Source organism: Urocampus carinirostris, chromosome 12, assembly GCF_059441175.1.
Source record: "Urocampus carinirostris isolate Australia breed hairy pipefish chromosome 12, RoL_Ucar_1.0, whole genome shotgun sequence".
Classification (NCBI taxonomy): Eukaryota; Metazoa; Chordata; class Actinopteri; order Syngnathiformes; family Syngnathidae; genus Urocampus; species Urocampus carinirostris.
The window spans coordinates 21184773-21306219 of record NC_142360.1 but is presented as its reverse complement, the minus strand read 5'-3'; the positions used below and the strand labels follow the sequence as shown (position 1 = coordinate 21306219).

General features: G+C 39.6%; 2 protein-coding genes and 2 long non-coding RNA genes across 9 annotated transcripts; 2 read left to right on the top strand and 2 right to left on the bottom strand.

Moving 5' to 3' along the window:
- Nucleotides 1-31698: 31698 nt before the first annotated feature.
- On the bottom strand, nucleotides 31699-42744 carry LOC148355236 (uncharacterized). The gene is made up of 4 exons (XR_015852301.1): nucleotides 41591-42744; nucleotides 34226-34275; nucleotides 34026-34123; nucleotides 31699-32607 (listed from the first exon to the last, which is right to left on the bottom strand). It is a non-coding gene; the product is annotated as an uncharacterized LOC148355236 (long non-coding RNA).
- On the top strand, nucleotides 35735-36896 carry LOC148355237 (uncharacterized). Its single transcript, XR_015852290.1, has 2 exons — nucleotides 35735-36124; nucleotides 36521-36896. It is a non-coding gene; the product is annotated as an uncharacterized LOC148355237 (long non-coding RNA).
- LOC148355235 (profilin-1-like) lies at nucleotides 42237-52107 on the top strand. Its single transcript, XM_088350403.1, has 4 exons — nucleotides 42237-42403; nucleotides 42508-42647; nucleotides 47882-48077; nucleotides 50904-52107. The coding sequence occupies exons 2-4, from the start codon at nucleotides 42513-42515 to the stop codon at nucleotides 50999-51001; spliced, it is 429 nt and encodes a 142-aa protein (XP_088206529.1). The 5' UTR covers nucleotides 42237-42403; nucleotides 42508-42512; the 3' UTR covers nucleotides 51002-52107.
- A 2110-nt stretch (nucleotides 52108-54217) lies between these two features.
- rnf13 (ring finger protein 13) lies at nucleotides 54218-117024 on the bottom strand. 6 transcript variants are annotated; one of them, XM_088350401.1, is made up of 10 exons: nucleotides 116799-117024; nucleotides 111133-111286; nucleotides 110934-111014; nucleotides 103995-104117; nucleotides 76911-76998; nucleotides 74606-74696; nucleotides 74409-74514; nucleotides 72895-72988; nucleotides 57934-58014; nucleotides 54218-55903 (listed from the first exon to the last, which is right to left on the bottom strand). In XM_088350401.1, exons 2-10 carry the CDS (start codon nucleotides 111244-111246, stop codon nucleotides 55539-55541), a joined length of 1143 nt encoding a protein of 380 aa, XP_088206527.1. In that variant the 5' UTR covers nucleotides 111247-111286; nucleotides 116799-117024; the 3' UTR covers nucleotides 54218-55538. The 6 variants fall into 6 exon arrangements, with proteins under 6 accessions (XP_088206527.1, XP_088206523.1, XP_088206528.1 ...); XM_088350397.1 differs by having other exon boundaries at nucleotides 111133-111325; nucleotides 116799-117023; XM_088350402.1 differs by lacking the exon at nucleotides 116799-117024 and adding an exon at nucleotides 116512-116665.
- Nucleotides 117025-121447: the final 4423 nt, after the last annotated feature.

Genomic DNA, 121447 nt, shown 5'->3' with positions numbered 1-121447 from the left:
GAATTGGCTGGTCCAAATTGTCCCTAAGTGTGAATGAGGAAGTGAGTTGTATGTCCCTGTGTGCCTTGCGACTGGCTGGCAACCAGTTCAGGGTGTCCCCCACCCATTGCCCGAAGACAGCTGGGATAGCTCCAGCACCCCCGCGACCCTACTGAGGATAAGATAATGTATGTATGTACAGGCCTACTAAGGAAAGGACCAAATACATATATTCTGAGTTGTATATTTAAATCAAGGTGTAATGCTTACTGATGTGACTCAGCTGTGCCCGCTCATTTGGCGCCACCCGCCGCGGGTTCTGATTGGCTCCCTCTCAGTATTTGAACCCAGTCCTGTCTGTCCTCTGTTGTCAGTCCGTCTGCAAACCTCAGTTAATACTAGGCAAGCCTTTTTCGACCCTGACTCCCACCTGTCCCTTTTTTGCTCCAGTCTGTCTGCGGCTACGACCCGTTTTGATCCTGACCACGTCTGCTCTCCCGTCCCGACTTACGACCCGTTTTTGATCCCGACCATGTCTGGTATCCCGTCCCGACTTACGACCCGTTTTTGATCCGGACCACGTCTGCTCTCCCGTCCCGGCTTACGACTCGTTTCTGAGCCCGACCACGTTTTAGCTCTCCTGTCCCGGCTATCAACCTGTTTTTCCGACCTTGACACCGCCATCGTTTGTTACGGAAGATCCACTTCCGTCTTTGGATCACAATCAGAGTACGAGAGCGACTTGCTTCCCGCGCTTAGCGAACACCGGATCGTGGGGGCAGCCCTTCCTATTTCCTTTAATAAAACTTGTGAGAAACGTAACGCAACTGGGTCCTGTTTCCGTTCTGGTCTTGACGCAAGGTATAATAAAGTGCATTGTGCTGTGGCTATTTATGTTCTATTTGTATGTCTGTTTGTCTATTAATTTCCCAAAAAGAAGCACACAACTGTTTTATTTAAAAACTCAAATGAATGACCAAATAAATTCAAAAATGAATAAATTGCATATTCAGGTATTATGGGATTTATTTATGTGCTCATTCATTTACATGGCAAATATTTCTAGGTGTTTATTTGTATATAATTTTAATTCATACATTTATTTATACACATGGGTTGGTCCACCACAAACTGAACTGAAAATCTTCCACTCACCTTTATTACTAATTGGATCTAGGAAATACTCAGTAGACTTAATTACGAATGGTTAATTGTATTTGTGTAGGTTTCTTTCCAGCCAGCCTGTTTTAAGGCGTGGCAATTGAACACAGAGAAACTAGAAACAAACAATAAATTGCCAGTAATTAAATATAATACATGTATTGAATGAAATATAATGTTGTGATATCGGATAATTATTTGAAAATACAAAACATTTTTGTAGGGTGGAAGATATTCTAAATAGAGATACTAATAATCTGTTTTGTAACCAATACACGTTTTTTTAAAGGCACTTGTTGTCACGAAGCGGGTCGGGAAGCAGGAAGTTGGAACTCATTTGCGTAGACGATCTGTCACTTTAATTGAGAAAGAAAAGTTGTCCAACACACAAACGGACCAAAAACAAAACAAAGCAGGCTCAAATGCAGGCAAAACTACAGACTAGGCATTTAACGGGATTAAACAGAACTTGCAGGAATCTCTCAGAATGTTACACCGAAGTGCAACAAAGTCCAACAAGCACAACAAGAATAAACAGGTATCAAACATGCATGAACAGGTTTTCAACAAGGGTAAACAACGATCTGGCCTAGGGCAGTTCCAAAAGGCGCGTTTAAGTACCCATAGGAGTAATCAGGAAATGCAGGTCAGCTGGTGTCAAGGGGCGGGGCCAGCTGGGCGCCATGACAAACGTGCAGGACATGACACTTGAGTGGGTGACTGATGCCAGGATCAGCTTCCCTCTGTTGGCCATTTAAAAATTATCCATCCATTATCCATCCATTATCTGCACTGCTCATCCTCAGTAGGGTCACGGGGGTGCCGGAGCCCATCTCTGCTCTCTTTGGGCAATGGGCAGGGGACACCCTGTACTGGTTTCCAGCCAGTCGTAGGGCACACAGAGACAGACAACTCCCTTCCTCATTCACACCTATGGACAATTTGAACCGGCCATTTAACCTGACATGCATGTTTTTTGGAAAGTGGAAGGAAACCGGCGTGTCCGGAGGAAACCCACAAAACATGCAAACTCTGCGCAGGAAGGCCAGTAGCTGTATTTGATCACACACACAGAAAATGGTTGGATGTATAGCATTGTATTGGTCTGACTACTAAAATGTGCCTGATGTCTATCATTACATGTAATTGGTATCAATGACTACCCCAAGATTGTTTTATGTATTGCTAGTCAATGCAACATCTATTGCAGCCTGGTCATCCTAGAAGGGGAGATTACCTCTTGTGTGTCCCCTTTTCAAGGTTTTTTATTTCTTCATGCCCAGGTTTTTGAGTTTTTCCTTGCCTGCATGCCGGTTTCAGATCAGGGGAGGGCGTAATTGTGGTCTGTGCAGTGCCTTGAGGGATCTCTTGATTAAGGACTTGAGAAATGAATGTGACTTGACTTAGTGATTAGTACAAGTCTGAAAAATGAGGTATCAATGCTGGTATCACTGCCCTGACAATTATAAAAATCATTAATCATTCTTCAGGTTCACAACATCAATTATTAAGGGTTCTTGATTGTTAAAAATGTCATCAAATGTAATAAAAAAAAAGAAAATAACATTATGTGAGATTTTAAAATAACTCATGTCTCCCTAACCCTCTCTCTCTTTCCCAACTCTACACATTTTTCTCTATTTCAACCAGTCAAGTAAATGCAGCAAAAGTGTTTGGCACGTGGCCATCCATAAAATTCTTCATACCTAGTGTATGGCTCATTCATCATGACTTTTGATGGAAAATACAAAATGAAACACTTTAGATGTGATAGCAAAATGCCTGTAGCAGCTTTGGAACGTGTATACTGCCAGCCTACTTAAAAGGACAGTGTTTATTACTTAGGACCTCCTAGTGGTAAAAATCACCTTCATTTGCTAAAAAAATGACTTAATTTAAATAGTACGTAAAAATACCTTAACTCTCATGTAAGCGTGCATTTTTAAAAAAAAATACTTGTAGGTTGGAGAAATTTGCATTTATTTTACAATACCTAGAGCACAGGTGTCGAACAGGCGGCCCGGGGGCCAGATCAGGCCCGCGAGACAACACTCAGAGAAACGCAAGAGAAAAACAAGCTGCAGGTTGAAATACGTCAACTTGATGTTGCCAAAGCCAGTTGCCTCAAACAAGGACACTGTACTTGTATTTCTCTTTTCCACCCCTTTTCTCCCACTCTCTGTCTCTTTCACTCACTGTGTCTCTTTTTCTCTTCCTTTGTTGCTTTCTCTCTCTGTGTCTTTTTAACTTCTTTTGCGCTAACTTCCTTTTTTCCTTTTCTCTCTTTTCTCTCGTTCTCTATCTTGCTTCACCCTTCTTTCTTTCCACCCCTCTCCTCTTTTCTCTCCTTTATTTCTATCTATTTCTACCCATCTCTCTTTCTAACCTTCGCGCTTTCTTTTCTCTTTTCTCTCCTACTGTCTTTCTATTTCTCTTTGGATTTTTTTTCTTCCTCTCCCTTTCTTTTTCCCCTCTCTTACGACTTTTTATCTCTTTTGTTTCTCACGCTCTCTCCTTCTCTCTCTTTTTCTTTCTTTGTCCTGCCCTCTCTCCCTTTCCCTCCCTCTTTCTCTTATTTCTTTATCTCTCTTTTTCTTTCTCTTTAATCTACTAGTCCGGCCCCCCGACAGAATGTTTGTACTATCGTGTGGCCCCCGAGTTACAATGGTTTTGACACCCCTGACCTAGAGGGAGCTGACACATTCCTGTCAACCTCGGCCAATTGCTCCCCTTATAAATGATGCAGTTAAGCAATATAAACCTTATACAAACAACGTAACACATATCTATATGCAGAAAGAAAGACTAAAGAAAGTATACAAAGAAAAACACATACAAAATAAATGCCTCATCGAGGGTAACATTTGTCAGTGTTGCGACAATTTTAACAATCTACGAAGACGTTGTCATCTGCTACCAGTGACAGAGACGATCCAGATTAGAGTCGAAATGGGCAAGAACAAGATCCATCTCACAGATAAAATGTTTTTCAAATCATTTGGTCCACCTATTTTACATGAAGTATGCATCCATCCATCCATCCATTATCTGCACCGCTTATCCTCAGTAGGGTCGTGTTGCCAGCCAGTCGCAGGGTACACAGAGACAGACAACTACTTGCTCAGTCCCACCTAGGGACAATTTGGACCGGCCAATTAACCTGACATGCATGTTTTTGGAATGTGGGAGGAAAACGGACTGTCCGGAAGAAACCCACGCAAGCGCAGTAGATGGATGTTTCTTGGCAAAAAGTTTTGTACGGCGAACACAAATTGAAATGATCAAAAATATATAATACAGGTGTCACAGTTGCCCATGGCACCCAATTGGCCCGGCCATTTGGCGCCAGCGGCAGCTCGTTGACTGATTGGGTTCCCTCCTTTTTAAGCTCAGTGTTCTCACTCACCCTTTGTCAATCCGTCAACGAACCCGCAAAACATGGGTTTTTACTCTGTCCACTTTCCTGCTTGTGTTTCCTGTCCGGTATCGTTCCTGTCTATTTTGGCCTGTTTAATACCGATCTCCAGTTTCGTTCCCGGCTATTTTGTTCTGTTTGATATCGATCTCCAGTGTCTGGTAGCGTTCCCGTCTAGTTTGTCCTGTTTAGTTTTGATCTCCGGCGTCTGGTATCGTTTCCGTCTATCTCGTCCTGCTTTTATCGGACTCCAGTCTCCAGTGCCTGATATCAATCCTGTCTGTCCCGTCCTGTCCGGTATCGACCCCATCTACCCGATATCAGCTCGTGCAATTGGTATCAATCTCGTCGGCCTCTGGCTTCCTGTCATTCCACGCCTGACTGCTCCCTTACGTCTTCCGCCCAACGATCGCCGAATCACTGGCGTTTGGGTTAACGTGCATTACTACCCCATTCCCCGTAAAATAAAGCTTGTGAGAGAAACGTCACTCATCTGGGTCCTACCCCTGTTCCGGTTCATGACAACAGGGAAACGTTGACACGTTGACATATTTGTCTGCATTTTTTTGCTGCTACGGGTACCCAAAAACCTCAAACAGACTTGGCAACAAATCAAAAGTAAAATGTTGCGTTTTGATCACATCGAGTCATCATAGTTTGTACTCTTCTGGTGCTTTTTAGCATTATTCTTCTGTTGAACTACACAAAGGGTGTCCAAACTTTTCAAAAAGCGGGCCAGATTTGGTAAATTGAAAATTTGTGAGGGCCGACTATTCAGCCAGGCATTTAATAAATTCACTCTACGTGAAAGGTTTGAAGTGCTTGGCGGTCAGCGTCGCAACCTCTTAACTTGCGCTTTGATTAGACTGGCGGAGTGTCGTTTAAAGGCACTGCTGCGCCGTTAAAACAGCTTCCAGTTGCTTCACCTTTTCAAAGCAGTCTCCAGTTTCCATTTTTTTTGTAATCAGCTTGCTTCGTATGACAGTGCCCCTTGATATTACATTCTTTTAAAACAGCGACAGTATCTTGGCAAATAAGGCAGACAGCGTTGTTTCGGATTTCAGTGGCAAAATACTCTAATTTCCCCTTGTCATGGAAGAGGTGGCCCTCACAGTCAACTTTCCTTTATTTATTTACAGTCGCCATGTCAGAAATGGAGTGGGCTAAAATTCTAACAGTCAGCCAAGGGCAAGGTGGCAAAAGGTATACTGGCATCATCTGGTGAAGTGGTGATCATTTTTTCGTACAAATTTATTTATACTGCGGTCAATATTACTGGTGGGCCAACTATTATTAATTGTATTACAAAGGCCGCGGGCCAGTAAAAATTTGATCACAGGCCGTAACTGGCCCCAAGCCGGACTTAAGACATTTCGTGGCTAAATAATACACACTGTTCCTTTAATTGTAAAAGTAAGGTTAAACGTTTATAGCTGTCAATTACATTGGTTGTGTTTCATGCTTCAAACTTAAAGCTAAAAAAATGAAAATATTTTCTAAGATAAGGAGATTATAATTCCCGTCTCGATTACTGGAATGAACTACTCTCCGGTCTCCCGAAGTCCAGCATCAAAAGCCTGCCGCTGGTACAAAATGCTGCAGCGAGACTTTTACGACAAGAAAGTTTGATCACATTACGCCGATTTTAGCTAACCTGCATTGGCTCCCTGTCACCTTAAGGTTCTTTTGGTATTACACAAAATTAAGTATGGACTTACTTCATATCTCTCAGATTTAATTCCCCCTTATGTTCCTGTCCGGAGCCTTCGCTCAGAAAATGCTGGTCTACTAGTGATCAAAAGAGCCAAGAAGAGATCCGAACGTTCTAGAGCGTTCTCCATTCAAGCCCGGTGCTGTGGAATGCTCAATCTGTAACCTGTATCTGAGTCAAGAACTGTTTAAATCTAGCCTTAAAACACACTTATATTCTACAGCTTATGAATGACCTATACTTACAAGTTGACAATATCTGTGTATTGTATTTTAGTTGACATCCACTGCAACCTGGTCCTCCTGGAAGGGGGTTTACCTTATGTGTGGTACCTTCTCAAAGTTTGTTCATTTTCCTCATGTTGAGGTTTTTGAGTTTTTCCTTGCCCTCATGTAGGTTTTAGATCAGGGGATGGTGTAATAATAGTCTGTACTTCGCAATAGTCTGTTATCTGTGCAGCCCTTTGAGACTCCTTGTGATGAAGGCCTATACAAATAAACATGAGTTGACTCGACTTGAAAAGATTTGGTTTCTTTTCACAATTGTATCTTCATGTTTAATATATTTTGTTATTCATTCATAAGTTTAAAGCCTGAAATATGGCAATGTGTCAAAAACCTTAGAGGGAGGGCAATCCAGTACTTTACAAGGCAATGCAGGTATTTTCAATCCACCACACACACATATCTCAGGAAGTGGAACATGAGCCTCTTATCACCTGCAACGTCAGTGTGAGGTGATTTCACAATCAATATTTAAATTCATGTGACAACTTTGAGTCACCATCATCTTGCACAACTAGTTTCTGACATCATCACCATATGACAGTGCTGTTCTTGGGCTCGATATTTTTAACGTCATACTCACCAGAGGAAAAAGTCAATTAAAGACAAGGCCTTTATTATTTCTATGCTGTTGACCTCGCGAGTTTATTGTGTAACACTCGACCACAGAACATTTGGTCACAAGATGGAGATCATGGGGGCATCTCATTGAGGGGGAAAAAAGGAAAGAGGCATACTGTTCATTTTCTCTTTAGTGATGGTTGTTATAATTGTATGAATGACATTTATGCGAATCTCAATCTAAATACTCGTGTTTTTGTCCTACTCTCCTGTTTTGTTTTCACGTGACGTGCATTGTCTTCAATTGTTCACTGTAATATTATTTATGTTCAGGTGGTTGTGTTGATGCGCAGTTTTTTTTTTCAGCTTCCTTCCCCGTCTGGAAAACGGGTTAAATGAATATAAAATTGTCAACATTGTAACTATGAATGTTTGTTTGTTGGTTCCTTTCCAGCCGCCCTAGAATTGGCTCAAAATCATGACGAGAAAATTATGACGTCGTAAACAAGCAATAATGATTCTGAAGGCCTGTGGCAGATTACTTTAACATGAAATCACTTACAAACCAATATCTTATTGAACGAAAATACTCAATGCAACAGAGCAATCTGAAACATGATTACATTAAGTAAATCAGGTTCAAATTGGGGCAGGGGTGATATTATCCAAAAAAGGGGTTGAGCAAGTATCAATACCAGGTATTGATACCCCCAACACCTCCCTTTTGCGGCCGATTTATGATCAGAAACTAGGAATTCCAAATTATAGAAACAGAAAGTTGCCGTTTGTTGACTGAAGCAAAATAATAAACTCAAAACAATCATCAAAACCTTCAGTATTATGGGTAGAGAGACAGGCGCAGACACAGGCATCAGACTGAAGGTTTTAATGGGGAAGGAAGATTGAACATCACGCACTACGAAAAGAAAGGAAGAAAGAAACTAATAACAGAAAACACAGTCCATTCAAAAACGAGGCTGGTAATAATGCGAAATCTTACATAACACACCAGGCGTCACTGGAGCATCTTGGAGGGATATAACATTAGATGAACCCACACGGATGTCTGTCTCAGCTGCCTTTGAATAATAAAGTCTCAATGAGCACAATGTGTGCCAACTACCCAATCTGTACCATGGAAACCTCTGGCTGATGTAGGCGTGCTAGAACCTTACATTCAAGTCAAGTAGAGTCAAGTCATGTTTATTTGTATAGCCCTTAATCACAGGGAATCTGAAAGGAATATAAAGAAACCTTGACCACTATGAATAGTGGAATCAATTAAATGGATTGTCATGAGTACCGTATTTTCCGCACTATAAGGCGTACCTAAAAGCCTTTTTTTTTTTCAAAAGCTGACCATGCGCCTTATAATACAGTGCGCCTTATATATGGATCAATATTAAGTCGCGAAGTCTTGCAACTAAGGCAAGCAGCCGCCGACTAGATTTTCCCCCGAAGGCGAAGTAGTCCGCAGTGTATGCTTTTTATCATTTACAGACTTGCATAGGCTAAAGGGGCGAAACACAGCCTGCAATTGGCCAAAAAAGATGAATGTGAATAACACGTTGGGGTGCACTACGGCATAGAGAAAACATTTTTTACTATTCTGTACTTGTAAATATTTTAATCTCCTGGAATTACTACACTCACGGTTGTAAGAAGACCATGGTTATGTATCATTATTGAACGTGATGGCTGCAAGAGAACTTAGGTGAGCTATGCGGCTTTATATTTTCCCGGTATCTTGTTTTAGAACGATCTTGATGTTTCTGTGATGAGTCTATTTTTAAACTAAATTCAATGCAAAGTGTTTATTGTCATATGCACAGTAAAGAACCCCGTTTCCCTGCACAATAAAATTCTTACTTTGCTGTACACAGTTGCCAGCAAAAAATAAAATGGAAACCAAGAAATGTTTGGCATTTCTTGAATCCCAAGACTTTAACCTTCCGAATGATATTTGGAACGATGCATTTGAGTGACATCGTACGGACACCGCATCCGCACGTGTCTACGACACGTATTTGCGTCTTTGCAAGCTTTGGGAATGTTAAGGGGGTAATAAGTTTGACTGAACTATCTGACTGTTTTGTCGACATTCCCATTGTAGCGCCTTATAATCCGGTGCGCCTTATGTATGGAAAATATAGGACCAAAGACTATTTTTTGGGGGTGCGCCCTATAACCCGGTGCGCCTTATAGTGCGGAAAATATGGTACTCATTACAATCACATGTGCCCGCTCGTTTGGCACCAGCTGCTGCTGGTTACCTGATTGGTTCCCCGTCCTACTTAAGCTCAGTCCTTTCACTCACCGGATGTAAGTCCATCAGCGAACCTCTGTTTTTACAAGGCAAGCATTTTTTGACTCTGACTCCCGTTGGTCCCGTTTTTTACCCGTTTTCCAGGCGTCCGTTCCTGATTTCCCCATTTGTTTCCTGCTACGACCCGTTTTTTGACGCCGACCACGTTCTGATCTCCCGTACCGGCTAACGACCTGTTTTTCCGTCTACTACGCTACGATCTTCCGCTCCGGAAGATCCGCAATCGTAACACGTTCTGATTCTGTGAGCGACTTGCATCCCGCGTCCATTGGGCACCGGATCGCGGGTGCTGCCTTTCCTCTATATCTCAATAAACTTGTGAGTTACGTTATGCGATTGGGTCTACCATTTGTTTCGGTCCTGACATGGATGAATTATGGAATTTGATTTTCCCAGTTCTTCCAATAGTATTGTGCCTACCGGGTCTGGTACCACTGATTTTGAGAAACGCTTTTCGTGAAATCTCCCTTCATATTGGTTTTATAAACACCATCCAAATGATTTTGCTCTTTGCTGTAGACCAGTGATTCCCAACCTATTTATTACACTTTTTTTCTTTAAAAAAATCAAAATCAAATTAAAAAGTGTTCTTTACAGAGCTTAAATAATCATTTCGGAATTGGCAGTGTCAAATTTCATCATCTGTGGTCACGTGGGCCCAGGATGTAATACGGGAATTCGTGTGGGGTTATTTCATGCAATTTGTGATTCCACTATATTTTAAAATTGCTTTTCAAGTTTTACTATATATTACTTTATTTTTTTCTCATAAACTGGCGTGCACTTAAAATGAGCAAATAATTTCTTTATAATGAATTAATAAATGGCCTTATTGTCATTATGCAGAAGTATTATCAGACTGTAGAGGCTCTTCTTTCAGTGCAAAGTACAGCAAAGGTAAAAATATAAAAATGTGTAAAAAGATTTAACTCTGAAAAAACAAAACAATATATTAATGCTATATAATAAATATTTGTGAGTTTCTGAAGAGTTGTGCATGTGGCAGCATTTAGTGTCAGTAGAAAAGAATATTTGCACATTTGCATGATGCTCATTCTTCCGGTGAAACTTTTATTTGTAAGTATAAATAAAAGTTGTAATTACAGCATGTGCAAGATTTGTATTCTATTTAATCTATTCTATAATAGATAGCTAGATAGCTAGATAGCTAGATAGCTAGATAGATAGATAGATAGATACTTTATCCATCCCCGTAGGGAAATTCACACTTCCAGCAGTCTACCATGTTGTTTATTAACAGATTTACATGATGCCCTAAGGGTGCTTGTAGCGGAGTGGATGACGTCACACGCTAGTCCAAAAGTTCGACATCCCTGCGGCAGATGGAAATCTTTTTCTTTGTGTCCAGGGATACACCACCTCGTGTTAGCGAGTCCGTCTCCTCTCCGATTCCCGTAGGCTTTCGTGTCTCTGTATAGCGGCGCTGAAGCCGGATAGCTCCGGGTAGCTCCGGGTGGCTACACGTTAACGTCCGGGGTGCTAAACGTGAGCCACGTTTCCGCAAAACACAGCAACTGCGCTCCCTGTGCGCTTCGATATTTTCCACCAGCACTCGTATATTTTTGCATTGCAATCTCAAACAGCTCCATCAAACAAAATAAGTTATTATAGATACTGTGTAGGGCAGCAAGGCGGCGCAGTGGTTAGCGCGTGTGCAGCACAGTTCTGAGGTCATGATATCGGACCTGGAGTTTGCATGTTTTCCCCGTCCTTGTGTGGGTTTCCTCCGGGCACTCCAGTTTCCTCCCACATTCCAAAAACATGCATGTCAGGTTAATTGGCCAGTCTAAATTGTCCCTAGGTATGAATGAGTGGGTGAGTTGTCCGTCTCTGTGTGCCCTGCGACTGGCTGGCTACCAGTTCAGGGTATCCCCTGCCTACTGCCTGAAGATAGCTGGGATGGGCTCCAGCACCTCCGCGACCCCACTGGGGATAAGTGGTGCTGATAATGGATGGATGGATGAATGGAAATACAGTACTTTATATTACTGCCTGGTCATCCTGAAAGGGGGATTACCTCATGTGCGGTCCTTTCTCAAGGTTTCTTCATTTCCCTAATGTTGAGGTTTTTGGGTTTTTCCTTGCCCTCATGTAGGTTTTGGATGTAATGGTGTAATAATAGTCTGTGGTTTTCAATAATCTGTGTTCCGTGCAGCCCTTTGAGACTCCTAAATAAGGGCTATACAAATAAACATGACTTGACTATTACTTCATGAGCAGATCATTAATATATAAAAAGAAAAAAAGTAACTACTGATATGAATGAATGTTAGTTACTCGGCTGATCACTGGCAGAAAGCAATTTTATTGAGCAATGGCATTCTTTTTTCCCAAAGATAAGATTGGGCAAATTCCTGCGGCACACTGGACATGGTTTCGTGGCACACTTATGTGCCCTGGCTCACTGGTTGAAATACCCTACTGTAGACAAATTACCAAACAGATTGCATATGAATATTCTGGAAATATTGCAAAATCATATCAGTCGCACCATATATATTTAGGTTCCCCGCTTGCCTTTGCCTTTCCATATTCTAGTCTCGGTGTTTGTGTAGCTGTGTGTGTTTATTTATCCTGTTCCGAAGCCGAAGACTACCAGGCTGTGCTGCAGCACGTTACAGGCCCAAATGTCGACCGCTTTCGGCACGCCGCCGCAGAAACGAGACAAACGTTGTGCTGTCTGTATTTGGAGGGGGGCCCCAGGGTCCCGGGCCAGTGGTCACTTTCAGCAGAAGAGCCGAGGCTTTTAGCAAAGCAGTGTTGATGAACGATCAATAAACAAAAGTGACCAAACATCACTCAACTCGCTAAAAAAGGACCTGCCTGGAGGAAAGCATACGCGGTTCGTGATGTGGGGTGGAAAACTGAAATAATGGCAATAGTACATGTGGACATTGCCAGTGGTTTTAAGGTTTTCCAGGGTCATGTTTGCCTTGACCACGATTCATTTGCTACTCTCTGACCAGCGAAAATGAAATCCCCATCACATACACGCGTCAAGGTATGTCTCTATTTGCCTAAGCTGTGAATACACACAATTCCCGAAACAGGCTTAGTTAAAGTCTGCCGTATTTTGGGAGATCACCGGGTGTATACGGTATTTTGTTCACTGCTGACGTGTTTCTTCGTTTTTTGTCAATCTCACGAATGACTTCACCTCGCCAAACAATTTCGAGCTCTTACATAAAACTGCGTGAGGTGGTAACGGTCTTAGCTCAAAGTGTGATTGTTTTAGCTTGTAAGGTTTAACTTTTGATTATGAAAAGACCAGGGTTGGGTAGGGTTACTTTAACTGGATTACTTTCAATTACTTTTGGATTACTTAATACCAAATATGCTAATAAAAGACAAAAGAAACTAAATATGAATAAAATTACTAAATTTTGTGCAGGCTTGGAATACATGGAACGGCAAAAATGATGTTGGCAAGCTGTTTGGATTTATTTTAATTTTGTTTCTGTCGCATTTTATGTTAGTTTTGCCGGAGATCAAAGAGATCAAAGCCAGGAGAGAAAGCTTACCACGTGTTGTGAGTCATAATTTTATTCATATTTAGTTTCTTTTGCCTATTATTAGCATATTTGGTATCGCAGTAATCCAAAAGTAATTGAAAGTAATCCAGTTAAAGTAACCCTACCCATCCCTGGAAAAGACAAAATAAAAACAATCAAAAACATGTCTGAAATCAATACTCCAAACACCAACAGGATCAAGAACTGGAAAGGGAAAATTATTTGATGACTTACGCAGAGTACAGGCTCCAGATTACCTGACCTGAGCAATCTTTGGCGGTGGTGGGCCATTAGGGCCCGCAAGGCCTTCTCTGCTGGCCTAAAAAAAACACCTGAATCGTGTGATGTAATTATATTTTGTCTATTAATACTTATCAAATAATTCCAAATTGTCCTTCAGCTTCCTTCCATTGCTTTCTCCCTGGTTGTGCTGCTTCCAGGCGTGTTTTTTCATATTTAGACACTTAATAAAGCACATTCCAGCCATTATTTGATACCAACATCTGAAATCTTGGAGGCCTTCATAAGAGTATTTGCAGGCCTTGAGACATGACATAATTGATGATGAAACTGTTGGTTTAGTCAATCATATATTGAGTTGGAGACACTAAGGCCTACTAGAAGGCGTAAAGAAACATCAGCTCGGGTACGGTAATGCACCATAGTGTAAAATCTATCATTCTACTAAATTACAATAGCATTTATTTTTTTCACTCTACAGCAAACTTTTAACTCATTTAAATTGTAAACATTTCAACACTAAGAAACGTTAATGTCATGCAACTCAGAATCTCTTACAAAAACAAAAAAATATTAATTAAAAATATTGACTATTCAATGCAACAACAATTAAAGAATGCAAAACAAAAATACTGTCAACTTTACACTTCTTTAGCTAAATACATCATCCCTGAAAAACACTTGATACATAAATTAAAATGTTTACAGATGTACAAAAAAAAGCTAAAATACAAAACAATTTGAACCTTTTTAAACTCAACAAATTTAAAGTCTACAACACAGAATCCCTGAAAAAAAACATGCATTAATAACCAATCAAAAGAGAAAAAAAGCATCTCAAAGTGAACCAGCTCTAGATTGGTGGTTCACTCAAAGCCATCACTGAACCAAAGTTTGGGTCTGGTTGGGCCTAAATTGCTTCTCTCTCGCTGACTATTTAAGAAAAATTATCCACCCATCATTGTTCTTTGTTTCTTTTTCTCAAGGACGTACTACTGTTGTGGTATATCCGCCCTCGCTGTTGGGTTGGTTTGCATTTTAATGCCCGACCTCACCTCTACTTACTGTCCCTTTAAGGAACGAGATGTTGGGATTAACGGGTAGTTCTGTAAATTTGGAGAGTAAGGGATTTTTTATCAGCGCTAGCGATACTGCTACAGATGACTATTCAAAAGTTTAGAATCCTGTTGGTATAAAAAAAAGACTATTGTGAATGATGATGAAATAATTTTTTAAAAAAGTTTTTTTTGTTTTTGTTTTTTAGCATTTTTTGAAGGGGCGTCGCTACTTCGTGGTTCCACATTCGCGAGTTCAGAGCTTCGCAGGTCTAAAAAAAAAAAATAATAATAAAATAAAATACGGCGGCAGTAGCTCAGGAGGTAGAGCGATCGTTTTAGGATTAAGGGATCCCAGTTCGAATCCCGGCTTGTCCGTGTTACATGCCGAAGTGTCCTTGGGTAAGACACTAAAACCCCAATACCCCCAATAAGAAGGTTAGCGCCTTACATGGCTGCACAGATCACGGCCGCTATTGGGAAATGTGAAGCACAATGTAAAAGCGCTTTGGGAAGTCATTGACTTGAAAAGCGCTATATAAATGCAGATCATTTCATTTCATTTCAAAAAAGGGTTTTTTTTTGTTTGTTTTTTTAAGCATTTTTGAAGGGGCGTCGCTACTTTGTGGTTCCACATTCGTGAGTTCAGAACTTCGCAGGTCCCAAAAAAAATAATAATAAAATAAAATGATTTTTTGTTTAAAAAAGGGTTTTTTGGGGGGGGGTTTTTAGCATTTTTGAAGGGGCGTCGCTACTTTGTGGTTCCACGTTCGCGGGTTCAGAGCTTCGCACGTCTAAAAAAATAATGATAAAATAAAATAATTTTTAAAAAAAAGTTTTTTCTTTAAGCATTTTTGAAGGGGCGTCGCTACTTCGCGGATTTTCACTTTTCGCGGGTGGTTTTGGTCCCCATTAACCGCGATAACCGAGGGATTACTGTACTCTTACTTAGTGTTTGAGAAGTTTAATTTAGTTGGTATTTCATTTATTGTATGTAGGTATGTTACGTTCACGCTAGTGATTTATCACATACTGATAATGCTACAAACGAAATGTTTGAAATATTTATTTGCCTGGCAGTTGTTCCATAATTAAAGGGTGGAGATTAATTCCTGGAAACACGGTATTTGCATATAGTTGCGTTAATACTCATTATTGATAGGCTACATACATTTTAAAATGGAATACAAAGTACTTCCAATTCAAGAAATATGTATCATACACATCGCAGTTGCAAAATTGGAATGTTGTGGGGGGAAAAAATGTATCAGATAAAGTAAACATGGCTTTGTTGTATGTTCACAGACATTTTTTATAATTTGTTGCATTAGATATTCATGAAACGTATGTGTGTGTGTGTTATCTAAGCATCAGAACAATAATGCTTGTGAATTGCTACACACCCACAATGCAATATTTTCGCAGGAATGTTCAAAGTCGTAGCGCAACAATACAAGACTAAATCTAGGAAAGCGGTTCGAGCTGTTTCCTCTTTGGATTGCTTTGATTTTAAGCTTCTCTGTGATGGAATTCTGAGAGTCTAAACAGGCTTGAGGGGGAATAAGAAGGGGAAAAATATGGATTGGCAAGATATAATCTGATCAGAATCCTTTTGTTTAACAAAGTGTTTCTTCTTCCCTTGTTACCTCCGACTCTTGACTACCGGCTTGCACTCGACCATTTTGTAATCATTTATGTCAAAATCTCTGTGTTTCATTAAGTGAGTCTTAATATGTGTCTTTGTTCCTTTTACGTCCAATATGACTTATCAAGGAATACACGGTGCAAATCATTTTGTATATCAAAGTGTTAATCACAGGGTTCAAAGATCCCTAACCCCTTGGGTCGTAGGGGCACCAATTCCTGTGATGTGTCTTGGGCAAGCACAGCCTGGTTGCACCCATCTCTCTTCAGGACGTTTTATGGGTATGGGTTTGCTCCCCCACGTGAAACTGATAGTACTGGTTTCCATGGTTACCAGTAGCGTGAGAAGACTCCTGATCCGACTCAGATACAGCAACTTCGTTATCTGGTCACCCTTAGCATCATCCTGCTCTTCAGTGATGAGCCTGACCTATGCATTACTGTACTTTTATCCATGGTCATTTAACATCATTACAGTATAATAATGACTTCAAATTTTTGAAGTGTTCATAAAAACTCTTTGTTTTAGGCTGTGGTGTTTCTGTTTGCATGCACTGTTATTGAGATATCTCATCTCATCTCATCTCATTAGCTGTACCGCTTATCCTTATTAAGGTGGCAGGGGGGCCCAACCCAGCCATCTCCGGGAAGTGGGCAGGGGACACCCTGAACTGGTTGCCAGCCAATCGCAGGGCAGTTATTGTGATTTGTTATTGCAGTCTGGTCATCCTGGAATCACCTCAAGTGCTGTCACTTCCCAAGGTTTCTTAATTTTCCTCATGTTGAGGGTTTTGAGTTTTTCCTTGCCCTTGTGTAGGTTTTAGATCAGGGGATGGTGTCATAAAAGTCTGTGGTTTGCGATAATCTCTGGTCTGTGCAGCCCTTTGAGACTCCTTGTGATTAAGGGATATACAAATAAACATGAATCAACTTGACTTGTTATTTAATATTCCATCCATCCATCCATTATCTTCCGCGGGGGGCAGCAGCCTTAAAAGGGAAGCCCAGACGTCCCTATACCCAGCCACCTCCTCCAGCTCATCCGACGGGATCCCGAGGCGTTCCCAGGTCAGCCGAGAGACAGTCTCTCCAGCGTGTCCTGGGACGGGACAGACAGGACGATATCGAAACAGGCTATCGAAATTAAACAGGACAACCTAGACGGGAACGAAATGACAGGAAATAAATAACATGAAATATTCTAGTATAAATAAATAAACAGAATAATTCGTAGGAACCTTCTCGTGTACAGGTTTTGGCTTGTTTTATATAGTCAAGTCATGTTTATTTGTTAGAGCCTTAATCACAAGAAGTCTCAAAGGGCTGTACAAACTACTATTACACCACATCATCAACATAAATATACCGTAGGTAATAATAACAGTCCGCTTGACAGTTTCCTGTGGTCCACATCATTCATAAGCTATTGAATATAAGTATATTTTAAGCCTAGATTTAAACACTTCACTGAGGTTGCAGATCAAATCTTGGTGCGCAGGGCATTCCTTCACAACGGGGCTCTTATAGAGAACACTCTCAAACCTGCGGATTTCTTCTTGGCTCTTGGGATCACTAGAAGCGAGGCTTTTACTTAAGACAAGAAAGTTTGGTCACATCCCCCTGCACTGGCTCCCTGTCAATATAAGATGTGATGTTAAGGTTATGTTCGTATTATACAAAATTTTGCATGGACTTGGTCTCTCATCATTCAGATCTTATTCCCCCACTATACCTGCTCGGAACCTTCTCTCGGAAGACGCTGGTGTGGTTTGTAAATGATTTAAGCAAGAAGATGGCGTCAGCAGGCAGAATATTTTGAAGTTACGGACACCACCTTTAACAATAATTGTGCTTATAGGATTAGATTTTAACTGTAATTCTGAGCATTTGAGGTGATATATGCCGCCATTTCTTGGGAGGACAAATATTTGACAAGATAAATACCGAAATGATAAAATGACAAAATAAATGATAAAATGCATTAATATTTGAATAAATTGCATTGATGTCATATATTTGGGTATAGGAAGATTTATTTATAAGTTCATTTATTTTTATGGCATATGTTTCTAGGTATTTGTACGTTTGTTTCTACATGTAGCAGGATTGGTACTCATACCTTTGATGTTGAGGTAACTTGAGTAGTCACACTGATACTTGTATTACTAATCAAGAATTGAGGACCCGTGAACTGACAGGGGCGGATAACATTTAGATTTTTGATCAATTTTTCAACAAGCAATGACTTTTAGATCAACGTGATCTATTCAGATTTGACTGTACTATTGAATAATAAAGACAGAACTTTGAAAATGACTTAGGCATGGCTTATGTTCCCCAAAACTGTCTTTTGTTTGCCATATTTTCTTTCAATTATTTGTTTGTTTTTATTTTATTTTAACTATGTCTGTGTACAGTATCTGTTACTTCGCGTAGTTGTGTGGAAAGATTGAGAGGACGTCATGATGACTAATTACATTCACCTGTTCCCGCTCGTTTGGCGCCAGCTGCTGCTCGCCTGTTGTCAGTCCGTCAGCGAACATATGTCTTCACAAGGCTAGCATTTTTTACTCTGACTCCCGTCGGGCCCATTTTTCATCCATTTTCCACCTGTCCGTTCCTGATTTCCCCGTTTGTCTCCGGCTACGACCCGTTTTTTGACCCCTACCCTGTTTTGATCTCACGTCCCGGCCAACGACCCGTTTTTTGACCCCGACCACGTTTTGATCTACCGTCCCAGCTAATGTCTCGTTTTTTTACCCTGACCACATTTCGATCTCCCGTCCCGGCTAACGACCTGTTTTTCCATCTACTATACTACGATCTCCTGCTCCGGAAGATCCCCTTCCGCATTCGAACACTTTCCGATTCTGTGAGCGGCTTGCTTCCTGCGTCAAGCGAGCAGCGGATCACGAGCACAGCCTTTCCTCTATTTCTCAATAAACTAGTGATTAACGTTACGCATCTGGGTCCTACTTCCGTTCTGGTAGTGACAGAGGATTTCATTTTCTCATTGTACATTGATGTTCTTATATAGCACTCAGCGTTGCAATTCGTTGCATGAAAAGTGCTATGCATCTACATTTGATCAATTGATTGATTGATGGGGCGGCACGGCGGATGGGTGGTTAGCTTTTATCGTCGCCGGCGACTTTAATCGGGCATGTTTAAGGACTGTACTTCCCAAATCCATTTAACACGTGGACTGAGCAATTAGGGAAAAACCACTGGACTGTGTGTACAGTAAGATCAAACATCTAGTTGGATCCGCCCATCTCTGTCTGTCCCTCACCCCCTCATACCCCCCCGGAGGAAAACAAAGCCTATAAAACAAAGACAGTTAAAACATCTTCTTTGTTCCTTTATCTCTTTGTTTTCCTTATCCTCACTGTAAAATGTGGACCTGGAGTGCCACGTCCAATTTTGTTGTCACAATATATCCCATGTTGTAACAATGACAATAAAGGCATATTCTATTCATTCTATTCTATTCTAGCGTGCAACCCCATGGTGCAGAGGTTCAGGGTTCAAGTCCAGCTACCGTAGCCTCCCTGTGTGGAGTTTGTATGTTATCCCCGTGCCCACGTGGGATTCCTCTAGGCACTCCGGTTTCCTCCCACATTCCTAAAAACATGCATGTTAGGTTAATTGGCTAGTCCAAATTGTCCCTAGGTGTGAATGAGCGGGTGAGTCGTCTGTCTCTATGTGCCCAGCGACTGGCCGGCAACCGGTTCAGAGTGTCCCCTGCCCACTGCCCACTTCCCACTGCCCGAGGATAGCTGAGATGGGCTACTACACCCCGGCGACCCTATTAAGGATAAGCAGTGCAGATAATGGATGGATGCTTGATTGATTGATAGTGTGGCATAATCACAAGCTGGACACAGAGGCTGCAGTTCAACTACTACTAGATTTCGTACAATTGAGTGGTTAACGTGAAATATCTTAACACATAAACTGAAACTGGACTAAATTAGAATTTTACGGACAGTTTGGAATACGATACGTGTAATAACACCGAATCTGATAAAAGATTTTAAAAAAGTGTGTGTCGGGTTGTGCCAAATATAGCAAAAGTCCTTCCCTAAAGGGATAAAATAAATAAATACAAAAGTAGAATCTGTGGGTAAAGAGGACGATGAGGCAAACGTTTGTTGTGGGAGTAGCCACTTCCAAAGACATTTTGTAAACAGAGCACCATCATGAGGTTTCCAAAAGATGTTTTCTCACTGGCATGTATAATATGTTTGGTTGCTTTATATAATCTATTCATAGTTGAAAGAACATGTCTGTGCGCGTAATGCAAGCAAAAGAAAGGTCACACACAAGCAAACATTGCTTTTTAGTTAGATAACAAGGCAGTCCTCTATCTAGCAGAGCATAAATGATTTTAAATCAAACAGCAATAGTCACAAAAACAATCATTCATTTATTGTATTAAAATAATATTTCGGTAACATCATCGCAAACCGTTTGATTTTCCAAGTTTGTTTTTTAAATTTTGTCGTATATTGTCATGAACCGGAACAAGATCAGGACCCAAATGCGTGACGTTTCTCACACAAGCCTTTTATTTTACGCGAAATGGGGCAGTCATGCACTTTATGCAGCAGTCTGGCGTGGAATGACAGGAAGCCAGAGGCTGACGAGATCGATACCAATTGCCCGAGCAGATATCGGGCAGATGGGGTCGATACCGGACAGGACGGGACAGACAGGAAGATATCGAAACAGGCTATAAAAATTAAACAGGACAAACTAGACGGTAATGAAAACTGGAGAGAATAATAAACAGGACAAAAATAAACGGGAACGGTAACGGACAGGAAATACCAACAGGAAACAGGACTGAGTCAAAACCCACGTCTTGCGGGGCAGAGGTTCGTTTACGGACTGACAAAGGAAGAGTGAGAGCACTGAGCTTAAACAGACGGAAAGCCAATCCGTCAACTAGCTGCAGCTGGCGCCACACGGGCGGGGCCAATTGTGCACCAGGGCAACCGTGACATATATATATATATATATATATATATATATATATATATATATATATATATATATATATATATATATATATATATACCCTCTTATTTGTTTGTTTATATTGTTTATTATTTAATGTATTTAATTAGGCATGCAATATATGAATACATAGTCCTTGTTTTTTGAACATTTTATTTTGGTGGGCCATATGTAAAAGCCTGATTTAATTGATTAGTTTAAAAATGCATATCAAACTGAATGCCCTTTGTGCTAATTAGAACCAAAAAATCACTCTCAGCTTAAAAAAGGTTCAAGACCCCAAATATATGCATTCCAATCTGCCTAGAATCGTCAAAATTCCAGTTGTCACTTTCCATGCCTTCCCCATTTTAACAAAACAATCCAGTCAGTGTGATTTAGCACACTAAGTCGTAGCAAACCATTTTCTGTTGACTAAGTTCTGAGTGAACTATCGGAATGGCATGTCCCTTGAGGTCATAAACCATGTGAGTCGCTTAGAATACCCTCTTTTCTATCTTGCAAAATGACTTTTAACCCTGAGCTGAGGGACTTTTTAGGCAATAATTCAGAAGTAGTAGCTTTTGAAAAGGAAACTGTCTCCCCTTGGCTGGTGGAACTGCACCTCCACAAATTTAAGCCTGCAAGTTACAGCAAATAACATGTTGTTGTGGTTTTGTAATAGAAAATGGTTTAATCTCAAAAGAATTTCTGGTTCAAGGCGACAAAAACAAACCACACATTCCAACCTAATTCAGTTTCTTAGGTATTTAGTAGGTACTTAGGTATTTATAAGGACGTCTGAATCCCCACCTTTGAACACAGGTGCTCATTGCAATGTCTACCTCTTTACTTTATCCAAATAGTTGTATCTGTCTTAGATGTCACGGTTGCTATGGCGCCCAAGTGGGCTCGTTGACAGATTGGCTTCCCTTCCATTTAAACTCAGTACTCTCACTCACCCTTTGTCAGTCTGTCAACGAACCTCAACACCAGTCCGGTTTCCTGCTGGTTTCCTCTCCGGTATTGTTCCCGTCTATTTTGTCCTGTTCAATATTGATCTTCAGTTTCATTCCCATCTAGTTTGTCCTGTTTAATTTCGATATCCAGTTTTGAAATCAATCCAGTCTGTTCCGTCCTGTCCGGCATCGACCCCATCTGTCCGATATCTGCTCTGGCTATTGGTATCGACCTCGTCGGCCGCTGGCTTCCTGTCATTCCACACCAGACTGCCGCCTTACGTCTTCCGCCCAACGATCGCCGAATCACTGGCGTTTTGGTTAATGTGCATTACTGCCCCATTTCCCTTGAAATCAAAGCTTGTGTGAGAAACGTCACGCATTTGGGTTCTCATCCTGTTCCGGTTCTTGACAGTTACGTCCTGCTATTCAAGTAAAGTCATGTTGATTTGTTTAGCCCTTAATCACAAGGAGTCTCAAAGGGCTGCACAGACCACAGATTGTTGCAAACCGCAGACTATTGTAACACCATCCCCTGATCTAAAACCTATATGAGGGCAAGGAAAAACTCAAAAACCTCAACAAGAGGAAAACGAAGGAACCTTGAGGAGGGACCGAACATGAGGTAATCCTCCTTCCAGGATGACCAGGCTGCAATGGAGGTTGTAATAATAAATAATACACAGATATTGTCAACATAAAATACTGTATATGTTATTCGTATGCTACAGAATAGAAGTGTGTTTTAAGCTTAGATTGAAACAGTTCCACTGAGGTTGCAGATCGAATCTCAGGGGGCAGAGCATTCCACAACAATTTTATGTTTTTAATCTAATAAATAACTACAGCGATTAAAAAATGAAATGGTTCCTTTAGAAACAAAGAAATAAATGATGTAAAATGACTTACATAAATAAATAATTACATAAAAGTGTACAATTAAGATGCATTTGTAAATGCATACGGTAAATATCTGATGGATACATTAAGACGTTCTCACCGAGCTACTTTGTTGAAAAAGAGAACTATAGTCAATTTTTATTGCCCTACCCTTTGTATTAAAAACATAAGCACCATCTGCAGGAACGTGTGTTTATTAAATGCATTGTAATTCATGAATGTGTTGTAAAGTTTTCTTTGTTGGCCATTATTGGGTACTTGTCTTCTGGCTGAGGTCAACCTAATGAAAATAAGCTCTATAGAACAATAAGTGGACAAAATGCTCAACAAGTTGCATGAATTCGTCTGTGCCCAGACCGAAAAAAAACATAGCTGACAATAACGGCCACAAGGTGTCAGCAAACGATAAGCAGTTTAAAACATCGAATAAAGAGCCACGCTTCAATACAGGCAGGCTATGTGTTGATTTTCTTTTATTTATTTTCAATAAATTCAATGTAGTCCCGCACCCCGAATGAATAAATACACAAGCAGATATCTACATGATATATTACTGTATACTGGTTGTTAAACAGAGTAGTTTCATCAAATTAAAGCAAACACATATTAGGTACGTCTTTTAAGCGATAAAAATTTGATATAAAGTCCGTAGTATTACTTTGGTACTTTTGTAGTTCTCCTGTAGTTTTATTTTTGCACTGTTTTTTTTTTAGTATTTCTGCAGTAGTATTTTCTAAGTATTTCCATAGTAGTATTTTGGGAGTGTTTCTGCAGATTTTTTGGAGCATTTCCTTAGTTTTCGGGGGTAATATATATGTAGTGTTTTTGTAGTACTGCATTATTGTAGCTGTATGTTTGTATTTCTGTCGTATTATTTTTTATATTACAGTATTACTGCACTGGTATTTTTGGAGTATTTCTGTAGAAGTATTCTGATTTATTTCTATAGTAGTAGTTTTGTAGTATTTCTGTCGTATTTTTTTAGCCTTTGTGCTGTATTTTTGTGGTATTTTCATAGTAGAATTTTTGTATTATATCTGTAGTATTTTTGTAGTACCGTATTTTCATAGTAGGCATTGTGTTATATTAATGTCCCAATATTTCTATAGTAGTATTTTTGTGGTAATTCTGTTGTAATCTTTCTGTAGTAGTCTTTTTGTACTATAGTATTACTGTAGATGTATTTTTGTGGTATTTTCATGGTGGGCATTGTGTAATATTTACAGTGCATCCAGAAAGTATTCACAGCGCTTCACTTTTTTCACATTTTGTTATGTTACAGCCTCATTCCAAATTGTATTAATTTAATCTCTTATCTCAAAATTCTACACAAAATACTCCATTATGACAATGTGAAAAAAATCTTTTTTTTACTTTTTTTGAATTTATTAAAAAAAGAAAACTGAGAAATCACATTTACATAAGTATTCACAGCCTTTGTTTAATACTTTGTTGATCCACCTTTGGCAGCAAATACAATTCCAACTCCTTGCCCTGAAGATTTCTCGTGCCGGCGTGATGAAGGGGCCTGTGGTGGAGGAAAAGCCGGAGCTAGCGAAGCGGCTAGCGGCGTTATAAGTCTTCGGTACCATCCGTAATCATGGTAAATGCGAACTCACGACCAAATAAGATCATCGAGTGCTGGTGGAAAACATCGAAGCGCACAGGGAGCGCAGTTGCTGTGTTTTGCGGAAACGTGGCTCACGTTTAGCATTCCGGACGCTAACGTGTAGCCACCCGGAGCTACCCGGAGCAATCCGGCTTCAACGCCGCTAAACAGAGACACGAAAACCGGGGAGAATCGGAGAGGAGGCGGACTTGCTAACACGAGGTGGTGTATCCCTGGATTTTCACAAAGAAAAATTTTCCATCTGCCGCAGGGATGTCGAAATTTTGGACTGGCGTGACGTCATCCACTTCGCTACAAGCACCCCTAGGGTCATGTTCATCTGTTAATAAACAACAGGGTAGACTGCTGGAAGTGTGAATTTCCCTACGGGGATGAATAAAGTATCTATCTATCTATTAAAGTAGTAATGCAGTGGTATTTTTGTAGAATATCTATAGCATTTTTTTTATTTGTTTTAAGAATGAAATCAAAATAATATACTCGGTCCCTGTTTTTAATAACTAAATTTTATATTTAGTTTTGTAGTAATTTCGTGGTATTTTTGTTGTAGACACGCAAAGGGAAGATTAGAACACAGTTGGCAGCCAAAAAAACCTTTTTATTAGTAGTTTTTTATTTACTGTTATAAATATTACCAATATATTTTGACCATTTTCATTTGGCAGGCCATATGAAAAAGCCTGATGTAAAGCTCACATCGTTTCACGTAGATGGCAGTTTAGTTAAAACCAAACGGTTGATCGATGTTCTAAGGTTTACAGAACTGATGTATTTTATGAATGTAAGTGACTATAGTTCTGGGCGTGGTGCTCCAAAGAACAACCAAGTGTTGAATACTTTGACTTTTGGTTAAGAGGCCATCTCCATGCAAACAAAACAATAACAACAGCATGACTCATCCAAAGACCATCTACAAAACAGCCATCTGAATCGATTATCAACGAAAATTGTAATTCAGTCAACAAAATGCCTTATTGTGATTCTTATTTCGTTCTCGTTCATTTGGGAAAATAAGGCAAAAGTACACCAGGGAGTTCAAACAGGAGTAGCGAGCGTCATCTACTGGTGCCTAGGATAGAACAACAATTTTTGTATTATATCTGTAGTATTTTTGTAGTACCGTATTTTCATAGTAGGCATTGTGTTATATTAATGTCCCAATATTTCTATAGTAGTATTTTTGTGGTAATTCTGTTGTAATGTTTCTGTAGTAGTCTTTTTGTACTATAGTATTACTGTAGATGTATTTTCATTTTGTTTCTGTCGCATTTTATGTTAGTTTTGCCGGAGATCAAAGCCAGGAGAGAAAGCTTACCACGTGTTGTGAGTAATAATTGTATTCATGTTTAGTTTATTTTGTCTTTTATTTGCATATTTGGTATTGGAGTAATCCAAAAGTAATTGAAATTAATCAAGTTAAAGTAACCCTACCCAACCCTGGTCGGCACATACTCAAAACTATTGTTTTTATTCTGCTTTTATGTGGTTATGAGAATGTAGACTTTATTTTACAGTAGACAAAAAGGTAAAAGAAGCAAGCTAGAAGAAAATCATAAAATAATAAATAGAAAAAAAAATCCCATTCAACCAGCAGTTTACAAGGTTTTGTTTTTTGGGGGGTACTCGTAGCAACAAGATGGCAGTCAAACATGTCAGCTCCCTCTATGTAAGCTGCATGTTGTGTAAAATAAATGCAAAATTCTCGAACTACAAGTATTTAAATAAAATAAGTATTTATATGATACTGTAGTTCATGCTTTCTTCAATGCATGCATAAAGACACCAGACAAACATGGTGGACTACTAGATATGGATTCCACTGAGTAAAAGAAATACCGTAATGATTATAAGCCGCACGCACCACATTTTAAGAGGAAAACCGATTTTGTACTTACACAAGCCGCACCTGTATATAAGCCGCACGCGCCCACATTTAAAAAGATGTAACACAAAGACAAAATTAACCCAAGCCCGACTTTAAGTCCCGCGATTGAAACTGAATGTCCTTCATGAAACACAGTCCAAAAATCACAGCCGGCAAAATGAACGGAAAATCATACCGGTAAGGTTTGATGTAGACCTGCAGAGTCCGGGTCCCGTTGAAAGTAATCCAAGGAAAAAAGTGTATATTTCCAAAGGTAAGGGTGGGAAAAATATATATCCACTATTGTGCGCCGCGTCCACAAACACGTCTTACCTTTACTCCACTTCCCGTCAGCACGCGTTTGTTTCGCCCCTTCTTTTTTATTCGCCCGTGCAAAACATATCAGAATAAGTGTCTGAAATAAATACATTACAAAAATATACAGTTGAAAATACATATTATACATGGTTACATATTTACAAAGAAAGACTGTACACCAAGAGAGTTTTCAAAGCTTTAATAATAATATAAGTTTCATCCCAAACAGTGCCTTTGACAGGGCAGTTAATGGTAGCAACACGGGTCTGGTAAAAAAACATACCGTACTTGTAAAAATCACGGTAAACCGTCCTAATCTTCCTCCTTAGAACTGAAGCCATCAAAGTTGTCTTCCTCAGTGTCGGAAAGAAACTTTGTCATATAGACGTCGTCCCACGCTCCCTTATTCCAAAACACGCAAGCAACACGCTCGCTCCTTCTTTATTGGACTGCTCAATTGCTTTTAGCTTGAAAGCTGCGTCATGTGCCTTTCTTTTTGCATTTTGCATGATGAGGGTATGTTTACGCTAATCTATTTTTTGCACAGGCCAAGAAGTTGCAGTCTTCCTCGGCTCATATATTCCACCGGTCTAAATCTTACCTTTTTTACTCAAGCGCTGCTGGCGGCCGTTAAAAAAATTACATAAATTGGCCGCATCACTGAATAAGCCGCAGGGTTGAAAGTTTGGGAAAAAAGTAGCAGCTTATAGTCCGGAATTCACAGTACTCATTTCTCGACTTATGATTTTTTTTTAAATAACATTGGTATGATAATTCATGTATTTTTGCCGAATATTCAAATCAATGTTTTTTTACAGAATGAAAGTTTTTCTACCACTAGGAAGCACTAAATACTACACACTGACCTTTTAAATATTTTTATTTTATTATTTTAAGAAAAAAAATACCTCTAGGAGGCATTAATATAGACAGTGTCCATTTAATTCTGCTTATTACGGGCAACCAGAAAAGGAGGCCAGAAATAAAATAGCACATACAATAAGCAGAATGTTATGGAAATAGGTTTTTTTTTTAAATTGATGAGAATTTTTTCATCTTTTAGATCAAGTCATGTTTATTTGTATAGCCCTTAAACACAATGAGTCTCAGAGGGCTGCACAGACCACAGATTATTGCAAACCACAAACTATTATTACACCATCCCCTTATCTAAAACCTACACGAGGGCAAGGAAAAACATAACTTTAACATGAGTACAAAAAATTGTAGTAAATCTTTTATTTTTAGAGGAAGTCCGCCGCTGCTAATTTTTCTGCAACCACCCAAAAATTTTGTTTTCAAGGAAGTTGTGTAAATAACTTGGACCTTTGCTTCTCAACTTGGTGAATAGATAATGTACTGTGATTGTTTTAGAATATGACAGACATTGGTCCGTACACTGAATTGGAATTCAGCTGCAAAGAGATAATACGAATGTCGATTTGCACTGGATATAGTCTCTTTAACCTATTTTGCATATAAAAAACTGAAGTCAGCAAGATTAAAGCCCATTTCCCAAATTTTTTTAAACATCTAAGGAACATCTTAGCAAGGAACTATACGATAAAAATAGGGGGGAGCCACCATTTTCAATTAACCCGCTAAAAAGAGCATGGTGAGGAGAAGAACGATCAGAATGTCTGTCTTGAAAATAACTCACTTCATCCTACTCTGTTAATCATGACTATTCATTGGCCAGGAACACAGCAGCCTTTCTCACAAGCCTCGACATTATCATACAATGATCTCAGTGTGAGAGAAGCTCCACAGCGGAATAGGACTACAGCCACGAGATTTGTTGCCAAATGTAGACGCTACTTACAAAAAAGATGTTTGAATGTGATACTGTTGCATTTTAAGGAGGCTCAGTAGTGATGTAGGAACAGGAGCCTGAATGAAAGGCTTTCAAGTGCCTAGCTAAAGTATTGAGACAGAAATTACATGTGGAACAAGATGGAACAGATGGGATCAAAATTGAACTTTCAGGTCTGAATGCAAAATGTTACATTTGGCGAAAGAGTAACACTGCACATCACCCTGAAAACACCCTCCCAATTGTCATACATGGTGGTGGCAGCATCATGCTCTGGGGTTGCCTTTCTTCAGAGGGGACTGGGAAGATCATTAGACGTGAGAGGAGGATGGATCGAGCCAGATACAGGGTTATTCTGGCAGAACATCTTTGGTAGTCTGCAAAAGACCAGCCATTCACAAGGTTTTTGGTTTTGGGGGGGATACCTGTAGAGTTAAGATGGCAGACAATCATGTCAGCTCCCTCTGGATAGGCCTCATCTTATGTGAAATAAATACAAATTTCTTGACCTACGAGCAGAGGTGGGTAGAGTAGCCAAAAATTTTACTCAAGTCAAAGTACAATTACCTCAGAATATAATTACTCTAGTACAAGTAAAAGTAGTCATACAAATACTTACTTGAGTAAAAGTAAAAAAGTATTTGGTGAAAAATTACTCTAGTACTGAGTAACTGTGGCATAGTCGTATTCATTCATTGATTGTTTTTAAAACAACCAACCAAGTCATCAAATTATCAAAGTCTTCCCAATCAACAAGTAATACATTTAAGTAAAACATTAGATTAAAATAGCCAATGTAAAATCAAGTGCTTTAATAAACAATAAAATAATTATGGTATAAATCAAATAAATCAATTAAGCACATGTAGCACCAAGTAGCACATTTATAGCCCAAATTGTCATGATTTGTCAATTGCCCTCACCTACGTTTATCCTTTCAGCCCCAGCTGCCACTCGCTCCCTAATTAGGCATCTTCCTATTTAAGCACGTCATTCTGTTCACTCCTGGTCTGTCAGTCAGCAAACCTCCGCACTTACAAGGCAATCATTTTTGACTCTGGCTCCTGTTCTGTTCCCGACCTGTCCTGTATCCTGTATCGATCCCCTGTCCCTGGCATCCCGATTGTCTCTGGTTACCTGACTTGTTCCGATCTCCGACCACGCTCTGTTCTTCCGTTCCGGCTACCCTACTTGTTCCGATTTCCTACCACGCTCTATCTCCCGTCCTGGCTACCCGACTTGTTCCGATCACGGACCACGCTCAGTCTCCCGTCCCGGCTGCCTGACTAGCTTCTGATCTCCGACCACGCTTCATTCGCGAGGGCTTCCCGCTCCTCCTGCCCATCGGGCACTAGATCGCAGTCTTTTTCCTCTCGCCCTGACTTCCCCGATCCCTCAATAAAGCATTGAGGGAGACATTACGCATTTGGGTCCATTGCTTGTACCGGTCGTGACACCATTACTAATTTTAACAGGTTCTGCAATCAGAGACAAGCTAGCCCATGAACTCGAACAAAGGAGACATTGCATATTGTAACTGGTGTTTCGCACCCGTTTTAAGGGAAACATGCTTTTGATGTGAAAAAAAATATGAGGTGAATAAATATGTTGGTGAGGATGGTGGAAAAACAACCAAAAAAACGTAATAATTGGGGATACAATCACATAGATATACATCTTAAAAAGAACACAAAACAGACATATTCCTCACATCTCAGAGTTAGGGCAGACAAGTGGGAGCTTGATGCTGGAGGCATCTGGCTCAAGCTCCCGTACCTTGTCTTTTTAATGCACGAATCACGACACTCAAGAATGGTGGTCCTGCTGCCTGGGGGTGGACCCCCCAAGGTAGCAGGTCCAAAGATACTTGTATGCTGCACAACACACACCACATAACCGTCAGTTTCCCCATGAGCACCCAAGAAACTACGTTATCACAATTGATACCCTAATTATATTATATGCTGAAAATGTATGGAAATAGCAAGAATGATAATGATGATGTTAGAATAAGTGATGGAAGTAGTGATGATGATGATAATGATAATGGAGAGACTTTGTATCCTCAGAGCCAATATAAATGTGTATATTAGAGAGGTGTTAGTTGTATGTAAATACACAGAAGTGCCAACTCTGAGAAACAATTCCTAATGAAGTCAAAGGGGTCGGATTTAATATGCGTACATGAACGATAACATTCTTCGTGTGTTTTGTTTTCTTTTTTTGATTTGTTGTTTTGTTTTGCTTGGTTATGTTATGTTCGAAATAAGTTTCAAGTTTCCTTCATTCATTCATTCATTCATGTAAGGTCAGGGGTGCTAAGCGACATTTCCAATTGGTTTTATCCCTAAACAACTTTTCCACTGCTTAAGTTAAATATGGTCCAGTGACGAGCCTACTATGTTTGATTGGTTAAACATGGTAGCGCCTTAGCGGAGACAGATGGACGCGTACTTACGTGGAGGGGATTTATTAAGTAACGAAGTAACAACTTCAATGTTGCCTAATGTAGCGGTACTTTTACCATTTTTTCTTCATAGATTTACTCAAGTAAAAGTATAGGGATTTTGAAAGTACTCCTAGAAATACATTTTCCATAACTTACTCAAGTAAATGTAATGGAGTAAATGTACTCCTTTACTAACCACCTCTGCCTACGAATATTTAAAAAAAAAAACACATTTACATGATGTTATATGTATCTTTGCATATTATTAAGTTTTGTTCCATTGTATTCTTTTTATTTTATTATTTTAAATGTTTTGTTTGACTACAAGTTTATTTTAATCGCTTGGAGTGTAGATAAATAATTAGGTGTCGGATGACTTCTTATCCTTATTGGAAAAATGTGTCTTATTTTGCGCTGTGTTGCAAATGTTCTTCCTTTGTGTGTGTGTCCAAAGCACAATTTTGTGAGTCAAGAAGGAGACATTAGCTAAGAACAAAGCGGAACAACACATTTCCGCTTCCTATTTTGTTGCTACTCATTATTTATTGCATTCCTCCAGAATTCCACCAGGAGGGAGTGATATATTCTTCATTCGTTCTATATACTTAATAATCTTCCTTATTAACATAAAATTTGAAGCTAAAATGGGTGCTACCATGTTCCATTTTAGGCATTCGTGTGAATAAACTCACATCATATTGAAGACATTCAAATCACTCTTTGGTTAAGGTGTAGCCTAACGCTATTCCTGCACATCCAATAAAGTTGCAACCTTTTTTGAATGAATCAAAACAAACTTGTGTTAAAAGATAACATTTTGGTGGTCAGAATTTGTGAAACAGATGACAGAAAATGTCAAGTCAAGTTATGTTTATTTGTGTAGCCCTTTATTACAAGAAGTCTCAAAGGGCTGCACAGACCATAGACCATAACAGACAACAGATTATTATTACAGCATCCCATGATCTAAAACCTACATCAGGGCTAGGCAAAACTCAAAACCGGAGATAATCCTCCCTCTCCCAGGATGACCAGGCTGAAAATGATGTTGCAAAGGCACTGTCCAACTTGTTTTCTACCCCTTATTTGTCAACCATTTTGAAAGCACACTTGTGAAACCTGATATAGCTAATATAGATACATATAGCGTGTGATGCTATTCTTATGAGGCTTATGTAAAGCTTTTTTTTTTTGCAGTCCATGTAGAACTATTGTACATTAAGTATATCAGCTTTTATCAAACTAATGCCAGGAACTTCAAGCAAAAGAACAAAGTTAAATTTTCATCATTGTTGATTTAAAGCCCCAGTGTGTCATATTTGACCACTAAATGGCACTGTATTGTCTAATGCATGTTGAGGTTTTGAGTTTTTCCTTGCCCTGATGAAGGTTTTAGATCAGAAGATGGTGTAGTCGGTAGTTTGAGATAATCAGTCAAGTCATCTTTATTTGTATAGCCCTAAATCACGAAGAGTCTAAAAGGGCTTCACAGATTATTACACTATATTGCACAGACTATTTTTCAGCCGACGATAAAAGTAGGTTATTCATATGCTATGGAGTAGAAGTGAGTTTTAAGTTTAGATTTAAACATTTCCACTGAGGTTGCAGATCGGATCTCAGGGGGAAGAGCATTCCACAGCACCGGTGCCCGGATGGAGAACGCTCTCGAACCAGCAGAACACTTCTTTGCTCTTGGGATCACCAGAAGACCGGCACTCTCAGATCGTAGGCTTCGGACCGGGACATAGGGGCAAATCAGATCTGAAAGATAAGAGGTAATCAGTAGTCCACGCAGCCCTTTGAGACTACAAATTTGTCGACGTAGGATTTTTGTTCAAATAAACATGAACATTGGTATGCTAGATAAGGTTTTTTGCTTGGTATTCAAATCAATAGTTTTTTTCTCATGAATAAAAGTGTTTTTTACCACGTGGAGTCACTGAATATTGCAAGCTATCCCTTTAAGCCAGGGATGTCAAACTCAGTTTTGCTCTGGGGCCGGATGAAGACTTTCTGTTCTCAGGCGGGTCGGATCATTAAAAGAATGTCAACATAAAATGTATAGCTTTTTTCAGTATTATGGTTTATTATTAGGCCTAAAGAAGTAACCTACTCCACATATTTTAATCACAGATACAAGGAATCCCTTGTTAACACCACACATTTATATACCTGCAACACTACCTCTTTACGCCCCTTCAAAACGAAAAAAAAAAGGTCTATCACTTTTTCAGATTTCCACAAAAATAAAATTTGACCTGAGACCAGTATTTTGGTCTATGTCTGCTTTATTTTGTGCGTGAGTAAACAGTTCCATCACTTTGGATTTCCGTTTTGTTAAAAGTTTGCCACTTCCATGTTGATGTTTTTTTTTTTAATTATTCCGATTGTGTTCCACTCCTAAATATAGAGTGCGCGATAAAATCGACCTCTTTTCAATGTCAAAAGTTGACTATGTATGCATTTGTTAACAAATAATGGGGGAACAAATAGTTTCATGTCAGGCATTGAATGTGTTAACTGGTTTATCAGTTGAGTGAATGCATGCTTACACCTGGACCAACTCACCCAGCTAAACGAAATCAAAACTGCTTTCTAGTGGCTGGAGAGAGCATTTGGTTAGCATTTATTTATCAAAGTCATAACTTTTGACAGAAATGACCTAGACACATACTCAGAAATCTATGGCAGGCCGCATATAATCATCCAATGGGCATGTATGTTTGACATGCAGCCTTAAACTATATCTTTTTTGTCAAAAAAAAACCACTTTTGATTTACTTCAAACCTGGTGATTGAAAAGCACTCTGGTGCTAACCAGTCCGTCTTTGAACTAAATGCTCTCTGTAAATTTCTCAAAACTTTAAATCAATCAACAACTATTTTAACAATCAAGCAAATGTATGTTTTATTCCCTGATATAAACTTGAAATGAATATTGTTCTTTTTGTGTATAACCATTTAAGATGACTGATCCTATAGTGTTAAATCAAAAACCAAGCATTTGCTTTAACCTGGAAAACAGTGGGCCAAACAATTACTTAATCACTTATGGATCAGTCAGTACAATCATGCATGACTTGCTAACCCATTTATTTGTAATCATAGTAATATAATATTTAATTATGATCATATTCCAAACAAGTACTATTTTCAGTTAATATACGAATTTTCCCAACCTTTAGCCGTTGTTTACAAAACCTTGCATTTGCGTGCACATTGGTTTTGTCTCCTTGATTACAAGTGCTGAATTTTGGAGATCTGGCAGAATCAGCAGCTAAAAAGAGAAACAAAACTAGTAGATCTACATTTTGCAAAACTGGAAATGGTGCAATGAGAACAGAGGCGTAATTGAAGTGACAATAAGTGTGACAAGTACTTTGCAGTCTTCGTAAGCAGTGACGTGAAGTCAGAGAAGCACAGCCGCACCTATCATCATCGTAATATAAAGATAAAATATATTAGATGCTTATATTTATTCACTGTTAAAGTATACTCATTTAACTTTCCAATTTTTAATTTTGTTTTCGAAAACCCTAAACTTTTACACATTATGAATATTATTAGTACATTTATTATTATTATTACAAATTCTATGCTGAACGTCTGAAGATGCAAAATTAGGGATGCAATTCTTCTGCCTCATGGCAGAGGGTGATAGTGAGACCAACGATTCTGATTAGGATCACACTAATTTATAATCGCATTAGCAAGGTAACAGCAAGTCAAGCCATCCTGTAATTTATCTCCAGTTGCAATGACTTTTTTCACAATAAAAATGTTCCTATCTGTTATTTAAAAGGAGCAGCACATAGACGTTCTTTTTTTTGAGGTAAGAAAATAAAACGGGTTTTTCTATGTTACAGTTGATATGTTGCTTTCTTGCTCAGCCAATCAATTAATGAACAACATGTACATTAATTTGTTTAAAATCTGATTGTGCTGGGAGTGCCGAAAGTGCCGGGTATGGGTTTGGAAAAACACACACATAAAACAAAAAGATTATATAGTAGCTATAGCAGATCACAAAAAAATTCTGGGTAGAAAATAAACCACATTTGGTCAAAAGTGATGGATTAGATCCAGTTTTTGTAGTTGCAACCCAACATTTTTAGAGATCATGCGATACAAAAAACATGGTTGGGGAGGGTTACTTTAACTGGATTACTTTTGGATTACTCCAATACCAAATATGCTAATAAAAGACAAAAGAAACTAAATATGAATAAAATTACTAAATTTTGTGCAGGCTTAGAATACATGGAACGGCAAGAATGATGTTGGCAAGCTGTTTGGATTTATATTCATTTTGTTTTTGTCACACTTTATGTTAGTTTTGCCGGAGATCAAAGAGATCAAAGCCAGGAGAGAAAGCTTACCATGTGTTATGAGTCATCATTTTACTCATGTTTAGTTTCTTTTGTCATTTATTAGCATACGGTATTTGGTATTGGAGTAATCCAAAAGTAATTAAAAGTAATCCAGTTAAAGTAACCCTACCCAACCCTGACAAAAAGGTACAATTTTTTAAGTTAATTTCGTACACCTTTGTAATGGCCAAATTCAAGCACCTTTTAAGGACTTTTAAAGACAGTTTCAATTTTGTCCTACATCATTAAAAGAAAAAATACTGGTTAGAAAAATGTTTTTTTCTGAGCCATAAATCTTTCTGAGATTTACGTGTGCCATTTTTAATGTTGAGTGTGCATTTATCAAAGCATAGGATTAAATATGTGAATATACATGTATATTTTTGGAGACAAGTGTGTGTAAAGATTACAGTAAAATGTAGCTTATATTTTTTGTTGCAGGAAATTTTTCCCATAATAATTTATGTCCAAAATTGATATGTAATCCTTGCAGTAGCACACATTTCACAGTGCCTAGTTTAAGGCCCAATCCCATTTCTCTCACTCGGCCCTGAGGACCCTCCAGTGAGGTCCCTCGAAGAGGAGTGCCCTCCGCGAGTGAAGTGCAAAGCGGAAAAGGTTTGGACAAGACTTGCAAGGTTCCACCCCTGTCCAGGAGATGGCGGTAATATTAATTGGCTGTAGACCTCAGTGACGTATTGGTCTACGTCACATGTAAACAACTTGAGTCTCAACCTGTGGTGTGTCAGTTGGAGAGTTCGTGCAACGTTAAAAATGCCCGCTACAGCTGTGTTATTACCGATTGCCTGAAAGCTCATCATCTTTTCCGTGTCTCCAATCAACGGGGGAGAAATGTGCTATACTGAAGACAGCTTCGGCGCTATGTAGTGCTGATTCATCTTTACAAGGTACGTACACTCATTAAAAAAAATGACCCGTTCGGTCAAATACAGTAAAAAGTTAACATACAATGCACGTTCACATAATACCTTATGTTTGTGTAGACATAAATGGCAATCTACTTATTAGTATCTTAATGCCATTTTATGACATATAGTAGGGGTCTTTAGTGTGTGACATGATGAAAAGTAAACACACACAAGAACAGTCCACCTGACCCTTAAGCTGACATAATATCGTCACCAAACTTCCCTGTACGACCCAAAAACCTTAGTTCATAAGGAATTTAATTCAAAAGAGTTGTCATTGGATATAAAAAAGGTAATTTCAACATTTTTTCATGATGCTTACATCATCTATGCCCACATTTATGTCTAAATTGTTTGTTATCTATTGTGTTCCAGAGTGGCTGTCCCATAAGCGTGGACAGGTTGGACAGGAATGTTCCCATCCTGTGCTTATGGTTCGATGTGAAGTCAAAACTCATTCAGGACTTAAGGTTGAGCAAAAAGGTCATGTGGGCCCTGCAGGAGCTGCTAAAGAGGGAACAGGGCCATGGCTGGAGGTCCTGATCTACGTGTACTGGCTGGCCCACGGTCTGTCCCACCGTGTGGTGTCACGGGTCTTCAGGGTTCCCAGGTCCACCATACACAGAATTGTCCACAGTTAATATGGAATAAATTGCCCAAAAGCCATGTTTTAGGCTTTGGAAGTCAGACCCACATTTGCATTCCGTGCTTTTCTGCATTACTATTCAATAAACATCTTTATTTTGAGTAACACCTTGGTGGTTTATTTCATAATGATGTGAGATACTGTGTGTGAACTATGTGACTGTTGGACAGAAAACAACTACAAATCACTCCAGTTGAAATAATAGTTTACTTTCAGAAAAACAAAATCACATTGGGCCGAAATACATAATAGTAAATAAATAATATGTCACAAATTGTAACAAAAATATACCAATACTTCCATAAAGCTGGAAAACACAAACTGGAAGTTCATTGAGTTCTTAATAAAATAAAATATTTTCCTTTTATAAAACAAAGGGAAACATTGCAGGGATGTCACTGTTCTGGAAATTTGTCCAAGAGCTTCCCAAAAAGGACGGGAACCGCTCAGTTTTGGCCACAGTTTCCTCGAGCCTTTTCCTCACTCCGGCAGACTCCGCTTTCAAAAAGTCAAGGAGTGTATCGTGCTTCCTTTTTTTTCTGGGTGATTTGGGGTTTGGCGCCGGATTAGAAGATGCCAACGACGTGCCCGTTGGTGTGGATGGCGTGGTAGCTGTGATGGTGGCCAGCTCTTCCACGGGACGTTCTACATTGGCCTTTAGGTTGGGTGGAAAAAACAAGAATTACTTAATGCTTGTGTATTGCACAAAAACAACTGTGTATAGGATGCTCAACAAGTTGATGTGAGAAATTATAGGATGTGTTCTGGATAATTATTTGATAGTGAATAGATACACAAAATTGACATGTTATTCTTATGGCTGTAAGAGCCTTCTATTGGCCAGCATCACATATGCTTTAGAATTGTCTCCACATTTGGACAACATTTTGAGAAGGTAATTAGTTTACTTAATATGTGTTTACAGAGAAGGCAGTGGACTGTGTGATAGTAATTTGTTTCAACTGTATTTCCACGTGAAATTCGGAGACATTACTCATAATGCATAATGAAAACAAATGCATTCTGATCTCACATGAAATAATCATATTGTAAATAAAACACGACAGCCGAAATTGTGACTATGCTCCTTTAGCGACTGGGCATGTAGATGTAAAAAGCACGACTCGTTTAAGATACAAACAGGGATGGGCTGAACCGTGGTTTTCTGCACAGTTATCCTACTTTACAGTTTTTAGCGTGAAGATTTTTTTTGGGCAGCTCCCTCGGTAGACTTGTGCACTTCGTAAAGTAGCGATTTTGCAATGTTCATGTTTTAACGCGAAAATACGATTTTCTATTGCATTTATGTCTAACTAAGATATCTCAATACATTTCGTTGCAAATAGATGCGCGGTTGTGGAAAACTACTTACATTTGTGCGGTTCCTTTCCGGGCATGTTTGTTGATATTGAGAATTCGCAAAGCCTTCTGGGTAGTCACTTCGCTGCCAAGTGAGGTCGAGAGCCCCCTCGGTCTTGAAGTGGTTACGACATGGTTTGAGGGCACTTCTGCCTCGGTCTTGAGAGTATCGGGACACACCCCATTTTCACGTGAACGCGCAAACCGAGTGACTAGGGCACATAGCGAGTGAAAGTGCGAAGAATGGGACTCAGCCTAAGTGTAGCATGCACCTGTCTTCTTGGGTACTAAACGTAGGGGGCATGATGATTCATAGAACAATGCCGTACAAACTAAGGACAGCTGCCCTTGAATCACGAGGGAAGAAGACATGCAGTGGCAAAGCCCCCAGAGAGGAGTGTCGCTGTCATTTTACAAGCACCAAATATTTAAGCACCTTTAAATCCCTGCAAACACAACCTTAAAATACAATTTTAATTCAATTTCCAAGGATTTCAAGCACCCGTACGAACCCAGTTTTCAATATTTTCAGGATTACACTAAACAAAAAAAAACAATTTTTTTGTCATGATTACGCTGTACAAAATACGGCAGCTGGGTGGTTAGCTCGCAGGCCCACAGTGCGGAAGTCCAGGATTTGATTCCAGCTACCGCTGACTCCCAGTGCCCTGAGACTGGCTGGCAACCAGTTCAGGGTGTCCCCTACCCACTGCCTGAAGATGGCTGGGATGGGCTCCCGCACCCCTGCGACCCTACAGTGAATAAGTGGTGCAGATAATAGATGGATTGATGTTGTACAAAACAAACAAACGGTGTGGTGTTAATGTTGGGGTGTTTTTACTAGTATTATCTAATAGTCCTATTTTTTGTGTCATGTGGTACATTTGGGTGTTTGTTTTTAACATTTGGAGGAGTTCTTTCTTACAAAAGGGCAGGAAGTCAGAAAAAATGACACTAACAGTTTATTGATCCACACTTGACCCAAAAGGTTATGTTTCACCAAACTTTTTCAGAAGAATTTAAATCTACTACCTTCACATATGTGTGCAGAAAGCTTAAATTGGTTTCACGTTGAAAAGGTTTTTCTTGAACACAGATAAAGATTTCTGAATTAGACTACTCAGGACATGCTTGAATATTGTTTGCCCTCGTTTTCATGCTTCCTTTGGCTGTTCAGGCTTGCTGTTCTCATTCTCAGCAGCTTTTTACAAATGCATTTATCGTACTTGTCTTTAAAATAAACTGCCAATGTGACTGAAGTTATCGCCATGATGCAAAGTCCAAAGGTCTGAATTGCATCACAAGAACATCAAAGAAAAAGAAATAAGTCTTGAGAGTAACCAGAAAGCAAATAACTTGAATAGTAATAGTTAATTCTGACAATGTACTGTACGTGATGTACAGTAATCTTTGGTTCGGGATGTAATTGCAATAACCTTCAATCAAATATTTTGACGTAATGCCTGAAACCTGCCTTGTAACAAAGTTGAAATGACACCGAGAGCAATGTTGCATTTCATTTGACATTAAACATGCTCAAACCAGGTGTTGAGGTATAGGCCCACCCGTCTTCATACTTCCACGGCTCCCTGCCCTTACAAACTGTCATATTTTCCCTTACAAAATAATCTTACACCATATTTTTTTCTCAAACGTGTTTATTTATGTAGTTTAACATGTTATATTGTACATGTGTTTTGTTATATCATATATATTGTTAATTAACATTTTGTTGTGAGATCTGAGTTGCTTGACATGAATGAGGTTTATTATAAAAAAAGTTCAAAAATTGAGTAGCTTGGACGTTCACTGTAGAAGGAAAAAAATACATGAAAATAAAATGAAGTAGAGATTTCCTATTCAAATTATTAATTCATTTTCTGCATTAAATTATTGTTGGTAATATACTGATTGAAGGGATAACCACAAACCCGTCTTTTTTCATTTTTTCGAAAATTAGAAAATAAATTGTTTTTATAAGAAAAGTGCATGGATTGAAAAAATGAAATTTAGCTGAAAAATTAAAACCGCGGAGATCGGATTTTCCAGTAAGTAGGGAAGTAACATCTTTCACAAAAGACCTTTGTTAAGACTAAACCCAGCTGGATTTTGAAGGTTGTGTGAGAAGATGAGGGCATATTCATCAGAACACCACTTAGAAACATTGCTGGATATTACTGAACAAAAGGATACATTGAAACATCGGGTGAACATAATTTAGCTGGAAAACACATGCACTAGTGACAAAATAGGTATCCAGTGACACATCGTAATCAAACATTATTTATCTAAAATACTTAATATAAGAATAAGAATCAATATCCTAAACCCATAAGAGAAACCAGGTACGGTTGTAAAACATTTTTCTTTCTCGTTCCACAGGTTATGATCTCTTGCACTAGTCTTCTCACTTTTATACAAGGTACCGTAATATATATTTTATAAGTAAACATCAATGGTAGAGCGGTAAGTAGCTCCAAAGATCTGTGACAGTCTCACATGCAAAAAGATGCACAGTGTTACAACCGTAACCAGTACAGTACCAGATATGGTTGTAACACTGCTAGTGGACAGTTGAAACAGTGTGATTTTTTTTTTTATTACAAATAAAATTCAGGTTGGTCAGCATGGCGGCGTAGTGGTTAGCGCGTGTGCTGCACAGTTCTGAGGTAATGAGATTGAACCTTCCTGAGCGGAGTTTGCATGTTCCTCTGGGCACTCTAGTTTCCTCCCACATTCCAAAAACATGCATGTCAGGTTAATCGACCAGTCCAAATTGTCCCTAGGTGTGAATGAGCGAGCAAATTGTCTGTCCCTGCGTGCCCTGCTACTGGCTGGCAACCTGTTCAGGGTGTCCAATGCCCACTGCCGGAAGATAGCTGGGATGGGCTCCAGCACCCCGGCGACCCTATTGAGGACAAGCGGTGCAGATAATGGATGGATGGATACAATTCAGGTAGTCCATTTTTTGAAGAACTATTTATTTAATAGAAATATATGACAAGAAGAGCATGGAATAACACAAAGTGCTTGTGTCTATCATTAGTACAAACAGCGTTACTAATCAGAGAGGGCAGTTTTGGCAAATGTATAAGCCAGTGCCTTGAAGACAGCCTTCACCAGCAAATTGCTTGCCATCAAAACACTGCACCCACTTTTCTTTTCTTTCTTTCTTTTTTTTCTTTCTTTGCTCTTGCATTTGTCCTTACAGACTAGACAGAAATTACGTTTTTTGGAAGTTGTACAACTGTCCCTGGACCTATCAGCCATCATTAAGCTAACATTTTCTCCAAGTGGTTGTTAGCTAGCATGAAAAAAACCAAACGACAGGATTGAAGCCAGGAATGTGGACATTATGGCTATGTGTCGGAAATGTGCGAATCTTTACCATAGTTGACGTAAAACAAAAACAGCGAGAGAGAAACATTTTGAAATCTTACCCGAAAATGTGCTTCTTGACAATGTCACTCCGAGTCATCAAACGTCATGTGCGAGGTCAAAATGCAAAGGAGAATTCTATATCAGTAGCATCAATAAATTCTCTTCCAATTGGTCAAACTTTGATTGTTACAACTGGAACATGTCTCCCCTACTAGTGTGGTTCGTAAATGTAATTTAATTGTTGGCCAATACTAAAATTACACATCACAGACTTTCGAAGGTTCATGAGCTCGAATTCATGCTTACATCAGCACGTCAGTAGCAAATAAATGGATCTACACAAGACCTTTTCGTCGACGCTCTGCCACGTTATTCATTCTAGATCCGACGTGCATTAATCAAATATGTGTTTTGTTTTGTTTATAGATCGAGATTAAATACAAACTTGAGAAAGTCTGGCTTGTTAAGCTTTGAGTTCAACTTTTTATACATAGAGTTGGGAGTGGCTGGTGGTGACTTATAAATGGACACGCGTTTTTTCGAACGTGTTCAAATTTGACATTTGTAATCACTAGAATCAAATTGAAAGTGTTATATGGGACTAAAATAACTATTATTTTTCGAAAGAGGTCGTATAACCGAACGAAACGGAGAACACGTATTGAAAGTAAAGAAACACAGTAAAATAGGTCGCCTGCGAATGTATTCATCCGCCAGTGCTATATTACGCAATGAAACCGAGGGCCAATCACCACCCTGGCGGAGTGATTTAATAAGGACTACACCCAAAGCCCTTGTCTAGCCTTCTGTAGGTTCTCTTGGGTTGCGAGAAGAAGAGAGCAGGGGTACAGGAAGAAGATTTTAGACTACCGGTAACTACAGCTATTAACCCTCCCTCTCTCAAGTCTTCACCCGAGAGCCTATCGTAGAAACCTTTTTTTGGACCCGCTTTTCCCCTTTTTTTACCTTGATTCAGGAATCATGGCCAATAGTTGGGATGGCTACGTGCAGAATTTGATGGCCGGTGACAACTGCTTGGACGCGGCTGTTGCTGGCATCACTGATAACTTCGGCCTCTGGGCGGCTCATCAAGGAGGCACTTTCTCCAAACTTTCGGTGAGTATATTTTTATAATAATTCTCTTTTTCACTCTTTAGACATGTGACACAACAGCCGCGTGCGTGCCTTGCCTGTGGGTAGGCCTCGTCCGACGGTGTGGTACACATGGCGTCTTTGCTTTTGTCTTCCAGTTTTCCAAACGTACGTTTATTAGTGGCTTGTGACGTCGATTGCCGGTTTTAAGAATGTATAAAGGCAAAAGTTTAACAGAAACTGTACTGATTACGCCCAAATGAGCTTATTTGCCCGCTTGGAACCGCGCACTTTAGCCGGAAGCCGACAGGCATGACTTGCTACTTGAGACCGGTACAAATCGATTTGTGTTTGTTCTAGAAGTCGCCGGGCTTTGGTGTTCAAATTGTCATATAGTGGCCTTTTTAGAATGTGACTTTTGATGTATTTTTTTTTTTCTCGATAACTCAAGTGAAGTTTCCTCCCCCCTGGCCCAACGTTTGTCTACGGGCCAGAGGGCGCTCTTCGCGGGTTACTCATTCACCATTTTCCGCCTTTGATTACCCCCCCCCCCCTTTCCCTCGAATCTTTAGTCGCATTATGGAATGGAAATCTACTACATGAATGTGTATTTTTTTAAAATCAATCAACGTCGCTGAATAGTTAATAAATCCACAGGGGTTTTATTTGATCATTGTACTAGCGTCGTTTAACCGGCATATGCGCTTGGGCGTAGGGAACAATGACCCCTGATCAGCTTCGTTCCCCCTTTCTAATTTTTAGTGTTTTCGGTACGATGATGGAAAATCCCGAAAACTTCTACTTAGATTATGGAGGGAACAAGGCCCCACCTCGAAGCCTATAGCGAGACTGGCGCACGGTGTCGCTTCCGCTTCCTGGATAAGGAAGCATGTGCTGCTGGTGCGCCCGTGACTCTGCAAATCTGCTAGACATGACGCGTGCTACGCTTTTAACATAACAATTAACTTTATTAGAATTTGAAGAGGTCGTCAAATGTCAAACATCTGCAAGGAGAACTACGTGTGGGGGACTGGTTGGATTTAGGCTCAAGTGCCGTCTGCAAATAGTCTTCGAATGCATACTAAGTGTTTTGCAGAACGCAACTAAGCGTTTCCTCTTTTGCAAAAAAAAATTCATTGATTCAGGGGTGGGCAACTTAGGCGTGAGGCTCATTTGGTTAACAAAATTATCCAGGAGGAAGGAAAAAAAATTAGTTTTTGTATGTGTCAATACAGTCTTGCATTAGATACCCAACAATACATGAGGGGAAAACTATGTAGACCCATCTCTATTTTTGGACTCTCAAAATAAATGTGTAGTGAAGTCTTCAGCTGCAAAAAATGTACACCAACATGTACAGTACATACTTTATTTCTTTGATCAAGAAGCTTATCATTTATTCAAATTGGTTTTGACACATTCTGAATTTAGGTGATGTTGTATTTTTAAAGCACTATGTGTTATAATATGCATCAGGAAAAACCTAGAATGCAATACAGCTGTTTTTTATAACATGTTTAAATATTTATAAGAAATAGATAGATACTTAATTCATCCACGGAGGGAAATTCACAAGAAATGGCAAGTAGATAAAAATGTAGCCAACTATTTTTGATTGATTGGGACAATAGTTGCACCAAATCAACGTTTTCATATTGAACTAGACAATTCCCGCCGCAAATTGTAAGAGTTGTGATTGATCTGGCAGATGTTGGTAGATAACTGTAGCGTTGAGTTGTTAGCATTATGAGTTAGCCTAAAGATGTATTTGTAATTTTTAACTTGGTTCTGTGGGGGACTTCTCCCCTCACCCCCCGGTACTGGCAAGTTCATTTCGGATGGGCCCATAATCGTTATCAACAAGGATATGCCTTGTGGAGGTCTAAAACTCTCATTCATGGTAATAACATTGTTATTACACGTTAAAAACTTTTTAAATATACAAGTTCAAATAGAATGGGCCGTTAGATTTGAGTTGGCCCATCCGGAATCCATTGAGCCCTTTCATTTTGCTGATTCGTTAGCATGTAGCCATTAGCATAATTTTTTAGGATGAAGCAACAAGCATTTAGCCGTTAGCATCACTTTTTAGCGTATAGACATTTGCACAACTCATCAACATGTACCTATTAGCATAATTCGTAAATATGAAATTGTTAAAATATTGCCATTACCCAAAAATTTTAGCATAAAGAAGTTAGCATTGCCGACAGTGTTTACAGCTAGGGGCGGCAGTAGCTCAGGAGGTAGAGCGAGCGTTTTAGGATTACGGCATCCCAGTTCAAATCCCTGCTTGTCCATGTTACATGCCGAAGTGCCCTTGGGTAAGACACTGAACCCCCAATAAGCAGGTTAGCAGCCTTACATGGCTGCACAGATCACGGCCACTACTGGGAAATGTGAAGCACAATGTCATGCGCTTTGGAAAGTCATTGACTTGGAAAGCGCTATATAAATGCAGATCATTTCATTTTCATTTCATACTTGGGCTAGGCCAGCCCAAAACGTTGCTACCGGCGCACATAGCTGTTAGCATCTTCTCTCTAGCATCCACTCTCTGGAATTCACCATTTACCCATGGTTAAGGGTAATGTGGGTTGCGCCCCCTCAAGCCACCCTGGACAGTCCCTGCTTACTATGACTACCCTCTGGGAAAGCCCTCGTAACCATGACTACCCATAGAAATGAATGGGCCCATGTATTCCGGATGGGAAAATATCAAAACCCATTATTCCAGATGGGGACTTTTTGGGTCTCCGGGGCTCCTCCAGAGGATGTCAATAGACAACCCACAAGAGTCCGGCCGGGCCGGAATTTTTGGTACATGAATGGTTGGGTTTCGGCTGTTCTTGATCTAGTTATTTTCATTAAATATTTTTTTGTAAATCGACAAATTTTATGCACTCTACATTTATTTTGTCTCTTGAATTTCTGCACCGTTCAAACATATTAACTTTGAACAGTCAAATGTCAATTGCTTGGTTACTTAATTTTATTCACAGGTAGACTTGGACGTTTGCAAATTCACCGATGATTAAATAATTGTTAGTTGCAGCCCTACTTGAATAAACTCGTGCCATCTTTGTCCACACCGAAATGACCAACGTGGTTTCAATCTACAGGTATGTGCAGGTGTTATGCCGAGAAGTGTATCCCCTGTCATGGGAGCGCGCACACGTCACTCCTGTTGCTACAACCACTTTTACCTCGTTTTATCTCACTTTTACATCACTTTTCGGGTATGTAAGGGCGAACATACAGGACTGTCTCAGAAAATTAGAATATTGTGATAAAGTTCTTTATTTTCTGTAATGCAATTAAAAAAACAAAAATGTCATACATTCTGGATTCATTACACAACAACTGAACTATTTCAAGCCTTTTATTATTTGAATATTGCTGATTTTGGCTTACAGCTGAAAAAAAACTCAAATCCTATCTCAAAATATTAGAATACTTCCTCAGACCAAGTAAAAAAATAATTTTATAATAGCAAAACTGATGGGGGGTGCATTTCTCGGCAGGCAAAAACGCACCCCCCTTAAAACGGGTTCAGTTGCATCTAGCGAGCTGTGCTTTTCACTGTGAGAATATGGGCCCACCACGAGTAATAAGGGTAAATTTCATGGACCTGTGACCTTCATAGCCAGCGATAGATGGGGGGTGCCTTTCTCGGCAGCCAGACTGTTGCAGCCAGGCTGGTCCCTCCCACCAGCTTTGTTTACATTTGTTAGGTTGATGTCGGATCATTCGTACTAGAAAAAAAGGACACCGTTGCTGTGACAATATTAGGCACACGATGATCTGTTTATTCAAGTCAAACACAAAATACAATTACCGACGTGTTACGTCTTCGTTTGACTACGAGAAGAAATCAAACACGTTCGTCTCCCGTTTATCTGATGGTTTGACAGTTCTCATGCCATTAGCTACACCGCTTATCCTGGTTTGACACCTCGTTTCAGCTTTATGGTAGCGTGCATAACGGTTTAAATACGAGCGATTTGAGTCGGAAAAGGCAAAATAAACACATAACCTGCTCAAAAGTGGTTTATATACGGTGTGCATTACCGTTCGATTACATTCCCAACAAATGCAAGACGAAGTGGTCTGGGATATATGTTCGCCCTTACATACCCGAAAAGTAATGTTAAAGTGAGATAAAACGAGGTAAAAGTGGTTGTAGCAACAGGAGTGACGTGTGTGCGCGCTCCCGCGACGGGATACAATTCTCGGCATAACACCTGCACATACCTGTAGATTGAAACCACGTTGGTTATTTTCAGTGTGGACAAAGATGGCACGAGTTTATTCAAGTAGGGCTGCAACTAACAATTATTTTAATCATCGGTGTATGTACATCTTTGCTTAATAACTAAAAATGTATATAAATGTATGCTATACAGCTGCAAATATGTAAGATGCGTTCGTCATAAAGTGCAGAGATAAGAGGCAACATCGGAAAACGGAACTTGACCCCACAAGGGAAACTTTGTATATTTGTCAAATATGTATACGATTACTTTTTTCAACTTAGGTAAACGAGGGACATTTTTAAGGTCATCTGAATAATTCCATGAGAAAATAGCTTTTTGGGGAGTAAGAGCTGTTGAATATTAGCTGCTTACTTGCTTTGTATACGAAGGATTGGGATTTAGGTTTCACTATCTTTAAATTTTAACATGTAGGATTTTACAAACTGTAGGTTTTTTTTATTTAATATTTGGCTTTAGGGTTTATACATTATTCAGTTCCCTTTTCCTACAGGTAGTGCTCAGTGTTATCAAACAGGGCTGTGGATGGATTTATACCAGACTTTTATTAGTGTTGGGGAATTGGTCTTTAGAGGCTTGAAAAGGCACTTGAATTTCCTCATTAAAATATGTGTGTATGAACCGTGATTTTTATATCCACTGCATGTTTAAATATAAACAAATTAAATGTCTTAACTGTTTCCTAAAAACCCTAGAGTATATTTGGGGTCATATGGGTGTTCACTTGGATCCTAAATGCAAGCTTAAACATTCAGGTTTTAAACGGGTTATTACACCTTTTATGGTAATAAATGGACAGTAAAAAGCAAGATAGCCACCTGAAGACAAAGAACTTGTTTAAGTGTTGTGACTAGTGCTAGACTTTGTCTAGAGCATTGAAAGAAGATGGAGAGAAACTGGATTGGGTTGTGGTTTAAAAAGCCTTTTTTTCTACACTTGTATCCTGGCTCAATAATTCTGAATTGCTATTTTTATCTTTTGCAGAACGATGAAATCACAAAATTGGTGTCATTGGACAACCGTGACTCAATCTTCATCCATGGCTTGACTTTAGGAAAGGAGAAATGCTCTGTGCTCAGAGATGATTTTCATAAAGAGAATTTTTGGACAATGGACCTCCGAACAAAAAATAATGGGCAAGGTACCACGTACAACATCGGTATAGCCAGAAGTGCAAAAGGTACGTTCTGTGACTCAAGTGAAAGTATTATTGTAGCCTGTCCTTTGCCATATAACATCAGTTGCGTTGTGCTGTCAAATTAGGTTAAACATCACGTGGCCTGTTATGTATTAGTTTTTGACATCATTTTCCCTACTACTTGATCAACTTCCCCCTAACGAAACTTCTCATTTACAAACCTCTAGCATGGGACCGGGAGACGATTCATTACCATGTATAAGGGTACTTTGACATGACCACTGTGTGTCATAAATTTTAAAAATTCACTGTTAACATTACCAACTAACTTTAGTTTGATTCTGGGAAAAAAATGTTCCAAAATGTCAGGCAATGAAAGATTATAATTTAAACACCATCAATTCCCTGACTTCCTCCTTTATTTTGACTATTTTCTCATGTCATTTTTAATTTCAAGTTAAACCAAAAGGGAAAACTCAAGCTTACTCTTGTCTGAAGTTTTATTTTTGAGTAGTGAATATATATATATATATATATATATATATATATTTATATTTATATTATATTATATTATATTAACCTCCCAATCCAAGCATTTTTAGCGACACGCTGCTAGTATCTTTTAACCTCTAGCTCACAGGGCATTTTATTTTTTTTTATTTTTTTACAAAATCTGTCCATTCTATATTTAGAAAATATGGTTAGACATTGTCCATGAACAGTTTTGAATGTCTTATTTTAGAAAAACACAACTTTTTTTTTAAAACCCTAGCATGCATGGAGTAAGCTCAGTCCTTACCTGGACCATCAGCTGTTGAGACCGCTTGCGTGTTCATGTGTGCATTAAACTGATGTAAAAGCTCTTCAGATCAAACCCTCAAAGTCGCTTTCCTGAAACTAGTTGAAACTCTTGACTTACTTGTGGTCCACACAGGCAGAATTGTCTGGGTCAGCAACCCAAAAAGTTAAGCCATACTGGACAAAAAAAAAATCTGGAGCTGCTATAAAACATTAGCCTTACAAATCTTATGAATGCATCCCTCCTGTATTTAGCTAAGTTAGCCTACCATATTCAGGACTCGGTCAGATACAGTGCATTCTGTGGAGAATGATGCACCACGTGACTGCTGTAAAATTCGGACTACGGACCACACCTGATTATATGTAGACATATTTACAAAGATGGTACACAGAAAATTCTGTTAACGTTCCGACGACTCGTTTTAATAAACGCATACATGTCTTTACGATGTCACCACTCACTGAAATTTGTCATGCCACATATTGGAAAGCTGAAAGTTTTTGGATTCAAAATATATCAGAGACGCATAATTAGTCTGAGGCAAGATAGTCAAACTACAAAGCCAGCGTAACTCACCAGTACGTGCCCTGGCTGCCTTAAACTTCTTTGAATCTCCGCAAAATGGCCTCTTAAAATCAAAGATGATCCATCCGTGTATAATATTTACTCCAAAAGGCACTATAATGGAAAAATCTGCTTCTTTGGATGTTGTTTTCTTTTTGCCTCATTATTTCCGTTTACAAATAAACAAACTCGTACAATTATTCCCACTGTGGTACTTGTCCCGTTTCGATTGACACCTTTTCCATGATGCTCGTTTTATCCATGCACAAAGCGCGGAGTAACATTAAACTTCTACCTCGACACATGTATTCCACCTTGCTCACTCCTACATTTACTGCTCCGGTGCCCCTGGCGGCTGTTGGGAAAAAATGCAAAAAGTAGCCCCATCAGCTGCACGGTTGAAAGCTTGAGGAAAATGTCATAGTTTAGTCTAAATTTATGATACAAAGTTAAACTTAATTACAATATTAATGAAAAAGTATGTTTTATTGCTTTGTCCGACACAGGAAACGCAAGAGAACACAAGAGTTGTAATTAAAATGTAATATTTTAAACATTTTAGAGCATTGGAACACAATTGTTTCATTTTTGTCCTAAAGAAACCATGTTAAAAGAAAATACATTTCCTCCCCAATCTTTTTCAATTTGTACATTTTTGAAAAGCTCTCGGCAGGGCTAAAAAGCCACATGCTGCTCCTGAGTCGCGGGTTGCCGACCCCGTCACTATCGTGAGGGTGAAAGTCAAGTCCATGGTCATTAGTCAGACTTATTTGACAAACAAACAAATAAATGAAATGAAAGCATGATTTAACCAGACCAAAAGCAAATAAATTGAATGACTGCTGTAAACGCAACCTCGCTATAGATCACTTAAAACTGCACTGTCTAAGTAAACGCGACCTTTTAATGGAACACAAACTTCTCTGGGTGACCCAAACCTTTTATTAAACGGTAGTGTATGTCAAGTCAAGTCATGTCATGTATGACGTTTGCTGCAATTGGCATGCTGCTTTTGCTTACAAGATCAGCTAGCTGAAACCCAAATGATTGGTTGCTCAATCAAGTTTTTGTTTATCAAAGCCATCAATGTAGTAAGATTGTGAAATGCATACCAGAAATTGTGGACTATAAGCCGCATGATCAAATCAAAGGAAGAAACACTGCAAGCTGCTCCGAACTTAAAGCTGCAAACTCACAGCCATCAAAATGAACTCGTTGACGTTCATTTCCAATCACCTGAATATGTATAGTTCAGAAAAGCAACACATTTTGATATATCCGCCATTGTACAAATACAGTGGTATACGGTGAATCCCGTTACGTAACGTACACTTATACTGTGTGCATTTCAAACTTTATCCAGTATATAAGGCACACGCTCAAAATTTTGGGCAAATTTGGGGGTTTTTGGTGTAACTTTAATCTGAAAAAAATATGGGAATTTTCCCTAATGTATTTGAGCTTCATTTAATTTTGTTCGTCTCCCTCTGTTTGTGATGCAGCCATCGTGATGGTCAAGGGCAAGGATGGAATCCACGGGGGGACGCTCAACGACATAGTATTCAAAATGGCTACTTTTCTGAGAGGTGCTGGATATTGAAGCGTTCCGTGCCAGGTCACCCAACTGACCAGCTACCTGTCTACCTTACCACCCTGTTGCATTTCACACTTCTGTCCTTATTGCTCGTTACTTCTTCTCGCCCCAAGCAAACCCTCTCAGCCTTTTCAGTTAATCCGCGGCCAAGGACGTCACCTGTCTAAAAGACCAGCAGAACAAAAGCCAAACCGTTGTTCCTGGCCACTGCCTCGTTTAGACTGGAGCGCTCAAGCATTAACCCGTCAACGTCTTCCACATTACCCCGACATCGACTTCCTTGAAGAGAAGCTGTTTTGCATCCGTTGCCGGCTCTCACCTCCCGGTAACCAAATAGCTCGACTCACACTCGTCAAAGCACGGCCGTTTGGCTCGGTTTACGATCAAGCAGAGTTTCACTGTTCCTGGACAAACGCTGAAAATCAACGGACATTCCAGTTAGCTCAGGCACTTTTATTTTGCCAGCTCCCGTCATTTGTTTCATTAAAGGTTCACTTTCAACTGAACAGTATCTCTTGCTTTCTAACCAGCTGGAGTGTGTTCTGTTTCTCCAGATAGGACCAAAAGTTCGGGTGTTGGGGGGGAACAAAACCTCCCAAGTTAGGTGACAGCAAAGGGTTAGCGTGAATATTTTTTGTCTCAGCCCAGTTTCAGAAGCTAATACCGAATTTGAATGATTCATCCTTGTGCTTTGAAAACTGAGCAGGTGGAATGAGTTGCCTTCTTTCACCATCCAGAGTTGAGAAACCTACAACTGTAACGTTTAACTGATTATAGAGTAGTGACACGTCTTTAGGGTGATGGGTTGGATGAAACCAACATACTGTTTGTATCAGAACCTGTGTAATCCTGTGCCATAATGTAACGAGGTCTGTTGCTCTCGAAAGAAATTTTCCCGCCCCATATCTTGTCCTTTTTGTTTTGCTTCACTATTCAGGCCTTGCGTAGTCACCAATTTCCAATTCTGCATCGCTGATTTGTACAATTTTCATTTTGTATCTGGGATAGTCTGTAAATTCATTGAAATTTCATATGCATACAACAAAGAAATGCCATATTGATTTATCGCCTTTGTTTACAGACAGATCAAAATTAAATTTATTCCAACCGGAGTACAAGTTTCTTGTTCTGTTTGTGTATGTGCGATATACGGGTAAAGGTAGACTGAAGTGGTTTTGCTGTGTGCAGTGGTCTATGTTAATGAATTAGTTTTTTTTTTTTTAACTGCAAATCTGAAGAATACAGAACAGATGGTTATTGGCGATTGTTTGAAACAAGGTGCATGAAAGAGGCTGTTAGGTACAGAAGTAGTCTAAATGGCAAGACTTGGTAGTGTGATTGGGGTGTTTGTGCGTTGATTACCTATGTTCTATGTAGTTATTTCTTTCTGCTGGTTAAATTTATATGCTATATATCAAGCATTGCTTGATATTACACTTGTTAACATACTGAAAGTATTATTCACGCAAAGAATGGTGTCACACTGAAATGAATCAAATCCAGATTTAATTACAACTGCTTAAAGGATTTATTCAGATTGTGTGTTAAATGACTCGATGAAAGAGGAAGGGAAGTATTAGTTGGTGCCCCTTTAGACCAATATTTCAACCCCTAGCAAAAAGTATGGACTCACCAGTCTTGGGCAGGCCCTAACTCTTGACATTTTCTTCTGTAGAAAAAAAAAAAAAACTCAGATCAAACATGAAACCATTGTAAGGTTATTGAAAAAGTGCAACATTTAGAAACACTAAATGAAATGAAGAGAAACATTGTTGGTCAATAATGATTACTTTTACAAAGAAGGTGCAGGGAAATTTGGGATGAATTCTGAAGGGGTGGGGAATATGGAATCTGCATTTTGAGCAGAAAATAAGGGCACACCCAGTTTCCTTTCCTTAATTGAGCACCTAGCTTGGATTAAGTCTACTCGTCAGCAGTTAAATGTTGCCGTTTTCACAATTTTGAGGGCTTCTGGACTAAGTGGATTGGCAAGAATCATGGTTCCAACAATACAAATGAGACCAAAGACCGGATTGTCAAACTTCTTAAAAGGTAACTAATCGTATGGTTGCTAAAGATGTGAGCTGCTCAGTCACCTGTATCAAAGATTCAGACCAAGTACAAACTGCATAGAGGGTTGTTAAAGTCGGGCGTACTGGTATGAAAATGTAGGTGTCAAGACAAACCTCAAAAGGCCAAGAGGAAATGGGAGGAAGTTGGAGTCAATGTTGGTTGACAACTTTGCAAAATCACCTAAAGGAAATTGGATATTCATATAGGAAAGCGAAAAAACAGTTGTTGACACTTAAACAGAGAACAAGACTGCTATTGGCTAAGAAGAGGCAATAATGGACTCTGGATGACTAGATTGCTACCTTTAGTGATGAATCACGAATCTGCATTAGATAAGGCGATGATGCTGGAACTTTTGTTAGGTGCCATTCTGTGAGATTTACAAAGAGTTGTTTGAAAGAAAACCTCAAAATTCCCACAGTTGATATCGGACACCAGGGAGATGACTGGTCATATCTGCAATACATGTTTACATTGACATTATGGACAGCTTGTGCAATTAAATGTTTGGGGATGATGAAATCATTTTCCAAGATGCCAAAAAGCAAAAACTAAAAGCATTCTTTGGAGAAAGACCCATCCAGTCATTGTCTTGGGCTGCAAATTGCCACAATCTCAACCCAATTGAAAACCTGTATAAATTGAAAAAAATTGTCCACAGCAAGTCTCCGTCTTTCAAAGATGATCTGGCATCTGCAACCAAAGAAGTTGGCACCAGATTGATGAATACATGAAGTCCATGCCTCAAAGACAGCAAGCTATCATAAAAGCCAAAGGTGGTGCAACTAAATAGAAGTGTCAGGGTTTTTTGTCTGTGTTTCATAATTCCGTATGTTTCCCTGCACTTGCTCCACAAAAGTAACATATACAGACCATTGCAATGTTTTTTTTTCTTCATTTCTTTTAGTGTTTCTGAATACCAACATGTTGCACTTGGAATGACCCTACGATTGTTTCATATTCGATCTACAGAATAAAATGTCTGAGGGCTTGCCCAAGACTGATTCCATACTTTTTGCTAGGGGTTGTAATGCTCCACCCCCACCACCCAAAATTCAAGCACTTTTCAAACCTTAAACATCAAAATGCAAGGATTCCAAGCACCCGTACAAACCCGGATATTTTATATAGGAATGACAATTTTTGGGGTATAATTAAAAGTTTATTGGTGTATGACAGTCATGTCTTAAGCAATGGTCTTTACACATTCTGTTTTGCACATGGTAAATTTGACAAAAGGCTGCAAAGCAGCAGAAAGTGCAACATGGTATGTACAACAAAAATAATAGAGAAGCAAAGTTAATACATTGACGTGAGTGTGCAGTGCTCATTTGGACAGTCCTTGAAGTCTTCCTTGTCATGACTTAGGTGTGTAGTCCTCAAATTCTTTGCCAGCTTGGAATCAAATGCACATGAATTCCGAGCAACATTCCATTTTTCTACATTTTAAACACTGCAGCTTACAATACTGTGTGGCTTTTTTCTTTCCATGAGATAGATGTTCGCCACAGTGGTGTAGTGTGGCACTAAGTTTAAAAAACGTATTTCTACAGGCTGCAATTAAACAGCCCAAAATTCAACTCTTTCCTACATTGAAATAAAATCGGAAATGTCTAGTACAGAAAAGGAACACGTTGTGTGACAAAGACCCGTTGGCGGACTGTGTCCACAGAAACCGATATTAAATTGGCATTTCGAAATAAGCAGCGTGTGATAAACCTCAAAACAAAACTCAATGTACTGTACTGACTAAAACTGGTGTGTATGGGTTAAGTGTGAAGCGCTTTGGAAGTCTTCAGTGACTTATTAAAAACAATATACGAATGTAGTTAGTTTCCCATTTTGGTTAAAAACACTGCTGCTGTGGTTTATGGCCCAATTTTCAAGCCGGCAAAATGACGGACGACCTAAGAATTTTCCTGTCAACTAAAAAATAAAAAAATCATTGTCAATTAATGTAACCCCATGCAGACACAGATATACAAAATATGTAAATGTTTATACAATCTTGTTTTAATTAGATTTTACTACAAAAAAAGGTTTTATTTGTAACCATAAATCACATCTCACAAATAAAACATGAAATTTCAGGTTTGCTTTGGATTCTGTCCTGGAAACCAAGTTAATTTGTTCAGATTTAATACCTGCAGGCAAGGGTCAGGCTTGATTTTTACATTACATTGAGTTTTGAGAATGTTTTTTTCCGCACTTGTGCGTATGTGATAACGCCAACCGACTTAACATTGACTGCTGCCGACAACGTGTTACTTTTCTGTACCAAACATTTTCCCGCTGATATCTTTAAAATGTAAGAAACGGATGTAAATAAATTCTTTTTGTCTGTTTAAGCCAGTGGCTTGTACAGAAAGTTCACTCTCTTTGAATTTGCGCATGCGGCTTTGAATCAGGTGCGCTCTGTAGTCCGTAATTTACGGTATATGGGGCGAATTTAGTAAAGAAAAGCGATGAGTCAAGCTTGAAGCAGGTCCTGATCGCTGCCTTCCGGGATGGAGCGTTGCATCTGGACCACCACAGTGACTTCCTCGTCCTCCTCGCCACTTTGGTCCAGCTCGTCTTCATATTCCGAGGAGGAAGTGGAGAAGGATTCCTGGTCGCGGTCCGAGCGGGATGCGGCGGACATGGTGCCGAATGAGTGAGCGCTGGTGGAGGCGAGCGAACGCAACAGCGGCGTGCTTTCCGAGGCTTCGTCATTCTCTTCGCCGCCGCTCTCCTCAGAGTCGGAATCGTCCTGTGACGGGACCACCTTCTGCTTGCACACGGGACACGTCTTCTTGGTTTTGGTCAGCCAGGGGTCCACGCACTTGCTGTGGTAGGCTGTGGGGACAATCAAACAGGGAAAAACACTCACTTTTCCATTGGTGGTTTTTGGGTAGTCGCACAGATTTGGTTACACCTTATGAAGGACAACCGATCCTTCCATACGTAGAAATCTAGAAATATCTTATCTTGCAAAAGTTTAAAGTCACTTAGAAATGGCCTTATCTTTGAAAGAAAGGCAAATTTTCAACTAAGATAACCCTCTCTGACTCGGTCCCTCACTGGATCTATCACTGGTTCTTTCACTGGATCTCACACTCGAGCTCTCACTCGATCTCTCTGAGTGCACCGAACAACTGCAATGTCTCTCCCACCAATAGGTGAAAAGCTCTTAGAAATGTCCTTATTTTTGAAAGAAAGGGCAAACTTTCAATGAAATTATTATTCATAATGGCGGCGCCCCTGTTCGGCTGCGGCTACATCGGCTCGCTACAGTTTTTTACACTTCGGCCATAAGACCCAGTCTTCGACTCAGTTTTGACGGCGCACAAAGTCAACTTAAACTGCAGATTAATATACGATCGCAGTTTTTTTTTGCTGGATATGCGATCATACAGACATCAAGCGCTCGGTGCTACGACCACTCGGGAGTGTTTATTAGCCACGGACTGCTATGTCAACAAGACCCAGCGGCCTACAAAGCAGCGAAGCAGAGTGGCAAGAGAGGTTGTCAGGCCGGGCTAACCGCTAGGCTAAAGGCTAAACCCTTCAAAATGCCTCTCCCATCTATTTTCCTCTCCAACGTTAGCTCTCTGGACAATAAACTAGACCATTTAACAACTGGAAGTAACATCGAACCGCGAGATGACGAACTGCTGTGCTAAAAATTCTGACAAAGACGTGGTTAATCTTATCTATCCCGGCTGACGCTCAAGGAAACTGCGGGTCAGATGTATCGACATTTCGTTCTGTAAACACGTGTACACGAATGACAATAAAGTAAATCTGAATCTGAAAATAAACCCTCTTTCACTCGTTCTTTCACTTGATCGCTCACTGGAGCTCTCACTCAATCTCTAACTGGAATACTCACTCAATCTCTCACTGGAGCTCTCATTGGAGCTCTCACTCGATCTCTCTGAGTGCACCGAACAACTGCAATGTCTCTACCACCAATAGGTGAAAAGCTCTTAGAAATGTCCTTATTTTTAAAAGAAAGGCCAATTTTCAATGAAGATAAACTCTCTCTCACTCGTTCTCTTACTCGTCCTCTCGCTCGATCTTTCCTAGTGCAACGTACAACTGCAATGTCTCTACCAGCAATAGGCGAAATGCTCAGGTCAATTTAACACGCCGACTCATTTCATAAAATTGCTGTGACAAAATACACAACAAATTAAATGGCAAAATGCATTACCCTACGAAGAAACTGCATTTATGTCAATCACACCATTATTGTCTTTTTTAATCTAGATGGCATATATTTCGAGGCTGTTTATTTATACATTTAGTTCTTCAAATAGCAGGATTGGTCCTCCATAGCACCTGTTGTGGGATTAAAGGACAGTAATGCCAGTAAAATATCGCACATTGCGTGAACGGAATTTTCTAAACCTCGGGAGGTATTTCTACATATTTGTCTTCTTGATGGTTTTCACGAGTTATCAAAGAAAACCATGGAAAAAAACTACGGAGGAGACGACAAGGCATTTATGTACACGTAGCTAAGGTCCCCCTGAACATTTTCAATGGGAGGTAGAATTATTTTTTATCGGGAAACCACAAATTTTTAACACCACAAAGGCGTGGACATTGCATGGTAAAAACACTTCGGCTATGGGTAGTTATTTCTAACCCCAAGAGTTAACCTTTTACCAATAAATTTGGCCGGATTCACAGTTAAATTAATCTTAACTTGTTTTTCGACAAAATAAATAAAGAGTGCTATTGATTCCTCAGTATCAGAACTAATATGACAAGGTTTTGACGTGTTAGGACACAAACTATCCAACTATCAGACAGCCAGGTCTTGTTTTCTTGCAAAAAGCCATGGCTTTCCCATATTTGTGCAGACAAATTGGACTCACCGTGCGAACATGGAAGGACCCGGAGTTTGTCTCCTTCCTCGTACTCGTCCAAGCAGATGGCACACACGTCGTAGATGTCTCCTGAGAAATAAAAAAATGTTTTCGAATTGGCTTAGACTCTCTCACTTGAGCGTTTTCCTTACCGCAAAACCTAACCAGTGGCCAAAGGTACAGTGCGTCGCGAAGGTATAGGCCCCCCCAAGAACCTTTTCTCATATTGCCACGTTTTCAGGCTTCAACCCTAAAGCTAAATAACTGAAAATATTTTCCAAGGATCAACAACGTGTGAGACACGATTGTAAATTATTTTAACATTTTATATGCAGGGTTGGGTAGGGTTACTTTAACTTGATTACTTTCAATTACTTTTGGATCACTCCAATACCAAATATGCTAATAAAAGACAAAATAAACTAAATATGAATAAAATTAGTAAATATTGTGCAGATTTGGGGAGTAACGGAATACATGGAACGGCAAAAATGATGTTGCCAAGCTGTTTGGATTTATTTTCATTTTGTTTCTGTCGCATTTTATGTTAGTTTTGCTGGAGATCAAAGAGATCAAAGCCAGAGAAACCTTACCACGTGTTGTGAGTCATAATTTTATTCAGAATTGTCCCTTAACCACTAGGGTTTTAGGGTCACCATTTCCTGTTGTGTGTCTTGGGTAAGTACATCCTGATGGCGCCCATTCCCCACCAGGCCAATAGAAGTTCCCTGATGACTTCTGAATGATCCAATGTCGACTAACATGACTCACAATGCCAAACAGTGTGTACCATACACAAACAGTGTGTATGTTTAAATGTCTCTGCTGTGTGATGGGCTCAGAGGTCTGTAAATGGAGACTCTGACAAACCGCCAGCATTATGCAGTCCAAAGAATACACCCGGCATGCCTGGTTTAAAGTTTAAAGCAGGGCTGGAATACAAGAAGATTTTGCAATATTTACATAATTCCAGGAGCACTGTGCAAACAATGTCATCAAGATGGAGGGAGCATAAAGGCACTGCAAACCTGACAAGACCTAGCTCTCCCTCTTAACCTTTGGTCCAAACGAGGAGAAAACTAATCAGAGAAGCAACCAGGAGGCCCATGATCACATTGGATGACCTGCAGACATACAAAGCTGAGGTGGAACAATCTGCATAAGACAACTATTAATTGTACTCAATCTGCCCTTAACTGAAGGTTGGCCAGGAGAAAGCCCTTTCTGGAAAAATTCAATGAAAAGGCCCATTTGACATTTGCAAGAAGCCATATGGGAAACATAAATGACATGTGGAACAAGGTTCTCTGGTCAGAAGAGACCAAAATTGAACTTGGGCTAAATACAAAGTGCTATTTTGTTTTCACCCTGAAAACAGCATCCCAACCGTCAAACATGGTGATGTTAGCATCATAATCTGTGGTTGCTTTTCTTCAGCAGAGACTGTGAAGATCTTTAGAGTTAAAGGAAGATGGATGAAGACGAAATCAGGGCAATTCTGAATGCAGAAAATCAGTTTTGAGTCTGTACAAAACCTGAGAATGGGGCGCACATTCACTTTCCAACCGGACAATGCCCCAAACATAAAGCAAAAGCTACAATGGCATGGTTTAAAACAAACAATATATAGGTGTTAGAAATCCAGACCTCAATCCTCTAGAGTATTTGTGTAAAGAACTAAAAAACCTTAAGGAACTTGAGCCATTTTGTGAGGAAGAATGGGCAAATATTTCTGTTCCAAGATGTGCAAAACTTATCGAGACATTCCTGAAAAGACTTGCTGCTGTGATCACAGCAAAAGAAGGTTGTACAAAGAATCAACTCAAAGGGGGTCAATATTTTTGCAACCACTACTTTTCAATTTTGTTAGCACAATATAAAATGTTAAATACATTCGGTTTATTTTCTCAGAAAATATTTGGAGTTTTTTTTATCTATAAGTATGAAGCCTGAAATATGGCAATATGACAAGCTCTTGGGACAATAATGGTAAGCATAATAACAAACTGGTATCCTACGCAAGCTCATTTGCAGGTGCCCATTATTAAAAACAGAATAAAGATGTTTTTGCTCTAAATCTTTTGTATTGTTTACAATTTCTTAAATACCGTATTCACGACTATAAGACGCAGATAAAAGCCTTTATTTTTTTCTAAAGCAGACCATACGCCTTATAATACAGTGCACCAAGGTCTCACAACTGAGGCAAACAGCCGCCGACTAGATTTTCCCCAATAGGCGAAGTAGTCCGCGATGTATGCTGGGATAGATATACCGGCCTTTCATTTCCTAACCAATGTGTCAATCATCATTTGAATGGGTCACTAAAGTTATTCGAAGGTGAAGGAGGCGGGTCCTTTTTTAGCATTTACAGGCTTTCATAGGCTAAACTGGGGCAAAACAAAGCCTGCAATTGGCAGAAAAAGATGTGAATCACAAGTTAGGTTGCTCTGCGGCCTTTACTAGTCTGTATTTGTAAACAGGAATTATGGGGCTAAACAGACAGCTAGCAACAAGCAACGTCCATCAATACAGATGCTTCTTGGCAGAACTTTTCTTTTATTTGTCTGCATTATTGCGTGTTTTGGAGTGTGTAAATATTTTACACGGTTGTCATTACTTCAATCACGGATGTAAGAGGACCATGGTTGCGTATTATTATTGAACGTGATGGCTGCAAGACGACTTTGGTGAGCTACTCCGGCTTTATATTTTACCGGTATTTAGTTTCAGACTGATCTTGATGTTTCTGTGATGAATCTATTTTTAAATTCAATTCAATTCATTATGTTTATTGTCATATGCACTGTAAGGAACTACGTTTCCCTGCACAATGAAATTCTTACTTTGCCGTCCACACAGTTGTCAGCGAAAAAGAAAATAGAAACTAAGAAATGGTTGGCATTTTTTGAATCCCAAAAATGTGACCTTCCTAATGATATGTGGAATGACACATTTGAGTGATTGGTGACATCGTACAGACGTGTCCATACGTGTGTGAGACACGTATTTGCTCCTTTGCGAGCCGTCGGAATGTTAAGGGGTTAATAAGTTGGACTGAACCATCTGACTGTTTTGTTGACGTTCCTACTGTAGCGCCTTATAGTCCGGTGCGCCTCATGTATGGAAAATATAGGACAAAAACAATATTTTTGGGAGGTGTGCCTTATAACACGGTGTGCCTTATAATCATGAAAATACGGTAATCAAAATGACCTAGCGCCTGTGAACCATTTTTGGGACCTCCCCGCTTGACACTTCTTTGGGGCCACGTAGTGCCTGACCCTCAGCCTAATCAATTACGAGGACCACAGAATTGATTCTTAGCAAAACTACCACACCGTTCCCACAACCTACTAAACCAACATTTCGGACTTTTCTAGACAAGTCCTTACAGTCGAGCTTGTCAAAGAGGTGAGTTAAGGAATTTAGAAACGCACTCCCTTCTTGAAATTCCACAGTTTTTTTCCCCTCTTTTCCTCCAAGCCCGGACTTGAGAGGGGAGTCGCTCTGTTTACGTAAGCTCCGAGCGAGCGTGTTTTCCGCCGCAGTCTACGCCGCATGTGACCTTATATGGACGCTCAGTCGCATCCAATGCCGACCGTTCCCCGCCTCTTTCCTTTCTCAGAAACCGAAACTTTTTACTTCATTTTTTTATCGATTTCTGACACGCGCGCTCTCGTACATGTGGGAAGTGCTGAGCCGGGGGGGGGTCCCCAAACTTTTCCCTGTGAGGGCCATTTAAGTTTTCCCTTCTCTGATGAGAGGCCAAGGTGACTTTGCAACATAAAAACAGGGTTTGTACACCTTGATTATGGCAAATTCAGGCACTTTTAAAAGGCCTTTCAAAACCAATTTTCTAATTTATCCAACACTTTTAAAAGAAGAAATCCAGTGTGAACAATATACAAAACGTCGAAATAATTTACAATCGTGTCGCACATGTTGTTGATCCTTAGAAAATATTTTATTTAGCTTTAAGTTCGAATCAACCATAAATATCTAAATATATATATATATATATATATATATATATATATATATATATATATACAGTAAATTCCGGACTATAGAGCGCACCCGATTATAAGCCGCACCCACCACATTTTAAGAGGATAACCGCTTTTGTACTTACACAAATCGCACCTGTATATAAGCCGCATGCGCCCACATTAAAACATGTAACACAATCACAAAAGTAACCCAAACCCGACTTTAAGTCCGGCGGTTGTAACTGAATACAAAGTACACAGTCCAAAAACCTGATCCTGACTAAGTCTCAGCTCAACAAGCAGCCAGAGAACCTTGCCAAGTCAGCAACCAAGCTTGATCAAGGTAGCAGCCATACTGGTGGGACAAAGCCAGCAACCTTAAAGAAGCCTCAAGCCACCAGCAGTCAACCTCTGCATCAACACCCTGCTTCTTGTGGTCCTCATACCAGGCCTACCAGGATTCCTCATCGCTCTACAGCCGAGGACATAAAGACTGGGCCGTCATCTTAATCAAAGCATAACTTCGCAGAACATCTCGTGGTTTCTAGGTATAGGTGTGACGTAAAAGGGGGAGTTCCATCAAAATTCCCAAACCTAATAAGCCAATATTGTTGTCTATCCAAATGCTGCCAGTTTAAGCTCTCAACTTCTAGTTTTGTTTTATTTTCTTATTATTGTTTTGTGTTCTATTCAAGCTTCTTCAGTCGATGATTAGAAAAATAAAAGTCCATAAATCCAAGTGTGTGTGTGTCTTGATTAAAGTATATTGAACAATCAAAACGGTAAAAAGAATTCACCTAAAGTGTGTGTAGCCACCCTTCAGAATAACTAAGCAAGATTTTTCATCCGTTTTCCTGACATAATGATCTAAAAACGTATGTGGTGCTCCAAAAGGGCCAAACGAGTTTTTGCAAGCATTTGCTTCTTTCCCACCGGTCTGTACACAAACCCAACCCAAGATAAATGCAGGGAGGTGACATTCACGAAAACCTGCACGATCTTTTTTCTTTCACTCGCCAAACTGGTCTGATCTTTTTTCAAACAAGGAGGGATTTGCCAAAATGTTGCTCTTTCTGCACGCTCGGAAAAATTCCCGGCATTCTTACAAACGGACCGATAAAACACACATGTCTCCGCCACTCACTCTTTGTCATTTCGTATTAATAAGCTAGCATTGACTTTTTTGGCCTCTCAGCCGTCCCACTGAACTACAGACGAGCATAAATACAACTGGAGTCTCAGTGGGAAAGTCAGAAGCAGATGATAGTATGGGAGAATCCGAGCCGGCGATTTTGAAACCCTACAGGTTTGGACCGCGAATGGAGGGAGACTGACGCAAGTGTCGGCAATGACTGAAAAGCTAGCTGTGAAAATGGCAGGAGCCGCGCTGACAGGCGAGGCAGCTGCTCTTACGTAACGTGTATTGACACAGAACCCATGTCTCATGTTGCTATTGTGCACTTATTACACACCGTCCAGAGACTTTCCTGCGTTCCACCTTTGGACTGTATATGGAGATTGCTCACTGCTTCGCGCTGCAGTTATCGCTTGTTCAGTCCTCTGCGGCGAAAGAAATCCACAGAAAGACATAGGATAACAAGATTTCCTTTAGTTCGATACTTTGTGCGACTACCTTGATTATGCAAAAGCACTCAAATCATCCTGATCATGGATTTCACTAGAGCCTTACAAATTGTCTCTGGAATGCTCTTCCAGACCTCTATCACAAGATGACTGAGCGGGGGGAATATTCGAGATCTTGCACGTCTCCACCTTTCCGCTTGAAGATGCCCCACATATGTTCTATTGGGTTAAGATCTGGAGACATGCTTGGCCAGTCCATCCGCTTTACCCTTAGCCCCTTTAGAAAAGCCTTGGTCATCTTAGAAGTGTACTTGGGGCCATTGTCAGGGCCAAATGCAACTCCCCAATTCCAGTTGCACCCATACAGCCCCAAACCATGACATTCACAACACCATGCTTGACTATAAACACGACACAAACATGTTTGTACTCCTCACCTGGTAGCTGCCACATATATGGCAAATATTTATATATCTCTTTCTCTCGCTCTCCCTCTCGCTCTCTCTCCCTCTGACACACACTCTACGCCAGAAAGTCCGCTTTAAAAAAAGTTACCACACTACTTCATGGATTTGACGCATACGAATAAATACCTTAACACATTTCATGACTTGACTTGACAATCTTATCTCCCGTATTTTGCGGTATACAAGGCACTCCTGGCAATAAGGCTCATTTTACATTTCTGGTCAATTTGGGGTCTTTAAATACGCTTTATAGTCTGGAAATTTAAGCTACTTTTAAGGGGATCCAATCATTTACTCAAATATTCTAATAATATGAATAAGAGGCTTGATTTTCTTAAAAGTTGTGTCCATAAAATCAAAAGATTCCACTGGCTGACGCCATCTTTTGGCTGAAACTGCCATTGCACCTCCTTTGATTGCGTGTGCGAGTAAGTGAAATTTGTAGATGCGCCCAAGTAAACTCTTCCCTTTTCATCTTTTTTGGGGTTTGTGTTGGCATTCGGAATGTATTTGAAACATTCCTTTTCTTAATTTCACCATTTTCATCGATGAAGAAAAGAAAACCACCATCACGTGCGTGCTCATCCACCGTTATTTTGCAGTGTATATATAAGGCACACCGGGTTGGTAAGGCGCAGTTTCACATTTAGAAAGCATAATTGAGAAAAATGCTCATAAAACAACTATATGAAATGTAACAAACAACATGGTTGATGATTGAATTGCATCGTCTAGTTGCAAATTCCATTACATTCCTCATTTGTGGACCCCCACAAACCCTTGAGTCATTCTCTGGTCTGTTTGCAAGAAAGCCGACATGTGACTCAAATGTAGCACCTCCTCCTTGTAACCCGATACCGAATCAGCTGGCAGAAACACAAAACTAAATCAATTCAACCACTCTCCACTCCCCAGCATTCTCTGCAAACTGCTTTGTGACGTTCTCAGAGCACGAGTGACGTGTAATCAGCTTCTCACTTAGCATTGTTACGAGCGAGTGTCTCATTACGGGAGTAATTATAAGAAGATGGCCAGGCAAGGTCCAATTGGAATACAAAAAGTGAAATTCAAGCAATAGCCAGAATACAGAACGTTCTCAATCTGTTGCCTAAATATATTTGTAGGAAGTTGATTTTTTTTCTCTCTACTGAAGCACGCTTTTTATTTTATTTTTTGGGGGTTCAGGAAATCCAAATTAATTTTTATCCCAGTAATAACAACCAAAAATGCAGCTCAACAGGGAGAATATTTTGTTTTCATTTGGAGGATTTCTTATTTTGATGGCCTATGAAAATGCAGTTGATTTTATCTCATTATGAGTCTATTTTTAGCCGCTTTATGTTAATGTTGTTCTGTAATTTACATGTTAGAATGACAAATCAATTGTACAGATGCTCCCCTACTAACGACCTACGTAAAACTGTAGATCCGAACATTTTTTGGGGGATGTGAAAAAATATCCACACATTGCTGTGAGTTTGATTTTGTGTGCACCTTTTTCAAAATAGAGGGCAACACTGTAGTGCTTCTTTCCGCCATGTGGCACTGTGAGAGGGCACCCAGCATCCACCCCAAGGAAGAAACCCGGCTTCTACTTCCTGGTTCGTGTGTAATCATACTAATGTGTAATGTATAGCTAGCGCGATAAGAATCTGGACGTTTTTATTGTTTAATATCTCGTGCATCCATTCAATATGGTTGGTGTAAAGAGAAAAGAAGAAGCAAGCCGTTTATTTTTAAACGAAAGTGGAATAAGAAAGCTTGATGCGGTTGAGTAAATGGTCAGAACGCTTTTTTTCGGCCACTTTTTACCACGGAGAGGACCTCTTGAAGCCCATCTTCCAAAGGTACCGTATTTTGCGCACTATAAGGCGCACCAGGTTATAGGGCGCACCCCGAAAATATAGTTTTTGGTCCTATATCTTCCATAGATAAGGCGCACCGGATTATAAGGCGCTACAATGGGAACGTCGACAAAACAGTCAGATGATTCAGTCAAACTGATTACCCCCTTAACATTCCCAAAGCTTGCAAAGAAGCAAATACGTGTCGTAGACACGTGCGGATGCGGTGTCCGTACGATGTCACTTAAATGCGTCATTTCAAATATCATTCGGAAGGTTAAAGTCTTGGAATTCAAGAAATGCCAACCGTCCCTTAGTTTCTATTTTCTTTTTCGCTCGCAACTGTGCATATGACAATAAACACTTGGAATTGAGTTTAATTCACTCAACTCATCACAGCAACATCAAGATCGTTCTAAAACAAGATACCGGGAAAATATAAAGCCGCATAACTCACCTAAGTTCTCACGTTCAATAATGATACGCAATCATTGTCTTCTTACAACCGTGAGTGAAGTAAATCCAGGAGAGTAGAATATTTACAAATACAGACTAATGAAACATGTTTCTTTATGGCGTACTGTAGCAAGCTTGCTACGCCATTGCTAAACTCAGCCGATTGCAGGGTTTGTTTTCAAATGATGATTGACACATTGGTTAGCCAATGAAACGCCGGTATATAAATCCCAGCATACACCGCGGACTTGCTACGCCATTGCTAAACTCGGCCGATTGCAGGGTTTGTTTTGGCCATCTAGCCAATCCGAGGCTCCGAATAACTTCAGCCAATAGTGATCGATTCAAATGATGATTGACACATTGGTTAGCCAATGAAACGCCGGTATACAAATCCCAGCATACATCGCGGACTACTCCACGTTCGGGGTAAAATCGAGTCGGCGGCTGTTGAGTAAGTTGCGAGACCTTGCGAATTTAATATTGAGCCATATATAAGGCGCACTGTGTTATAAGGCGCATGGTCAGCTTTTGAAAAAAATTAAGACTTTTAGGTGCGCCTTATAGTGCGGAAAATACGGTAACTTAAACACAACTCTATTTATCTTGATAGCGCATATTATTTTATTAAATGTTATTTTTTTAACACAAAACAATACAGGTTACTTATAAGAGCCTTAAACATACTTATATAAACCTTAAACATAAAACATATAACAGTGAAGCAACTTACCAACAAATTCAACTTACGAACGATCTTGTTTGTAAGTAGGGCAGCGCCTGTATTTCTCTATTGTATTCTAAGCATTGTAAGTGAAAAGTTTTTCATTGTAACACATGAAGAGCACAATGAAATTAACATTTACCTTTGGCATTGTGGCTAAAAGATAGCGTGACAATGAGATAAGGGGTGGCAGTAGCTCAGGAGATAGAGCTTGTCTTGGGACCAAAGATATTGCAGGTATGATTCCCGGCTCATCCGAGTTAAAAGTCTAAGTGTCTTTGAGTAGAGTGTGAAGTGTATAGTAAATTGCCTTGGAGGTTCCTTGTGACTGGTAAAGCGCTATATAAATGCAGTCAATTTACCTTTACCATTACCATAAAAGCCAATGCCTTTTAGTACGTCATCTTTGTCACTAATGCTCCGATGGTTGAAGTTCTGCCCTCTCACTGCTGCAACCCAGATTAGAAACCCGTTACAACCAATATTTTGTGGCAAAACCTCATGGGTAACGTGCAAACAAATGTTGGGTTCTTTTAGGTAAAAAAAAGCTAAGAAAAAAGCGTTAAACACGAATAAATAGGATAGCTAAACAAAAGTGTGGCAAGACCCAACAAAACTCCACTTTACAAATTACAGTGAATCTCAGGAGTCTATTAATAAAATAAATAGAAATAAATGCCTTAAGACAAAAAAAACGCAATAAACCATTAAAGACAATAAAAGTTGTCTTTCTTGTCTTCCTTCACAGCACAGTGCTATTTTCATGGACTTTTTGGACATTTTTTACAAATTACCCTTTTTTTAATTGATGCTCACTATGTTTTATGTGTTGTGACCCAATGCAACATCTAATGCGGCCTAGACATCCTGGAAGGGGGATTACCACTTGTGAGGTCCCTTCTCAAGTTTTCTTAGTTTTCTCATGTTGATGTTTTTAGTCTTTCCTTGCCTGAATGTTGGTTTCAGATCGGGAGTTGGTATTATTATGGCTGTGCAGTCCTTTGAGAGATTTTGTGATCAAGGGCTGTACAAAAAATGTGACTTGACTTGATTGGCTGCTATGTTTGCTATGATGTCTATTTACATAGCTGACACATCAAGCTCACCTGAGCTGAACCATGACAAACTTAAGAACCCTAACCCAGGAAAAGGATATAAAAAAGGAATGAAAACATTTTACCAAAGGACTCAAACTACTCATCTACTCAACAGAACTTTCCTCCCTGACAACACATTTTCAACTGCTTCTCTCAAATTGTAAGAGCCATATTGACTCATTTATGACGGCCTACAGAAAATCTAGTTCTGTAGCTATAGAAGCATGGGGCATATCAAAAGAAAGCTTGAACCTTTATCATTCATTAGAAAAAATATGTTTCTAGCCTTGACTATTGTTTCGTACAAACTGTTGAACATTGTTTCTCGAAAATACTCGTGTCCAAGAAAACTGCAAAGAAAAGTTGAGTAAAAGGATGCATTTCAAACAAAACTTCCAATTTGGTGCTTTTTGAATAAAAATTGTGATAGCTCCAATATCTAAACCAGTGTTTTCAATCTTTTTAGTGCCATGGCACATTTCTTTCATTAAAAAACCCCGCGGGACATCACCAGTCGGTGTCGTTATATCTCTAGTAAAAGGAAATTTAAATAAAAGATAGCTCTTACTAGACCGCACAGGCACCTAAATGGGATAAATTCCCATGCCACAGTATGTTTTTTAATTACTGTGCCGCAGCACAGTTTGTTAATTAAGTGTGCCACGGCACAATGGTTGACAAATACTGATGTAAACAATGCTTTCCATCAACACTTTGCTTGCAAAATAACATTTTATTGCAAGAACCCTGACAACTACACTATGGATTACTTCTATCCTATGGACATGGGTTTTAGCGCACAAAAATGCGTTTATTCAAGGAATCAACTTCTTGCCCCGAAGAATTCTCGTGCCGGCGTGATGAAGGGGCCTATCGTGGAAGAAGAGCCCGAGCTAGCAGCGTTATAAGTCTTCGGTACCATCCGTAATCATGGTAAATGCGAACTCACTACCAAATAAGACCAACGAGTGCTGGTGGAAAACATCGAAGCGCACAGGGAGCGCAGTTGCTTTGTTTTGCGGAAACGTGGCTCCAATTAGCATTCCGGACGCTAACGTGTAGCCACCCGGAGCAATTCGGCTTCAGCGCCACTATACAGAGACACAAAAGCCTGGGGGAATCGGAGAGGAGGCGAACTTGCTAACACGAGGTGGTGTATTCCTGGACACAAAGAAAAGATGTCCATCTGCCGCAGAGATGTCGAACTTTTGGACTGGCGTGTGACGTCATCCACTCCGCTACAAGCACCCCTAGGGCCTCATGTTAATCTGTAAATAAACAACGGGGTAGACTGCTGGAAGTGTGAATTTCCCTACGGGCATGAATAAAGTATCTATCTATCTATCTATCATCTATCTAATACACTAATTATGCATGAACTTTGGATGGACTTTTCAGAACTCTATATTTTCGGTGAAATTATCATACTGTTTCGGTCACCATGGTGATCGTGTTCCCTCTGACGTGCAGGAAACGTCATCCCAGACGATGACAATGGGACTTCATCTATTTTTTTTTAAATCAAAAATCTCTGTTGAAGCTCTGATGTCCATTTGTCCATGCCTTGTGACAATCCCCACACTGCTTCACAACACCTACTTGCCATATGGGGCTACCTGCACAAACTCATTCACCGGAAAAAGAAAGCGACACTAGGAGGTGGGGGCTACTCGGTGTGTGGACAAAGATCTGACAAAAGCCATTTCTGCCATCTAATGTCTTTTTAGCATATTGAAATCATTCCCAAAGGTGTTATAATTACTGATGAGTAGCCACCAAGATGTGCAAAACACACTCACATTCACCAAACATTCATCCACTTGGCTCTTCCCTAGCTGACACTGAACATTAAGCCCACAGCAACACAAGTGTGAGCTGGTGTGCCATACAAATCTTTATCAGCATAGAGGACCGACAGCATGCACTAGTTTACCACCTCCGCATCATATGGTTTAATCCCACCTTGACCCCGCCACACTGGCCAAGAAGGCCACCTGGGAGCCCAGGTTAGCCAGTCTACCTATCCTTCGACATTCACATCCATCCTTAGCACACAGTCTTGCATCCATTAAATTAATCGACTTCACATTCAGAGCACGTTCCTATCTATCTATCTATCTATCTATATCCCTCAAGAGGGGTGACCGACAGAAAGACACACACATACAATAACAAAGAAAATAAAAGGGAAATAAATAACAACAACAACAAAAAAACACACAAAATTTTTTGGACCATGGCCAACCCAATTGCCCAAACACCCAAACAAGTTAGGCACCTCGGCACCCAAGTTGGTCATGCTTTCGTCCCTCCAGATGAAACGGGACACCAGAAAGCAGCCATGTCACTCGGGTCAGGGTGACACAACACACTCTTTTGTTCAACAGCAGGGCCCGACAGCTTTCACTGGTTTACCCCTGCTGCATCATACGGGTGCCCAGCCCATCCTTAAGAACGCGTCCACAATCCCACTATCCTTTCACAACACCTCTCCACTCCTTTCGATCACCAACAAGAGCTCTAGCTTCCATTATATTTAGACCTCTTTCCTGCAGTGCACTCATAACACCATCCATCCACGTCAATCGCGGCCTTCCTCTTGGTCTCCTTCCACTGAATTCTGCTCTGTAGATCCTCTTCAACATTCGCTCCTCATCCATCCTCTCCATGTGTCCAAACCAACAGAGTACTCTCTTATCAACAAGATTGCTCAGTTCCACGACTACTCCAGTTCTGTCTCTCACAATTTCATTTCTCAGTCTATCCAATCTGGTCACTCCTAACATAGTCCTCAAACACTTCAACTCAAAAACATTCAACTTCCTTCTAAAATCTGCGTTCAGGCTCCAAGTCTCTGCACCATACAACACAGTCGGCACAATCACACTCTCATACAGTCCCCTCTTAACATCCATACTCATACTCTTGTTGTTCATCACTCTCCTCAGAGCACCCAAAACCTTGAACCTTGAGCATATTCCTGATAACAGCAAAGTGTAATGTGAAGTTAACACTCCTGAACAGTGTTGAATGATCTTAAATAGCTCTAAGTCAAATTATTATTATTTTTTTTAACCAGCCAGACACTTGAGGTGCTAAGCAACCCCAAAGCTCCGAGACTAAAATCGCCCCTGACGCACAACATGTCGGAGTGCGTCGGCGATCACTCCTATTACGGCAGAATCATGAGAAAGCGGCAATGGTACAGAGATACAACGTCAAGGGACAGTGCGTGATATTTGACCACTATATGTCGCTACATTAAGTAGTGTAAACGAGTGCTACAGAGCACAAAAGAGTAACACAAACTACGGAGATTCAGAGTAACCAAACTGCGATATTACACTTGTCAATTACTTGCAGAGCCTTGCACGACTTCTCCAGCACTCTAGCATAAAGTTCTTTTGGTCTTTGGGTAGCCACAGTAGGAAGAAGGCAGAGAATCATGACTGCTCCCTCTCGGTGACGTTTGTGTTATAAAAAATACATTAAAAAAATAATTTTGTGCCATTCTGCATTAAATGCCAGCATCTCTCAGTCACCTCCTCACCGTAGGTTTTGACACTGGCGTTTTGTGGCTACTCTTTAAAGGTAGGGTACATCGTTTGAAAGTATATTTTCTCTAATATGTATGTTTAAACAATGCCTGAGTTCAAAGAGCCTTTATCTTATTTTTTCCACCTGGCTTGTCTGCGTTTTTCTTTCTTACATTAAAAGTGTTGCACACCGGGATGCACAGCACATTAGTTGGAAGTAAATGAAGAGGGGACAGGGTTGGAGAGTGACTTTAAGGTCCTCCTTGCAGTTTTTGGTCAATGTAGTATGAAGTATTTATCCGAGCAAATCAAAGAGATCAAAGGATAAAAAGCTTACCACGTGTTGTGAGTCATAATTTTATTCATATTTAGTTTATTTTGTCATTTATTAGCATATTTGGAATTGGAGTAATCCAAAAGTAATTGAAAGTAATCCAGTTAAAGTAACCCTACCCAACCCTGGTTATGCATTAATGTGGTCACGACTTTACAGAGTTCCTGCAGCTTAAGGCAATTCTTGTTTTTTTATTTAAACTTTTTATTGCCTTTCGAGATAAAATTTAAGACCAAGTCAACAAAAAAAAATACGACAATTGAAACAATCAAAACAAAATGAAAACGCAAACATTTCTTGCACACAATAAATGTCATATACATCACCTCGCACAGCTTTTAGCCATAGTGAGAAACGTCGGTCGGACAGCCACTTCTAATTTAATGTACACTTTCCGCGTATGGTCCTAAGCAAATGTCTCTGTGTGAAGTTGCTATGTGTATTGTGGGTAGACTCAATAGATGCGCCTGTTCTGAAAGGCACGACTGAAACCACATCACCGTTTTAACAGTTCGATCATTGTGGTCATGCGATGTTGCCACGCTGTGACAATTGATAAGATAAAATCCAAATCTTTTTAGTTCAAACAAATATAAATTTTATTCATCTGTTCACATATTAAATACTATCGAAAATTAGATTTAAGACAATTTTATGCCAACTAAGGCCTTATTTTGCCTTTTAAGACTTTTCAAGGTTCCACGGGAACCCTGTTATTAGTCAGGAGATTATGGCAGAGAACCAATTTGCAATTTCCAGACAGCACCTTTAGGAAGCTTCTTCTTGAAGACCTCTAAGGTATCTAAACAATATGATAGTTCAGCAATTTTCTCTTATTATTCAAATCAATATAGTTTTTTTCTTTAAATTATTTTTTTTAAAAATAATAGAAGGCACTAAATAATACAAAATGTCACTTTTTGAAAATATGTTTACCTTTTTTGTACTTGTGAATGGGAAGCTTCTTCAACTGATCTTTGCGGAGGCGGCTCCTCCGGGCTCTGTGTCGATCTTGGACGAACTTTGTGATCTAGGAAGAATTAAACCATTAAAAAACAAATACATAACAAAATACCCAAATCTTGAGTAGTCATTAAGATTAATAACCGAATCCTTCTGCAAAAGTATCAGCAATCATTCTTTAAACTTTAAGTTCTTTATTGTTAAATGAGAACAGATAGGCATTACTGGTATCAGCTACCATTGCGAGTAATGATACATTAAAAATGCGAATAACAGTGTGATTGCATGTCTTAGTTAACATTTTTGTATTGCTCTTTTTCAAGTTTTGTACTGCTGAATTGCCGTGTTCTCTGTAGCCATTAGTTGATTTGTTTACTTAGTCACATGACACGGGTAATCAGGAAGTTGTAGCAGGAATGCATCATGCATTAACAAAAGCTGACTGCTATCTTCCATACTAGTCGAAGCCTGGTTGTACGCGTACAGTTTTATTTGATGTTCAAGAGCTGTATAATGTTGATTTTGTCCTATTTCGACAGATACAAATGATTACATTTATAATAGCAACTTGATTTGTGTTTGCTATTGTTGACAGACAGAAACAGACCTTGACTTGATCAGTTTTACTAAGTCTTCAATAATTTAGAGCTACCAATTACTAAGAATCTAAGAATAGTCAATATACGCAATTTAATAGCATATCACTAAATACAATTTTTTTAAAACTAACAAAATAAAAAAATAAAAACATCAAGCAATCTAAATTTTTGTTAATTTTTTTTTTTTTTACAAATCCATTGATTATCACTAATATAAAATGGTTATATCTATTCTAAATATTGTACATTAAATTTATTCAAGAGATAGTGTGTATTCATTGAGCACACACAATATGCACCGTGCGGTATAGTGCAACCACAAATGAGTTCTAAAAAGCACAAGAAAGAATAAAAACTATGGAGGCTCAAAGTAAGCAAAACAAATTTGACTTTTCATTTTTTATCCAACCTTTTTGAGGTTATTGGGTACCTGTAGCAGCAAGACGGTGGACATATGTCAGCTTGCATTATGTGAGTCTAATATCATGTATAATATATGCTAAATTTAGATGATAGTTCATGTATGTTTTCTTTTTATATGAACCATTGATTTTTAAAAAAATGTCACCACTAGGAGACGCTAAATAACACACACTTTCCCTTTAAGGATTACTACTTTGTTGTTTGCAGTTATTTTTACAGTTGTAACCTTGTCCAAGAATCACTTTTAACCTAAACATTTTAGTATTTAGTATTTGTAATATTTGGCACCTCAGGTGATTGCAAAATGGGTCTAGAAGACAAAAAAAAACCTATGGAATGGTCATTTCATCATTACTTCATATTCAAAATCACACTCTGCTATGTGTGATGGGAACAGAGTGATCTGCATCGATACCGATATAGTGGTACTGGGTGGTACCCGCCTATTCCTTATTACAAACTTACCATAAAGACAACAATGAGGATGAGGCAGATTCCAACAATGATGAGGAAGGGGATCAAGTAGTACTCGAGTGGCAGGCTGAAGTCTGGCATGAGAATCAAGCGGCCCCTGAAGCACCGGGAACAAATTCAAAGAGTGGTAAGCAGGCCACAACAAGACTTAACTAGTCTTTGAGTTATACAAGTGGACGTCAACTAACCCTTTGTCAAACAGGTAGTCTTCTTTCAATGAGTTTGCCGTTCCTTCACTCACAAACACGGAGGGAATATCGATCTGCTTCATGATGTCAACTAAAAACAAAATATTATATAAAAATTACATTTGATATCATATTTGGCAGCACGGCGGCGCAGTGGTTAGCGCTTGTGCGGCACAGTTCATGTCATGGGAACCTGTCGTGGGTTCAAATCCAGCTCCGGACTTCCTGTGCGGAGTTTGTATGTTCTCCCCGTGCTTGCGTGGGTTTCCTCCGGGCACTCCGGTTTCCTCCCACGTTCCAAAAAAAACATGCATTTCAGGTGAATTGCCCGGTCCAAATTGTCCCTAGGTGTGAATGAGCGAGTGAGTTGTCTGTCCCCGTGTGCCCTGCGATTGGCTGGCAACCAGTTCAGGGTGTCCCCTGCCCACTGCCCAGAGATGGCTGGGATGGGCTCCAGCCCCCCCGCGACCCTAATGAGGATGAGCGGTATGGCTAATGAGATGAGATGAGATCATATTTGTCTTTTCTGAGGACGAGCCTCCACAGTTTACACATTCTGCAGGTGCTCAAACAGTGAGCTAAAAAGAACCCTACCAGGAGCCATTCATTTGATCTGTTGGAGGACGGAACATCTAAAACAAGGGTGATTGACCTTTTTGAAGCTGAAACTACTTTATTGTTACTGACTAGGGCAAAGATCTACCAGTTTGATATGGCTTTCAGAAACTGTTATGACAAAGTTTACACCAGTGCTGTGCAGTCAGAGAGGCAGATGAAGCTGTGTCTCACCTGTCATCATGGAAACCTATCTACCTATCTAGCTACCCTGGTCATATACCCAAAATGTCAACCATTATGTTGAGGTTCAGGGCTTCGCTCTCGCTGAGTTTTGTAATTTTTTTATTATCCACCAGTCATTGTTCTTTTTTTTGTGGATGTTCCACACGATGGATTCTGTCCTCCTGTTGCGCAGCGCAGCCTCCATTGACACGCTCGGGCTTGTCAGCGCACTCGTCGGCGCGCTTGGAAGCGGCACTGTCGGACCCAGAGAAGCGGGTGCAGAGGAGGGGCCAGAGCCAGCCAAACTATCCCTTACTCCTCCCGGGTCCTCCCCAAAAATTTATGAAAATTCGGGTTTGCTCCGGGCTCGGGCCCTCAAATAAAGGTAATAATTAATACCCGCAGGCCAAAGTCGGATTGGGCTGTATTTTTTGGGCCCAATCTTGCCTCTAGCTGGAACCTATTCCAGTTACATTGAGGACCCTAAGAACTGGTTGGTGCGCAATCGCACGGCATATGGAGAAAAACAACCACTTATTAAATCCTAGTTTGGATTGCTAATGAACCACTTGGTACGTGGAAGAAAACTAGAGTTCCTGGAGAAAACCTACTCAGGCACGAAGAGAACATGCCAGCCAACTAGACATAAGGAAGCTGGTAGCTGGAAATGTACCCAAGACCTCTGTATTGTGAGGTAGACGTGCTAACCAGATACCCATGGTGCTATCTTAAAAATGAGTTATCCCTTAAAAATGTTCTGGTCACTTGATTCAAAGCTAACGTTCAGCAGCATTTGCAAGACAAGGGGGACACTAAAAGCGTGTTGGGGGCGGCAGTAGCTCAGGAGGTAGAGCGCTCGTCTTGGAATCAAGGGATCCCAGTTCGAATCCCGGCTTGTCCGTGTTACATGTCGAAGTGTCCTTGGGTAAGACACTGAACCCCTAATACCCTCAATAAGCAGGTTAGCGTCTTACATGGCTGCAATACATGGCCGCTATTGGGAAATGTGAAGCACACTGTAAAATGCTTTGGGAAGTCATTGACTTCAAAAGCGCTTATATAAATGCAGATAGTTTCATTTCATTAATAAATAGACCAGCTGTAATTAACCATGTAATCCTTGTCCTCTGTGCGTCTGACCATCCACCGTGAATGTATTTGCAGCAATTACATTGGGATTCTCAATCAGAGGCTGTGAGGCAGGCGTGAAAAAGGGGGAGAGATTTAATTCATCTTAAATCCACGTCGTTACAAGAAGAAACACGCCTGGTTGGTCTGCAGCAGAGCGTGCGCCGCATTTAAGCACCTCAGGATGATTCATGAGGCTTTCAAGTGAGGACAGGGGACAGATACGATCACGGCGATTCCAGCGGCCTGTGCTCGGCGCCTGCAAGGCATTGCAACATTCCTGGGAAACGTCTCGGGACTTGACAAAGATTCCTGTACTCTGCTCTCCTGGGCTGTGCAGGATGCTCGCATGCTTATGTACGGGGTGAGGAGGAAGAGGAGGCGCGAGTGAACTTACGATCATTGGAGCCCATGCTGATCAGATCTTCTGAGTCCACATTGTGGACAATGGCTGCCTTGTAGCCAGCTTTCTGCGCATTGAGCACCTAAGAGAAGAAAAAGCATTTGCATCCTGGTTAGCTGACAAATTCATCCGCAGTGCGTTTAAACTGTGGTCTCACTAATCCCTATTTTTCTTAGATTTCACTTGTGATCTTCTAGTGACTGACATAGCTTATTTCAACTCAACTTGTTATTATGACAATCAACATAATAATTGCATGATAAATTGTTATTTTAGAAATGCGTATCAAACTTGGCTGCCCTTTGTGCCAATCAATAACAAAAAGGAGTTCTCAGTTTCAAAAGGTTGGTGACCACTGATGAAAACTTTTGTTCATTTTTAAAAGTATTATTTTATTTTTCTATTTTACAAAAGGTTTTCGATTGCATGAAAGTTGGCTAATTTAATATTTGTCATTCAATATATACAGTATTTCTAGAATTATTTATTTAATTGTAATTTAAAAAGTTGGTTTAACAGAACCTTGACTGAGTGTTTGTTTTCCAATTTGTACTCTACCATACTTTATATTTTAACTCATAAGGCAGGATAAAGTAGATGGAAAATACATTTTCTCTTTTGAGTATTATTTGTATTATCTGAGTACTGTATTTTCCAGGCTATTCGTCTTAGTTAGGGTTAGGGTTAGTTTTCATCGTTTGGCTGAGGGTGCGACTCACACCCCGGTGAGACTTATCTGTGAAATTGTTGCCACATTATTAGTAGAAAAAAAAAAAAAAAACCTTACACCGATGAAATATTTCTGCCAATCAGACGAGATTTCTGTGTCGACTTCCAAAAGGATCAATGTCTTGACATTTTATTTTTTCCCTTTATTCAAAAAAAGAAAGGAAAAAAAATGGGCTGACTGGAAAAGCTGAGCTTATTTTAGTCCCCCTCCCCTTGACAGTCTAAACACTTTTCACATTTCACTTCATTCATAGTTCATTCAGACAAGGGACCTTAAGAAACAAACTATAATGTTCCTCCATGAAAATAAGAGGATCTTGCAACAATTTGACAACCCAGCATATAATTTCTAGTCTTGGCAGACAAAAGTCCTTCCTTACTGAATGCAACATGACATTCACCTTGGAATGTTCCCAAGGGCACGAGAAGGACCCATTCACCCTGGTAGATAAAATTCCCCGATCGGATGATATGGAGATAAAACTCTGGTCTGAATACCAGATGACATTTTTGGAGGAAACCAGACACTTCCAATATCCTTGCCAAAACCACCACTTCAGTCAATCCATACTTTCCAGATGCATTGTAAATAACTGTAAAAGTGATTACACAGGTAGCGAAGCTAACATGCTAAATTCCAGACTTCATTCCCCAAGCGTATGTACAAGAAACAACATGCCTGATTCGCGCACACCCAAAGTGTTTTCGATACAATTAACAGCCAACTTGCCGCAACAGGTCCTTGTAAAACCCCTGGGGACATCCAGAAAATAAAAGAAAAAACACACATCAGTTCTTAACCTATCGACAAAACTACTCAACTATGAGAGGCCGTTTGAGGGTTCCTACAGCTTAAGGCAAGGTAAATTCAAGACTTTTTAATTCCTGTTGAAATCAAATTTAAGACAAAGGCGATAGAAAAACACACAATTGAAACAAACAAAACACCACATGAATTAGAGGCAATTTAAAAACCTTTTTTTTTTAAATGTATTATTTTTTTTATTAACATCACATTTGTTCCAGTTGAAAGCCTTCCAGGCAGCACGGCGGGGCAGTGGTTAGCGCGTGTGCGGCACAGTTCTGAGGTCACGAGATCGAACTTTCCTGTGTGGAGTTTGCATGTTCTCCCCGAGCTTGCGTGGGTTTCCTCCGGACACTCCGATGCACACTAATCTGTCTGTATACAGTTCAACGTCAAACTGGAGTTGCTCCGAGTACACACTAGTATGTGTGATAGAGTATAATAGTACGGGTGAGAGAGTATAGTCATACGTGTTTGACCACACAGTAGTGTGTATGAGTATAGTAATATATCTGAGAGAGAGAGTCTACTAGTATACATGAGAGAGTATAGTATTTATAAGAGAGCCTAGTAGTGTTAATAAGAGTATAGTATTGCACGTGCGAGAGTATGACATAGTATGTGAGAGCAAGTATCATTAATTTCTAAAACGGCCTCTCTTACAAAACAGAATACTTTCATTACAGTAACACTGAAGTCATTGTCTTTGGCCCACAAAAACCCAGAGAAAGTGTCATCAGTCATCTGGAATCACATAGTTTAAAAGCTAAAAATCAGGTTAGCAATCTTGGGGTAATGATGGACTCAGACTCAGAGGATGAATTTGTCTTGGCCTGGCACAATTAAATCCATAACATCATCAGCCTTTTACCATCTCAAAAACATTGCCAGGATCAAAGGTTTACGGTCTAAACCAGACTTAGAGAAACGTATTCATGAATTTATCTCTAGCAGGTTAGATTACTGTAACGGCCTTCTGATTGGACTTTCTAAACGAGCTGTAAGACAGCTGCAGAACATTCAGAACGCTGCTGCTCGGGTCCTGACTAGAACCAGGAAGTACGACCGTATTAGTCCTGTGCTCAGGTATCTGCACTGGCTTCCTGTCGCTCAGAGAATAGACTTTAAAACAGCTCTGCTGGTGTATAAGTCTCTTCATGGTCTAGCACCAAAGTACATCTGTGACATGTTGGTCCCATATGAACTATCTCGGACCCTGAGAACCTCAGGGACAGGCCGTCTGCTGGTGGCAAGAGCCAGGACTTAACAGGGTGAAGCTGCGTTTCAGTTCCATGCAGCTAAACTCTGGAATAGTCTTCCTGATGACGTCAGACAGGTGTCTACTCTGACAGTGTTTAAGTCCAGGCTGAAAACCGCTCTGTTCAACTGTGCATACAACTGAAAGGGTTCTATCTCCACTCTTCACTTTTACATTATCTTAATTAATTGATTTTATTATGTTTTATCTGGGGCAGCACGGCGGCGCAGTGGTTAGCGCGTGTGCGTCACAGTTCTAAGGTCTCGGGAACCTCATGTGTGGGTTCAAATCCAGCTACTGGACTTCCTGTGCGGAGTTTGTATCTTCTCCCCGTGCTTGCGTGGGTTTCCTCCAGGCACTCCGGTTTCCTCCCACACTCCAAAGACATGCATTTCAGGTGGATTGGCCGGTCCAAATTGTCCCTAGGTGTGAATGAGCGAGCGAGTTCTCTGTCCCTGTGTGCCCTGCGATTGGTTGGCAACCGGTTCAGGGTGTCCCCTGCCCACTGCCTGATGATTGCTGAGATGGGCTCCAGCACCCCCGTGACCCTACTAATGATAAACGGTGCAGCTAATGAGATGAAATGTTTTATCTGTGGTTTTAATGCATTTTAAAAACCACATTTTAAATTTTCAATGTCTTTTCTGTGTGTGCCGGAGGACATCAGGTCTGTGGGGACCGTTGATATTTAAGAGGAGGCTCTATGTTTTAACTGTAATTGTGAGTTTTTAACCTGTCTCTTTGCCGTTTCTGTAAAGCACTTTGAATTGCCTTGTGTATGAATTGTGCTATAAAAATAAACTTGCCTTGCATTACAATTAAATTTAAGTTCCTTAATGAATTACCACAGAATGTGTGGTTATGAGAACATGTGTCTTTTGAGAAAGATGAAGGGGGGTTTTCACATCCATGGCGACGTTTGCTGCGTCATGGATGTGCAGGAAACGGAACGAAAAAAAACAGTAAGACACCAAAAGGGATCTCTTCCCGTTTGTGTTCCTCCAATTGGAGACCGAAAAGTGCGGTATCCTGTTTAGCTATTGTTGCATCCAGCTTGCTGCCAGCAGATGTCAAGAAGGAAAAAGGATGTGACAAAATCATCTTGAATTTTTATGCGTGTTCTGGAATTGGGGACAAGAGCGAGGCTATTGTATTCCGGTCAAAGGTCCGTGTGAGCTGTTTGAGTTTGACTACAATTACAATCGAATAAAATGTTTAACTTAATAAACACCTTAACCCCCGTGGCATGCATTTTTTGGTCAGTGTAAGTTATTTGGACGTGAGCTTTAAACTAACTTTAATAATCTTATTTATTATTATTAATATATTTACTTGCAACCACTCAGAAGGTTTGGTGGAATCAGACCTATCCATCCATATATAGTTTTTAATATATTTATTGGTTCCCCCCGCCCATTAGGACAGTACAAGTCATAAAAGTGGCTATAAAGAAAACTAACTCCACTGCGCACTGGAGATTAAAACAAGAGATCAATTTCCAAACAACTGAATAAGACCGAAAAAAATGCCACCCTAACTGCTCAACGTTAAAGGACATTTAGTTGTGTCTACACCATGCTACTACAACGCTTTTTCACAAAATGGATAATGGATTATGGATGGATAAGACATTTCAATTAAAAAAAAAAAAAAAACTCAAAATTAGACCAAACTTTCAGGTGCCTCCCACTTAATGGTGCTAATTTAGCAGATTGTACTAATTTCCTTGATTATCTGTCAAACCCTATTTAACTGGCATTCTAACTGCTAGTTTAACTTACTTTACAAGATAGTGGGCCGTATTAAAGTGACTGAAAGCCTTTGGCAGCAGATTGTCCGGATAAAGACGAAAGGGAAGACCCTGTCAGCCATTGCAAGACATTTGATCCTTTCAAATCTGTGATTTCGATAATATCGAATCTTTACAAAACTACAAACTCGTTCAAGTCCCCCAAGGGGGTTGGTAGTCAATGGAAGACAAATGCAAGGGAGGACAGGTCACTGTGGAGGATGTCAATGGGTAATCGTTTTCACACTGCAGCTGGAATTGCTTGTCAGTTCAGTGCTGAACATGGAAAAAAAAAAAAAAAAAAAAAAAAGTCAGAGCGAGTATCGTATTTTCCGCACTATAAGGCGCACCAAAGAGCCATTATTTTTTTTCAAAAGCTGACCATGCGCCTTATAATACAGTGCGCCTTACATATGGATCAATATTACGTCGCAAAGTCTTGCAATTAGAGCAAGCGGCCGCCGCCTAGATTTTCCCCCGAAGGCAAAGTCGTCCGCGGTGTATGCTGGGATTTATATACAGGCGTTTCATTTCCTAACCAATGTGTCAATCATCATTTGAATCAGTCACTAATGGCTAAAGTTATTCAGAAGTAAAGGGGGCGGATCCTTTTTATCATTTACAGGCTAACGGGGCGAAACAAAACCTGCAATTGGCCGAAAAAGATGAATGTGAATCACAGGTTGGGTTGCACTACGGCATAGAGAAAACAATTTTTACTATTCAGTATTTGTAAATACTTTACTCTCCTGGATTTACTACACTCACGGTTGTAAGAAGAGCTTTATATTTTCCCGGTGATGAGTCTATTTTAAAACTAAATTCAATTCAAAGTGTTTTTTGTTATATGCACAGTAAAGAACCCCGTTTCCCTGCACAATAAAATTCTTACTTTGCTGTCCACACAGTAGCCAGCAAAAAATAAAATGGAAACTAAGAAATGCTTGTTTGGTGACATCGTACGGACACCGCATCCGCACGTGTCTACGACACGTATTTGCTTCTTTGCAAGCTTTCGGAATGTTAAGGGGGTGATAAGTTTGACTGAACTATCTGACTGTTTTGTCGACGTTCCCATTGTAGCGCCTTATAATCCGGTGCGCCTTATGTATGGAAAATATCGGACAAAAGACTATTTTTTGGGGGTGCGGCCTATACCCCAGTGCGACTTATAGTGCGGAAAATACGGTAACTTACAACTTACAACAACACTACAAGTTTCCAGACCCTCAGATTGCGTTAAGAATGAGGACGTTGTTTTCGACTCTTTTATTCCACATATCAAAACTATAATAACGCCGAAGTCCGCCCATTTGTCTGTCATGCAAACATGGAGGTGCTGATGCATGCTTTTATATCTTCTCATTTGGATTATTGTAATGCTTTGCTTTCCACTCTCCCCAAAGAGAACATTGCCAGCTCGCAGCTACTACAAAATTCAGCAGCACGTGATTTGCTATTATAATAACAGCCCTTTTGGTCTCTGACAGTGGTTTGTTGACTGTTCCTGAGGTGAGGACCAAAACCTATGGTGAAGCAGCATTCAGCCACTTTGATCCTCACCTGTAGAACAGTGTGCCGGAGGACATCAGGTCTGTGGGGACCGTTGATATTTAAGAGGAGGCTCAAGACCCACTTTTACTGCATCACACTTTACTTTTATTACACATTTGTGTGTTTTGCTCTGCAGTTTTTATTTACAGTCATATATTTCAGTGTTTCCTCATTTTGGAGGCCCACACTGGTAGGGTGTAGTTCAATAGCTGAAATCCTGAGGCCACCTGCTGCCATCCCTATCAGTGTGGATAACTTACCCTCAGGTAACTTTCCTCACATGGTTTGTCTGTGACTTGTCATAAATCATATTTTATTTCTATTACTGTTTATTTTGTTTTATTGTACATTAACCATTGTGTGTGTTTGTGTAAGAGGTGTTTTGGGTTGTTGGGTAGGGAGGGAACAGGGGATTTGATCGCCTTATTGTACACTGCATGTTTTTATACAGTACTTTGAAGGGCATTGTACTGCCTGAGAAGTGCTGTACAAATACATTTGATTTAATAAAATAACATACAAGGTTTTCATCAGACAACAATGTGCCATCATTTATTTCCAGGTTTGGGTGATTTATACAAACTGGAACCTTGAAAGAAAGATGACAGTCCATTTAGCCCTGTGACAGCCAACATTCTGCAAATGTGCTCAGAAATGCGCTCAGGCAGAACAGTTCTGGTCTTCTGATATTCGTTGTGTCGTTGTAATTCAAAAAGCAGCCATGCATATGTGAGGCAGCGTATGAAAGTCGGGCCAATGTGACTGCATGCGTTTGGCGATAGCTATCCGTATTGTTTGGACGTATCAATAGAGTCTGTGTGCAGGCTGCCTCGATGAACGACACGGATAGACTGCACGTAGATTAAATTAACGCTGATGAAACATTGACAGAGAACGCTCATTTGCATGCCCTATTGTCATCTATAGTCATGAGATCACACAAGCATCATTTGTGCCAGGGCGATACAAATTAATCCGCTGCAGAATCATGGATATTTTTGATACATTCTTGGGACTGAAATAGGGGAGGGTTCCAAAAAGAGTGTAGAAGTGAGAGAATCAGAAAAAAGAGAATTGGAAGTTCACTAGGGGTCGAAATTAACTCAATCAATGCCAGACGTTTTTTTCAAATTGAAAAGAACTGTGCCAGCTAATCTTTGCCATTTTGATTCAATCTTGATGGCCTACAGAAAATTTAGTTTTGTAGCTGTGTAGGCATTATCGAGAGAAAGCTTAAACTCTCATCTTTCATTACAAAAAAGGATGTTTCCAGCTTTACTATTTTTTAGTAAACAACAGTTGAACATTCTTAAGTTTCTTGGAAACACTCATTTCCAAGAAACATTTTGAGAAAAACAGCTTTTTGAGAAATAATGGATTTTCAAGCAGAACTTTCACTTTGGTGCTTTTTTGCATTTGTGATAGAGCGCTCGTCTTGGGATCAAGGGATCCCAGTTCGAATCCCGGCTCGTCCGTGTTACATGTCGAAGTGTCCTTGGGTAAGACACTGAACCCCTAATACCCCCAATAAGCAGGTTAGCGCCTTACATGGCTGCAAGGCCGCTATTGGGAAATGTGGAGCACATTGTAAAGCGCTTTGGGAAGTCAGTGACTTGAAAAGCGCTATATAAATGCAGATCATTTCATTTTAAAACTATGCATATAGTCTAGTGAACTGGATTGAGTCTCCTGAAAAGCAAACAAATATATTCAAATATAATCATATAAATATAAAAACATTTTCTTAAGGCTCTTAAGGCACTGTCAGCAATCTTTATATTTCAACAACCACAAGAGACAAATTTCTTCGATATAAAAATCCACATTACATAAACAGTAAATGAGAGAAGCAGACATATTTCAGGCACAATAAGTAGCCCATATTTTATATTTGAACAAACACAGACCAAGTCATTCCAAAATCATGAATAATAGCAAATTTTATTCAACAAGTGGTGGCCCTATGATCCAGGAACCTTGAACCATAAGGCAATGTTAAATGGTCAATAGCTGTCAATGGCTTTAAATATGTTAAGAGTCATTGACGGTTATAGCCATTAATGGCAGTGGATTAGTAAAAACGAATGTTTTACAGGACCCCCACTTGTCTAAATACGGCATTTTGATTTGTGAAAATAAGAGTATGAAAGAAAAATCCATCTGTTAATCCATCTCTTGGGGAAGCCATTTTGAGAATACTTCCGAGTGAAAACATCACAAACGCCCAGGCTTCGGCTAATGACCACTCGAGGTTCACATACTTTTGGAAGTAGAGCCGGGATTTCTAATTTCTGATTTACAGCCATCCCTCACTGTAACACGGTTTACTTTTCACCGTTACGATACTTGAGGGAATTGGGTCGTTCATTGTTTTCTAATTGGCTAAACAGTCTTCCCGCTTACAATGTATATGTACTTTTTTTAAAAAAGCAAAAAAATAAATACAGTACTTTTAACTGTTTAACAAATGCTGGAACCGGCAAAAATGTTTTTTTTTTTTTTGTTTCGGTGCATAGCAGGTATGGCATTGTATAATAATCGCAAAAATACAATGGTTTCAACTTTACGGGATTTTGAAACCTAACCCTTGTGACAAAAAGTGTGTGTACACCTTTTTCATGGCCAAATTGAAGCACTTTTTAAGGAGTTTTAAATAAATAAAAGAATAAATAAAAGAAGACATCCGCCATTAATTAGTTATGCAGAGCCACAAATATAACTGCAAACAAAGAACATGCGATTTTTAATCTTGCATGTACATTTATCAAGACATACGATTTTTGGATCTTGAGTAAATGGCAAATCTATTTGTGGATCTGAACTCGAGGCAAAATCGGGCCTAAAAAAATCCAGCCCGATCCGACGCAGCCCGTGGTTATTAAAGCCTGGGCCAGCCGAGACCCGACAAATGAAATTGATTTGAGGGACCAGGCCCGGAGCAAATCCGAAATTTCATATTTATCATGCGAAGGATTGGGAGGAGAGTGATTTTGGCCCGATTACCCGAATTTTGAGTTGGGTTAAGCCATGTTCAGGCTATGGGCCTAAGATCTGACCTCTAATCTTAACAATCTGTGTTTAAATCATTTTGAGACACATCTCCCCATCTCCAAGTGTTGGGGAAAATAGCAGTTCTTCCCATGAAAATTGATCAGAAACGCTACCTTAATTTTTCGCATGACCCTAAATAAATGTCCATAATTGATGTGTAATCCTTACACTAAGACACATTTCATCTTCAATGGGAGCGACCAGTAGTGCAATGACGCTTTGCACAAACTAAAGCGAGCTGTCATTAATCACGAGGGAAGTCAAGCCACCAGAAAGCAGCATTGGCGTCATTATTAGGCGGGCTTGTTTTATTTTTTCTTCCGTTCGAGACCGGATGGAAACATATGCTGGTCTGGAGAGGGATGGGCGCCACCAGGGTGTACTTGCCCAAGACACACCACAGGAAATGGTGCCCCTACATCCCTAGTGGTTAAGCAATCCAACCAACCAATCAACTTATCCAGTCAAACTGCCAGGAAACATGGCAACAACTTCAAAGATTCACAAAATTCAAGCACTGTTCACACCTTAAAAACAACAATAAAGGTCAATGAAATGAAATGATCTGCATTTATATAGCGCTTTTCAAGTCAATGACTTCCCAAAGCTCTTTACATTGTGCGTCACATTTCCCAATAGCAGCCGTGATCTGTGCAGCCATGTAAGGCGCTAACCTGCTTATTGGGGGTATTGGGGGTTCAGTGTCTTACCCAAGGACACTTCGACATGTAACACGGACAAGCCGGGATTCGAACTGGGATCCCTTAATCCTAAGACGATCGCTCTACCTCCTGAGCTACTGCCGCCCCTCAATCATTTTCAAGGATTTCAAGCACCCATCAGAACCCTAGATAAATGAGGGATCGTAAAATAAAACAACAGTTATATTTTAAAACTGTTTGTATATTTTGATCACATTACTTCATGTCTAGCAATTTGAGTCGCTTAAATACTACAGCCCGTGCTTGCCTACAATCTTTGACCTGTTCAGGTTCCTCAGGTTTATAATATGCAAAGTGGATATTATCACAATTTACTACCAGGAGAAAAATCAAATGCATCGAGAGTGGAAAACATTTCGGACTCGAGGGCCAATTTCTTCCAAATGGGTTTGGGTCAGGAAAACTGCTTGGGCCCGAATTAGAGTCCTGACACTACAAAAAAAGATTTTAAGTGTCAAGTTGCCCTGCATGATCCCCGACAACACTGGTCTCCTACTAAAGTATAAAGCTCTCACACATGCTCTTCAGTGTGGCGAATCCCGATTAAACTTTCTACAACATTACAACTGAATTGCAAGTCACATACACATTTACCTTCTGCAAGTCACCGCAGTTAAAATGTGGCCGCTACAAAGAGGTGCCACATGTCAATGTTTCACCTGTTGCTATAAATTGTATTGTTCGGTGGAAATCCACTCTGCTGGTTGTGAGGTGAGAGTCTGCTTAGGGATTATCAGTACAAAGTTGCTTGGAGGTACAAGTCAGTGCCTCTTCTTATGTGTTATAAAATTTGTCAATTGTATCAATGCTTAGTTAAGCCGTTGCAAACAGTATCTAGGTCCCTAGTTAGTACAGACGCTGCCCTACCTACGAACGGGGTTCCGGACAGTCGTTCGTAAGTTGAATTTGTTCTTTGGTCGCTTCAGTGCTATATTTTGTATGTTTAAGATTTATATGAGTATGTTTACGGCTGGTAGAAGTAACCTGTATTGTTTTGAAACTGAAAAATAAACGTTGGTAGAAAGTGGACAAAAAAAAAGTGATCCAACCATTTTCTCAACCGCATAAAGCTTTCTTATTCCACTTTCATTTCAAAAGAAACGGCTCACCTCTTCTTTACACTTTACACCAACCATATTGAATGGATGCACGATATTAAACAATAAAAATGTCAAAGTTCTTAGTGCGCAAGAGATACAGTGCAATGTGTTTGCACACAAACTAGGAAGTAAAAGCCTTATTTCTTCTTCGAGGTGGATGCTGTGTGACCTCAAACAACGCCACACGTTGGTAGGGGCGGAAAGAGGCACTACAGTTCTGTCCTGTACTTGGCAAAGTTGCACACAATACAAAATCTAACTTACAGCAATGTCCGGATATTTTTCGACATCCCGAAAAAATGGCGGACAATTATGTCTGATTTCTCTAGACGAGGCTTGTGTTATGTAAAATAAATGCAACTTTCTCGACCTACAAGTTTTTTAAAAGTGGATGTTTATATGACAGTTCATGTGCTATTTGTTTATTGTTTGTATCAATATTGCTTTTCTTTAAAGGAATGAAGTGGTTTTTTACCACTAAGATGCACTAATCAATACAAAATGTCCCTTCAAAATTGATCCATTGTTCCAGATATGTGATTTTGAGGAATGGCCTTCAAAACATTATTTAATGGGAAATGTCAACAATGATATCTATCGACCTGTATCTTAATAAATGATAGTGCATGTATTTTTAATGTTTTTTTTTAACTATTTGAATCAGTATTGTTTTTCAAAGGAATGTTTTTTTTTTTACTACTCGGTGGCGCTTACACACATGTCCCTTTAAGACCGATTCATTGTTCTGGACATGTGATATTAAGTAGTGGCCTTCATCACAATATGGCGGGAAATGTGGGTGTCAAAATATCAAATATTTTTTTCATTTTGTCCTTTATTTCCCAAAAGAGATTTGTAATTATATTGGGATTTGGAGATGCTATTAACCTTTAAAAATAGATATATATTTTCTATTAGATTGGAAAAAAATAAATCAATTTAACAAGAATCCAAAACTTTTCAGCTAGATAGATAGATACTTTATTCATCCCCGCAGGGAAATTCACATTTCCAGCAGCATCCCTGTGCTGAGAAACAATACAATAATAAAGCAAAAAGAATACAATATACAAATACCCAATGTGACGTGCTTATACCCACTGTAGCCTGTTCTATAGAGTATCTAGATAGTGCTACACAGAATACATATTGCAATAAAATTTGGTACTATGCAATGTAGGGGGTGTGGTTTAATGTGGGCCTTTACTCTGCCGGGTGGAGTTAAAGAGCCTCATGGCATGAGGAAGAAAAGATCTTTTCAGTCTGTCCGTGGTACAAGACAGTGACAGCAGACTGTCGCTGAAGCTGCTCTTCTTCCTGGATGTAATGCTGTGTAGTGGATGTGATGGATTGTCCATGATTGACCGCAGCTTTTTCAGTGCCCGTTGTCAGGCTGTCCAGCTCTGTGCCCACAACAGAGCTCGCTTTCCTCGCCAGTTTATTGAGACGAGAGGCATCCTTCTTCATGACGCTGCCTCCCCAACACGCTGCCGCATAGAAGAGGGCGCTTCCCACAACAGTCTCATAGAATATTTTCAGGAGCTTTTTGCAGATGTTGAAGGACGCCAGCCTTCTGAGGAAGTAAAGTCAAAAAAAGCTATATCCACTCAAATGTCCCTTATGTCATAAAGAATTAACTGCAATTCAGCAGCCCTTTAGGACTAAAGGTTTTTGAAGTTACAGTAATACCTTACTGTATAGCGATTTCGCTACTGAGCGGATTCTCATTGTGCATTATGTTCTAAATTAGGATTGGATAAAAGGTTACCCCGCCCATTTTCTGCTTGTCTGCCTGCGCGTCAATGACATTGCTGCCTGAGTTGTACACGTACGTAAAAAAGCTACGGGCAACTACAATCATTTTCATTTTTAAATTTCCCTAAACGCCATCATGTCAAAAAAAACACTGAGCCATAAGGCAGCGAAAGATGCTTTCTATTACCAACAAATATGGACCTGCTAAACTCAGAAGTTCTTTGTTTAAAAAAAAAAAAAATTAGAAAGTACAGCACTTTTATTTGTTAAGCCAATACTTGAGGCTGTAAATTTGTTTTGTTCTTAGTTAATAAGCAAGCCCCGGTTTTGAACCTTTTTGGAAGGTAGCCCCCGCGAAAAACGAGGGATTACTGTATTAGATTTGACTGCATTGATTTTTAATTTTTCAAATCTTTTTTCAACAAGATAAATCCTATACAATTCCAGCCACTGTGTTTCAGAGTGACCAATTTATTGAGACAAATAATCAAGAGGAGAAAGACACCGTCTTGCAGCGTAACTCTCTTTTCCTTCTTGTAGAGCAACAACCTGTGTAGAAATAGACCACTAATGGCATCATCGATTGTTGCTTTATCAGCACACAGTAAGTGTGTAGTTGTGTATGTGTTTGTGTGGCAATGATAACGGCAAATTCCTCCGGCAACGTGAGCCGTTTGCTGACGCAGCACTGCGGAGAAAGCAGGTTGCCTGATGCCCTCTTTTGCTATGCTGTTGTATATGTGTAACACACGTTATTTCCTATTCACAGATGGATCTTACAATTAATAGTCAATGTAACTTCTAAGTGTTTTTTTTTTAATAATGGATGCAACCAATTGGATGCAACCAATATTCTCACCGGTCTGTTTTGCTCAAACAAATGTATGTACATTACATGATATCTTCTCTATGTCAAAGTTCCTACACCTTTTCATAGCAAAATTCAAGCACTTTTAAAGGCACTTTCAAAAAAATGTTTTCAATTTCTCCAGTACCATTAAATGAAGATTATTCGGCATGAAACATGGATTTTGCAGAGCTACAAATATATCTGCCATTTACATATGCGATTTTTAATCTTGAGCAAAACATTTGATTTTTACAACATGAGTAAATCGCAATTATATTTGTGGATCTCCAGAATACCTGTGCAAATAATTATAAGACAAATCTCTCCCAACATAAAGTGTTGGGTAAAATGACAAAAAATATGTAGTTTACATTTTCAGTTGCAGGAAGTTCTTCCATAATATTTCACTGCTGGGAAATGCCACTTTTATTTCTTTGCATGGTCCATAATTTACAGAGTTGAAACATAATCCGTGTAAAAAATACACATTTTATAATGCCCTGTTTCGGTGTAGCATGCAGAGAGGGCAATGACACTTCATAGGACAATGCCACGACAAACTAATGCCAACTGCTATTAATCACAGGCGAAGAAATGCAATGGCAAAGCCAAGCCACCAGAGAGCAGTTTCTCCAAAATTATAAGCTGACTTGTTGACAAACATGGGAATAATTTCAGATATTTACAAGAACTTCATCCAAAATTCAAGTACTTTTCAATTCTTAGAAACACAACATTACAATTCAAGCTTTTAATGATTTCAAGGACCCGTACGAACCCTGTGTTTTACCTGGGGTTGGGCGAGTACCAATATTGGTATTGGTCCCAATGGTAGCCAATGACGTGTTGTCTGCCTTCTAGTGGCCGGATTTAGAAACATGAAAATAATACTGAAGTCCAGTAGGTCGGCTTATTAGCACATATTTGGTTGTGAGTCAACAGTAGCATATGGTGGGCAGCGCATAGGGTAAGGCAAGCGTGGCTTAGAGAGGGCAATAACCCAACGGGACACCGATGAGGCAAAGGTCTCCACACGACTAAAGCACTTTATGGTAAAACTGAGCTGAATTTATACAATTGTATTTGGAAAATTTATTTTTGCAATACACCATGCCTGGAGAAGAAGAGATCTCTGCCCTGTACTGCTCACTTCAAGCTAAACGTCTGTCCCATACTGCAGACTTCAAGCTAAAAGTGTTCAAGGACGCCGAAGAGATAACCAACCTGGAAGCAGCAAGAAAGTTTGGTATATATCAAAACAATGTCAGACGATGGAAAAAAGGTACATCAATAGAAATTGCACCTAAGTCTGTGAACAAATAATTAAAACTTGGTTCGCAGAAATGGGGTAGGAGATGTTTGACGTCCAGCGCCAAAATTGATATGGGGTGTCTCGGCTTAGTGTTTGTTTGCAATCTCTTAAAATTGCACAAGCCGAGACATGTAAAAAAGGTTCATTGCTTGCATAGGTTAGTGTAGACATATTCTTCCATTTCTTTTAGCATGTGGCTATTTGAAGCTCGTATGTAATGTAGGTTTATATGTGAGTATATAATAATAATAATAATAATTATAAAGTACTACTCAAGATTTGGCTTTAAGTCTTGGTCTGAAAAAATGTGGTAAGAAGCATTCCTAGGATCACGTAAAACAGTTCATGTCAATGTGGGTTCATTAGAAAATGTAGGAAAAGTCCAAAATAATTAAAAGGACATTCACTAGTTTCAAGATAGCATAGAACATGATAATAAGGAGCCAATACAACATGATGCCATTTATCTTTTTCCGCTAATCTGACGTTGGGTCGTGTGGGTTACATATTCTGCCATGAAAAGTTAAGAACAAAATTAAGGACCAAGGGACCCTTGGCAGAGTCCAGCCCTCACTCAAAACTAAACAGATTAACTGCGGGGACGGAACCCTAGGGAAATGAAAGATAGGTTTGGTGAATCGTTTTTGTACACGGAGTGTAAGAATAAAAAGAACTTTTTGGATGAGAAAATAGTTTTTTTTGTTTTTGTTTTTTTGTAAATGATCTAATCAAATTGCTCCACTTTGAGTTAAAGAGAAACCACGCCACATACATTAAATGGGCTGGCATAGGCACAGATACCTACTCACCCTTCCCTAGTTTAAAAAACCTTTTGATAATTTCCTTTTTCCCCCTCAATATTTCAATCTGTTTTCCTTGCCATTATTCTAACCCAGGTGTCAGCAACAGGAGGCTCTGAAACCCCATGTGGTTCTTTGGTACTCCCTAGTGGTTCCCTAGAGCTTTTTCAAAAATGTTTGATAATGGAAAATGATACGGTTTCTGCAGGAGGACAAAAATGATAGACAAATATTGTAGCTCCCAAAAAATTTTTTTCTTTCTTTTTTGGTCCAATTGGCTTTTTCAAAAACATTTTGGGTTGTCAACTCCTGCTTTCTCCCCCCACCCTCCTGACCCTCCCCTCACTCACTTTCCTCTAATAACCTAACCCGCATTCCCCGCCCTTGCCACAAGATTCTGAGGAATCTAGCTCCAAAGTCCAGCTGACTGATTAGATAAAATTGTTCAATAAACCTGCAAACGGCAGGGAGGGGACTGATGGTGTCGATAAACCTCAAAGTTAATTTTATTGACTGAGATGATCATTTTGTTTGTCATGGTAATGTGCCAGGCACCGACGGCTTCTTCCAAGTTTGCCTTTAGGGAAAGAACAAATCTTAGCTGTTATCATATTTTGTGTCAAAATAGATCATTCGCTTATAAGATTTAGTATCAAATTTGGCACTTGTTGTTACAGCACACAAAATATGTATCAAAATGTAAAGGACCATTTATCATGCATGAAAATAGGTCTGGGGTTGAAAAAATAATGAGTGTGGCGGTAATACCATGTTTATTCAATAATAACACACCCCTCATTTCTTATTGAAATCGGGATAAAATCTTGTTTCACTTTTTCCCAGTTAAAACGCGGAATGCTCTTACCCTGAGATTCAATCTGAAACCTCAGTGGAACTGTTTAAATCTAGGCTTAAAGCACACTTCTATTCTATAGCATATGAATAACCTAAATTTTATGTTAACAATATCTGTTTATTATTTATTATTACAACATCCATTGCAGCCTGGTCATCCTGGAAGGGGGATTACCTCATATGCGGTCCCTTCTCAATGTTTCTTCATTTTCCTCATGTTGAGGTTTTTGAGTTTTTTCCTTTCCCTCATGTTGGTTTTAGATCAGGGGATGGTGTAATAATAGTCTGTGGTTTGCAATAGTCTTTGATCTGTGCAGCCCTTTTAGCCTCTTTGTGATTAAGGGCTACAAAAAAAACATGGCTTGACTTAACTTGAATACGTGCGGCCATGATTAAAATATTTTATTGACAATGTAAACTATGAACATAATATCATCATGAGATTTTCAATGTATTTATTTCATGTCCTTCAAAATATGATCCATCATCAGATACACCAAAGAGTTGTTTGCCTGGTAGTGTTTTTTTTGCGTTTATTTATGTCTTTCAGGATGACTTTCTGTTGTCTGCCTTATGTAACATTTATCTCTGGTACTGTAAATAAAAATATTGTGATAATGACATCAAATCGAAGGCCTTTTCGTACGACAAGCATATCACTGGTGGTCTAGTGGTTAGTTTTTGGCACGCTCATTGACTAGACTTGGGTTCGATTCCTGTTGAATCCAATGTTTTGTGTATAACATGCACCAAAACTTTGAGTTCTTTTTTAGGTAAAATGATTACTTTTGGTTTACAGGAATAAATAAGGTACTCCCGCTTTATTCAAACACACCACTCTGCAAAATCTCGCAATACACCCCTTCCCTACCCAAAACATTTTCTCCTCAAATTTACACAATTTACGTAGCTTACCATTCTTGACATCAATATGGTGAATTTCTTTAAAAGGTAAGAGATTTTCAAGCCTGATTTCTAGATAAACTACTTCTCAATGTTTCTTATTTTCCTCATGCTCGGGTTTTCAAGTTTTTCCCTGCCGGTATGTTGGTTTAAGATCAGGGGATGGTGTAATTGTAACCTGTGCAGCCCTTTGAGACTATGTAAATAAATGTGACTTGACTTGACTTACTTAAAAGTGTAAGAAATTCTGATTTCATGCGTCTAATTCTTAACTGCTGTAATCCTGATCAGTTCTAGATTGTATATAGTTATAGCAAAGGACGTGCGTACGAAGCCGCAGAACCAAACTGCGCTGTTTATTGCCATAACACATTGCAAGGCATATCCGCAGCTTGGAGAATCAGCACCCACAAACATCCACGAGTCATACAAGCAGTCAGCCATAGTCATACTCAGTCATGAGACTGTCTGAGCGCGTGCAGGAAGCTAGATCATCGTGTTCGAAAAAGCTAGGACTGTGTTTTTGTGCTTGTTATTGGAGATAGCTCCAAGGGTGTGAGGTCAATCCAGCGCAAACACAATTTGCTTTCCTACAAGCAGGAAGAGTTTCTTTTTACGTGACAAAACAGTAACTTGGTTCGCTTAGGAGAGACAATACAAAAAGTGCGGAAAAATTGCCCCTTTAGGCCACACCTTAGTGTTTATGCAATGTTTGATCTGCCGAAGCAAAACTGGAGAGGAAGTAAAACGACCACGCCCAAAGCAAAGATATACTCAAGTACTTTTTTGTTGTTGCCCAACAGACATCTTTCAATGTGCAGTCATGTTAAAACTTGTTTTGCGTAGCGAACACAACATTACTTTGTTTATTAAGAATCTTTTTCAGAATAAAGAATATACACTAAATGTGACCCCTTTACAGGGAAAAAAAAATACAGGACAGCAAAGAAAAAAGTTCCACCTTAGGAGATTGTACTGTATTTTTACCTCATCAGATAACACAGGATTGCTATCTATATTTTGTACCCCTTAATGATTGGCGTGCATAGAAAGACTCTAGGTGGGGCAAAAGCTCCTGCTGCCTTTTCTTTAAAACAAGTGCCTTTCTGGAAATTTGTTGTATATTTTCGATTACTTAAACCAGGGATGTCAACCTCTGGGGTTGGATCCAGACTTTCTGCTCTGAGGCTGGCCGGATTAGTAAAAAATGTCAATTCCAAATGTTAAACTTTTGTTTTTCAGTATTATGCTTTATCATTCAGCCTAGATACGTGCATATTATACATACATACTACTTACATATTATAATCACGGATGACGAGGGATCTTTTCTAAACACAACAAATTTATTCAAAAACAATGGGAAAAAAGATGTTCTCATTTGGCATTGAATGCGTTAACTAGTTTAATAGGTGATTGAATGCAGTTTTACACTTGCACCATCTCACCACACTATACAAACTCAACACTGTCCGGAGAAAGCATTTGGTTTGCATTCATTAAAAACATATTAACTTTTGATACAGACGACCTATAGACTTGCTTCCGTATCTGGCCTGCAGGCCGTATGTTTGACACACCTGATTTAAACAGTTTCATTAGGTCAATATTGACTCAGAATAGACTCACAAAACCATTTACTTTGGCGAAATGACACCATCTTTTCCTACTAATCAGGACACGAACGTTCAGAAGATAAAAATTTCTAAAATAAAAAAGGAACATAAATGGCACCGAAAAGAAAATTTTCTGCAGATTGCGGAAAAGCAGAAAATGGAGGTCGACGATGAGTCTGATGAAAGCGACGTAGAAAGCTAAAGATGGAAGCGGTCGGATTAATTACTGTGACAGTGACGCAGAGAATGGAAATTTCATTGAGTTTACGGATTTGAAGTGAAGCTGATAGTTTGTTAAGCATGTACTTTATGCTAGAGTTATCTGAATATCTCTTAATATGGTACGTCGTTACTGATGAGCGTGTCTAAGATATGCACATACGTGTAACATTAGTATACCGTGTTCTCCATTTTGTTATTTAAAATTGACGTTCAATGACATGTTTGTTTTTGGTGTTGGGTTTTATCAAATAAATTTCCCCCCCAAAAATGCAACTTCGAGTGCGACTTATACATGTTTTTTCCTTCTTAATGATGCATTTTTTGGCTGGTGCAACTGTCTGGACAGACTTATAGTCCGGAAAATATGGTATGTAGAAATTTATAGTGGGATGGATTAAAATATACAACAAGCCGGATCCGGACAGCGAGCTGTATGTTTGCTATTCCTGCTTTAGGGTTTTACAACACGACCCACTTTTTAGGGTAAATTTTCACAAATTGGCGTTATTTTTGTGTGTAAAGCAAATAAATGATTAAAAAAAAAAGCGTTAATTTCTTGGTTGCTATTCGTGTAAAAATACAATTTCTGGGGAGGCTTCTAAAATGAACGACCAGTTTTCAAGTTAAAGGATCCAGTTTTGGGGATTGTTTTTTTTACAATATGACCTAAATTGTCTTTGGGGGGCAAAACAACTCAATTCGGTAGGAGTTAATTTAAACAAGTGTACATTCCTTTTATTCATAAAACAACAACGCTGACGTGTTTTTTCCCCCTTTGTAACAACCCAAGATGTTCGGGTAAAATGAATCCACGTAATGGATCAGTCCACGCTTGTTGTTTTTTACCCACATGTTTTTACAGTGCAAGACAAAAAAAATACAATCCTCTCATCTGTACAATATCTCTTTTTGTCAATTGTATGATTCTGGTACGGTTAGTCTTAAAAATCAAATCTTTAGGTCCATCCATGACATTAGTGGGTACATCACAATCAATGGTGCTCATTTAACAATCATTCCAACAGTGTTTTATTGCATTATTGGTTTGTAACAGTGAAGAGTTTAAAATTCAGTAGACACTCAAAATAGGAAGAGAAGGCATTAACAGATTTTCAACTTACAAAGAGAACAGGGGAGAGAGCCCAGCCTTCAGTTAAGAAAGTCCAATCTGTTTTAAAAATGCTGCCCTGAGCTCTTTCGTATTAATAAATCTCCAAAGTTACAAAAGCAGATCCGCACTTAAGGCAGGCAGATATCATAAGTAGTGGAAAATGGTTGGACAATCTAGGCTAACTGCTAGATTGCATATAAATTTCATTGCATCAGCGTAGTTGTTATTATTGTCGTCTTGGATCACTTGCGAGACAGACAACACAAAACACAACCGGCTGCGCCTCTATTTGTGTCAGGCAACAAGCACAAAATTCCCGTTGTTTCTTAATGGTCTTTGGCAGAATTTCTCAACTGGTTGGCCGAGACCCCAAAGTGGTTTGCGGACCTGTTTTCAGTGGTTCCAGGCCTTTGCCGGTATATGGCGATAATGCATTGCGAAATCTCTTCTTATTGTTCAGTCAATAGCCGTGTTTGAGAGGGACTACATCTCATTTTGTTGTGATTTTGTAGGTTTTCTTTCCTTTTTCTGGCCATAGTAATGGGTCTCAAAACAGAAATTAGTGAAGGAAAAGTGGATGACAGAGACAACAATGATAGAGTCAAAGAAGGAAGCAATTGCAAAAAAATGGTGGACAAGTGTTGGCCATTGAAGTATTGCTGGAAAGTACAGTAAATGTTTTTTTTACATTTTTAAGTGTTTACCAATATATTAATACTTATCCACTACATAATGAAATAATTATTGACTTTTAGGAAAATGCTACATCATTTTTTATTTTATTTTTTTGTATGTAGCTATTTTTGAGCAGTTTTAGAAAAAAGGTAAACAAATTATATTGTCTCTGCAATATTTTTTCAATACATTTTTTTCTTATTCAGGTCACCGCTTGTCATTAGGGTGGAATGGTGAGTCCTGAAGACAGACTAGTAGAAAACCAGTTTTCTATGGTACTGTTTCACCTCTAAATGGCTCAGTCACTCAGCTTGGCTAAACTAGCTAGATGCAATGACCGCATCCACAAGGCTTTGCCACGGGAAATACCGAACAGCTTACACGTTTACGATGGTAGCTCTGAGCATTTTCTGAGTGCATCTGGTGCAACTCCAGCAAACCTGTGGTTGTACACGTTGCAAAACTAAAACAACGCCTTGATGAGTGTAGACTTGAAAATGCAGGCAAGGAGGACATTCTGTAAAGAATCTGACAATGAAGGAAGGAAGAAAGGAAGCTCTGAGAGAGGGGAGGGGGGTGAAGGGGGTATCACATTTCCTGCACAACCCCCCTCTCTTGCATAGAGGTCACTGATGCCATGTGCCGCCCTGCCTCCCTCAAATGCATTTTAAAAAAATCTCAGTAGGCTTTGCAGGAAGTGCAACCCCCCGTTCTCTGGAGATTTAGTTTCTAAAAAGGAATAAGGAGGAATTTAATCTGTTATTCAATCGGTCTCTGTCAAATGCACACTAACACACACAAACACGCACACATTTTGGCTTTTCAATCTTAGTTAAGACATTGAAGTGACATAATACATTTTCTAGCACCTAACCCCAACCTTAACCATCAAAACTGATTGGCTAATCCAGCCATGTCATACGGCCTGCAGGCCAGATCAGGCTCGTTGGGTGATTACTACGGCCTGACATATATTTCTGATTGTGTCAAAAAAGCAGCGTGTCCCTATTTAATTCGAATTGGCTTTATTGTCATTGATATCAATGTTGTGAAACATTGTACGCAACAAGATTAAACATGGCACTATTGTAAGAAAGACTTTAAAGAGAAAAAAGGCAAAAGAAAAAAAGTATTTTCAACATGGTGCTTGGAGATTGGCCTAAATTGTAATAATAGTTAAATTTTTATGACTGAAATAGAATATTGCATCATAACAATAGTGCAATTAAAAGAAGTGCAATAACATTTAGCAGAAATAAAATCCCCAAAATACCTCACAAGGTATGTATTTTCACAGTTTCGTGCAATAACACTTATCTGGGGACTTATTTTGGGTTTTTTCTTTTTGATGCTGCTATCTCTTCATGGTTTTGTGTACTCGTTTAGAGTGGTGATGGCCCTGGGGGAGAAGCTGTCCATGAGCCTGTTTGTCCTTGTTTTGGGGGACCTGTAGCGCCTATAAGGTATAATTTTTTTAAATCAATGCAAAACAAATATCTATCTATGGCCGCTGGAAGGCAGTGTTGAGGTTGTATAGCGTGGTGAGTTGGTTCAGGTGTAAGACTGCATTCACTCAACTGTTAAAAAAAACTAGTTAACACATTCAATGCCAAAACTGAAAATCTTTTCTTCCATTGCAAAAAAATCAGTTTTGTTTAGAAAAGATCCCTCGTCATCTGTGAACATGATATGTAGGGTGGGTTACTGATGTAGGCTAAGTGATAAAGAATGTAACCGAAAAATAAAGCAAGTAAATAAACACACACAGTGTAAAAAGTGACACTACCTCTTTATCCACTTCCCTCTGCCCATCTGAAAAGCTGTCTCTTGACATCCGACCCCTTATTTCTAATATCTCGAAATAAATACTCATGCACACATACATGCAAGTGCTCACACTTCAGCAAAGGTTAAGTGGGTACAAGGCTCGCTTTTATTGCCCATTACAACAACAGATCCATTATGTTGTTGACTCAGTGGATGCTTACATCTGCTAATGCATGATGGCTATATAGGAATAACATGCGGGTGGAATGTTGACACGTCTCCTCTTTTGTAAAAATGCAACAAATGTGATAAACCTTCAACTAAGGAATGTTCTACTTTAAAAATAAACACTTACACAGAACGATATATTGAGATATGGTGTGTTCTTTTCCATAACCGACAAGCCATTTTACAAAAAGTTTGAAATGTATATGTCAGCATGTGTGCACCGCACTGGCACCTGGAGGACCACAACAGTAGTGCATGTCCTGGATTAACAGAAAAACGTGTAAATGCATTTATTCTACAAAACTATTGTAAATTACCACCAACAGTTGAAAACAGGTCATAATTAATATCTAATATTAAACAATATAAAAGCAGTAGATAACAATGCATGTTACTAACAGTAATTTCACAAACATTTTCATTTGAAGGAGACAATTTTCAACCATTAACACTCATCTCAGAATCTCAGTAAAAGGGTAAACGTTGAAGTGACGATAAATTGAATATGTGTCTGTGCAAATCAGATAAGTAAGGTGGAATCCAGTTTTACTTCGGCCATTGTGTGAGATAGCACTAGGTCATACAAAGAATTCCAGAATGCGAGGCTGTATTACCTCAACCCTGAATTTTGAAATGCTTGTGAGTGGGCAAGACAAGTCCAATAAGTGCCTGAGTCAATAGTTGGAAACAAGAAATGTCCTCAAAGGCATAAGACAACAAAAAAAGCAAATCTGTGTTTTAGTGTCAGTACAGCAGTAAGACCTTATAAGGTTGCATGGCTTGAACAGTCTAGTAAAACAAGAGTGAAACAAGCTCGAATTGAACAAAAGTGACTAGTAAAGTGTTGAAGAAAAAATGACCGGATGGATTAAAGGATGGATACAGCTAGCAAAGGTGCAACTAAGGAGTATGCAGCCTCAAAATGACAGCTGTGATAAGAGACAGCAAAGATAAGATGCAGCATTACTCACACCTCCTCTGCATGTTCATCAGCTTCACCCATTTCTCCATTCCACTGTACTTTTTGCACGGTTAAAAAAAACAGGTAATGGAAAAAAAACAGCAACAAAGAATCTCGTGTATTACAGTTTAACAACCACTTATGGTTCTACTGCTTTCTCAAGCAGAGCTATGATTTGTTATTATTTGAACCCTGAACAATTAAGAGTCTTTATGGCTAAGAACTATTCCTCAAATTGCAGTTTTTATCAGAATGAAAGCAGGTGGATTTGTAACTCATGATCTACAATGTTAGTCAAAATGTTGTGTTTAGACGAGTGAGTGCCCATATAACATTATTATTGAAAAATGCTTTGAAGTGACTCTTTAAAAAGGCCCAATGGACTTGTCTTTTTTATCCATTGTTTAAAACATTGAGATATTTTATGGTTGAAATGCAGTTTTATTGCGTGAGTGAGACATGCCCAGAACACCTTGAGGTGTCAGGAGGAATCTTTACCAGATGCCAAAGCCACCAAACCGGCTCTTCATAACATGAAGGAGCAGAAACTCTACATGGAATCTTGCCAGGATTAACGAGCTTACTCACTCCAAGGGATAGGACTAGCTACCCTGCGGATGAAACTCACATTAGCAGAATGTATTTAGGATCTTTTAGGTTATGAACGGTTTAGGTGACAAACGGCAGGCCTGGCAACTCCGGCTTACTGCTGCCAATGCAGACGAAACCCTGGCACCGGTCGTACAAAGACCAAGAAGCCTGAATAAGACGATCTGGTACCAGATACTGACGAAGTATCCCCTGACCGGGCTCCCCCAGGAACACGGTCAAATGCCTGATCCACAAATCACATGTAGCCTGGATGGGATGACTCCCAGAAATCCTCAAAGACCATGAAGAGGGTGTAAAGCTGTTCCACTGTTCCAACGGCCTGGACTGAATGCACGAGTCCACGCACTAAAGGACAGTTCTCTGCAGTACATCCAAATACATTTTACCAGGGAGCTCGAGAAATGGGAATGCCCTGTAGTTGGAACATACTCTCTGGTCCCCCTTCTTTAAAAGGTGGACCAACAAGCCAGTCTGCCATTGCAGAGGTACTGTCCCCAATATCCAAATGTTAGTGGTGCATGTCAAATTAAAATGTGGTCATGTTTTCCCTCAAAACCTACAATATTGCTCATTCCAAAAATATGTGGGTGTTGTCATTCATTTATTCAAGATCGTGAAGATGCAAACCACCCAACTAGCAATTTATGTCTACTAATAAAATAACTATTCACATTTTTCGACTCATTATGTACCAAGACAGGACAGGACCTAAATGTTAAATAATTAAAAAATTGGACTTAAAAAACATAGTTCTGTTTTAGGAAACACGGATTAAAAAAAACGTAAAAAATGTACACTCAAATAATCTTTGCAGCAGTATTGTAAAATATATGTAACATTCTGAGTAGTTTTTTCCATTTAACCAAGTATGACAATGTTTGAAAATGTTTATATTAATAATTGTCATCTTTTTGCCAATCTACAAATTAAAGAAAAACAATATTCAACTGTCAAAAACAATAAAGAGAGGGAAAAAAAAGCTGAGGCAAGGTTTGAGTATGTCGTGTTGGCAAAATTAAAAAATAAGCACTTCCTGGTTTTGTGCTATCGTTTCAGACAAACTCAACATCAGTACTGACAAGCGGAACATAACGGTTGTTAAAATAACTCTGGGGAAAAAAACTGCATTGAGGTTTCTTTCTGGCAATGCAGACCTTTACTGTATATGGGTGTAGTGGTATCTTGACTTGCAAGTTAAACTTCCCCAATCTCATTTGAAACAAAATGCTAGTCTATGCCAATTTCAAACTCATTTGAATAAAAACACTGTAATCATAATAGAAACAGGGTTTGTTCACCTTTTTGTGGCCAAATACACGTACTTTTAAGGACCTTCAAAGCCAATTCTCAAATGTCTCCAATACCATTAAAACAAGAGAAATCCAGTGTGAATTATGTATTTTGCAGAGCCACAGAACTTGAGTAAATGGGGAATATATTTGATTTTGAGAAAAATCTCTCCCCATTTAGGTGTCGGGTAAAAATGACGGGTAGATGTCGATAACGTTTTCATTTGCAGGAAGTTCATCCAATCACAATTTGCCGCTGGGAAACTCCAACTTATTTGTTGCATGCCCTGTAATAAATGTACATATGTAATCCTTGCACTAATAAACATGTCATAGTGCCCTTTTTCCGTTGTGCGATGGTTAGCGTATTTGCCTAACACGTGAAAGGTCTCTGGTTTGAGACTGGGTGGAAAAACTTGTTGGCCTAGATAGGGATGGGCGCCACCAAGCTGTACTTGCCCAAGACACACCACATGAAATGATGCCTCTGCGACTCAAGTGGTTAAGGGATCCAAGACCCCAACCCACCCAGTGCCCTGGTTAGTAGTAGCATGCACCTGTCCTTTAGAGTGTGACTGAAGGGGGCGATAACACTACATATGACAACAAGATGTCGGCGTCATTGTTAAATGGACTTGTTGAGAAATATGGCAACAATGTTAAGCATTTACAGGCACTTAACATAGGTTTTGGATCAGATAGTGTAATAATAGTCCGTAGTTTGCAAAAGTATGTGGTCTGTGCAGCAATTTGGGACACTTTGTGATTAAGAACTAGAAATAAAAATGACTTAACTCAAAATTCAAGCACTATTCAGTACTAGAAAACACAACAATAAATCTAAAGCATTTTAAAGAACTTCAAGCACCGGTACGAACCCAAAAGACTGTAGCAAAATAAACTGTTTTGGCAAAGTGCAATGACTGCCATTTTTCAGTATAAGTTTGTCGAAGGTGTGGGGAGATTGGGGGGCATGAAATAGAAAAAAAAAAGAAAATCTAGTATAAATTTCTAACAGAAAAATAATCACAAGCAATTATTTGCTGCACTGCTGAGCACCAACATCAATGTCCTACAATTTCACACAATCTGTCCAAGCACCAAAAGCACAAACCTTGACGTCAAAGTTGCAGTCAAAGCGTTTGATCAGGACAACGAAGACACCCGTCAAGTTGTCCCTGGGCGGGGGCTCAATGGGCTCGCATGCATTTGCCGGTCTGGCGCCAATCAGAAAACCCTAAGGGATGGACAACATCGTTATTTTTCTAAAACATCATTGCGTCAAAATAATCTCAACTGTATTGCATTCAAAAAATCGTGAAATCAATGCAAATAGGAGTGGATTGAATTTTGTTTTGACATTGTGGGTTGTAGTACCACATCAGTCATGCAGAGGACACCTTGAGACATATATGTGTGTGTAGATATAAGTATCTCTCACCTTTTTAAAAATTTTATTGAGTATTGGATATTTACAAACAAATTTGGCATGAAAAGGTAAACACTACAAAGTTAAAGATGGGTTGCATAGTTTCAAGTGTCCTTAAAAGGTTTAGAATTAAATATATTCTCTATTAAGTATGTTTTAACAATGCCCAACTGACTTTAAAGAGCCTTTATTTTATAAATATTCGTTTCTCCATGCCAATCTGGTTTTATCTTATATCATCGTCAGTGTTCCGGCCTCAGAGCGCATTAGGCTGGAGGAAACAGGGGGAAAGTAGGAAAAGGACCATTTTAAATAAAGTCCAAATGCCTACCCAATCCCCCCAAAAAAATTTAAAAAAAGAAAAGTTTATTCGAGCACGTCCAAGAGAGTCACGTACTTGCACGAGCAAAAGAAACAGCTTGACAGAGGCTGAAATGAAGATTTCAACAATGAAATGGCGTCAGCAAGTAGAATATCTAGGTTACACCCACCACCTTTAACAATTTTTGAGGGAACAGAAAGTTCTGATGAAATACAGAAGGAAAAAAAATCAGAAAACAATCAAAAATCAAATAAAGTCAAAAGAGAAAGAGTAATGATAATATGTTTCATTCAGGGCAGCACAGCAGCGCAGTGGTTAGCTCGTGTGCGGCACAGTTCTGAGGTCATGGGATCGAACCTCCCGTGTGGAGTTTGCATGTTCTCCCCGTGCTTGCATGGGTTTTCCTCTCACATTCCAAAAACATGCATGTCAGGTTAATTGGCCGGTCCAAATTGTCTCTAGGTCTGAATCATCGAGTGAATTGTCTGTCCCTGTGTGGCTGGCAACCAGTTCAGGGTGTCCCCTGCCCACTGCCCGAAGATAGCTGGGATGGGCTCTAGGACCCCTGCGACTCTACTGAGGATAAGCGGTGCAGATAATGGATGGATGGATGGATGTTAAATTCAACCCAAGTTGTAGATTCTTAAGCATAAATATAAATTGCTCTATGATAATAAATGATAATCATATTCAAAGATTTGCAGATCAAGATTTGCAGATCAAGATTTGCAGATCCATGGCATACAATTGTAGTGTTTTCATTTATTGTTAAGTGATATGAAAAACATTTGTTTATTTGTATTGCTTTATGCAAGAGAATATTACTTTGTTTTGTGCACAAATTTTATATCCATCCAAAACTTAAATATTCATATAAAAAGTATGAAATTAAAAATGAGTTTTTTTTTTATATATTCATCAACTGATTGAAAAAATAAATCGACCCATTCATCAGTTATTTAAAAAAATGTAAGTTGTAGCCCAATAGGCAAAGTACATTTGTTTATAAGCACATACTGTGCAAAGAAAATGATGTGTATTAGTGTCACATCCTGTTTCAACAGGAAATTTAAGTGAGTCAAGAACCCTTCAAGATAACAGCTCAAAAAACATGTGCAGGGTCAGCACTTCCTCTCCCATTTTTTCTCCTTTGAATACCAAATGAAAGTTTTTATTTTATTTTCATTACCAAACAACGCTGATTGCCTCTGACTGGATCGCCATGACGTCATTGTTTTCCAGTCTCATTGGCCTACTGACTGTGGAAAGCCGGTCAAGTGCGCCCTCTGTATGCCAAGTAAGGCTCTACAGGAGGTGGAAAAGAGCCGAAATGAAGGGCCCTCCATTGGCCATAGAAGGATATACAGGAAGTCGCAAGGAAATGACGAGTCGGAGTGGAGTTCTATTTTAAATTCAATTAAAACCACAACCATGCGCCTCTTTTAGTAAATGAAAGCTAGTAAATAGTACACACAATATTTTACTGTCCAACATTACAAGAATCAGATGATTAATGTGTCAAAGGATGTAATGTGGAAACTTTGTCTAACAGGACATTCAATAACAAAAGAGGTGACAGATACAGTCTGACTAAAAATTCTTTCCATCTGATAACTTTCAAATACAATAAATAAATGAGCTAATTTCACATGTTTTATTATCTTTTCTTCTGACATAATTATTATTAATAGCAAATAAAGCTTACAACTTCCCCCATGCTTGTCTTGGGAGTTTGGGCAGGTTCTTTTTTGAATTAGTAGCGAAATATTCTTAACTATGACAACGCTCTTTGGCTTGGAGCAAAAACGTAAACGGAAATGCAAACAATAATAAATCGGTGTGCTTCAAAAATGTCTAGTTCAAACGTTTTAAAAATAAGTAAAAACAACCTAATGAATCAAAACAGTGTTCCTTTGTAAGCATACGGTTCCCTTTTTTTTGTTTTTAGTATAGAAAAGAATAGAATATACCTTGATTGTCATTGTTACAAAATGGGTTAACATATTGTGACGACGAAATTGGGCATGACACTCCAGTTTCACACCTTCACAGTGAGGTAAAAACCCCAAGATAAAGGAACAGAGAAGATAAGGTTATAAAACAAGGAGGATAAGCTTGTCATTGTTACCAAATGGGTTAACATATTGTGACAACGAAATTGGTCATGACACTCCAGGTTCACACATTCACAGTGAGGTAAAAAACCCAAGAAGATAAAGGAACAGAGAAGATAAGGTTATAAAACAAGGAGGATAAGCTTGTCATTGTTACAAAATGGGTTAACATATTGTGACAACGAAATTGAGCATGACACTCCAGTTTCACACATTCAGTGAGGTAAAAAACCCAAGAAGATAAAGGAACAGAGAAGATAAGGTTATAAAACAAGGACGATAAGGTTATAGTTAATGCGGAAATAACGCTTTCCACCATTTGCCATATACATTTTTTGAGTTTTTCCTTGCCCTCATGTGGGTTTTAGATCAGGGGATGGTGTAATAATAGTCTGTGGTTTGCAATAATAATCTGTGGTCTGTGCAGCCCTTTGAGACTATTTGTGATTAAGGGCTATACAAATAAACATGACTTGACTTGACTAATATTTGACCGCTAGATATTGCTGTATGTTGTAGAGTGGTACAAAGCTCAAGGAACAATACAAACTACAAAGACTCGAAGTGACCAAAGCGCATAATTTTTCTTCACATTTTTCCCATCCTATCATAAGGGTTTTGGTCTATGAGGGTTCCCCCATGGGAGCAAGATGGCAGACAGCCATGTCACCTGCCTCAAAGTGAGCCTCATACTATGAAAAATAATTACAAATTTCTCTACCTACGGTGTAATTTTAAAAAAATGCATGTTTGTGTCATGCAGCACAGCGGTGCAGTGGTTAGCGCGTGTGCGGCACGGTTCTGAGGTCACAAGATCAAACCTTCCTGTGTGGATGCATGTTCTACCCGTGCTTGCGTAGGTTTCCTCCGGGCACTCCGGTTTCCTCCCACATTCCAAAAACATGCATCTCAGGTTAATTGTCCAAATTGTCCCTAGGTGTAAATGAACGAGTGAGTTGTCTGTCTCAGTGTGCCTTGCGACTGGCTGGGGTCTACTTTGAAAGGCCCGACTAGTTAAGTCAAGTTAATCGGTGAATTATTAAAAAAAGAAAATTGATAAAGGTTTCCAAATCTTATTAGTTCAAACCAATCTATATCTTATTAATGTATCACATTTCAAAGGTTTTTGAAAAATTGGATTTAGGACATTTTAATGCCAATTAAGGCTTTACTGTATTTTTAGAATAATGAATTTAATGCACCGTAGGTGGATGGTTAGCGTGCAGTCCCACGGTGCAGAGGTTCGGGGTTCAAGTCCAGTTACCGCAGCCTCCCCGTGTGGAGTTTGCATATTCTCCCCGTACCCGCATGAGTTTTCTCCGGGCACTACAGTTTCCTCCCATACCTCAAAAACATGCATGTCAGGTTAATTGTCAGGTTCAAATTGTCCCTAGGTGTGAAGGAGCGAGAGAGTTGCCTCTCTCTATGTGCCCGGCAACTGGCTGGCCACCAGTTCAGGGTTTCCCCTGCCCACTGCTCGAGGATAGCTGGGATGGGCTCCAGCACTTCCGTGACCCTACTGAGGATAAGCGGTGCAGATAATGAATGGATGGATGATGGATTTTTATGTGATGATTCATGTACTTTTGCTTATTAAAAAAAAAAAATCAATACTGTTTTTTTTTAATGAATTACTTTTAATTACCACTAAATGGCGCTTAAATCCCACACACTTTCCCTTTCAAATCTCATTTACCTCATTGAACTGATGTATGACCCTGGAAAGCAGAAGATGCAGTGCAAAAAGACCTTTTAAAAGAAGCCACATTTAATACCAGTTTCAAGTCCTAAAATCATTTAAGCATGATGTTTTGCTATTGAGGGGTTAAATAAATGAATAAAAAGTCCCAGGGGGAAAGAAGAAAAGAAGATTTGGACGCAGCATCCAACACGCCAGTCACATGCCCCACTGTGTAATCATTTTCATTGAATAATTCCATGAAACTGGGGATTTTAACGAGATTACGCGTATAAACGGTAGCCGATACAAAAGGTCTATCCCACAAACCGATTGCAGGGTTGTGCTTTTTTTTTTGATGATTTGATCCCTTACGCTCAACTACAAAAACGATTTGATGCCACAAAGCGGAGCATTGCGTTCCGTGGGTTTCTGAAACGTGTCGCAAGTGCACACAGATGGATTTGTGCAAGTGAAAACAGAAAAGGCTTTGTTTGGCTGCCTGTTGCCCTGAAGGGAATCCTCAGTCTTGTGTTGTTGCCTTGTGATGCGAGAGGGGACTGCTGCAGGCCCGTTTCTACCCAAAAGTACAACAAAAACGCTGCAAAAATATTTGTTCCTTTAGGGGATATCATACCGCTTGTTGCTTCTTTGGAATACATTTCACAGCTTGTGAAGCGATTAACTGTGTTTTATATGTGGGTAAAAATGACATCAAGCTTACAAAGATAATAAAGACTATGTTATCCCTCCTTTTTTTGCGGTTAATGAGACACAGACGAAATCTGTAATATATAAAATAGTATATGGTACAGTTATATCCATCCATATATATTGAACCCTTGGCTCTCTCTCTTCGGCCATTGTGTGAGATAGCACAAAGGTTATACAAATAATATCAGAATGCGAAGTTGTATTAGCTCAACCCTAAATTTTGAAATGTTAGTGTTTTGTGAGTGGGCAAGACAAATCTCATATTAACAACAACAAAAACTTCAAGACTGCATCACCGTTTAAGAAAAACTCCATTGACAACAAAGTAGCAAGTGTTCGTGCTCTCTCTCTATCTCTCTTAACCACAAAAACAAGGGATCTCTTTACAGAAATTATTTTAAAGACACTTTTATAAAGTACAGACGCTGCCCGACCTACGAACGATCGTTCGTAAGTGGAAATTGTTTGTAGGTTGCTTTAGTGCTATATTTTGTATGGAATGTATGTTTAAGGTTTATATAAGTATGTTTAAGGCTTGTATAAGTAACCTATATTGTTTTCTACAAAAAAAAAACATTTCTTAAAAAAATATGCTCTACAAAGTGAGGTTTAACTTACATTTGGGAGATGCGCTTCAAGAGGTCCTCCTCCGCGGTAAAAAAAAGTGGCCGAAAAAAAGCGTTCCGACCATTTTCTCAACCGCATCAAGCTTTCTTATTCCACTTGTGTTTCAAAAGAAACGGCTCGCCTCTTCTTTTCACTTTACACCGACCATATTGAATGGATGCACGAGACATATTAAACAATACAGATGTCTAAGTTCTTACCGCGCGGGAGATAGTGTAGAAGTAGAATGTGAGATGCGCCGAATGTCGCGAGAGTTGGTGCGAGAGTGTAGGGGAGCGTGAGAGTTTATTTTTGGAGAGATCGGTGTGTTTACAACAGATGGGTGCTAACGGCTGTCGCTCTCTAAAGAGACCGTAAGTGTATTTTTTCATGAACGAGGAGTAATCAATTACCCACACAAAACGGCACGCTCCATTGGTGGCAGCGGTAGGATTACGAGCAGGTGAAGGAGAGATGTTGACACACGGACTAAGAAAGGGAAGCGGATTTTTTTACTTTCGGGTGGATGCTGGATGACCTCTCACAGCGCCACACGCCGGTGAAGGCGGAAAGAAGCACTACAGTAATGTCCTCTTCTCGGAAAAAGGTGCACACAATGCAAAATCGAACTTACAGCAATGTCCGGATATTTTTCGACATCCCAAAATAAATGTTCGTATCTACCGTTTTATGTAAGTCGAATAGTCGTAAGTAAGGGAGCGTCCGTACACTACTTTTATTTGTTTGAAATGTTCTTTTCACGGCACAATTTCCTTTCCCAATAACATTTACATGATGGCGACAAAATATAATCTGAATTCAAGTGAATCGGGTCCTGAATCAACAATGCAACATAGTAGAATGATTACTTTTACAATTATAATTTAAAAGTACATAAGTTGTTTGTAAACTTTTTAAAAGTACAGTATTTTTATTTCTTAAAAATATTTGAGCCTAAGAATCGGGTTTACTCTTTGATTTCAATTTATAATAAAGTTTTTAATGAATGAATGAATAAATAACTGAAGGTTTCTACTTCTTGGGTTTAGACTATAAGGGGACCTTTTTGGAACAAAGCCCTGCAAAAAAACACAGGATTTTGGTAAAGTATTATGAAAGTACCAAACTGACATTGAATTATATTTTTTTTCTCCATGGAATAGATTGTGATAGAATACTTTGAGACTCACCTTCAATCCATCGCTAGGGAGTCGGTACCCGAACCTTGACGGGAGGTCATCAAAATTCCTAGTTTTGTTGTCAAACGAGTACTGAAAGATACCAAAAGATAGGAACTCCTTATTACAATAATATGGGTATTGAATTTGTACGCTGAAAAATAATCACCCAATTTCAATCTAGATATATTCATGTTGAGGTTTTACTCACAGCTGCTATGTCGGCCTCTACAGGCAGCAGGTTAAGGAAGGCAAAAATCTGGATGGGGAAAATGGTATAGATCTGAGTGGCCGACAGCATCAGCATTCCCAGGGACAGCAGCATCTTGGCATCACGTTGCAATGCTCAGCCGCTTCACCTGCCACTTAAGAAACGCACACTGGTCAACAGTGTGTTGTCGTATCTAGAAAAAAAAGAGAGTAAAGTTAAAAAAATCTAGAAGAGCATTCATTGCAGGGTTCATACACCTTTTTCATGGTAAAAATTGTAAGCACTTTTTAAAGACCTTAAAAGCCAATTTTCCAAAATCTCCACTACCACTAAAAGAAAAAACATCCGGTGTGAATTATGTAAAAAAACAACCTTTATTAAAAAAAAAAAAAAAAAGAATTTTGATGTAAATCATAACCAAATATACCTTAATTATAATAAAAACATGCATTTATTTTAAATACACTTAAGTTAACAAAATGTGTATTATTAAGACATAACAGGAGGCTCACCTAGGGGTAGCTGTGAAATAATTGTGGGCCATCCTGCTTCTACGGGCAAAACAAACCTAGTGTAAGCCCCAAAAAAACAAAAATGTTCCGGGTTGATCACTTTGAGTCTCCATACTTTGTATTCTGCTTTAGGCTTTGGGCATTCATTTTTGGTTGCACAATACGACACAGAGAAAACCAGTAGTCAAATGCTACACACTGTCCCTTTAAGGAATCAATACAGGCAATCGTGAATGAAGCAACAACAAAATTAGTGGAATACAAAAATGATCTACCAACTACTAGGTAAAAGACAATTTAAAGCAAGCCAAAATATAAATATAAATATTTTCCTATAGGGCAACACGGCAGCGCAGTGGTTAGCGCGTGTGCGGCACAGTTCTGAGGTCGTGGGAACCTCCTGCGTGGGTTCAAATCCAGCTCCCGGCCTAACTGTCCGGAGTTTGTATGTTCTCCCCGTGCTTGCGTGGGTTTCCTCCGGGCACTCCGGTTTCCTCCCACATTCCAAAGACATGCATTTCAGGTGAATTGGCCGGTCCAAATTGTCCCTAGGTGTAAATGAGAGATTGAGTTGTCTGTCCTCGTGTGCCCTGCGATTGGCTGGCAACCAGTTCAGGGTGTCCCCTGCCCACTGCCCGATGATTGCTGGGATGGGCTCCAGCACCCCCGCGACCCTACTGAGGATAAGCGGTGCAGCTAATGAGATGAAATGAGATATTTTCTTATTCACACCTGGGCGGCAGTAGCTCACAATGGGATAAAGAGAGCGCAGGTTCGAATTCCGGCTCCTCTATGTTATATGTCGAAGTGTCCTTGGGCAAGACACTGAATCCCTAATGCCCCCGATAAGCCTTGCATGGCTGACACCGCTATTGGTTAGTGAGTGTGTGTGAATGGGTAAGTGTGAAGTACGTTGTAAAGCACTTTGGGAGGTCTTCAGCGACTTGAAATGCGCTATATAAATGCATTTACTGTACATTTACATGTATTTTGCAGAGCCACAAATAAATCTGTGATTATAATATTGCGAGTGCATTTATCAGTTCATATGATTTTTAGAAATCACAAATATTTTTTGAGACAAATCTCTTCCCTTACAACAATTACATACAAAAATTACAATATGTAGCTTACATTCTCAGTTGCAGGAAGTTCTTCCCATTACAATTTGCCACTGGGGAACACTACTTTAAATGTTTTGCATGGCCAACAATAAATGTCCATAATTGATATGTAATCCTAGCACTAATACACATTTTATAGTGCCCTGTTTAGGTGTATCATGCATCATCTTGGGCGTGACCCGGAGGGCGATTACACTTTATAAGACAATGCCATACAAACTAAAATCAGCTGCAGTTTATCACAAGAAGAATAAGATATGCAAAGGCAAAGCGAAGCCACCAGGGAGTAGTGTCGGCATCATTTTTAAGCAGACTTGTTGAGAAATATGGCAACAATTTCAACCATTTACAAGCACTTCACCCAAAATCCAAGCACTTTACAATCCTTGAAAATGCAACATTAAAATTCAAGCATTCTCAAAAATTTCAAGCACCTATATATCAGTCAGGCTGGACAATAATTCTTTTGATTATATTTCAAAAATAAACCCCACCGGAATATAAAAATTGAAATAAAAAGAATATCATACCGAAGAAGGGCAGCACAACGGCGCAGTCGTTAGCACATGTGCGGCACAGTTCAAGTCATGGGAACCTTCTGCGTGGGTTCAAATCCAGCTCCAGACTTCCTGTGTGGAGTTTGTACGTTCTCCCCGTGCTTGCGTGGGTTTCCTCCGGGCACTCCGGTTTCCTCCCACATTCCAAAAACATGCATTTCAGGTGAATTGGCCGGTCCAAATTGTCCCTAGGTGTGAATGAGCGAGTGAGTTGTCTGTCCCCATGTGCCCTGCGATTGGCTGGCAACCAGTTCAGGGTGTCCCCTGCCCACTGCCCGATGATTGCTGGCATGGGCTCCAGCACCCCCGCGACCCTACTGAGGATAAGCGGTGCAGCTAATGAGATGATGAGATGATCATACCGAAGAAAATCTTGCTTATCCTAATATTGTGTGCCTAATACAAACAAATTCTATAATTCGATATTAAGAAACAAATACTAAAAATGTGTGGATCTGAACAATTTGTGAGTAAATATTTTTGACAAACAGTTTTCAGTAAAAAGACAGTAATACTGTTTCAATTTACCCCCGGGAAACACTACATTATTTTTTCCATTGCCCATAATATATGTCTATAATTAATATGTAATCCTTGCCCTAATTACACATTTCATCTTCATTGGGCGCGACCCGTAGGGGGCAATGATGCTTCATAGGACAAAAAGCCAAAGCCACCAGAGAGCAGTCTCAAAGTCATTTTTAAACAGCCATACTTGATTTTTCTTCATTGAATGCATGATGTATACAGTCAGACTGCCAAGGAACAAAGCAACAAAAAGGCATCGATTTTAATTATTCACAAGCACTTTGCCCAAAATTAAATTACTTTTAGAACCTTGAAAACAACTTGAAAATCAGGAATTTAAGGATTTTAAGGACCTGTACAAACCCTGCATACACAAATCACAAACAGCACAAATCTAAATGAAACAACACACAATTTTTTTTGTTCTACATGAGATTAACAACCAGACGTATCCCCCCAAAAAAAACATCACATGAGGACCATTTCGTCCATTTCTTTGTTTTCAGTTTCTGGATGAAGAGCTGAAGTGCACTTGAACTAGGGGTGGGCAAAAAAAAAAATCAATTCATGTATATATTGCAATGTTATTTTTGGAGATTTTAAAATCAACATTTCTCCCCCGGAATTGATTTTTCTGACCTCATATCCGGTACATTTTTTCTTTGAGAGGATGTTTTATACTTGATCAGCTTACTGTGTTAACTGTAAATAGGATGATTGAAGGAGCAGATGTGTGTTACGTTGACATTTTATTTGATTACATTTTGTGGCTTTAAACCTGTTGCACAGTGTACATTTTATGTTCTCATTGTCTCTGTTGAATTAAATGACAGCTTCCGAACTGAGTGACACAGACTGATGTGCATTGTTTGAACGTCATTCATGGTTTAGTTTCCCAGAAGTGTATGGTTTACATTATTATTTTTTTTAGAACTGAAAATTAAATCGCAATCATCAATCATATCAAATCGCCATATTTGTAGAATCGCAAATGAAATTGGCACCCAAGAATCGTGATACAATCGAATCGTGACCAAAGCATATCGTCCCACCCCGAACTTGAACTGTATAGTAGAAACCTCTTTAGCATCAGTAGGATCACAAGGGATAAAGGGATTTTTTTTTTTTATTAAAAAGAAGATTAAAAGCATGTCACAAATAAATTGTTTTTCCCATTGTTGTGGTTCTGCCTACTTCAATGAGTCAATGACATCTGAATGCACTGACTTTGATTGAAACTGGGCAATTAAATCCATATCCACTAATCATTTGATGATGCACAAAACATAAGCAAGCACAGACTCTTGACCGATTTCACAGCATTGCAGTTCTTTGTGTACACGTCTTTTTGGGTATGTCTCTATACTTTTTGCAAAACTTGAAACAAATATTTGATGAAATAGAAATAATAGAACTTGCACCATTCTTTAGTGTATCGTTACATACATGGCCGATTGAAGCACGTGTGAAAACGATACATCTTTGACTGCAATAGGGTTCTGTCGAGTATATATTGGGCACAGTCTTAACTACAGTGTACAGTCAAGTTATCATACCAACAGACCCCATTTTGCCTGTAAATCGCTGAAGAATCCATTATGTGGAAGCTCGTTAAACGAGACACTTTATGATGAAAACCCACAGAACAAACTGTAAACACCCAAAAACTCCAGCAAAGCACTCAGAGCAATTTGATTGGGTGAGCAGTAGGAATAGATGGAGCATTACAAACAGCTCGCGCACTCTGCCCCCCCTTCCCCCAGCGTTATCTGCACAGAAGGTACATGCGATATACTTCTCGTTTGCAGTATTTTGTCATATTTTTACAAAAGAACTTTGCCCGCACCTCATTTTGAAGCATTATTTAGGACAAAAATGAGCCTCAACACTCCTAAGTAACTGAAGGGGGGCAGACAAATTTAAAGTTGTTATCTAACACCTTTATATTGTTGGTTTTAAACCAGTCCATTGTAAATTTTGCTTTATTGGTCGTTGTCCTACTGGAAGGTGAACCTAACTCCCATTTTTCAGGTTTCTTGCAGACTCCAACAAACTTGGCTCCATTCACCTTCTTATCATCCGACCATCCAGTCATTATCTGCACCGCTTATCCTTAGTAGGGTCGCTGGGATTCTGAAGCCCATCCCAGCTATCTTCGGGCATTGGGCAGGGGAACTGGTTGCCAGTCAGTCACAGGGCACACAGAGACAGACAACTCACTCACTCGTTCACACCTAGGGAGAATTTGGACCGGCCAATTAACCTGATATGCATGTTTTTGGAATGTGGGAGGAATCCGGAGTGCCCGGAGAAAACCCACACAAGCACGGGGAGAACATGCAAACTCCGCACAGGAGGGCTGATAGCTGGGTTTGAACCCAAGACCTCAGAACTCTGCCGGCGGACGCTCTAAAGTTTAAACACTCATCTGCCGTGCCACCCACCTTCCTATCAACTATTTAAAATTTGAGTAAACCACTTTCAATAAACCTTACCCAAGTATTCTACTTTCAATGCCTGTCAAGTAGATATAATCGATAAACACATGTTTGTAATCCGGTGCAACATACCTGCTCGATAAGAAAAACAGAAAAGGGAAGCGAAAACAACGGCCCACATGACAACTGGGAGCAGATGACTAAAAATCAAGTGACTTACCATTATCAAATACAGTAAGACATCCCTGTGAATCGTTGACAATTACACAACATGCAAAAGGTTTCCATCGCAACCTTTAATACCGTGAGGTGCGGAAACCAATCTCGGGCGCCCACTAATAACAAAATGACGGAAGTGTGATGTGCAACGTTACCATGAATATTAACACAAACGCAAGCAAACGTTTAACTTTGATAGTGGAGGGGTGAAAAATTGAGTATTAATACATTGCGTCCGGAGGAATGACAATGCTACATGTTTAGCTATAGCAGGGTAGCGTTCTTTACCTCGATTTATCCGCGATGCTTTCTTCTTACACCCATTAAAAATCCAGGTATGGACATTGCTATACGACCGTGCAAAAGTGAGTGCAACAACATCGATCGTGGGCTCACGTCATTCCATTCGAACGCTGCGATCACACTGCTAATCCATTACAGTCCGCTATCTTCTCCATTTTTCAGAGTGGAGACTTCCGCCACGCGCTTTACCCGAAATCCCCCTCTCTGATTGGCTACGGTGACTGTCGATCATATTGTACTCAGGAAATGAACCCAGACGTAAACACTTTGCACGTGACATCAGCAAAACAACATTTTGAGCTCTTGTACTTCGTAACTGACGCATTCCTATACGTCATTATGGTTTTTTTGTAATGCTTTCAATTGAACATAATTCCGATTTGAATCGGTACAAAACAGTCAAACAATAATAGAACGCCATCATGTTCATGGTAATTGTAATCGTTTTCCTTAATGCAAGGGTCTCTAACTTAATTGACCCGAGGTTCGCCGTAGCTAGGGTCTAGGTAAGGAACAGGCGAATTGCGTTTAATTCAAAGAAAATGCACAGTTGTTTTAAATGCTACACAAAATAAGATCTATCTATCCATCTATCTACCTTGGTCATATCCCTCAAGAGGGGTGACCGACAGCAAGACACACACATACAATAATAAATAAAAATAAAAGGGAAAAAAAACACACACAAAAATGTTTGGCCCCTGGCCAACCCAAATGCCCAAGTTAGGCAGCTCAGCACCTAAGTTGGTCATGCTTTCGTTCCTCCAGATGAAACGGGACACAAGAAAGCGGCCGTGTCACTCGGGTCAGGGTGACACAACACACTCTTCTGTTCAACAGCAGGGCCCGACAGCTTTCACTGGTTTACCCCTGCCGCATCATACAGGTGCCCTGCCCATCCACGTGCCCAAACATCCCACTATCCTTTTACAACACCTCTCCACTCATTCCTATCACCAACAATAGCTCTAGCTTTCACTAGATTTAGACCTCTTTCCTGCAGTGCACTCATAACACCATCCATCCACATCAATCGCGGCCTTTCTCTTGGGCTCCTTCCATTGACTTCTGCTAAAATAAGATCTAAAAGTTAAAAAAATGATAATCAAGAATTACTGTGAAAAAAAGATAAATTAATTAATAATTGAATCCTTAAAACAAAAGAAAGAAAGGAAGAAAGAAAGAAAAGACAGATAGTTCACTACTTTGTTGTTAATAGAGTTTTTTCAAACAATAATGCAGTATACAAATAAACATGACTTGTTTCCTGAAGTTTGCAGTTTAGTCTCATCTCATCTCATTAGCCGTACCGCTTATCCTCATTAGGGTCGCGGGGGGGCTGGAGTCCATCCCAGCCATCTTCGGGCAGTGGGCAGGGGACACCCTGAACTGGTTGCCAGCCAATCGCAGGGCACACGGGGACAGACAACTCATTCGCTTATTCACACCTAGGGACAATTTGGACCGGCCAATTCACCTGAAATGCATGTTTTTGGAATGTGGGAGGAAACCGGAGTGCCCGGAGGAAACCCACGCAAGCACGGGGAGAACATACAAACTCCGCACAGAAAGTCTGGAGCTGGATTTGAACCCACGACAGGTTCCCATGACATGAACTGTGCCGCACAAGCGCTAACCACTGCGCCGCCGTGCTGCCCACAGTTTGCAGTTTAGTTTTAAAGTTAAAAGGGTTTTTTTTCCGTTGAAAAACAGACAAAATGTTTCCAGACTGATAGAAGATTGGATACAGCTGTTTGGATTGTTTGGTGGCCAGGAGCCGCAGTACCCAATGTGGCCTACAGAGGGCGTTAGAGACCCCACGAAAGCAGACCACACGAAAGAAGATGTTTATCGATTTTGCTGAAATTTATTGGGGAGCCTTGACACAAAACCTAGCTGAAGACTAGCCTAAGGTACAGCGGTGTAAACTTTCATGAATATCAGTTGAGCCGTTTCAGAGCTTTTAAATCACGCACACACCCACACAAACCGGGATTTGCAAAGTAGTTTGGATTGGTTGGGTTGTTGGTTGGTTGGTTGGTTGGTTGGATTGGTTGGTTGAATCCTTTAACTACTAAACTAGGGTCATAGGGGCATCATTTCCTATGGTGTGTCTTGGGCAAGTATAGCCTGGTTGCAACTACCCCTCTCCAGGCGAACATGAACAATAAATAAATAAATATTAGTCCCCCATGACCTTTCTTTCTTAGGTGCAATCCTTCGTTGGATACCAGGAATGGGTGGGTCGATTTCCTCCGAAGTTCCTAGGCCAAACACTACCAATTTAGTATAATTTGTAAAGGGTAGGTCTGGCATGAGGTCAGTGGTCCACACCTTTTATTAAAAGTATAAATGTATGTCCAAGTGAATTTTTCGGAGTGAAGTGTTTGCAGGTATCAGCTTCAGGTAGCGTTCTACATCACAGCCTCTTTTGGCCACCTGGAATTTGCAGATTAGCTGCTGCATAAGGACGCACATGTCGATAAGCCAGTAGGGGTTCATCCATATCGCAAGCGGTGCCAACAGATTGCCCACAAGGACGCAAGGAAATGCCCCAATTATGTCGCGGCGCGAAGCATTCAACTCGTTGTCTTCAAACTCTTTGTCACTACAAACATCATGACCTTAGCAGAAGGAATGGACTAATTGAAAATTGCTATTTGAAATGGACATAAAGAGTACATGCGCTACTTAGCAGGTAAGCTATGTTCAGTAGCGCACCTTCAGACAAGGCACTGACTACGTTTGGTAGAGCAGAGGATGGCCTAGAGCAAGGGTGTCGAACAGGCGGCACGCGGGCTGGATCAGGCCTGCTAAGGGATTGAATCGGCCCGCAAGACAACGCTGAGCGAAGCGCAAGAGAAAAACGAGCTCCAGGTTAAAATATGTCCTCTTGATGTTGCCAAAGCCAGGTGCCTCTCACAAAGACGAGAGTTGTATTTCTCTCTCTCTCTCTCTCTCTCTCTCTCTCTCTCTCTCTCTCTCTCTCTCTCTCTCTCTCTCTCTCTCTCTCTCTCTCTCTCTCTCTCTCTCTCTCTCTCTCTCTCTCTCTCTCTCTCTCTCTCTCTCTCTCTCTCTCTCTCTCTCTTTTTCTTTTTCTTTGTTCCTTTTTGTCTCTTTCTTTGTCTGTGTCTTTTTACCTTCTTTTGCTCTCTCTTCCTCTTTTCCTTTTCTCTCTCTTTTCTCTCTTTCTCTGTCTTGCTTTCCCTTTCTATCTTTCTCTCCTCTTTTTCCCCCTTCTCTCTTTCTCGCTTTCAATTTCTCTTTGGGTTTCTTTCTTTCTCTCTCTTTGCCCCTCTCTCCCTTTTTATCTGTTTTGTTTATCACGTTCTCTCCCCCCCTTCATCTCTCTCTCTCTTTATCTCTCTCACTCACTATTTGTCTTTTTATCTCTTTTGTTTCTCACATTCTCTCACTCTTTGTCTCTCTCCCTTTCTCTCTTTCCTTGTCCCACACTTACTCTTTTACTCTCCCTCTCTTATTCCCCCCCCCCTTTTTTTTTTCCTTTCTCCTCAATCGACTAGTCCGGCCCCCGAGATAATGTTTGTTCTATCGTGTGGCCCCCGAGTTAAAATGAGTTTGACAGCCCTGGCCCAGAGTCATTATCAATACACCTTATACAGTATTTTACCCCCACCAGAAGAGCATTGATAAACAATCAGAGTAATCTGCTGATGACACCTACTGGCCTTAAAAGGGACTCAGAACAAGGCCAAACACAATTTGATCCCGGGCAGAGAATTGTGTACTGTATTGGATGACACTAGGACAGAGTATCCTGTGTTCACTCCTACCTCTTACCAGAAAACAGATTCCATGGCATGCATGCTTTGGCGCATCTTCAACCTCCCACCACTTCAACCGCCAAAGAAAGGGCAAAATACTTCTTGACAGTAGCCAGATTTACATCCTTTCTACCGGATTTTCAAAAAGTTTTAGTGCTTTATAATGTAGTTTATATGAAAGAGAATCAGATATAGCAAAGGGAAAAGATTGGCGGGATTTTGATTATAAACTGGTAATTCTGAGAAAGTCGGAATTCTGACTTTTGTGTAACTTCTGACATTAAAGTGAGAATTCTGAGTAAAAAAGAATCTTCCCAATAGTATTTTTTTCTTCTTGACTTACTCTCATCCTTTTCTTTACCTTTCCATCCTCTAATGGAATTGTGAATTATGTAATTGTACTGTGTGTCCATACATTACTGGAACATAGCGCACAGTTCATGTAATCGCTGATAGATTAAGAATCCACATACTGTTAAGGATACAATTAGACAAGGAGATCACTTTGGGCAAAACTTATGATCTTTCTCTACACACTGTTTGGGAATTATTACGTATCCTCGATATAAATATAAATCCGGTGTGTCCTAAACACATTTAGTCGTCTGTTTTAGTAATCCAGGGGTGGTGTACTATTTTTATACTGCAAGTCAAGCACTAGGTGCTGTGTAACTTTGGTTTCTTTCTTTGGTATTGCCATGTACAGGTTCACATATCATGTTGCTATTGTCTCATGCTTTATTGAGCCTAACACTCATGTGTTGCTGATGGTCAATTCAAGTCAAGTATAGTTGCATAGACCTTAAGCACAAAAAGTCTCAAAGGGCTGCACAGACCACCATTACAACA

Coding starts and splice junctions, on each gene's coding strand:
- rnf13 (XM_088350401.1), bottom strand. CDS start 111,246: ATGCTGCTGTCCCTGGGAATGCTGATGCTGTCGGCCACTCAGATCTAT. Junction 74,697..76,910: donor CAGCATGGGCTCCAATGATC/GTAAGTTCACTC, acceptor TTTTGTTTTTAG/TTGACATCATGAAGCAGATC. Junction 74,515..74,605: donor GACTACCTGTTTGACAAAGG/GTTAGTTGACGT, acceptor CCGGTGCTTCAG/GGGCCGCTTGATTCTCATGC.
- LOC148355235 (XM_088350403.1), top strand. CDS start 42,513: ATGGCCAATAGTTGGGATGGCTACGTGCAGAATTTGATGGCCGGTGAC. Junction 42,648..47,881: donor GCACTTTCTCCAAACTTTCG/GTGAGTATATTT, acceptor TATCTTTTGCAG/AACGATGAAATCACAAAATT. Junction 48,078..50,903: donor TATAGCCAGAAGTGCAAAAG/GTACGTTCTGTG, acceptor TTTGTGATGCAG/CCATCGTGATGGTCAAGGGC.